This window comes from Vipera ursinii, assembly GCF_947247035.1.
Source record: "Vipera ursinii genome assembly, chromosome: 3".
Lineage (NCBI taxonomy): Eukaryota > Metazoa > Chordata > Lepidosauria > Squamata > Viperidae > Vipera > Vipera ursinii.
Window position 1 is genome coordinate 173,103,968 of NC_139516.1, and position 144,179 is coordinate 173,248,146.

The window sequence follows — 144,179 nt, forward strand, 5'->3', positions numbered from 1 at the left end:
GGCCACATGAGAACTGGAATTGTTTTGGAGGACTGCTCCTGCTGGTGCCCCAACCCACCAGAACCCACCCTCCCCACCAATGCTGCTGCAGCAATGTCCCACTCCCCACCGCTGATACCTTGCTGCCAAAGCCACCAATACTGTGGACCAGATTGGCACTGCCCATAGGTAAGATGTGTCCCGCAGGCCATAAAATGCCCAGGTCTAGTCTAAAATCATGTCAACAATCAATCCTGTGGAACAGGACAGGTAAGCTAATTATTCATCATACATTTATATATTATTATATATTTATATGTTTATGTACTATTACAGTAATTGATATAGCTAATATCAATTCATGAATGTCTTAAAAAATAAAATTTTAATAATAAGTAATTTAGTATAAAGATTGTTCTTTAACAACTGTGAAGCTTCAGAACCAGGAACATTATCAGGTTTGAATAATTCAAATAAAAAGTGCTTGATTTGAAAAGACTGTTTAAAAGCTCTCTAAAATAAGTTAAGCTCAGCTATAAGATCTATTTTTCTTTTAAACAGATTTGTTAATTAGTCCAAAATAAGGATAGTGGAATAGGTAGATGTGTACACTGGATATATTTAAAAAATGGTATTAAAATCTTGGAATATATAAGGATATTGATCTATATATTATAAAATCCATTCTAATTTGGGAACTGATGTGTTTGTCTATAGTGTTTTTGCAGAATTTGGAAAATCTTCTATATAAATAGAATGATGTTTAAAAATTTGTGAACCCATTTGAATTTTCAACAGTTCTGCATGAATGTGACCTAAAATGTGATCTTTTCTGAAACTAGGTAAAGAGAAACCAATTAAGCAAGTGAGCCATCTGCTGATGAAGTTTTGGGACTATACATTTATTCTACTTTACTGTATAATTTCAGGATACCCACTTATCAGCTGAAGTGATATATGTTCTATATATATAATGTTATTAATAAGAGAAGAACAGCAATAATTCTTAGATATTTGGATAAAATCTGGAGTGCTCTTTATGACTAGATTTCACAAGACGAAAAACATCTTAACAAATTAGAGATGCTATGAAATTGGAAAGTGAATAGTAGCCCTATATTTAAGCTACTTAAACTTTTCCTTTATAAGAAACCAGGAAAGAATCTCATATAACTTATATTTGTACCCCCTATTCAGAACTCCAGGACAGATAGCCACTCATGGGCCAAATTGTGAAATCTTAGTGAGGCAATAACTTCATATGGAAATAGGTGACATCTTGGACTAAATTTATTAGAAAAGGACAGTTTCTTACTAAATGGAGTGGTGACAATTCAGGAATGAAAACTGAGTAATTTGCCTTGCGATTCACACATCATGTGAGTCAGAGAGGAAGATGCACAGGAAAAAGCATTACTCATCATGATGGAAGATCAGTTGGTATAAAAGAGTTTAATTCTAAAGCCAAGTAAATCCCAACTTTGCCCAAGAGAATCACATGTACTCACAATTCTTCCAAATTAACTAAGCTTAACAAAACTGTTAAAATACATTTTAAAAATATGAAAATATGAAACTAAAACAATAATTATTAGGCACTAATAAATTATGTATTTAAAATATGTCTTTAAGGCATGAGGACCATGTTTAAAATTAAACCAAAGCTCTAATGACAAAAACTGAAATTTGTTGGTGTATTAGAAGATGATGATATTGTCATAAAAGTGTCATAATTTGAATGTAGAAAGAAAAGAGGGAGAGGGAGAGGGAGAGGGAGGGAGAGAGAGAGAGAGAGGAAGGAAAGAAAGAAAGAAAGAAAGAAAGAAAGAAAGAAAGAAAGAAAGAAAGAAAGAAAGAAAATTTTCCTCTGCTACACATTCCCCAGATATATTGGACAAACTCCCAGAATTTCCCATCAGTATGAGACCTGAAATCCAAAACATTTCAAGGCTGCCAAGCTGAGGTAAAACAACAGAGACATCACTATGATTGTGATTGCCAACAGTTCCATTCTGTGAATAAGAGGCTGGATTTAGACACTTAAGTAACTTCAATGAAATAAGTGGGATTTATTAGTCACCACCAAGTTAAATCTTCACTAAGTTTAGATTCAACCCATTAACATGTCTGATGAAAAATGGAAGTATTTTAGGAGAAAATACTTGGAAGACAGCACTTCATACTGTATCCTCTATATAAGAGCTGCTTAGATTTATCCATCTGGGAGAAATATTAAATATGGAGCTCTGCCAATGCAACATTTTTTCTACATTAGCCCTGTCAGTTTGATAATATATCCATAAAGTGTCTTGCAATAACATCAAAAGGGTGTAATATGATGTTATTAACAACTACATTTACAGGTATATGTGCAAGAACACACAATTAAACTGTAGGGTTTAATTGCTCAAGGAAAGGTTTGATAAAGTATCTTAGAGTAACCTGAAGATTACTTCCCTGAAGTAATCAATTGAAATTTCCATACATTATTTCTTGTAAAGGCAAAACTGCAGAGCTTAGTCAGATATAAATACAATAAAAACAACTAATACAATAGAAATTTCAAGAACTAGCATCCGAGAAAATAATTTTATCTCTTAATCATCTTGTAAGGCTTATGTTTATATACCTTTTTCTCTCTCATAAATTTTGCATTTATATGAATGAAACTATATGAGAAAACAAAACCAATTAAACAATAAAGACTTTTTGATTAGAAAATCCACTCCTATCCTTATTCCCAAAGTTTTAATTGTTCTGTGGCGTGATTTTATTCTTGTAACACACTCCCTTTTATAAGTCAAGTATCCACTTCAGATTTTGCTTTACATAAAAATTAAGACCTCATTTTGTAGAAAATAACACCCACAAAGCTATGCATTTATATGCAAAGAAAATTTAGGATACACATAAATTTAGTATTTTTTTTAAAAAAAACCAGATTTCTGTGATCATTTGCCAACACAATTAAATTTCTAAAGAAAGTCTCTACTTCATTACCTACATTTGGCTGTTTTCTGAGAAAATAAATGAGCCATAACTGAAGAGGACAAGATTTGTGTGCCAAAAAGCTGCTACCAGTAACTGTAGATGAGCTGTCACTAACCTGCTTCCAATCCAACTAATGTGATCAACAATCTGTAATTCCGGAAACAGTAAATACATCTGTAGGGCAACTGATTTGGGATAATATATTTTGTAATTTTCTATTCCCTGTTTCATTCCTTAAAATGATATATTCTGGCATGCAGATCTGTCCAAAATGGTAGGGTAGCTTGGGCTTGAGGGCGGTTATTTTTATTGTCACTTGTTCAGTCATCCTTTTGGCAACAGCAGCCATGTTGCTAGATACTGTTGAGCAATTTCTATTTTATCTATAAAACTCTAGAAAAATGGAAACATTTCCTCCACTATGAATTGTATTTATAACCAGGGCTTTTTTTCTCATAGAACACTCAGAACAGCGTTCCAGCACCTTTTTTGCAAAACCAAAAAAAAAAGCTTTTGCACAAGCTGTGCTGCTATTGGTTTAAGCCTATTGCAGGCTTTGCTCTTTTATGACTCATGGACTTCAACTCCCAGAATTCCTGAGTCAGCTATGCTATTGGCTTTTGGAAACCAATAGGAATTGCTGCTGAGTTTGCCAAAAGACCTAGCAGGCAAATGTTGCAGCGAAGGCAGGAAGTTTGTACTCCTCCCTGCTCCCCAATTACACCATCTCAACTAGGTAAGTAAGATATTATTTGCAAATAGGATATCCAAGTATGACTCAAGGAAATTTTCTCTGCATGGAGGGAGTAGTGGTTTGTTTCACTTTGTTTTACTTTTCAAATTGCTATAGGGAAGAAATGATGATTAGAAAAAGGCAGGAAGTTATTTTTATTAGGAAGAATTCATTTATCCCATGCTAGATCTTTGAGAGCTTAGTACCACCAGCACAGAACATTTGCTTTTCCTGAAACTTCATTCAAATTCAATTCCTGATAGGGGCATTTGGGAAAAAAATGTTATTTATTAAATTTATATGCTGACTATCTCACCAGGATGACTCTGAAGTCAAGGAGAGGGCTTGCAACTTCTGTTTGTAGTTATCCACATTTCTGCACACTGAGATAATCGGCCATTGTACGAATACAGAGCCTATCATGCTTTTATATTTATATGGAACAGATACATTACCTGAAATTTTTGTGTAAAAAATTTGAACCAGCCCAGGAACTCATTTCCCATTGTTTGTGTATATAGAAAGTAAACCCTAAAATAGATTTGGAAAGAGCAAGGACTTTGATTAAATGGAAATGTTGCTAAGCATAGAACTGTTGAGTTAATTTGCAGCTGTTTCTGCTGTTTTCTTTTTATGTGCTTATGATTTTACATCACATTTTAAAATCAGCCAAATTGAATAGGAATAAGACTGTGACTGAAAGAATACTAATTCTGAAATGTAGTAAATATAGCAGAGTTGCATTCATGTGCAGAATTACTGGGGACTGAGCTGCTGAAAATTGGAAGAATTTTAAGTACCCGATGGGTGTCATCTAGTTTGTGTACAGTTTTGCCTGTATGGAATAATTTTGAATCCCTTGTGTATCATTTTGAACAAGCAATGTGTGATCCTACAAGAGATAAAAATGATAAATGCACTTATGATGGCTTGAAAAGAAAAATGACATCTACAGAATTTTTATTGGACCTAGGATTGATGTGTGACGCTCTCCAAGAATTGTCAGATTTAAGTTTGGATCTACAGGACTGCAACATTGACTTGTATAAGGCAAATAAGAAAATAAAAATACTGGTACAAGTTTTTGAAGAAAGAAGACAGAACTTTGGGCCCCATTATAAATGTGGTGTTGCTGCTGTAAGTGATCTTCGCTTTCGTGGAGTTTTACTTCACAAAAGAGATTCAAAAAAGGATCCTCCCATTGACCCAAGTATATTTTATACAAAATTGAAGGAGTCAATTGAAAAAAGATTACTTGATAGCAAAGACGATGAGTTGGCATATTGGTCTCGCGTATTTGATCAAAAACATTGGCCTGAAGATGTTAATACTCAACTGACATTTGGAGAAGTGGAAATTAGAAACTTATCAATCAGACTGCAACTAAATGAAAGAGAAATGATTTGTGGATTCTGTGAATACATTCTCAAAAAGACATATCCAGAAAAACTGTTGCATTTGATACGGACTCTGAATACCATTCCTATTTCTTCAAGTGAATGTGAATGTGGGTTTTCACAGATGAATCTATTTGCCACCCCAACAAGAGCTTCGTTAAAGACTAAGACAATTTCAGCACCTTTGTTCATCAAACTTGTTGGACCACCTCTGAGACTTTTCGATCCTTCAAAGTACGTTGATCTGTGGTTACTCAGAGGATGACATTCAGCCATAGATACTAAAAGCAAGGAAAGGAGTCAAGATTTGCCAGACAAGAATTGGACAAAAGTTTGGAATTTTCTATGAACATTTGCCTTAAATACAATAAATTAAATATATGTTAAGAATTCTTTATATAATTGTTTAATTATATAAATATATAAATAAAATTATATAAATAAAAGATTAACAAGATGAGAGTTCCGGCACCTTTTTTTTTTTTAGAAAAAAAGCCCTGTTTATAACCATGTTGTTATGTTCTTGGTTTGGTTAGACATTGACGAGGCAGATCAGTGTTTATTAAGTAACATCAGAAGCAACCCTAATGGCTGCTGAACAGTTTTATATACAGTTTCCCTTTAGGCAGCAACCAATAGATTTAAAGTAACAATACCCACCCAAAACAAAGTTAACAGCTTGGAGACAGGCAGTCTGGGTTGCAGCAACAAGAACCGTTAAGCAATCATTCACTTAAGTACAGCAATTAAAGTCACTACATTGTGCAACTGATTGCAGCAATTAGGCAAATACATTAGACACCTTCTCCCTAGATAGCTAATACTCTCAAATGCTTGACATAGTCCTGCAAACACCTTTTGGAGTGCCCAAACTGTGACCCAAAACCCACCTATGTATCTTTGGGTGCCAGGTGGGCATGGCCCATTGACTGGGCATGGACCATTGAGTGCGTGTGGCTGTGGTGGTAATGGCAGACTGGGTGGGACTAAAAAGTTCAATCAATTAATTCCAACTTTGTGAGATATTTTTTTCCCCTGCAAGAAGTTGAAATTCATTGATTGATTGAACCTTTTTTTGCACAAGGTGGCAAAGGGATAAAGCGAGAAGGTTTTATAAAACCCAGCTGAAGGCCTAGGAATGGGGCAACAGCGCACGTGCCCACAGAGAGGTATCACAGGTTAGGCACCATGGACTTAGGTTTAGGGTTAGGTCACCATGAACTCATAGAGCAAAATGGACATCACCAACCAACTCAGAATACGTGGGTATGGTTAGGAGGGCACTTACTTTTCTAGCCTATTCTATGTTTCTTGGTAAAATACATGGGGAAATCCCATTGGAGGAAAATTCCACTTAGAGTTAGGGTTAGGTCAGCATGCACTCATAGAGCAAAATGGACATTGCCAACAAACTCGGAGTGCTTGGGTATGGTTAGGAGAGCACTTACTTTTCTAGGCTGACCTATCTATGTTTCCTGGTAAAATACATGGGGAAATCCCATTGGAGGAAAATTCCACTTAGAGTTAGGGTTAGGTCAGCATGCACTCATAGAGCAAAATGGATATCGCTAACAAACTCTGCTTGGGTATGGTTAGGAGGGCACCTACTTTTCTAGGCTGCCCTATCTATGTTTCCTGGTAAAATACATGGGAAAATCCTGCTGGAAGAAAATTCCACTGAGGGTTAGGTTAGGTCACCATGAACTGATAGAACAAAATGGACATTGCCAACAAATTTGGAGTGCTTGGGTATGGTTAGGAGGGCTGTTAATTTTCTAGGCTGCCCTATGTTTCCGAGGGACGCGGTGGCTCAGTGGGTTAGGATGCTGAGCTTGTCGATCATAAGATCAGCAGTTTGGTGGGTTGAATCCCGAGTGCTGCGTAACAGAGTGAGCACCTGCTACTCGTCCCAGCTTCTGCCAACCACAGCTACCACCCACAAAGCCCCATGACTGTAATTCTGGGCCCAAACCCGGTCACCAACTTGCAGACTTCACAGAGGTTTTGGCTGTGCTGTGTCTGAGGCAACTCAGGGTGCAGCCAGTCCAGCTTTGTAATTAAGCGCCGGCCCCATCTGAGTTCAGCTGGACTCTTGCCCATGGACATGCAGGGCGTTGTGCATTGGCAGAGTATGGTGCCAGTTCCTGGTGATGATTCTTTTGAGGGATTCTTTGGTCATTTGGACCATGCATTCCACTTGGCCGTTCGAGGCTGGGTGAAAGGGAGCCAAAGTGGCGTGCCTAATTAGATTAGCCGAGGAAGGACTGGAATTCTGTGGCAGTGAACTGGGCCCTGTTGTCTGAGACCAGTATGTCTGGTAACCCGTGAGTTGCAAAGATCCTGTGCAGTTCCTGGATTGTCCTGGCAGTATAGTTGGAACTGGTGCAACCTCTAACCATTTGGAGTGACTGTCAACCACAATTAGGAATAGCTGTCCCTGAAAAGGCCCAGCAAAATCAATGTGGATTCTTGACCATGGTGTGTGTGTGTGTCCTCCCATCCCTGGACAGCGGCTTGCAGCATCTCGGGCCTGAATTGCTGGCAAATGTAGCAGTCGTGTACTTGGGCCTCAATAGCTTTATCTAGCCCTGGTCAGCAAAGGGTGCCTTCATCCAGACTATTCCAGGATGTCCCTTGTGCAGAGACTCTAAAACCCTGGGCCTCAATGAGCTCGGGACTATGACCTGACTCCCCCAAATAATGTAACCTTTATGAGCTGAGAGCTCATCTCTCCTTGTGTAATAACTCTGGAATTCTGGCCCTGGACATTTGACCGGCCATCCTGTGTGCACCTAGTTTAACATGTGGCTAAGCATCTTATCTGCGGCTGTCTTTCCTCCAAGTCTGCAAAGTTGCAAAGCTTTGGAGGGCGGCTATGAACTGGGTTGCAGACTTGCCGGGCTGTTGCTCCCACTGCTCAAATGTGTGCCTCCATGCTATGATGGATAGTTTCAGCTCAGAGTGGTCCCTGAGCTTCTTCTTCAGATCCGTGTAGGTGACAAACTCAAGTGGAGCAGGGGCAACCAGGTTCTCGGCTATGTCGAAGGTAGCCGGGCCACACATGCATAGGAGTGTCACACCTTCAACCCATCTTCGCTAACCTGATTAGCGCATAGGTAATTCTCGATGCGAGAGATGTAAGAACTCCACCTCTTGGGGTGCGCCATGTCAATTTCCTCCAGTTTTCCAACTTTCGCCATGGTGAGTTGCTTCTTGCTCGCAATGCCTTGTGCTGCTGGCTTCTGTGCTGGCCCTAGGATGGATCCTCATGGCGTGGTGGTCTCCAGCGTGGCTTGCTGGCAGACCAAGGCTCTGCCAGGCTCTGGTGCTGGCCTCACCCACTAGTGACTTCAGGCTGTCACGTTTAAGCAGCACATCCCATCCTCATCGCCACTGTTATGTTCTTGGTTCGGTTAGGCATTGATGAGGCAGAGCGGTGAAACAGCAAGCATGTTTATTAAGTAACAACAGAAGCAACCTTAATGGCTGCTGAACAGCTTTATATATAGCTTGCCTCTAGGCAGCAACCAATAGATTTAAAGTAACATTTCCTGCCCAAAATATAGTTAACAGCTTGGAGACAGGCACTCTGGGTTGCAGCAACAGGAACTGTTAAGCAATCATTCACTTAAGTACAGCAATTAAAGTCACTACATTGTGCAACTGATTGCAGCAACTAAGCAAATACATTACATATGTCTTCTTACATGGCACTGTCACAAAGTCAAAACTGGTCTGCAAAGGCAGTCAATAACCTCAAAATGGGAGGCATGACTAAACAGTCATGTTAATGCCACTTTTTTATATGTTGCTATGCATGAAACACATACTATATATGATTTTAACTGCCCATCTGCCATTTTGACATCATTATGGATGTCATTGTGGAGAAATGGATAGTCTTGGTGGTGGTGGTGTTGCTATGGTTATTATATGCTCTGCACTTTTTATATTTCTAGCCTTAGCTCTTCTTTTCCTTCACAGCTTGATGAGTGGCAAAGTTAGCAAAAGAAACTTCTTTTTGGCATAGTAAATTATTAGTGAAGAGCAATAGCTATATCTCAAATAAGGATCCTTCCCTTATAATAGCAGTAGCAATAGCACTTAAGGTTTATATACTGCTTCACAGTGCTTTACAGCCTTTTCTAAGTGGTTTACAGATTCAGCATATTGCCCCCAACAATCTGGATCCTCATTTTACTGACCTCGGAAAGATGGAAGGCTGAATCAACCTTGAACTGTTCAGAATCAAACATGTGGAGTGAGCAGTGAGTTAGCCTGCAGTGCTGCTGTAAGGACCTGCCTGAGCTAATTTTCCCAAGAAAGTAGATCTCTTGAAACTAGCATTGTTTCAGACAGGAACTTTTATTGAGAGTGAGTGATAGCAGGACAGCAAAGCAAGATCTAAAGATTTCCCATGCAAATTGCTACATTAAACCTTTTGTTCACAAAACCCCACCTCAAAGTCCAAATGTCCAGTTCACATCCAGCCAATCCACAGGTGCAAAGTTGTTATGGGAACTGGAGCTGATAAGGGATGGTTCCCAGGCACTTCACTGGATCCCGCAACAGAGGGGAGATAAGGCAGATGGCCCATCACATTCCTTTCCCCTTTTCATACCCAAAGAGATACATCAAAGTTTAGAAAGAACAAAGTAGAGGAAATACACTCACAAGCCCCCCTCCCAGCAGAGCAGAGCTTCCCCTCTCCCACTAGAATGGCAGAGAACTTGGGCTGAAACTGACTAAGCCTGTCTCTGGCTGGGAGATAGGGAAATATCAGTAACTCAGTTAAAACCATATGAAATCCACTCAAGATATGAGAATCCTTTATATACATGCTAAAGATTCCCTGGACCCTGGACTCAAGGTGAACATCTGGGCATTTTGGGTCTACTGGACTCAGCTCAACCCCCCTCCAACTTCTGAAACAAACCATGTTCTCATGCTTTCTAAACAAAGACCAAACTTTCCTTTCTAGGCTTGCCTTTCAATGTGTGGCCAACTTCGATTGCTAAGCTGCCTCTTCTGTCAAATAAATTCTACCTCCACTTCAAGCAGTTGTCCTATATTCTTTGACCCAGCCTAGATCAAACAAGAATTTTCTTCTAACAGCTGAAAAAGTGGTTTCCTAAAATTAGAAAAAGTTAGATTGCCATGTTGAAAATCTTAAAAATCTTTTAAAATGCTAACAATGACATCTCAAATTCCAGGGAACAATAGCAGCACGTCAGCAATGTTTGGGAGGTACACTGCTTGGCAGTTTTCCTATTAATATTGATATAATGAAATATTCAACTCAATTTTAATTTTCTTTTTAGACGTTATTTTAATCATGCAACTCACTATGTGTGAGCTCCCTTACTCTTAATCTTATTTATCTTTCTGTAGTAAAACTCCAAGCTTATTTCATTTCCTTATACTGTACATTAAACTATTAACAAAAATTATCAAATGATTATTTCTGATTTTTCATTTGTTAGTTTCCAAAAGGCCCAGGACAAGATTTTTCTTTCTACTAGTGGACAAATCTGTTTCTTCTTTGCAACTCAGTCAATTAGAATGGCAATTAGAATACAGTTGAAAGCCACATTGTGAGTGAGAGTAGAATGTCCAACCTACAAAACAGATGTCAGATTTGACTTATGGATAACTAGAGAAATGGATCATTGCTGTCCATCAATCCAGCTGTAATCAATTGTGATTCATATCTGAAGTAAACATTTCCCTTGGAATTGGGAGGAGGAGACAGCAAAATCCTTCATTTATGTAGCTTGGGCTATCCTTTGCTGATACTGAAATACTGACAAGATAGATAACTGAATACTGGAGCTGAAGTCTTTAAAGATCATCCAGAACTTGAATCCAAATCCAGCCAGAATTGTTTAGAAGATGGCTTTTCCTGTAAAGAAGTTGCTTCACCCAAACTCTTGGGAAGAGGAGGCTTTCTCTACAGTGTCATGAATGCCTCGGGGACCAGAAGAGAAAGTAATTGTAGATTTAAAATGTTCACCTTAAGGTAAAGGTTCCCCCGCACACGTGTGCTAGTCATTTCCAACTCTAGGGGCCAGTGCTCATCTCCGTTTCAAAGCCGAAGAGCCAGCACTTGTCCGAGGACGTCTCCGTAGTCATGTGGCCAGCATGACTAGACGCCAAAGGCGCACGGAACGCTGTTACCTTCCCACCGTAGTGGTCCCTATTTTTCTACTTGCATTTTTACGTGCTTTCGAACTGCTAGATTGGCAGAAGCTGGGATGAGTAACAGGCGCTCACTCTGTTACGCGGCACTTGGGATTCAACCCGCCAAACTGCCAACCTTCTGATCGACAAGCTCAGCATCCTAACCCACTGAGCCACCGCGTCCCTTATGTTCAACTTAACCTGGCCAAATTTCAGCTATTTATTTCATAATGCCCCCATTTCCTTCTTATCCCCAGAAAGCAGAATTTGAGCAGTGCTTTTGAAATCTACTGTTAGGTATTTTGAATTCTTTGTTCTAACTGTATACATGTTCACTTGGTTATCTTTGAATATATATTTCATCTTTTAGAAATGTAATAATTAGTAGTATTGCACTCTTACGTCAATCGTTGTTCACTCTGGAGCAAAAAGGTAATTATATCAGTAAATGCCTTAGCACAGGGGTGTCAAACTGCCAGCTACAGGCCAGACACATCAAAATGAAACTGCCTACCCCATTGCCAGCAATGGGGAAAAAGCTCCAATATTTTGCACAACATCATGTGACATCGCGAGTTTGACATGTCTGCCTTAGCGGTACATTGAAATAGAATTATACATATAGATGTCAATATGGCCTGTAACCTTTATTACAAACTTGATACAAAAAACAAAAACAAACCCTGGCTTATTTATGATTTTATTTTTATTGGCCTCATTTTAGAAAATTATATAAGACCATCAATTACTTGAGAAAAATATAATTGTTATACCACTGAACGTAATATCCAAACATGGTAGAAATATATTTGAGTGTTGGTTGATTGTGTAAACTGAGTGTAGGAATGCTTGCAGGAATAATTTTTTGTCGTAAACCTTCTTTGTCTAACCAAAGTTCATTACATTTTATCTTGGACAGAGGCAGACATATTATTCAGTCTAGAGTTCAAATAAACTAAGATACATGAATCTGACCAGAGATAATTGCTTTTTGTAATAACGTTGACTGAGTTTTTAGAAGAAAATCAAACTTTTTAAGTGTCTTTTATTAATAGTATTTAACATATATTCATATGGTACTGTATTTCCAAATAGCAAATTCTACAATATGAGGGCACTTTTAGTTCTGCTGCATTTCTAATTATCAGGATATTTAAAATGTAATTTTTGGTTTAGGAGGAGTATGGTAGTCAATCAAATGTCCTTCAGTACTGCTATGTTTTAGAGAAAAGTAATTCTGCTCTCAAAAACTTTCATTAAAGAAAAGGTGTGAATGTATTTCCCTTTCAGGCAGAAAGATGTATTTTATTCTCCATTTTTTAATATGCATCGCTAATGATTTTCTGCAGCTATTTCAAGTGAATCCCTTTAAAATGATTTCTCATTTAGCAGCGAGTCAGTTTACCAAAAGCTTACAATTTTATATGAGATTATTGAAAACTGATTCCATACTGAACTGTGTGTATAACAAGACGAAATCATAGTGGTGTGCAACCCTTTAGATGTTTGCAATACTCTAAAGTGCATACAAAAGCATATTTTGTTTGAAGCATTGAAGTATTGCTGATTTTTCTAGACTTGCACAGCTATTTGAAAACTACTCCCAGATGTTCCCTTATATTTGTTGCAGCACAGCCACTTTTTCCAGCAATAGGCAGCAGCTGCAAAAAGCTTCAGTGGTCTACTTTATTGATTGAAAGACAGATGCTTTGCCCATGCTCCTGCACATCACAGAGGGGTTATTTCGAAAGATTTATACTGGTCTATTAAATGAAGGCTTTTCAATGTTCACTGAACTGATTGGTTCATAATCATTGGCTTGGCAAATCAGCTATATAATGTAACAGCCATTTCTTTTCCTATTCCTAACTTGAAATGGAAGCATTGATAAACACGTTGGTTGACTTCTTGTTTTAAAAAAGTTGATTACATTTTTGTTCAAAGTATTTTTGTTCACTACTTGGTTCATAACAGAAAGTATTTGAGATATGTAAGAAAATGAGAATTTTTTTTTCCTCTCTCTGTAAGGAACTACTGAGTCACTTAATATATCCACTTCATTCTGTATGTGCTCTTTATAGAATTATAAAAATATGGATGTGGTTTTTTTTATTGTAGAGTTTGATGGAATAAGAGTACATAGCATTCATAGTTTCATAAGCCAGCCAGGCTGTAATATCCAACAGGAATGTAAACTAAATATTTTTCTGATGACTGTTTAGAATCATTACAGAATATGTTAACAGTTCTGTTTGACAGAAGTTCCATTTTAGATACACACAAAGATTATAAAATGAAACAGATGACAGATATTCCTCAAAAACTAACATTATCACAAGTTGTTTACATTCTAAATGCATGACTTAATGTTCCTAACGTTTTTCTGAGACACTGCTGTAAGCAATGTGCACTTTTTTCATGGTTAACATTTATAGAAATGTATGTTGTATTTTGTTTGTAATTTAAAATATTGGGAGCAAAATGTAGATTCAAATGTAATGAGAAGCAGTGATGGGCAAATATACTGGTTCTTCTGCTTCTGGTTTATTACAGCACAATAAACAGGACTGCATGCAGAACATAGTATACAACACTTTGCTTCTTGCACCTAAGTGTCCCATTACAGAATATAATACCCTATTCTGCTTTGGATAGCTGAGCAGTGTTGGTGCCTGCTGTGCATTTGGAAGATATTTCACTAATGTAATGACAGTACTATTAACGTGGAGGAAGCTGACTCAGGCCGCGTTTTATCCCCATCCCAGTTCTGTTAAAACATTTATATTAAAATAATTATTACATGCTTGAATTTGTTTAAATTTATCTTCCAAACAATATAGGATAAAATACAAAGCACTCAGTGTTAGCAAAAGATGCATAACTTAAAGCTCTGGAAATTGGAAGATTCTGTTGAGCTTGAAGATCTTTACTTGTTTCATCTTCACTAAAACTAGTCATAAAAGTTAGATACTTTATTTCCATTTAAAAACAAACTACTATTAATCACACAATGATAATTATATCTGAACTGAGATGTAATGATTAGGAAAAATTAAGATTTGATAATGTCTTTGTCATCAAATATCAAGATCAACATGATGTAACAAAAGCAAGCATGAATTACTTAACTGGTCATATTATTACAGAGTATTACAAATTCTTGGTCATTAAATATAGATTTAGTGTTATCTGTTCTGTATCTTTTTTAACAGAACAATTCAGTATTCTCTATTTTGGTTAAGACTAAGGGTAGAAATTTTACAGAGAGAGATCCAAACTTAAAATAAAAAGGAATATCCCGAATATGGAAGCTATTAAGTAGGGCATGAATAAGTAGGTTTTTCAGGCAAACATTGCACAGCCACTTGTCTGGGATGGTTTGAGAATTCCTGATATGGGCAGGAAGTTGGGACTACTACAAGACCTCCAAGGTCCCTTTCAACCCTAGGATTCTAGGACAGAAATGGTTAGAACACTGTTTTGCCATTCCCCATGTAATTTACTTAAATCATTTTACTTAGTTGCTTTACTGTGCAAACATAAGTGGTAATTTAAATAATGAGCTTGATCATACATACATGGAACATTTTAGAAAACTTTTTACAGGCATTTTTTAAATATTTGTACAAAGTATCTTATACATTCAATTTTAAAATTTACAAGAACAGTCATGGATAGAACTGCCCTACTACATTGATTTTAAAAAGCATTTAGACCACTGAAACATTTACAGGTTCAAATCTTTATTGTTTTAAAATTCTACATATCTTTTACAGTACAATAATTTGTTATTTAAGTGATCTTTGTATAGTTAATGTACAATGTCTTTTTTCCTCCCTGAACCTTAGCCATGAAATACAATTTCATTTATATGATTTTTTTTAAATAGATCAATACAAGACATCTCTGAGGGCTGGGAAGGTGTTTTATTTAAATACAAGAGCATAGCTACTTTCTTTCAAGATCTGCGATCAACCCTTCAAACGCTTCAATCCATATTACCTTAGCAAGATACTTTTTCCCCCTCTTATATTAAACGGCTTTTTAATGCAATAAAGCAAGTTGCAAGAGTTACCTTTTCATCTATTGAGGCAAACTCATGCTGAAGAAAATTATCTGCATGCAATGAACACTCCTGTATTATAAATAACTGATGGTTTTATACATATTATAAAGAATCTGTTAAAGAGTGAAAGTAGTTTGATAATGGTTTCACAAAAGGACAGATGCTGGTAATGGTAGTTAACATTTAACATCTAATATGAGCTAATGTATATTTAAACAGGCAATTTACATGGCTAGTAAACAAGCCATGATATGTAAGATTTGCCCTTTCAGAAAATGAACTCTTTTGGTCCACATTTCTAAAGTTATCTGAATAAAAAATTGGAAGAGTTAGGCCAGACATTATGATGAATTTCTTGTTTCTAAAATATAACACATTAAAAAGGAAAAAAAGGATCATATTATGGAGCATTGTCATATGATCTCTGTATAAAAAAATGGCCTGCTACTTGGACTGATGAATGGGCACTGAGGGACTAGCCAGAAAATGTGGTATTGAGCTGATTTCTCCCTCATGTGTTATACTTTCTTATTCCATGGTACTGCTTTTACTCTGTAGAATTTTGTACCCAGAGGAACTTTGAATCGGTTTTGTGCCTAAGGAAGGAAGGAAGGAAGGAAAGAAAGAAAATTATTCTAAAAGTAGCACCAGATCTACAATCAACTATAAACTATACTTTTTGTAATCTGCAACACATATTGATGGACATACACTATATGCACGTTTGTGTTTCTATTTTTGTTTCCTAAAATATATATTTTAGATATTTTGTAATTTAGTATTACATGGCATTTCATATCTTTCCAATTTGTCTTTTTTATTTATTGAACAGTGATGCAAGTAGTAAAAAGCTGTATTCCTCTCAGAAAAATAATGCTCAAATTCTATTTAATAATTTAACTGAACTATGACTAATCAAATAATTTAATTCTTACCTTTTTTGCTTGACAATATTCTTTTTCCATTACTTTCCCTAACACCCAAGGTCTTCGAGATGTTCCAGAAGCTACAAGAAAATTGTTCATGACTTAAAAACATTATATATATGCAAGTGACCACTCCACTAATCTTCATAATATTCAAATAATATGTCTATGTATTTAACCACTTAATAGGAAAAATGTGTAATACCATTCTGATAATAGAGGACATATTCCTCCCTCCTATCTGCAAATGGTATTTAATTTAATTTAATTTAATTTAATAACATTTATATACCGCCCTTCTCCCTGAGGACTCAGGGCGGTTCACAGGGCAGAATAAAATACCAAATACAAACATTAAAAAGAGATTAAACAGTTGCCCTAGTTAAAACAATAGGAGTACAATTCTAAAAACCCCAAGATAAAATTAAGAGACCAAAGATAAAACAACCCCACCGATCCCCATCAGGCTAGGCCAGCTTGTACAAACAAAAATGTCTTGAGATCGCGACGAAAGGAGCGAAGATCGGGCGCCATCCGGAGCTCTACCGGTAGCTGATTCCACAGCTCCGGAGCGCCCACAGAGAAGGATCTCCCCCTGGGGGCCACCAATCGACATTCTCTGATCGGTGGCACCCCGAGGAGGCCCTCTCTGTGGGAACGCACAGGGCGCAGGGAGCTTGATGCCGGCAGCAGATGTTCCCTAAGGTACTCCGGCCCCATGCCATGGAGGGCTTTAAACACCGTTACCAGTACCTTGAATCTCACCCGGAAGACAACTGGCAACCAATGCAGCTCACGGAGCAGAGGTGTAACGGAGTATCGGGAGACTCCCAACACAACTCTCGCGGCTGCATTCTGTACCAGTTGGAGCTTCCGGGTGGTCCTCAAGGGCAGCCCCATGTAGAGAGCGTTGCAGTAGTCCAGACGAGAGGACACGAGCGCATGAGTGACCGTGCACAAATCATCCCGGCTAAGATAGGGCCGCAACTGGCGCACCAGGCGAACCTGGGCGAAGGCCCCCCTAGTCACAGCTCCTATATGGTCTTCCAAGGTGAGCCGTGAATCTAGGAGAACTCCCAAGTTGCGAGCCCTATCTACGGGGGGTAATAGTTCACCCCCCATAGCCAGAGGTGGAATGTCCGAATAGACCCGGGATGAAGGTATGCAAAGCCACTCAGTCTTGTCGGGGTTGAGTTGAAGTCTGTTCCTCCCCATCCAGACCCGAACCGCCTCCAGGCAACGGGACATCACGTTGAGGGCATCACTGGGGTGGTTTGGGGTCGAAAAGAAAAGTTGGGTATCATCAGCGTACTGATGATACCCAACTCCAAAGCCACGAATGATCTCACCCAGCGGTTTCATATAGATGTTGAACAGGAGAGGCGAGAGGACCGACCCCTGAGGAACTCCACAAATGAGAGACCTCGCGGTCGACCTCTGCCCCCCTGCCAACACCGACTGCGAACGTCCCTGGAGATAGGAGGAGAACCACTGTAAAACTGTGCCTCCCACTCCCAGTCCCCTGAGACGCCGCAGCAAGATACCATGGTCGATGGTATCGAAAGCCGCCGAGAGGTCTAATAGGACTAGAACAGAGGAATGCCCCCTGTCCCGAGCCCTCCAGAGATCATTCACCAGCGCGACCAATGCCGTCTCCGTGGTGTGCCCGGGTATGAAGACCATAAGGATTTCCAATAATATTATATTACAATATAAATATTATGACATATTTATTTGTATGTTAAATGTTTCTACTTAAACATAGTTGTAAGTTTCTAGTATTACTTAGCTGTGTTCATGTGTTTATACATACTTATAAAATGTATGTGTGTACACATATCCATAAGTACACAATAGTTCAAAAAATCTTTTTATAATTATTTTTTTAAAATACATCATAAAAACACTTTCCAAGGAGATGACACTTACCACACTCACCTGGTTTGAGATCTAGTGCCGCAAGAGATTCTGAATGTAAAAAATACAAAGTTGGGCTAACAGTAAATAATACATAGTTGTCATGACGTTCATCCAAGATTATGAGAACCAAATCACCAACCTGAAAACTAGTTAAAAAAAGAAAAAAATTAAGCAGACAATACATAATACAATATTGAGCAGATATGTATTCAAAAGTAACCAAATTATATTCCAAGTATTTATTTTTGCGTCCTGGTCCATAGAAATATACTGTAAATCAGGAAATTCTGGTTTTAATTGAAAAACATTCTTTTGTAAACTCGTAATTTTAAGAAAGGGATTTTTATTAATGCAAAAGTACATTCTGGAATGGTAGGTGGGTGACTGAAGATGAAACTGTGACACATATTTCTAGTCACTGAAAATAAAAGTAAAATAAGTTTGCCTATGTACAACCCTGATGTATACTAATATGGGCTAATGAAAGCTAATCATTTTGAAATCCCAGTGCTTTAAGCACAAAGTTTTTATTGATTAGCTCATCTGATTATTGGGTTAATAATATCATATACAATAAATGACTTGGGTCTGGCTAGTCTAAAGAAAAGAAGAAATAGGGGAGACATAATAGCAGTATTCCAGTATTTGAGGGGCTGCCACAAAGAAGAGGGGGTCACGTTATTCATCAAAGCACCAGAGACCAGGACAAGAAGCAATGGTTAGAAACTGAACAAAGAGAGAAGCAACCTAGAATTAAGGAGAAACTTCCTGTCTGTGAGGACAATTAACCAATGGAACAGCTTGCCTCCAGAAATCATGGGTGTTCCATCACTGGAGATTTTTAAGAAGAGGCTAGCCCAGGGGTAGGCAACCTCGGCTCTTTGATGACCCATGGACTTCAGTCACTTGTCTAAGATGGTATAGGTCAGGGGTGTCAAACTCAATTTCATTGAGGGCCGCATCAGCATTGCAGTTTCCCTCAGGGGGCCGGGTGGGTATGGCCAGGGTGGGCGTGGCCTACTGGGTGGGCATGGCTAGAGTGTGTATGGTCTACTGGGTGGGCGTGGCCAGCTCTACATCGTTCACATCAAGGGTACCTATGGGGGCCTGGGCAGGAGTGGGACAGATCTGAGGGTCTCTGGCAGAAGGAGGGTCTCTGGGCCAGGGCCAAGGCAGCGGGGGCCGTTCCGTCACTGTTTCCAGGATGGCTTCATGGGCCACATGAAACCACTTCGCGGGCCGGATCTGGCCCCCGGGCCTTGTGTCTGACATGTCTGGTATAGGTTCTCCTGCTTAAGTGAGGGGCTGGATTAGAAGACCTCCAAGGTCCTTTCCAGCTGTATTCTATTCTATTCTATTCTATTCTATTCTATTCTATTCTATTCTATTCTATTCTATTCTATTCTATTCTATTCTATTCTATTCTATTCTTCTATTCAAATGATAAGCAAGAAAGAAAATACCACTCTGTGGCCCATGTTAAGAACCAGCAGCCATGGTACACTGTTTTATTCCCCAGAATGATATATCTTAATTTGCTTAAACTTTTCAGAAAATAAAGTAATTACTAAATCCAAGATCTAGGGAAATACGCAAAATGGCAAAACACTCATAATAGGCTTCTATTCTAATTCTAATTTCATTGTTCCAGCTGGAGAGATACATCTCTATCAATAATGAGTGAGAATTCAAAAATAATCCTTAGTTTTATTGGCAAGAATATGTAGCAGAAGTAATAAGAATGTTGGATTCTCTAAGAGAAAGACATTTGGAAAGGGTGAAATATTTTGTATTTCCTAGTAGCATAATCAATAGCAATTATTATAGTAGCAACTGATCATAATTTAACAGGGAAAGAATAAACAACGGGAGAGTTGTTTTAAGGTTTTGGAATCAAGAAAGAACAGCAAAAATTGGATTGTTGCATTCCTATCATGTCTTATTTTATAGAAGAGAAATTTCTACAAGAGGTCATTAACTGGGATGCCTGAGCTAGATGCACGTCTCAACTGAATTTACTCACAGTGCGCAGCAAAACTGCTGAACTCTTGTAGAGTTCTGGATGGCTGTAAGGTTTTATAAAAGTGGTTTAAGATTTTTTTTAACCAATAATCAATATAAATGTCAGCAGTTTGAGTAGAGGAATTATAATTAGCTGTGTGTGTGTGAGAGAGAGTGTGTGTGTGTGTGTGCGCACATGCTTTTTTTTGGTATTTGTTTTCAAATTCTTGTACAAGTTAACTTGTAGGTTAACTTGTAGGTCCCAACAAAAACTGCATGGTAACTTTTATTAAGTCTTTTAAAAGTAGTGGGAGGAAAAGGATTCAATTTTTGTTTTCAAGTTTTTGCAAATAAACAAATGTAAATAATTAACCTACTCAACAGTTTTTTGACATACTTATTTTAGTCTGTATTAATGACCGCAGTAATATTATTTTTAAAAATAATTTAATTTAAAAAACATTTCACAATTAACAATATGTATACTTACTCTCTGATAGCAATTTTTTCAGAATGTCTTAGAGAAACTGAAGACATGCTTTGAGACATCTGAAAAATGTAACATTACTATTATTTTTCTGTTATAGCTTATATGATAAAGCATGTTCTAGGCATAGATTAATATTGATTGATCTTGTCAAACACTGACATAAAACAAGAAAAAATGGCTTTCTATGCTTTATATCCACTTTTTGGACAAAACATATTATAAATTTAAAACAATTTCATGTGAAGATAAAGAAAGTTAGTCATTACTATTATAACTGAATTTTAAGCAGTCTTATGATTTTATGAATGTCAAGACACTTTTCTTCAATCATGCATCCTACATCATAACTTTTATTTTGTATTTATGCAGATTGATTTTTATACTCAACATTCTAGAAAACATGAAGTGCCAGGGCAGATTTTTTTTTCCTGATTTATTAAATGGGATGGTACAAAAAGTAACCAGTCTGGGCTGACCTAATGTTGCAGCAATAACAATATATATACATTCATTTAAAACATACAACTATGATTAATACCTTTTTATTGCCCCATTTAGAATTTTTCATTTAGAGAACCTAGAGTATATATCTGTCATGAAATCAAACCTACCAAAAAAAAATAATAAGAGATTCTTTTCTAAAAACTCTGGAGGAGATTTGATTCAGACTGACATCAATAGGATCCTGAAATGAATTTAAATCCTCAAACTAATATCTAAAACCTGAACTGAGAAAAGATTATATATTTCAGAAATCTTCCTAATTAAAAACATTTGCCATTAGCTCAGTTACAGTGATGATGAGCTGGAAGATTTTAAATGATAGGTTAGAGATAGATCATTATAGAAAAAATCATAGTGGTCATTAGGAATTGAAAATGATTTGATGGCACAAAATCATCAACAAATTCATTTGGTTTCTTAATATTGTACCAGGAAAATGTGCAGTGAGTATTTTGGTTGCTTTAGTAGTTCAAATGAAGTACAGGTAGTTTTTGCTTAGGAACTATTCAGGAAAGGGTGTTACTGGTGCACAACATGAAGTTGAGTAAAGGTCTTTCTAGCTATGGCTGCCATCTGCTCTTTGAGCAGGAGCCTTGACTCCCAGAGGATCCCAAACATATCCACTGTGTCTGTCTTTTTTATTATAGTAGTACCAGTACACAGTTGCTAAAAGAGGCAGCCACCAAACAAGGACTACCTGCAGTAGTGATAATGGCTAAAGAAGTGGCAAAAACTATATTTAAATTATTCACTGCATATTTTTATATTTTTTTAAAATAAAGCTAATATAAATCCATTTTTTATAAAAAGAAAAGTTTCTTTGTTGTGTGTTTCTTATTAATCACATACTTTATTTAATCGGACATTAGATGTTTCCAGATATTCTATTGGGATTTACAAATTCTAAAATAAATATGGTTATTTCTCATGAGAAAAGTCCCCAATCTTAAAAATTTGGAAGCAAGTTATATAAATACATGAGATCAACTTAAATTTTGTTATGAAGCCACAAAATGGATATGTGTTGTCTGATGACTCTTCCGAGTCACTATCATTAGTTGTGAACTATGATTCAAGAGTTGGAATGTCTATTCCTAATTCCCAGTATTGTGTTGCTAACTGTCCATTTTAATTTTAAGAGGATGAAGTGAAAAGCAGAAGGAAGGAACAGATCTTTTTCTATTCTAACCTATTGATCCACATCTTCCTTTAAAACTAAAATACAATAGATATCCTACCTCAGAACAATGTATTCTTTAGAATACATTTTTAAAAAATGACTGATTTTATTCTTTTGAGTAAGTTTTTAATAAAATTTACAAATCTTACCAATCTTTGATTGAGCCTTTTATTTTCCTCCTCTTTCAACTGCAATGTCTATAAAAAGATATGTTATCACTTTACCCAAATATGTAATTATATATTAATATTATATAGCTTTATAAATGCATTCCCAGTATTTTAAAGTGCAATCCTATTCATACCCTTTAACTTCTCTTTTCTGAGAACAAATATAGTCTAGCACAATGCAATTTGTTCCTGAGTAAACATGGGATTAAAATTCAAGCTGAAATACTTAGGAACCCAATTTTGTGTGTGTGTGTGTGTTAACATATTCTTATGATTACAGCAAAGTAAGATGTTCAATAAAACTTTAGAGAATCTGAGCTATACACCTGCATTTCAATTCTGTTAAATCACAATGTTTGTCTCAAAATACCAATCACTTCATTTAAATTTATATTACCAAATATAGAAGGGGAATGAGGGTAATAGAAAACATTCATGTTTGTAAGCAAGCACCCCAGAAAAGCTGGTTTTCTGAAAGCAAAGCAAGTAAATCTAGTATGTACTCTTCACTTCTTTACTGCAATATGGATAGGCAATGTGTGATAGAATATAAAGTCAAACCTTTCTTAGAAGAAAACTTATTAGAGGTTTTTATACCTAAGTAATTAAGCTAAACAGAAATTATTAAACCTAAGGGATTCTGCACATAAAATGAGTGCTCTGTTGCTGAATTATGGGAATATCCCTTAGTCATATAACAGCTATCTATATCAGAAAATAGGCTTTTAAATATTTCCATATATTTCTAGCGTCTTAAAAAAGGTAAAGGTAAAGGTTCCCCTGCACACGCGTGCTAGTCGTTTCCGACTCTAGGGGCCGGTGCTCATCTCCGTTTCAAAGCCGAAGAGCCAGCGCTTGTCCGAGGACGTCTCCGTGGTCATGTGGCCGGCATGACTAGATGCCAAAGGCGCACGGAACGCTGTTACCTTCCCACCAGAGTGGTCCCTATTTTTCTACTTGCATTTTTACGTGCTTTCAAACTGCTAGGTTGGCAGAAGCTGGGACGAGTAACAGGCGCTCACTCTGCTACGCGGCACTCGGGATTTGACCCACCAAACTGCCGACCTTCTGATCGACAAGCTCAGCGTCCTAACCCACTGAGCCACCACGTCCCCTCTCTAGCGTCTTAATCATTCTTAAAAAAACAACCAAAACCAAATACTTCTTAAAATTAATCTGAGTTCCTAGTGATTACACAGACATCTTCCTGTGGGGTATTTTTTTTTAAAAAAAAAACAACTATAAAAAAGTAGGGTTTTGTGGTCCAGGATGTTTTTTTTTAATCAGAGCCTTTAATTTAAAATAAAATAATTCATTTAAAAATATTTTTGTCCAATCACACAATTAAGTCAGAGAAATCACAAGTCACACCTCAGTACCAACTTTGATTTGTAGGCTGCCTTTATGCCCATAAAGCTCAGAAATCATTAATGTAACAGCAAAAACAACTGTGCAAGGAGATTAGGGCAAAATCAGGCTGCTGTAAATGCATGTGGGACTTGTAAGCATGGATGCAAGTGGGAAATGGTTCATGCAAAACAAAGGAGCCAGGTCTGGTTAGACCAGTCAGGGAAGTAAGAAAACAAATAGAAGACAATGGTAAAAAACTTCCATGGTATTATCAAGACACTGGCATGGATATATTCATGAAGTCAGAGTGTTAGCTCAATTCAAAGGACACTAATTGTTAGTATAATATGAACAATACTGGATATGCAATGGATAGATGGGGAGGAAAAACGCTGAATGTAAGCTTCTTCCCAAACCTTACTTCTGCCTAGCATTACCAGTTATGCTGCTAAGAACAGAGACTGGCAAAAAAAAACCCTACTCACCTTTTCTAACATCATTATCCTCTGTTTTTCTTCAGACAACATCTGGACATTTTCACTAAAAAAGAAAGAAAATAGGAGAAATTAACAAGATATGATTTAAAAAAAACTTGTCTAGCTCTTCAACATATTCATAATGATTGTTGAAAAAGAACTTTTAATAGTACAAGAACCAAGAAAGATTAACAAACAGCTGTTTTGCATTGGCCAAATGACCCTACTTTGTCTTACAGATGTGTCAAACAAAAATGATTAAAAGTGGAATGTATATAATATGTTCATCTTTTGCCATTTCATGCAAGCTTCATGTATATAGATACATGCATGGCAACAATTGAAGCCGCCTTCCGTATACCAAACGCTCTGGAGAAGATAAGAGTCTTATTGGGGGTAATTAGGAGTTGGGCAAATAAAGAGACCAAACCCCAAATGGGACAGGTGTCATCAAATGAACTGGCTATTGGTAATGGGATGGAATATTGCCTACTGTAGATATCAGTCACTGCTCTGAGAGGCCCAGTAGCAGCAAATGATACTTTTGGGTATTTGGGTGACATGAACAACACTAGGGACACTTTTTATTGAAGAAGAGCAGCAAGCTCAAGCATCTCCATTGATGACAAGTGCCTTTAACTCCTACTTCATGCCCCTAACCCTAACCCTAACCCTGGCTGTGAGTCCTGATTCTGAAACTAGACCGGCTAAGGAAACTTCCATGAAGTTTTCACCCTCGTATTTTGCCTGACCATTATCTTGCCTGCTGTTTTGGATTAGAGCTCTTTTAAGACAAGCTTGCTAAAACAATGAAATTTCTTTTACTGCCACATGCATTTGACATACATTTTGAAATTAAGAGGTTAGAAACATCTTTTAGTGATGAATAAAACTGATTTCTGCTGTTCAAAATGATTAATATAAAACAACATTCCTTATAAATGTTAAGGCTGAAACTACATAAAATATATGTAAAGATGGGGCGAAAAAGGTGTTTTTTTTCCTCCACTTGAACAGAGGGTCAAATGAAATCTGGTTCACTAATAGTTGAGTATTTGGAAGTGATCCACTTTCTAATTTTAAATATATTATCTTTTAAAATAAACAGATAATAATCAAGAAATTTGTTCTAACAATCAAACCTTATATATACATTTAGCATGATAAAGATGTATAACGTACATGTCTAAACAAGACTTAGGGAAAAAACTTAGAACTGGCAGTTTAAACGGGGTAGGGGAAACGTATTTCATTTATTCTGTAATATTTAGATATTTATTTCAATGCAAAAGAACTTACTTTACAGTCATCATGCTGGTTTCTAGTGTGGAATCAATTTTTCCTTCTTCTGCTGTATCAGAACTCAAATGTTCAGTTTCTGATGTGAAATCAGCTGCACAAGCTCCAGAAGGTTCCAGAGTAAGAGGCAAGCATGTTGATGAAACAAGATTGCTGTTTTTCAGCTTATTAACTTCTTCAAGTTTCTTCTTCTCTTCAAGTAAACGAGCGCGATCTTCAGAAAGACTTTCAATCAGAGCTGAGCAAAGAATTTCAATGATTTATATTTAATATTACAATAAAAATTTGCTATGGTATGCAACTCTATTGTATTACACTGCATGCTTACCCTTGTCTTTTTCTTGCTGCTGTTTTATCAATTTCAATTTGTCGCTAAGATCATTGATTATATTTTCCTTTTTCAGCTTTTCTCTTATTAGAACAGTGTTAAATGTAGTCTGAAAAGATAGCATTAAAATTTAATTTTGGTAACACAATGAACAAAATGTAGGTGTGCACACTCTTCTCTTTGTAAGCCTCAATAGTATTAAAACACATTAAAAACTTTTAGATGCACAGGCTTAAAGGTAAAGGTAAAGGTTCCCCCGCACATGCGTGCTAGTCGTTTCCGACTCTAGGGGCCGGTGCTCATCTCCGTTTCAAAGCCAAAGAGCCAGTGCTTGTCCAGGCTTAAAACACATCTAATATTACATTGTCCTGTTACTAAATTGCATTTAAGTCTAAATAACACTGATGTTTAGAAATTGTGGTGTAAAAACATTTCTTCCTGAGCAAAGAATTAAGTGAAAATTTACTAGATATGACTACTTGAGAGATACAATGCTGACTTTTAGGTATGATTGATTTCTTTACTCAGGTCAGAATCTATTGTTTCAGTTGCATTTTGCTCTTTCTGTCTGAACACATTATTTTTTTTTACAATCATAAGTCTGTTTCCCATTCCTGGGATATCAAGTCTTCAGTAATGTAAAAGATATGGTTTGAGAATTCAGTGAAGACTCAGTTAAAATGGATTCTAAAAGAGAAGGAATGCAGTGACCCTGCCCCCAAAGACAGGCAATCATATTTTACTTTCAAAGACATAAAGACACCATCAACTTTTGAAATTTGAGGAATTTGTTATCCACACTGCCAAAACCAAAACAGATTCCAATTATTTTATATTGTCTCCCAACAAGAAAATCTAATCTGAAGTCTACCTGCTGCTCTGCAGTGAGTGATGTTCGAATGTTTTGCATTTCTTCATTTTTTCTTTTCTCATATTCTTCAAGCTGTTCCAAAAACTTTACTTTCTCTTCCTGGAGTTTTTCTTGAAGCTCTGCAACCAAGCTTGAAGGTGACGATTCAAATGAACTTGAAAAAGGAAAAAAAATATTCAGAATATAATCAATCTGAAGTACTAAAAAAAAGGGCAAAACCTCAGTATTATTTAATCTGGCATATAGCTAAAAATGAAAGGGTTTGATTAACGTTAGTTGCTTCAGTAATTATCAGATTTTAGTATGTCTGGGGACAAAATAAGTGTTGGCCTTGCAATAATAAACCTATTTACAAAATCCAAGCCAATTTTAAAAAATGAATTCAGACCTCCAGCAATCTGGTTTTCCCAATGGATATCTATATTTGAGAACATTTTAACAAACTGCACCACTGGTTTGGTGAAAGCAGTGCCTCAGACAGAAAGAAGGTCCATACAGAGTGGTAAGGACAGCTGAGATTAGGAAGCTCGCTTCCCATTATTCAGGACATTGCTTATAAACGCTATGTGCTTAGAGCTAGAAGCATTGTTAGAGACCCCCCACACCCACTTCACGGTCTATTTCTGTTGCTCCCCTCTGGAGGAGGTTTCAAAGAATTTATAGCAAATTCTGTAACAGCTTTGTTCCTTATGCCACCTTGTAAATTCACAGGATTCTTTTTTTTCAGCCATGTATATGTATATATTTGAACTAGACTGTGATGTTTCTCTGTGTCATATGTGTGTATGTGTGTATATGCATAATGGTATTTTTTTTTGGAGAGCTGAATGCAATGCAATTTCATTTTAATGTATGGTGATCAGTGTACATTAAAGTGACAATAAAGTTTCTATTCTATTCTAATTTTCACATCTGTTGTCTCCCCTCACTTCAACTTTACAAATAGTTGTGTAGCAAAGCAAAATGTATAGAATAAAAGATACTTTAATAAAGTAGCTCAAAATTCAACAATTTAAGCATAAGCACAAAGTGATTCAACTCGAATAACTTCAGGGACTTCATCACATTTACGTAACAAGCCTGGATGTTATTTGCCCAGAAAACAGAAGGGACTGAAACTCAAACCTCCTACATTCACTGAAAGGTGTTTTTTTTTATTCAAAAGGCAACTGGACTTTTTTTTCCTTGCAGAAGAAGAAAACATTTCACTTCCCATGCAAGAAGCTTCATCAGTTCTGACTGATCTTCTTGGATGAGAAGTGAAATGTTTTATTCTTCTTCCTCAAGGAAAAACAGTCCAGTTGCCTTTTGAAGAAAAAAACATGTTCGAGACAACTATGACCTGGATGACTGAGAATCTCCACACACTCGTACATTCACCTTCTCCAAAGGAGTGATAAAAAGTGTTTGAAGCAGGAGTGAAAACATGCCTATTTTCTTTTTATTCAAAGGAGTTCAGAGTGGAATATTTGTTCCCTAATGCCACCTGAGCAGACATTTTTATGAGGTTAGTAATTAAAGTCAACTGCAGAAATTTTTAATCTTGAGGATTTAAATGTGGATACTCATAACCTTGGTCCAGCTGTTTAATTATCATAGGACAGTGATGGCGAACCTTTTAGAGACCGAGTGCCCAAACTGCAACCCAAAACCCACTTATTTATCGCTGGGTGCCAGGTGGGCGTGGCCTACTGGGTGGGTGTGGCTGTAGTGGTCATGGAAGATTGGAGGGGTGTGGCCAAGGTGGGTGTGTTCACCTCAATGTTGCTCATGGGGATGGACACCTGTGGGGGGTGGCTGGTTGAAGAGGGAGTTGCCACCTCCAAGGCATGGTGCGGGTGCCCCTATGGTACCCCTGCCATAGGTTCGCCACCACTGTCATAGGACATCTACTCAACATACTAGTGATTCTAGAATTAAGAGCATATTGTTCCAAGGAAAAGAAAATCATCATCTCATGTTCCTGGACTACTAGCTAATAATATATATTTCTGATTAAGAAGTTTGGTTTAACATCTCTGAATTTTTCTTGATTTATTTTCACTGTCTTAGTATATTTTTGATAGTTGAAATATAGCTATTATACATTGCAGCTAATTAATATTTGCTAGCACTATACACAGAGTACAGTGAGCCAAGTGTTTCAACCAATCTAATGACCTCTAATCTTATTGGATATTGCTCCAGAGCTTTAGCTATCTACATGTAACCACTAATTTTTGCAGCCTTGTCCCGGGGGGAGGGGGGACATAGAAATTATACCATATTTGTTTTCCCTCTCTTTTAATCACAATCTGAAGAATAATAATTAATTTCTACCATGTCAGAGAGAACAATCAGATTTCTCCTAGAAATCCTGGCTTGTAACTTTGCCCTCTCATCAAACTTCGGGTATCATAACAATAATTACATGTACATTTGCTGAAGTCCTGAGTTGAAATGTGCATGACAGAAATATCCAATGGTCGAAGTTGATTTTCATAGCTTCATAGCTTCAGTATGCTACAACAATGTTAAAAACGAAAGAGCACCAGAACTACAATTAAATGGAAACAACTGTAAACTTCTCTGAGTTTACAAATAAATGATATACATATGGTCTAAATAAATACACCAACACAAATTACATAATGTACTAGTTAGTGAAAAAAAGCTATTTTTTCCCCTAATTTACTTGTAAATTGGAGAATTCTATTTAATTTTATCTAGATGCAAGGAATAGTTAAGGACCAAATGTTCTGTGGTGTTATGATTACACGTCTTCTTTTGTGCAAGTAATCATTCTTTTGTGAGGCAATATCTTAAATTCAGTGTTGTATTATTTTTAGATAAATTTTGTATACTAGATATTTCCCTAAATGTGTTGAACATAGCCAGGAAAAAAGGTGGAAGAACAAGTCCTCTTTGAGTATTACCTTTTGTTAAGAAGCTCTCTTTAAACTAAAATTTTACTGTAAAAAAACCCTACACATTTGTTCAAAACTATCTGTTTTGCTGTGAAAATATTATCATTGTCTGAAACTAGGTAAAAGAAAACTCTAGATGATGAAATAGTTAATACTGTATCTTCATTTATCTTTCAGTGACACATACAATTTTAACTATTTTGAAATATATATTTGAAAAACATTGCTTAGAAAAATAGACATCAGTGCAAAGATGAAATTATTTTAAGTTTATAGAAGTGATACACAAGGTGGTTGAGATATTACAAGAACTGCAACAAGGTACATTTTAAAAGAGAATCCTGGAACAATGTGAATAAACTCATTTAACATACTTCTTGACTGTAACCTCAGAACTTAGATGCTGCTAACTCATCAGCTACAATCAGAACTGAACAATTTAAATTATGACAAAGACAGAATGAATGAAAAGCCTGAGCTCTATTAGTGACTTTACTTTGCACAGAAAGAATAAGAAATATTTGATTAAAAATGAATTGTTAACTGGGAACTTTAATAAATAACGGTATTCATTTTGTTTTGTTTACACAAGGAATTTCAATATATAACAATGATTTTTATAATATTTGATAACAACAAGAGATGTATATAGTTAAAGAACCTTCATGAAAGACATCTCTCTCTGGGAAAATTCAGAATTCTACAATAAACTATCTATGGAGATTCTCAGTCATCGAGGTCTTTTCAAAAGGCAACTGGACTGTGTTTTTTCCCTTGAGGAAAGAGTTGTTTTGCTTCTCATCCAAGAAGCTTCATCTTCTTCCTGAAGGGACAAAACATGGTCCACTTGCCTTTTGAAAAAAACATCTTTGCGTATACAATAAACTGTTTTTGGTTTTTTTCTAGATAAAGAATATCTAAATAAAATCTTTTGCTCTTAAACCTGAAATTCACCAAATAAAAAGAGAAAGACGCACACATCATTAGAATTGGAATGTGCAGGTGTTTTCCTCTGGAAATAAAATATGGAAAAAAAATAACATTACTGTTTTTTATTTGGTAAAATGATTTGAAATGAATAATTGTTAATGCTTTTGTCTGCTTTTATGATGTAGCAATTTATTATTCTGTTGATCAAAAGTAATTTTTATTTTAACTATGCATCATTCCCCACGCAAGCTGTTTATGAAATCTCTGAAAGTATGAATAAAATACTTTTATTCATTAAATATTAATAATGTACTGTAGGTTTATACATATATTTATTAAAACAAAATATTCAGAGATCTGGATATTCAATCAAATATGAATATACAGAAAGAAATAAATTATAATACTTTCACCACATTTGTGTCATCTAATAAATAGCAGATTAATTCTATATGAACTAATTACTCGTGTATTTAGAATCTCCCATTATTTCAATAATGTCAAGCTATTAAGTGTATAAACCACTTGATTAATGTACAGACATAAAATGACTAAATTGAATTGCCTAAAAATATTTCATCTTAATGCCATTTAAATCTACATCAATTCTTTGAGCACCTATATTTTATTATAATTTTAAAAACTGAAGTTTTTTGTTACAACAAAGGCAAACAGCATTTTTCTTCAAACATTAACTTATTACATTTCTTGTAAAACCAAGACAAGTTTTCAAGAATGGTTTGTGCTTTGTGTTCTGTTTAACATAAATAAAATAATCTACTGGCTAATAGGAGAGCTTGTGTGAACTACAACTCCTTAAATTATAATGTATTTTATTTACAGTTGGGATCAGAATCTCAGTCCTTGAGCAAAATGACTGTTAAGCAAGACAACCATGTGATTACTTCACTCAACTACAACAATCCTGCCACTCCTAGTTGCAACTGTTAAAGAGATCACCTGAATTGTTAAGTGGATGGAATCCCAGGTAAGGAGCATAAGGTGCCTCAAGTCCGGGGGGGGGGGGGAGAGGAGAGAAATTCTTCATCAGGCTGTAGGAATGAACTAAAATGAAGCTCCATGCCTGCAGCTTGACAAAGGATTTTCTCTTTTCACTGGGAAATTCTTCACTGAAGTGCAGGAACAGAGCTCCATTTCTGCAGTCAACAGAGAATTTCTCTTCAGTGGATGGAGGGAAAATCCTTTGTCAGGCTGGAAATCTCAGATCAGGAGGGGGGCGGGCGTAAAACTCCATACAGAACTGAGATTCCCTCCAGCAGGAATTATTTCAGCCAGTCCCAGGAAGTAACAGCTTGGAAACCTCCCTGGTGGCTTTCTATTGACTCTCTGGGAAAGGGCAGAAAAGACTGCCAATGGCAATCATATGGTCTCTGTGCATTTGACAATCAGCCGTAAACATGAACACGTTGCCAGGTACCCAAATCATGATCATATGACCATGTGGGGCAGCACCTCTTTCTGAAGTCATCATAACTCGTCTTTAAAAGATTAAACAACAACCTGTGACATAGTGGGTCATTGTTTCATAGATATTTCCTTATCAGATTCCTCATTGCCTTCAACAATGGTAGTAATGTACTGAAAACTCCTTTAAATACAAGGAGATATTTAAATGTACTGGCCTTGAAAGTAGCCCATCTTGAATTGAATAGCACAATCGAACCTCAGAAATTGATCACAGGAAATGTTTTATGACATTGTTTATTATATCATAAAATGTTTAATGATAATTTTATGTGACAAAATGTTTTATAAAATTTGCCAAATTTCAATTACATGGGAGTCTATGGGATTTTAGATGCATTCTGTAAGATAGCCCATTTTAGGTACCTTGGCTGAAAATGTTTGCCCTAAGACCATTTGCCCAGGTAAAAGTTACAGACATGAGTTTTAACAGTATGTAGATTAAATAACTGTTTAGAAAATAGCAAGTACTGAATTATGTCCTACTGTACAATTTTGTTCATTTTCAAGTAGATAGTACAATTTTACCACAGCTTATGCTAGTTTACGCTAATCTATTTAAGTTTGACCCACAAAATAAATCTGACCTTAACATTTCTGGGGGGAAAATAAGCAAATAATATGCACGAGTAGTTAAATCTACATATAAGAAAATCATTTGTTTGAAAGATACCTCTTCTATGAAATAGCTTTTCACATCAAAAGGAAAGATTTTAAATATCGTTCCTGTGATGACAACTTTTTAACATGGGAGAAAATTTTAATGTGCTACCATTTCTAAAAATTCCAATGTCCTTGATTCACTATGACAATGCAGTGTAAATCCAAAGCAATATGCGACCCTCTCATGGGATGGTTTGAAATAACATGTTATTCAGTATTAAAACTTAAAGAGAAAATAACTAATAAATCACTTCCTCAATATAACTCATGAAATAATTGAAATAAAAATTGATTTGTATGTTAGCATAGGAGATAGACTGATGATATCTGAGGGAAAAATATATGGCTGGTTGAGCAAATAAACAAGCAAACTGACTGAAGAGCTCCTCCTGTAATGTTATATTCTGTCAACTCATGCAAAATATATTTAGGGTTGTTGTTGTCATTATTATTAAAAATATTAAAAGATACCCTAATTCATACAATACCTCTGATTAACTTGCATCTCAAGTTGCTGGATTTTTGTCAAAAGTTCTTTTTCAACAGCATCCCTCTGTAATTCAAATTCTTTAAGAGCATTTTGTACTGCATCTTCTTTTTCACAACTGAGTTTCTGTACCATCTCTTTCCTGTCTTGCTCATGGGTAGTTATTAATAGTTTCTTTTCTTCTACGAGTTTCTCAATGGTGTCTTCATATTTCTTCTGCTGTTCACACAAAGCTAAAAGCTCTTCTTTTTGTCTCTGTACAGCATTCATTTCTAATTCCAGCTTAGCTTGCAATTCTTTAATTTGTTCTTCTAGGTTTTTTCCTGCTTCCAGTGCTTTCTGATGCAAGGAGGTTGTTTTATCCAATTCTATTCTAAGCAAATTTGCTTCTCCTTCATGCTTGTCAATTAATTCTGAAATGCAGTGATCTTTTTCAATTGTTATTAAAGTCCTCAGATCAGCTAGACCTACCTGATATTCATCATTACTAACTTGAATTATATGCCTTAATTTATCAGTCTCTTTTCTTAGCATTTCAGTTTCTTTGTCAACAAGGGTTCTGAGATTACTTTGCTGTTGAGTTTTGTTTGCTTCGATAAGTACTTTCATTTCATCTGCTTCTGCTTCTTTCAGTGCAAGTTCAACTTCGAGCTTACATCTCCAGTCAGATAATTCAGAAACCTTAATCTTTAATTCCTCAATCTGTTGTTCTTTTTCATAGACATCAGCAGCATGAGATACCTGCATTTTTTCAAGTTGGTGTTGATGTTCTTTTTTTAACTTCTCTAAACAATCATTGTGTTTAGCTATTAATTCTTCAAATTCTTGCATATGTCTGACATGTAGATTAGATTCCAATTCCTTTAGGTGATCTTGCTCCATAGTTTGACATTCTGCTTTCAGAAGTTGCAATTTTCCCTCATTTTCAACATTTAGTTTTTTCAAACTTTCTAATACTCTTTCACGTGACTCTGTCAGTTCCTTAATTTCATGATACAGCTTCTTCATTTGGCATTCCACTTCAATCAATTTCTGATCTTTTTCATTTTGTAAGAACACAACTGCTTCCTTTTCATTCTTTACTATTTCAAATTCATTATCTTTGTCATGTAAAATTTCTTCAAGTTCTTTTAAGTCACAATTTAATTTAGCAATCTTTTTTTTGTTTTCTTCACTATCTTCAACTAAAATATTTATTTTACTTTCATATTCAGTTTTTAGAGACTGTAGTTCTTTTTGATGTTTCTCCTTTAAAGATTTTTCAAGAGACAGTTTGACTTTCTCTATCATATTCCTTATTTCTACTGAAGTACATTTTAAAGAAGAAGAAAAGTTAAACTGTTCTTTTTTTACAAATGTTCTAAAGTGGTAAAGGTCTTCTTTGATATTCATTAAATTTAACTGAGATTCTTGGGCAACATCTCTGCATTTGTCCATGTAAACATTTAGAGCAGGATTTTCTAAAACTCCATCTTTTATACATATATTTGTGTCTTGCATCCTCCTACTATCTATTGCATTGATAACTGAGGAATAGAGGGACTCTACCATCATTTCTGGACTTTGAGGGTCACTTATCACATTTGGAGATGACGGATTTTCTTCTATTATAAACTCATTCACTGCAGACATAAAATCGGATTCTGGACTTTCGGCCAATGAGTCCAAATCTAAAGATCCTTGTTTAACAGTTTGCTCCATGTTTGGGTGGGCAATTGTTTCAAAATCAAATGTGTGAGCATCAATACTGTCTGGAGACAATTCTTCAAAAGGAGCTGGAGGACACACAGAAGGGCAAAGAGGACCCTGAAGATTGAGAGGTGATGGAGTTTTAGGAGAGGTAGCAATTGTTGTTCCTATTGTATTTTCCATTCTTGGTGTAGTGATAGATTGTGGCGAGGCTTGACTGTTGGAAGCCTATAAGGAAAAAAAGTAAGTAGGAGTTAAAATAATATTCTTTCATAACAATTCCCAGTAGTCAAATACACTAAGTCCCACACATGCTATAGGGTTGATGAAGCCTTTTGTATCTTTTAGAGAAGTGGCCATGCCTAAAAGCTCGTAACAGTTTAAAAGCAGCTACTGAACAGCAGGAGCAGCTTTTGTGAGAAAAAAAGAGGAAATCTAAGTGTATGCTAGAAAATGCTTATTTGGCAACATATCATAAGTCGGAATTTATAAAAGAAAGTACACTTATTATAAAAAAGACTTTTTTTAAAGCAAGGTATAATAGTTAAATTGCATTAGATAACAATTTTATTAAGTGAAAGCATATAAATTATCAGTGAAATCTTTTATAAGTACAAACTAAATGTTACTGTATCAACTATGTTTAATAGAAGAGCCCAATAAACAAATAAGAAATAATTTAATTATTTGGACTGATTATATAATAAATTGACAACATAGAAGGAAAAAAAATCAGTTCAGACACAGTATTTCCTTTTATTTTAATGTGGCACAGAATGCACATTACAATACCATGCAATGAAAGTATGGATATACATATCTATGTGGCATAAAACATAACACATGGAAAAGCTAAATATAAATACACCTGAGCATGTATTTTCAAATTCAAGTATTATACCCGTAAAGCTGTTAGCCTGAGTATATTCCCAATCCTGGGGTACTAAATGCATCGAGAGCCCTGTTTCCTGGCTCTATTATTAACTGGCCAAGTATCTTGGTTGCTGTATATATTTATCTATTGAATTTTTCCCCCAATTTTTTGTATTGTTTTAAAATGCATTTATTGTTTTAATTATAGTTTTTGAACTATAAGCTCCCCAATCATTGCTTGAGATGGGTGGCTATAGAAATTGAACAAATAAATAAATAAAACTAATTAATTACATCTATCCATATACCAGTTCTAATAAAATCCTAGGCTGCTGTGCTTTTCTAAATTTGTAGTTAAAAAATCCAGTTTGGAATAAAAACGAGAGGATGATCTAATACTTTCCAATTCACAATTACAGAAATGACCAGGAAAGACTCTTCTTCTTAAAAACAGAAACAGAAATACAAGAATCCCTGAAAGAGTTTAAGACTGCTGAGGCAAACTTTTCCAAGGAATCTCATTATCCTGAAAATCTTACATTTATACATTAACGCAGGTACACATGAATCTACTAGTATACAAACACATCACTTTAAGTAATGTAATAAAATTGTTCTGGAAACTGTTCTTCTAACAAGAGCCTTGGTGGAGCAGTGGGCTAATGCCTCCTTAAGTAACACCAGCTGCCTGCAATTAGTGCAGGTTCGAGTCCCACCAGGCTCAAGGTTGACTCAGCCTTCCATCCTTCCGAGGTAGGTAAAATGAGGACCCAGATTGTTGGGGGCAATAAGCTGACTTTGTAAGAAACTGGTTGGAAAGGCTGCAAATTGCAATCACATGACTGCAAGAAACTGCGACCAATAGTAAATGTGTGACTGTTGTCGAGTCCTTAACTGTGACCATGTGACTGCAAGGGTGGTGCAATGTTCACAACTTTGAGGACAGGTCATAAATCACTTTTTCTGAGGCAGCTGTAACTTTGTACCACTGTTAAACCAATGGCTTTATATCAAGGACTATCTGCCTCTCCATGGCTCTATGGAATGAACACAGGACATCTATAGAGGGACATTCCCAAGCCATCAAGAGTGGTGCTGAGCTTACATGGACTCCTGAGCCTGATTTTCCACATCTTTTCTTTTCAGGACTTGCCAGTCAAGAATTCAGAAGCCAGTGGCTGTGACTTCTAATCCTGTCTAATCCCAGCATGAAAGTGGGCTGAGTGACTTCAGGCCAGTTGCTTTTTCTCAGCCGAACTCACCATACACAGTAGTTGTTTTGGAGGAAATAATAGGAGGAAGGAATATTAGGTAGATTTCCTGCTTTGAGTTATTTATAGAAACAATAAAGGGAGCGGGGATAACAAATAGGGGCTAGAGAGTATCCTTTGAACAATGCAATGGATTTAATTCAAACTTTAATGATTTTATTGTAGAATTAAATACCTCAAAGGTCTGATGTTTTGCTGTTTCACAAAATCACATATATCACTCACTTATACCTTTTGTTCATTCAGCAAATCCGTAATGGTCTGGGACATTTCATCCAAACTCTGTGCTGCTTTGACAAGGTTATGTAAAGCAAGTACATGCTGGTGGAGAGGTTCAAAATCACAAAGTATGGGTACCCTTAAAAATACAACAGAATTTAAATTGATTATACTTATCAAATAATAAATTATATTACAATCACATTGCAGAACAATTAATTGCAAGGCTTCTGCCTTGTTTATTACAATTGTTTATTACAAAGGACCTCCGCTCCTTCCGACGTGATCTAAAGACCTATTTGTTTGAACAAGCCGGCCTGGTCTGATGGGTTTGGGTTTTATTATTGTTTTTAATGTATTGTAATTTATTGTTGTATAGGACATTATGTTTAATCTTTTCTTAATTTTTGTATCTTTGTATTTTAGTATTTATTGCCCTGTTCACCGCCCTGAGTCCTTCGGGAGAAGGGCGGTATACAAATTAAATTATTATTATTATTAATAATAATTTAAGGATATCATTTCTTATTTGACTCTACCATTCATTTTGATGCCACTGTTAAATCCTGAATTCCAAGCTTAGCTAAACCAGGCCATATAAGAGATTGTATGATAAAATAATGGAGAACTTCAGCAAACAAACTATCCTATTTCTCTATTTATACTTTGAAAACACCTTTTGGTAAGTTTAATCAGAAAAGAATCTGAACTTAGTCCAAAAGAAGTGGTATTCTTTAAATGTTAATTTAAACATATTTCGTGTGTGTGTGTGTGTGTGTGTGTGTGTGTGTGTGTGTGTGTGTGTGTGTGTATTTAATTAAATTTACTGTGGCTGTGCACTTTAAAAGATTTTTGATGAAATATTTAACTTACATGCAAATGTTGTAGAATATAAATCTATGTGAATAACAGAACAAGAACACAGTAATGTTTCTCTCTTATATTTATTGTTCAGAATTTCTGACATGGATTTCTTTCTCTTTTGAAATTAGTCCCAATTCACAAATCTGATATGCAGACATTTTAATCTGATTATTAACATGCTATATAAATAGTGTTTTAACATTTATAGAGAGTGCTGAAATCTGTATCTTTTTGGTTAGCAGCATATTCATGAACCAGAAAGGGAGGGGGAAAAACTTGTTTTTCCCTATTATTATCTGCAATTGTATTTCTTAATGGCTATCTACTGCAGAAGTTCTTTATTTCAGCTAATTAAAATAATACCTTACCTGAGTAATGGTTGTACTTCTGAAGGACAAAAGGATTGAAGAAACTGCAAATCAGATAATGAAATATCAGGAAGTTCACCATCAAATCTGCGAGGTTTTCGAGTCTATAAATAAAAAAAGAAATGTATACATGATTAAAATAGGCAAACATTGAAACACATAAAATCTGTAAACAGCTGCTCAATAGCTGCGTTTATAAGTTGTTCTAAAGGAGAGTTTTAATTTGAAAGATCATTTTTAAAGGTGGATTTTATCAGTAATTCTATTCTCATAGTCATGAATGGGTATCATTCCATCTGGAAACAATTCTCTCCTCAATACTCCAGTCTGCTCTGGAAAATTGAAGGAACTACCAGAGCTAATATTCATGAAGGTTTAAGAGAGAGAGAGTGATGTCCTATTGAGCAAACAAGTTTTTAGTATTATCTTTTTTGTGATAAAGCAGATTATAAATGCCATTCACAGATCCTATTAATGGAGAAGTATTATACAAAATATTTTGGAAAATGAATATTAATGCAGAGATTATAGAATTGGTTACATTTTGTTGTTGTTGTTGTTGTTAGTTGCGAAGTCGTGTCCGACCCATCGCGACCCTATGGACAATGTTCCTCCAGGCCTTCCTGTCCTCTACCATCTTCTGGAGTCCATCTAAGCTCACGCCTACTGCTTCAGTGACTCCATCCAGCCACCTCATTCTCTGTCGTCCCCTTCTTCTATTGCCCTCAATCTTTCCCAGCATTAGGCTCTTCTCCAGGGTTACATTTTTACATTATATTAAATGTCATTCAAAACGTAGAAAGCACTGTCAGATATATGGCTATTAAACCTGTTGCTATTAAAAATGATGTGATTGATTATATAACTGATGAACAGTAACAGTTCTTTACTGCTAAATTTCTATGGAGATTCTCAGTCATCCAGGTCATAGTTATCCCAAAGATGCTTTTCCAGGAGGCAACTGGATTTTCTTGCTTTTCTTTGAAGATGTTTCGCTTCTCATCCAAGTAGCTTATTCAGCTCTGACTGGATGGTGGGGAATGGAAAGATTTATACTCCTGAAGACAGCTGTTCATTTGCATTCTTTTAGCGGGTTGTTAAAGCTGTAAGTCCACATTTTGGACAGAGAGGACCGCTAGCTTGAAAGAGGAGTCAAAGAGGCCATCTATGTCAAAACCAAAAAGCCCTCTCTCAACAGAGGGGGAGGGATCCAACATCATCTATCTCTAGTCTACAACACAGTCCTTTCAACAGTTCCAAGAAGGCTCCATAACCATCTGCACTACTCAGGTGACCCTGAAGACACAGATAAATCTCCAGGCAGCTTTAACAACTCACTAAAAAAGTGCAAATGAACAGTTGTCTGCAGGAGTATAAATCTTTCCATTCCCCCCCATCCAGTCAGAGCTGAAGAAGCTTCTTGGATGAGAAGCGAAATGTCTTCAAAGAAAAACAAGAAAGTCCAGTTGCCTTGTGGAAAAGCATTCTTGGAATTCTTGACTGCAATTCAAAATAGTCCACATAAAAGGAAAATAAATCTGACTTTACATTCTTTTAAGATCTAAATTACTGTAATTATACAGGGAATATATTTAAGTCACTGTAGATAGGTCAGTGAAAATAAGTACCGTAATACAGCTCTAAATTCTGCAAGAGTACCCAAGCAATGAATATGAATAGTAGCAGGTTGTTTACCTCTTGTAATAAATATATTATCTAAATATGTAGTACCATCTCACAGAAATGTATACTATAGAAAGCTACAAAGAGCCCCACAGAGTTCTAACATAAATGAGATTAATTCAGAAATTTGATCGGTCCTAACAGGGAGATCTAAAAGTGTCCCTGTTGACCATCTGCCAGCAAGGAAAAGGGAGAGAGGAACAATGCTTATTCCTATCCCATTTCTGTGGTGTTTGTTTAAGCTCAGTTATTTAAGTTATTAGTCTTGCCTCTCATCACGTGAAGGGTCATCAACATGTAAACGCTGATCACATATTTTAAAGTGATAATCAAGTTTTATATGTTCTCTATTCAGTTTTCACAGTACAAATTTCCTTACTTACTGCAGAAAATTAGTCAAAATTACCATAAATATGAATTAGCCATTCATAGCTATTTAAAGCCATTTACAGTACAAATGAACGCTAACACCAATTAATATTTTAAAATATTTTACAGCAATCTATATTATTAATACAAGAAATGCAACAAGCAGATTATATAAAAAGCTTATATATTTCTTACTTACATGTTTGCCAATACTATATGTACCTTCTTCCCAGAAAGCCATCTATTTAAAACTCTTAGAACAGAACTAAATTTCTTCATTTTAAAAAAAAGATAAAATACTCACACAAAAGGATGGTGGCCAGGCATCAAGGCCCCTGAACAAACGATTTCTTAAGAAAGATTTCCCTATTCAAAGAAATAAAGGTTGCTCTTTTTATTCATGTATAAGACAATCTATTAATATGAAAGAACACTATATCAACTATTTACATGGCATGGGTCCGGGTTACCTCGGGGACCACCTGCTGCCGGCGTCAACTTCCCTCCGCCCAGTACGTGCCCACAGAGAGGGCCTCCTCAGGGTGCCTCCGGTCAGGGAATGTCGACTGGTGGCCCCCAGGGGGAGGGCCTTCTCTGTGGGCGCTCCGGCATTATGGAACCAACTGCCGGTTGAGCTCCGGATGGCATCAGACCTCTGATCCTTCCGTCGTGGGTTGAAGACCCACTTATTTGAATTAGCTGGTCTGGCCTGATGGGGGAATATGGGTTTTTAAATTGATTTTTAGTATTTATTATTGTTGTTTTTAATCGGGCACTGGTTTAATTTCCTTTTAACTTTTGTATTGTTATTTATATATGCCCTGTGAACCGCCCTGAGTCCCTAGGGAGAAGGGCGGTATAGAAATCAAATAAAACTAAACTAAAACTAAACTATTTCTAGGGAAAGTATTCACTTTGCTCAAATTTCAAGACCGAAGTTGAACAACTTTTCAAGAAAAAGTGTGAAGACCTCAAAAGGTAAAAATGGAAGCAGAAAGATCAAAATATTTTCAACACAAAAGTATACGACTATTTGTATAATAAAGCTGGCAGAAGAGTTATTTTATTAACAGTACAAAGGAAACTTCCTTCTTTTAAGTATGAAAGCATTATTTAAAGTATTAAACCTCTGGTGTACTTGTTTGTCAAACATTTGTCAGAATGATAATGCAGGTGGGATTGCCACCTGCAGGTAAATGAAGTGGCTGGGCAGACACATCTATGCAGACAATTAGGAAAGCTATCTAGTCAGCTATCCCAAGACTTGTAGAGAACACGGCTGCTTTAATACTTTAAAGACAGGCATGTCAAACTGCTGGCCCGCGGTCTGGATGTGTCACTCTGAAACGGTGCCCACCCCATTGCCGGCAATGGGGAAAAAGTTGTGATACCTCACGTGACATCGCGAGTTTGACATGCGGGCCTTAAGAGATGTTTTCCTTATGCTTCAGCACTTTGTGAAGTGCTCCCTTTTAATGCTTTACAAAGCTCTAATATTTCTTTATTGAACCGAGAGATCTCCTTCCTTTTTTCTTTTAAAAAAAATCATTTTGATTAGAGATATTTTGCCTGGGCCTAGAATTGAAACACATGTTTTAGGCAGAGGTAGGATGGGAAGAGAAGGGGAAAAGCTAGGCTAAGGGGAAATAGGTAAACGAAAGCATGGAGGAGATAAGAAATGGCAAGTAGGGCAGGTGGATATGCTACACTAGAATTCAAGGACAGTGGCATGAGATTGCTAATGGTAGTGGGGAAAGGAAAGCACCACAAACACTGGGGTGATGAGCAGGCCACTGACCTTCCATTCAAACATAACAAATACAACCAGACTTCCTGCCCCTCTTCCTATTGCTATACGATACTTAAAGGGTAGTGATAGTTAAGGCTAGATAGAGGGGGAAAAGGCACTGGGAAAATCTGTGGGCAGTTCAGTACACAGGCCACGTGAAGGAGAAATGAGCCTTGCCCTAAATTGCCCTGTGTGACTTCTCTGGAATTTATCCTGGCCAAAACAACCAAAATGTTCCTGGTTTCAATTTGGGCAAATTTCTAAGTCACAATATGTTGTTTCAGGATTGAGACAAAACAGATTTTCCATTTACAACACCCTTCTCATGAGTATTACATTCTTCTATTTCAAAATATAAAGGTATCTGAAAAAAGAAAGAAGCATTTAACAAACATGCCTGCTTAGTTAAAAAGCTAATTTCTAGTCTTAACTCTAACCACAATTCTAGTTATTTACCTGATTTGCTACACAACACCATAATTTTCACTACGGCACTAAAACAATGTGCAGGGGAAATGAGACAAACTGTGCAAGCTAAGTCACAGAATTACAAAATAAAGCAGCTTTTATTTCTCCCACCAGTTCTTTCTTATAGTTTACGATCAGATCTAGGCCAGGCAATCCATCACCTCATCAACGTTTTGGAAAATGAAATAATAAGACCACAGAAGAAATGGGAGTTGCATTTTTAGTCAAGTTGGCTTTTCAAAGGGAGTAGCTGACATCTGCCATCATTATTATATTGCTCCTCTCTAAAAAGTTCTAAAATTATCCAGATCTGCCTGACATGAATATCCTCATAATATCAATGTTTTTTTTTTAACCTCACTGACCAAATCTTCACCTTCATATTTCTGGCTTTCTAGTTGTGTGTTCCCCACCACCACCAAAAAATGCTCTTCTTCCCCCCACTTTTAACTAGCCTATTTCTTTCTGAATAAGTCTATTCCTTCTATTCCAGTCATCAGTTTTCCCTCACAAGGTTTTACAATGTCTACTAAATCATACTTGCTCTTCTGCATTAAAACCTGTGGTTCTTTGTCTGTTTCCACATTCGGTGCACTTTTATGACACCTTAGAAACCATATAGGCCATATAATCTGGTCTATTCTCCTTGGTGTTTGTATTATCATTATTATTATCATTATTAAGGTGCTTCTATATCCTGTGTTATTAGTGTTGTTCCATTCCCAGTGCCCAATGTTGCAATTTCTGAACTCTCCTTTTCTAATGGATTGGGGCCAGAACTGCAGAACAAATTCTAACCAGCACATCTCAGGTACAACTCATCATCCATCACCACAAAAATATACTGTGTGACTGAAGAATGTAATTCATTCTCACTAGCACCATTTCTATAGTCATGTCTTATTCACCTTCAGTATCCTCTATCTTAATGGATCACACACCTTTAATAGGAGAAAAGTGAAGAGAATACTCTTCATGATCCCAGCTTCATTTTCTAGCACAGTCCTGAAATAAGAGGTAGACTAGAAGGAAAGTGCCCAGGACAATACAGCACAGGATAGTCAGATGATGAGGAGAAATGGCTGTCCTTTATTTTTTTCTCTCTCACATGCAAACACTCCCACACCTTTTGTCAGTAATATGACTGAGGCCAGGCATATGAATAATTGTGACTTATACATACACATTTAGTTTGGGTGAGTCATGACATAACATTGATTCAATAAAACTTTTAGACTTTACATCAAACATAGAATAATCTTTACTCTTCAGGAACACTGCTGTTAAAAGGAAGAACTTCATTGATTCAGAATAATATTCAGCAGACTAGAAAACATACATATTCAAAAGATCTGCTACTTTCAAACATAAAAATGAAAGTGTATGTATGTTTGTCTCCAGGATCCATTGTCAACAGACCATCATCCAGGATTTAAATTCTATTTTTTCCCTGACCTGTTCCAAGTCAATGGAGTCTTGCTCAATCTTTTCCAGCCTTACATCTGTTCAAAGTTTACATAATGGTTCTGTCTGGCAGGATACTGCTAATTTCCACCTTGCCAGCTTCAAATCTTACAAAAATCATCATATGTTATAATTATGCCACATATAATTGGATATAATATAAAAATCAACACTAATTTATTCAAGATACACATTTCTTCTAATGTTAGGATGTTGTTTGTGCCATTGTAGCTTGAGAGGAGAGAAATAATTACAATACTTACTAAATAATTTTCCAAAAGATTCCCTTTTGGCTTTTTCTGCATCATAAAGATGTTTACCATCTTTTACTAATGCACCAGCCCACTATGAAACAAAATAATAATAATAATTAAACACAAATGTACAAACACATTTTCTCTATAAGGCAAAAAGATATTAGACACAAATTTATAAAATATTTTAGGTCTAAATTATCTACTCAAGTTACTTACCTCTCTGTAGTGTTTCACAAACATTTTTCTTCTTACAACTTCAACAACTGCCAAACAGTACATCTGTGGGACATTACTGAGCTTTTCTACAATTTTCACTCTTTCTAGCAGCTCTGTTACAAGGCGAAGCAATGCTTGTAGTTTCTCTCCATCTTGGTCAGCATGAAGCATGACGAAGCAGCACCACCTACAGAATAGGTGAGAATAAGTGAATTTGGACTGGTGATTAAAAGAAAAATTCTCTACTGAACAGCTATTTGTTAAATATGTACCTTACCTTTCCCCAAGGGGCTCATGAAGACAGGTTTCATATTCCCAAAACTATTTTTTCCACAACAACAAATCTGTGAGGCAAATTGGATTAAGAAGTACTGACCAGCCTGTAGCCACTCAAAAGAACTGGCTCTTCTAATAATTGCCAACTAGGTATTTGCTTATTTATGATTTGAAAGCTTTATAAACCGCTCAGTCACAGAATATTTCAGATAGGTTACATCATTAAAATGCAATTAAAATCAAAGCAAATAAACTCACCTAAGAATGTAACTGCATTCCACAGATACCTATTAAAATCCATATCATTGAAATTTCTAATATGAATCTGGATTCACCAACCACAACAAAAACAAAAAAGGCAACTGTTCAAATAAACTATTACACAGATAGTCTTCAACTTATGATTGCAATTAGGACCAGTTTTCCAGTCATAAGTTGATATGATCGTAAGTCAAAGTGTTTATGTGACCAGACCCACCTTTGAAAACACTCATAAAGGTGAACTGGTTGCCAAGCACCCAAAAAGCAGTGAAAATGAGTGTGTGTCTGCAACAGACCAATAAAAGATTCCGACCTTCCAGTGTCTTTATTCATGTGGAGAGTCTCAGTAGAAAAAGGTTCTCCACAGTAACTTTTATCTGCTAAAGACTGAGGTCAACATGTCTGCCTCCTTTTCATATACTTTGTTTCTTCTGCTTATTCACTTTTTAATAGTACCTTCCCCTATATTATCATAACAAATGCAAACTTTCCCCCACATTAATTTGAAGCTGGGGGGAAAATGTGACTATACACAATCAGATATACATTTTACTAGTGCTAGGGACCTATTGAAGACTTGATATTACAATAAAAGAAGTCAAATCTATGCACTCAATTGCAAAGGAAGCTTGTAAACTTTGTGGATAGCAGCAAAATAAATTGCTGGTTCCTGAATATAATAACTCTATAGTTCTGAGAGAAAGAAAGAAAGAAAGAAAGAAAGAAAGAAAGAAAGAAAGAAAGAAAGAAAGAAAGAGAGAGAGAAAGAAAGAAAGAAAGAAAGAAAGAAAGAAAGAAAGAAAGAAAGAATTTGAGATATAATTTCTAAACTGTAATTATAATAGTAGTACACATACAATTAAAAAAATACATGGGGTAAAATACATTACTGCAATAGCTTCACTTACTTTAGTCGGACTTGTAAATTATTTGCAAGTTCTTGTTTGGCAGTAGTACATTTTTGTTTAATATCTAAAAGTTTCCTGTGATTAGTTAACATGATCATCAGTTGATTTGCATGGCTCAAGCACAAGTCAGGTAGTACAGAAGGATCTTTCAAGTTCTCTGCTCTCTTCTGGTTAGCCAAAAATCCCTTAATAAAATAAATTGATTTAAAAATAGAAACATTTTTTTGTTCTGTGTCAAATAAATGTTATGTTAATTCATTCCCAATAACTTCAGAAGACATACATTACTTTTTCGCAAATCAGAATCACCTATGGACAATTGTTTTCTATCTATACTAATAGCTAAAATGGTTTCAGAAAACTACAGTAGCCTCCTTTAAGATCTTGCAAAATAATAAGAATACTCTAGATCAACGGCTCCAATCTTTTGGGTGCTAGGGACCTGTTCCACGGAGGGAGGGTTTTTTGGGATTGGGGGCATGAGTGCACACACTGCCTGGATCCCGCGCGTGCTGGATGGGTCTTTGTTCACTTGCACAGACCGTTTCCTCAAGGGCCACAAACTGATGCCAGCTTGTGGCCTGGGGGTACGAGAATTCTGCTCTAAATAATTGTTTCATATCTTCATATAAAAATATTCTAAAGGATACCAAATGACTTTATCAATAAAAATGCATCAGGTAATTTAAGTTTAACAAGGTTGCATTATGTTAGAAACTAAATAAAAGAATCCTTATAATATATTGCCACCTACTGACCGTATTGAATGAATGTTATATACACATGTAATTATGCATTAAGAAACTACCTACTTTTATTTTATTTTTGTTTGAATTATATCCAACTCTCATTTAAATACAGAAATAATTGCAGTCATTAATTGTATATTGATTAGTTTTCTCACCATTCTGAATAACTTACTAAGTACCAACAGTCTTGTTTATTTTTACTTCAGTAATTTAGTCATAGGTTACTAATTCTGCTATTGTTTTTAAATATTTAGAGATTTTTATTAATAGTTTCTTCATTAGTATTCTGTTATTTGCATTTATAGTGCTATTGTGAACTACTTTCTTAACTCATTGATTTTAGAAATATTTATGCATTTTTGTTGCAACTTTTTAACTCTTAAATAGTTTTGCACAACATGTGGGGAAGAAGTTTTGAAAAGGACAACTACAAAAAGTATTGTGTGATAAGATGGGCCCAGTAAAGCTATTCTTAAAAACAAATAAGTAAGGTAAACCTTTAAAACTTGGGATGTTTAGTTTTTGGGATCCCAGCCCCTATATCAGATTGGAATAAGACTGCAAATCAATCTAACCTAGGAAAAAAGAAGATTATATAACTGGAATATGTTAGGACTATGGAAGCATTTAAAATGGATGTTTCTTTGAAAGGTTCAGCATAATTAGTTTGAAGGCTTTTTCTGGTTATTCAAATTGTGTATATGTGCACAGACAACTCTCCAATAAGGTCACCAGACAACCACGTTAAATCTTCAAAGCAGACATGTTGAGCTTAAGCTCACTGCCTTATTTAGAAAAATAATAAAGGTGGAGGAAAAATCTAAAAGAAAAAAGATACAAAACTTCAAGGATGGGAGCTGCCCTGTGCTAATGCATTATGCATAGCAAATTTTAAATTGTCTATTCAGCCATAATATTTATATTATTATTAATATTCCTATGGTGTTCTACTCCCCATGGCTCCAAGCAGCAATCATAAAAAAGCAGAGAATTAAAAACAAAATAATCATAATAGGGTAAATTCTAAAATCTTAATACATTCCAAATGCTCCATCTAGAATTAAGTTTTTAATTCTTTACATTTAGGGAAGAGGTAGTTCCTACATATGAGGAAAAGTATTTCATAATTTGATAGAATTAATCTATTTCCAATTGTTGAATTGTGATTTCCTTATGTTTTATGGCTGATTCTTTGGATAATTCAATTCAGTAGCTTCTGCAAAGCATACCTCTAATTCAAAGAAACAACAGGAAATGTATCTGTGTACATCGGACACATCAGATATTAATTTCAGTACAAGTGGTCACTGACTTCAATCATGATTGCAATGCTAAATAACACAAAAAAGTGGTAATACATCAGAGGTACAGAACTTAAATCTGACGTGCATAGTTCTTGAAAACCTCTGTGATGCCTTTAAAGACTCTTAGAATAACTGGGAGTTGGGAAGCAAATAAATTTATACTAAAATCTCCATACCAATTCAGTACCTGAACTAAAGAATGAGGTAGTGAATTTCATACTGTTGTAGGAAGATATTCGTATCTCTGATAAAAAAAGTTTAATTTCAAATTTATCTTCTGTTAAGATAAAGGACACAGTTTAATCTAAACAAATCTAATTTATTGAACATTTTTCAGAATTTACTATTATTATAAAAAAAGCTATCTTGCCAAATTCAAAACAACTACCACTTACCTGAGCAAGTTCTTTTTGTTCATTAACGAGCCTGCTGCAGCTAGCTATCATCTGGTCCAGCGCATAAAGCCTATCCTCCAGTCCCTTAATAGCCTTCATGTTCTGATTATCTAATTTGGCAATCGTCTGTCTACAGTCTGCCAAAAAAGGCTGAATAATTCTTGGATCAAGCTGAAAAACAAAAAGACAAATTTAATGCCTAATCAATCACTTCTTATGGAAAGAAAATTATGGGGAAATTAATATATGTGGGTAATCTATATTAGATTCACAGTCTAAGAACAGTGAAAACTTAGTAATTCAAGTCTTAACCAAGGACCTAAGAATTTTTAAGGTAACGTTTAAGAATATAGGCAGTTCCAAGCAGGGTGATCCTTTGTAAAATTAGAGTACTCAGGTCCAATAAATTCAGTCCTTTAAGTATTAACCTGAGGATTCTAAACAAGATTGGTGTAACAGATTTCTTTTTCCATAAATGTTCAACTTTGATCTGCAAGTCTTGGTATTTCATAATTTTTTTCCATTGTTTTTACTCAATCCTAGCATCACCTGGAATAGCAATGTCAATGAACCAGACTTTCTTCTTTTCAATAACTACATATCAGGCATGTTATGAACAAGGTGCTTGTCTGTTTGAAAGCATCTGGCAAAGTTTCTAATGAATTCTGGTGACTTGGTCATGATGCTGCTTGTAGTTAGTTTGTGAAATTTTGCGGTAACCACTGATCAGAATGGTCAATTGTTTCATCCTTTTCACTACAAAGGTGACATTGGCGGTTCTAACATGTTGAATTTTTGCCTTCATGAAAGTTGGCAAAGTTTGTTGTGAGTCGTAAAATAAGCCCTTCAGGGTTTTTTTTAAACACTCCTGATCTTAACTAATTCCATATGAGGTTTTTTATTAGCTTTTTCTTTAATATCCTTCAAATATTGATCATGCATTGGCATTTTCTTCCAATAAACAAATCGGTTTTAAGTTATTTCTTTTCTATATCTGGCCTTCCTCTTGACTGCCTTCATCAAAGGTTCTTGGCTTTTCTTAATGTAGTCATTCAGGCCATGTTTTCTTCCTCCAATTTGTTTAATCTGTAGAAGTCCTCTACCCATTTTAGCTTTTGGCAAATAAAGCCAATCAGTACCACTTTTGGGGTGCAAAGCATGGTGCATTATTAGTTTTCTTGTCTTCTGATCCAAATTATCAAATTCTATCTGGGTCGTGTCAACTATTCCTGCGGTATATCAGATATTAGGGACTGCTCAAGTACTAATCACTTTAATGATGCTTCCATCATTTAGCTTAGTTTTCAAAATTTTCAGAACTTGTTTGATTCTCTGTAGCACCTGAGGGCAGGATAAGGAGTAATGGGTGGAAGAAATGGGATGGAGATTAAATCTGGAGGAATTGCCTAACAGTGAGAATGAATGATCAATAGAACAGCATCCCTCTTGGAGTTATGGGTGCTCCATCTTTTGAGATTTACAAGATGACCACTTATTTGAGATGCTATAAGGACTCCTGCCTTGGGCAAAGGGTTGGACTAGAAGACCTCCAAGGCCCCATTCCAGCCTTATGATTCTATAATATATTTAGAAGTATTTTGACTTCATTTTGTAATAAATTGGAAGCTTTCAAATCCCCGAAATATTTGTAGCCTTCTTCTGGTATCACTGCTGTTATCAAATCTTCATTGTTAAGCTGTATTCCATCATCTTCAACAATTTTCTTGCCATTATGGCTATAATTGCACACATTGATGCCAAATTGCATTCTAATATCTTTATTACACTCCCCAACAATACTTTTAACATCATCAAGCAACAATATCGGCCTATTCCAAGTTCTTGGGAAGGACTTGATAGGTAAATAAAAATGTCAAAACTAGGCTAAACATCTGGCTGATTGTGGGACCACTCATAATACATATCTGTATCCAAACACACACACTGTAAGTAATATGATGTAATCTGAAACTTGTACATTTTAAGCTAGATTTTCTTAATAAGAAACATGTAACAGATAAAAATGACCTTCATGTAATCACATTTCTTAAGCAGAAGAGGTTTTCCTCCTCTCCTCTTCCACTGGAGCACCATAAAACATTAAACATTGAAAAATGGCTTCTACAAAAGATAGCCCACAGGGTAGCATATACAGAAACCTACTATAAAGGTTGCAGGAGGGCAGAACTCAATTAAATGAGATTTATATTATGAAATTGTCTTAAAAGCGCAACATTAGTAAACTATTTATATCTTGCCGTTTAGTTCCTTAAAATTATACAATCCTGGTTTCTTTTAAAACAAAGCCTCTAATAGTGTCTTACTCTGAATCTTTTTCAAAGCAAATGTCTAAGTCATGCCCATTTATTAGCATGTTAGCATTCGATATGATTAACCTATTTCCTCTAATAAAACAGACTGACATTTGAAGTTATCACTCATAGTACCATCCTTTAATCCATAAATTAATTCAATCCAGCAGCTATTTAAAATATTTAAAGGACAGCACAGATCAACTCAAAATCATTTGTATTTTTATACTAGTCCTTGATATCTTTATGCAATTCAATTTACTACATTTTTTTTTAATCCCATTTATATCCCGCCCTTCTCCGAAGACTCAAGGCGGTTTACAATCTAAGCACAAATCAATGTGCTTAGCAATAGCCTTCATTCTATGTATATGCCTGCTTATTAGGGCTTTCGCCCCCTCCCCCAAGCAGCATTATTACAAAGTCAGCTTATTGCCCCCAACAATCTGGGTCCTCATTTTACCTACCTCGGAAGGATGGAAGGCTGAGTCAACCTTGAGCCTGGTGGGATGCGAACCTGCACTAATTGCAGGCAGCTGGTGTTACTTAAGGAGGCATTAGCCCACTGCTCCACCAAGGCTCTTATTTTGCTCTTTGTGGAACAATTTTTTAACAATTTAATAACAATTTAATAACAATTTTACCATAATGAACTCATCTATCAAGAGATATTCTCGGGGCACTTACAGAGCAAAACAAATCTTAAGTATTCTACAGAATTTACAATAACTTAAGGTAGTCAGTTAAACTGTATACAGGGTAAACTGTACTCCCTGAAAACCATGTTCATTTGAAGGACAGGATGCATATTAAAAAAATATATGACTACATCTTTAAAAAATAAAGAGCAATTTCCTCAACAGTGAGAGCTGCAAGCCAACTGTATGACTTTGGGCCAGTCACACTCTAGGTATGTTCACCTTCTTTCCTCTCTCCATACTCATACATATATTCTTTTATTTCTTTTTTGCCCTTTATTTAAAAGATAGTTTGAAAGAAGTGAGGGGATCTTTAGAACATTCAGAAATACTGGTTGAAGTAAAGACAGTAGCTGATAAAAATCAGAAACTGTTTTGATCACATTCAACCAAGTTCAATTTCATACAGCCATAGAGTTAGAGAAAAACTTCTCAATGTTTCATCTCCCTACCCTGGAGGGAAGAAAGAAAGGGAGGAAAATGAAAATTAAATTTTGATTGTTAATTTACGGTATATCCTATCATATTATACATGTTAAGCAAACAACTAGACATTCACAAAAATTATAGTTAAATTGCTAGAATCAATACTAGAACAACAATAATTTATCAACCCAATAAAAATTAACAAAATAGCATTTGGGAAAATATGATTTTTTTAAGGTTTTGGAGAACTTATAGGTCATGAAATCTAAAAAATAATTACTACTTTTTATAATAGATATAAAATTCATTACAATTATACATTGGTTAGCATTTCTATATGACAAACAAAGTAGTCTAGGGCAAAATCTGGAATAAACATTTGAAACACAGAAATACACGGGAAGACACAATTAATGTCAAATAATGAAACAGATATTACCAATATATCTGTAGACATCAATGTCAGATGCCACACAATTGTAGAACATGTATTACTAAGATCAACTTGCATTTATAGAATATAATTTTCAGAAACAGATTAAACGCAGCTGTCTAACACTCATTTGTTACAGTACCTTTATCGGCTATTATGCTGAATAGGGCTATGAGTTTTAAAACTAAAATGTTTGAACTTCACCAGTCTGAGAAAGATATATCCTATTGCTGTTCCCAAGGATTCAAAGATCAAACCTACAGATTTTGGATTTTCTTCATTTGAAGCCCATATTTTTTGCTGCTGCGTATTGATTCTATCAGTTGATAATGGATTGAAGCTTGGATGGGGAATGAGCTCAAGTCAATTGCTATATGAATAATCTAAATCTGGGGGAGTCAGTTTTGTTTTTCATATTACCGATAAGAAATTATAGACCAGGAGTCTTCAAACATGGCCCTTTTATGACTTGTGGACTTCAACTCCCAAAATTTTTCAGCCAGCGTGCCTGGCTGACGAATTCTGGGAGTTGAAATCCCCAAGTCATAAAAAGGGCACGTTTGAAGACCTGTTATAGACTACTATGCAATTAATCAGAGAGACCTAGACAGCTTTTTAGTTAAGTTATTCACTTGAAGTATTTTTTGCCAGCCTATCATGCTACATATGTTTGTATAAAAAGCAACATTCCCCTTTTTTAGCCAGCATGAAAATTCCAAATATCACCCTTTCAGCAGGCTACTAAGAAAAAAAAGTCTTTTAATATCAACATAGGAAATGAAGGAAGTCAACTGAGAGGAAAACCAACTCAAATGATTTCACGGAACAGTGGAGAGATCTGACAGCAACACTGATTAGTGTTCAGGGAACTTCTTCTCATCTAGCAACAGATAAGCAATATAATAAAGGTAGTCCTCGACTTATGACCACAGCTGAATTCAAAATTTTGTTTGCTAAGTGAGTTTTGCTCCATTTTATGATCTTTCTTGCCACAGTTAATAAGTGAATCATAAATACATGCCAGTTGCCAAGTGTCTGAATTTTGATCACGTGACCACAGGGATGCTGAAATGGTTGTAGGTATGAAAAACAATCATAAGTCACTTTTTTCAGTGCCGTTGTAACTTCAAATGGTCACTAAACAAATGGTTGTAAGTCAAAGACTACCTATAAAAAAAACTCCCATCCTTACCTTGAACATTTGACACCGCTTTAGTTGTTAAAGTAATGGTATGTATTAAAACTTTGTGAAAAAAAATATATGCAAGTAGCATATCATATGGGACGCGGTGCGGTGGCTCAGTGGGTTAGGAGGCTGAGCTTGTCGATCAGATGGTCGGCAGTTTGGCGGGTCGAATCCCGAGTGCCGCGTAACAGAGTGAGCGCCTGTTACTCGTCCCAGCTTCTGCCAACCTAGCAGTTTGAAAGCACGTAAAAATGCAAGTGGAAAAATAGGGACCACTACGGTGGGAAGGTAACAGCGTTCCGTGCGCCTTTGGCGTCTAGTCATGCCGGCCACATGACCACGGAGACGTCCTAGGACAAGCGTTGGCTCTTCGGCTTTGAAACGGAGATGAGCACCGGCCTCTAGAGTTGGAAACGACTAGCACGCATGTGCGGGGGAACCTTTACCTTTACCTTTAGCATATCATATAAATATTTAAAAAACCTTATATACTCCAAAGTAATTCTATTGGGAGAAAATGCCATGGATAAAAAACATCTTCTTCTTCTTCCACAGTAAGAATCTATGCTGAATTGTAGTTACTATTTTCAAGCAAACATGAAAAGGCCACTTTAGATATCACATCCTATAAGTTACTTACAAGAACAGTTATACAAGATAGAAAAGAATAATTCAAAGGATTATAAAACAGAACACAACGTTTTTAAAAACATTTAACTTACTCTGCTCATGGAATCAAAACATTTCCTGACCAAGGACTCAACATCATTAGGTCTATCTTGAACATTTATCCAGTCTAAAAGTGAAACATTAAAAGAAGGCAGATCATTTTCGTTCAGCTCCACTGAAAGATCTCTGTCTTGGACTGAATAGTGACTAGCTTCCCTGTTTTCATTCAATTTTTCAAAATCTGGATCATCTGGGGTTGGATGTTCCACCGACTTGCAAAATGATGCTATCAATAATTGTTTGTTCATTTTAAGTGTATCAGGAGAAAGCATAACTTCAGCCGACTTCTCATTTTCAGTGTCTTCACCTTCGGTTCCTCCATGATCAGTGGAAGAATCCATTCGTTCCAAACACTCCCTGTAACTATGTCTAGTTAGGCACTCCAGCAATGGGATCTTGGCCATAATAGACACAGCAGCCCCTAAGCTTGAGAAAATAAATAAAACAAATGCTGTTAAGTATAAACAAACAAAGATGTGATATCTTGCATGGATAATATGCTTTTCAGTCTTTTCACTACAATGTCACCTTAATTCTTCTAATTTTATCCAAAGGCTTTATCAGACAATGAAATATTAAATGTCTTAATTATCTCTTCACTACAACTAAATTTTTAATGTATACTTTAAAAGGATATCAAATAATGTGAAATGTTTATCCATATTTAAATTAGGAAATCATGTAGTTAAAAATTAATTTGCACTAACTTTATCAATGTTATGTATTTTATGTGTGTCTGCCATTGAGTCAGTGTTGACACGTCCCCACAATTTTCTTGGCAAGATTTTGGAAAAGCTTTGCTTTTGCCTAAGAGAAAATGACTGACTGAGAGAAAATAACTGGCTCAAAATTATCCAGCTGGATTTGTGCCTGAGGCTAGACTAGAACTCATACAGGTAGCCCTCGACCTACAACCATTCGTTTAGTGATCATTCAGTTACAATGGCACTGAAAAAAGTGACTTATGACCATCTTTCACACTTATGACCATTGCAGCATTCCCCAGGGTCATGTGATCAAAATTCTGGTATTTAGCAACTGGTTCATATTTATGACAGTTGCAGTTCCCAGGGCCTGTAATCCCCTTTTGCAACCTTCTGACAAGCAAAATCAACGGGGAAGCCACATTCACTTAACAACTGGGTTACTAATTTAACAACTGCAGTGATAGAAAGAGCCTTGGTGGAGCAGTGGGCTGATGCCTCCTTAAGTCACACCAGCTGCCTGCAATTAGTGCAGGTTTGCATCCCACCAGGCTCAAGGTTGACTCAGCCTTCCATCCTTCCGAGGTAGGTAAAATGAGGACCCAGATTGTTGGGGGCAATTAAGCTGACTTTGTAATAATGCCGCTTGGGGTGTGTGTGAAAGCCCTAATAAGCAGGCATATACATAGAATGAAGGCTACTGCTAAGCTTGTAAGCCGACCTGAGTCTTTGGAGAAGGGCGGGATATAAATGGAATTAAAATAAAAAAAAATAAAATAAAATACCCTTAACTGCTGTGGCAAGAAAAGTCGTAAAAGAGGGCAAAACTGATGCTGCAATCACTGCACCAAAATTGCTTTCAATGTTATGTATATAGCAACATTAATTATACAGTAATACTGTTTTCTTTCAAATTTTGAATGGAAAGTTTGAAAATAAATTATGTAATTATCTGGAAATTAGCTCTCAAAACATTCAAACACGTAGTCTATAATTATCCATCATTGTCCTCCTCCTCCTCCTCCTCCTCATCTTAAATAATGAAGCCTAAAAACTTACTTAACTGTATGGGGCCTCTCCTTATGAAAAAAGGCTACCATAATTTGTAATGCTTTAATAATATGCAACTGTTCACATGAATGCTTTCCAATTTAATTATCAGTACACAAATAATAAGTCAACAAATGAAATCCACTGCAAACATTTGCTGACTTATGTTTTCAGTCATCTGTTTTTTGGATTCCTAAGTAATATAATTACAATTACTTGCTGCTTTCCTCTCAATTGGTATTAAAGACCAAGCACTAGAACTAACGTATGAAACAAAGTCAAAACCAATGTACAAACTCATAAAACTTAGTTTTCAGTAGTTTTATATCATTAGCTTCTTACTGAAGAGTCAAAAGGCAAACTTACTGTGTAAGTTTCAGTTTAATATCATCTATGGATTGCAGGTAACTTGAATATGCATTTTCAAATTTGAAAAGCAGTTTTTGATAAGAATATGTGCAATCTTCCAAATTTGCCATTATAGCAGCCCAGCCTTGGTGCTGAAGATGTTCATCATGAACGAGGCCTTCACAGAAGGAGCAAAGTTTTTTGGCTATTTCATACATTTCCTGTATAAACAAATACGTTAAATATCAATAGCCTATTTTTTATAGTTAAAACATATAAACATAACATGCATTTCCAAGGGAAGAAATACGAAACATAAAAATATAGCTCAAGAAAAATGTGAGTCTTGTATGACAAGAAATGCCCTTGAAAGCATTTGTGAATAACAACAACAACAACAACAGAGTTGGAGTTGGTGTTCTAGTCCAACACCCTGCTCAGGCAAGAAACCCTATACCAGGGGTGTCAAACTCAATTTCATTGAGGGCCGCATCAGCATTGCGGTTGCCCTCAAGGGGCCAGGTGGGTACGGCCAGGGTGGGCGTGGCCAGAGTGCGTATGGCCTACTGGGTGGGCGTGGCCAGCTCTCCATCGTTCGTATCCAGGGTGCCTATGGGGGCCTGGGCAGGAGTGGGACAGATCTGAGGGTCTCTGGCAAAAGGAGGGTCTCTGGGCCAGGGCCAAGGCAGTGGGGGCCGTTCCCTCACTGTTTCCAGGATGACTTCACGGGCCACATGAAATCACTTTGTGGGCCGCATCCGGCCCCCGGGCCTTGTGTTTGACATGTCTGCCCTATACCATGGTTGTCCAGTCTCTTGTTAAAAACTTCCAGAACATTTAATTTTAATTTAATTTATTCCAGAATAATAATATTAAACCTTCAGGAGAGATAAACCACCTAAACCTTTTCAGTAAACCTTCTCAGAAGAAATGTCTATATGACAGGAGCAATATAGTTCTCATTTTTCTGTAGTATCCTTTGTCTTTTTTGTAGATAAAAAGAAAAGTTCAGTTCCAGAAAGAAAGATACTCAAGAATGTTGTTTCCGAAATTATATATTAGGAACAGTCTGCTTCTCCTCATCACTGATTCTGTGTTTCTATTAAATTAGAGAAGCATGCTGTTAAGAAACAAACAAACAAAAACTCTGTATCTGTAATGGGAATTTTATCCCTTAGCATAAATTTAGATTTCTGGTAAAACATACTTGTGCTTTCATAAGCACCAGCACTATAATAATTTATATAAGTGAAACCAAACATTGTTTCAAAATAATAACATGACTACCCATGTTTGTTTTGCTACTATCCCTGACTATTGTTTTTACAAAATACAAAAATTAAATTATGGAATTTCAGTTATTCATAGTAGAAATAATATTGTATAAGGCCAGCAAAAAAATAAAACCCATATAGAAAACTGTCTCAGGAGCTTTCTTTCATTAACATTGGATGTTATGACAACAAAGATACCGGTAACAAGTTCATTTTCGAATAATGTGGATATTTAGGAAACTGTATTGATTATTGTTTCCCAGCTAGCACAGGCAAGGTACTCCCCTATTATCTACTATTTGACATGTCTCATTTGAAATGCCAGAAATTGAAAAATACTTACTCTATCATATCCATTATCAGCTGCTACTTAAATTTCTATTTTAAGGGATAGTGCTGGGGAGCTCTTCCTGAAAGAATTGAATTCCTTAGTGCCAAAAGTTTCTTTATCTACTTGATGAAGAGAAGATGTATGAAATCTAGATATCTTATTGCACAGCCAAGTTTCTTTATTCTGCAAACACAATTAAAGTGTTCACACAGCTCAAGAACCTGCCTCTCCCATAGCAAAGAGTACATTTGCTTCTGTGCTGCTCTTTACCCTAAATTCCTTCCTTAAAACAAGTACCGTATTTTTCGGACCATAAGACGCACTTTTCCCCTCCCAAAAGTGGGTGGAAAAACGAGGTGCGTCTTATGGTCCGAAGGTAAGCGAAAACACTCGTTCAGTCAACGCAGTCCATCAGCTCCATTGGAGAGACGTGACTGAATGAAGACGTGGAATTCTCCACCCCGCCCCTGTGATTGGTCGGCAGGGGAGGAAATACGAAGGTGCCTGCCATGCCTCCCCCTCCCTGCGCGCGCACATTTTCTTTCTTTTACCTCGCTGCTAAAGAAAGTTTTTGCTAAACTAAACCTCATAGGCAAAGCCGTGAGGAGTTGTCCCTGCAGGTTTCTCTGCGAAGTTTATTGGAAGTGATTTCCCATTTGCAAGATAATACTGCTAATTGTTTGAAATTGCTTTGGCATCTTAGAAAACCTATTCAGGGAAAAGAAACTACCGGTACCTACCTTTCTTTCTTTCTCTCTTTCTTCCTCCCTCCCTCCCTCCTTTCTTTCTTCCTTCCTTCTCTCTTCCTTCCTTCCTTCCTTCTCTCTCTTCCTTGCTCCCTCCATCCTCCCTCCTTTCTTCCTTCCTTTTTTCTTCCTTCCTTCCTTCCTTCCTTCCTTCTTTCTCTCTCTCCTCTTTTTCTTTCTTTCTTTCTTTCTTTCTTTCTTTCTTTCTTTCTTTCTCTCTCTCTATCTTTCTTCCTTCCTTCCTCCCTCCCTCCTTCCTTCCTTCCTTCTCTCTCTCTCTCTCCCCTCCTTCCTTCCTAGTATACCGGTACTATTTGGTTCAGAATATTTTTTTTCTTGTTTTCCTGCTCTAAAAACTGGGTGCGTCTTATGGTCAGGTGCGTCTTATGGTCCGAAAAATACGGTAACTTGTGCAAATTTAAGAGTGGGTTTCCATTCAAAGAAAAAAAACATTTTTGAAAAACCTAAAGAACAAAATGGATTTAGTAAGGGCATTAAGAGTTAGATATTAACTAGAATTAAATAAGTATATTCACTGGGCTCGTGCACTTCTGAACCATCAATACCTATTCTACATCAAATCAAATATGCTTCATGTGTGGACTTCAACTCCCAAAATACAGAAAAATGTCCATGCTTGCTACAGAATTCTGATAGATGAATTCCATATATTTGGCACATATCTAATTTGGGTACACAGCCTTTTCCTTTTCCCACAAAGTTCATCCTAATCTTTAAGTCTGTAATTATTTCTAAAACAAATCTGATAATTATTAACACAGGGGATTCAAAATTTGTAATCCAGATATTTTTGTTCTTTCATCTTTGTTATGTTTTGTATATTGATGTATACTTTAATTCAAGTATACATAAAGATACAAAACATATTAACATAAAGATGAAAGAACAAAAATATCTGGATTTACAAATGATTTTACAATATTTTAGACTAGCTGTGTCTTATTGAATATTTCTATCACAAAACTGCATAAAAGTTGTTAAAAGATTTTAAGTTGCTTACCACAGCAAGCTGTGTTCGTGAAGCTACTGTGTGAAAAACCGCAGGCATCATAAGGGATTCTTCAACTTTTATTTCCATCTCATTTTCTGCTAAAAATGTTGTTTTAGGTATGGCTGGAGGACGTTCACACAAGATCATTTCTTTATTGAAGAGGAAAATTGGGTTTGTATCCTGTATTAAAATAAAATAAGTTATTTCAACTTTCTTTTCATTATTTAATAATTCAAATATTTTAAAAATTATCTGAATATTTACCGTTCCAGCACTGTAACTACAGACTTTTCTGTCAGCTGCCATACATTCGCCACCATTGACAACCAGTACCTGATACTGAATGGCTATCCTGTATTTGTTTTGAATTGCTTGTTTAAGATCAGCCACACTAATAAAACAATAAAAAACATATTTTGTATCAAATGTTTTTTTTTAAAAAAAACTAAGGGATTTTTAGTCCTTATTTAAAAGATTAATGGAAAATGTCAATTTTTACTTTGTCAACCTTTAATTTGTTAGCAACATGCAAAAGTTTATCCAAACTCTATAACAGACATATATTCTATATTACCACTGTAACAAAAAATACAACTCATGTGCTGTTTTACAAAAAAATTAACCAAAGCAAAATCAAAAGACAGTGAGTTTCCAGCAAAGTTTCAAATATGTCTCCTTGTAACTACATTAGTGAAAGGCTTATTCCACACACCACAGAGAAGCTACAGATGTATTTTAATAATGGTTCTGCTTCAATTCTCAACTCCAAAGTTTCCAATACCTAGGGACAGAAAGTTAATCTAGCAAAATATTACTTTTAGAATATTTTTTTTAAAAAATGCCTTACTTCTGTACTGCAAGTTCTGTATCAAAGGTAAGGGTGGTTCCAGTGTTGACCAGAAATACATATAACTTCATCGTGACTTCTTTAGGTTTCTGAAACTTATACCTTTGACTTTGCTATTATTATTTTGAAACTGTAAAAAACAAAAACAAAAAAATCCAACTCCTTAACAGTATTAGTCAGAAATACTGAAATTATCTAAATCATTTAGCTCTAGTCAAGATATTATTCATGCATATATTACATGACAAATATAAAAGACACAGAACCAACATATATCAGTCTTGATATCCCTATATGGAACAGGTAGTCTCCAGTCTCCATTCACAAAGAATTTTATTTCTGTTCAAATAAATAAAAACAGAAACCTCCTGCAGGTGGCACAGACTGCACTCCCTATCGTCTTTTCTCTTTCAACCCTCTGAGTGATAGGCTACAATAAGCTGAGGGATAGTGCCTAGCCCAAAGTCACCCAGTGAGCTTTTCTACCTGAAAGTGGACTTGAACCTGGGTCTTCCCAAATCTAATTCAACCACAATTCAGCCTGGAATTTAGGTTGTAAATTGTTGCAGTCATTAAGTAGGTTACCGTGTAACCCGACTCAACTTTACCACGGCATCCTAGCTTTCTCATGTGTGGTCATTAAGCAACCACACGGTCCTTTAAACAGATGGAAAGAACTGCCTACTGAACGGGGTGCAAGCGTCTCTTTTACACGCACAGAAGGGAACTGTGGCACTTGGCTGGGGGGGAAAAAAAGCACAAATCTTTGTGATCTAAGCCTTCTTTTCTCAAGCCCAATGCTGCAATTTTCCTCCTGCCTGCTGGAGAGACTCCACCCCATGCAGGGTGATATCAATCCATCGGGCAGTGCTTTCGCTCTCAAAGACGCTGGGTGAAGAAGTCTCTTTGTGAGGGACATTCTTCACCCAGCCTTAGCTTTAGCTCTCAGGTAGGCTGACTGAAGAAAGACCATCCCAAAATCCAAGCAGAAATCCAAGGTTGGATTTCAGGATAGATCTTTTTCAGCTAGCCATGTGGCAGTGGTTTGCAGCCTTCTCTGTTGACTTACTGGGGAAGCTGGCAGGAAGTATTGTACATGGCAATCATATGATTGCAGGGTGTTTGGCAACCTGTCATTAGTACAAACAGGTTGCCATGAGCCCAGACTGCAATTGTGACTGAAGGGGTGCTGCAATAGCCTTACGTTTGGCTATGGGTTGTAAATCCCTCTGTGCCATCGTAATTTCAAATTTTCTCTCATATTAAGAGAAAACGATCATACCCAATACTTTTATTTCTCAGAATACAGAAAAAAACAGAACTACTACTGAATATGTTAGAATCTCATTATCTCCATTTGGAAATTTTTGTTGCCCATAATTTACACTCGGGTATAGGACATAAGAATGTTTTATATAGTTTTCTGCCTTATAGCTTTTTATATTGCCAATACTACTCTAAATGGGCTCACTGGCCAGAGGTAGTGTAACTCGTTGGAAAGCAAACCTTTTATCCTAAATCAATTATTGAAACAAAAATAGAGCTTAGCCTAGAACTCTGTTATTCATGGTTTGATCACCCAAATGCCCTAATTTAAATATATTTTATTAGAGAATGTGATTAAGGATCAATCAACAGAGCTGGGCAGGAATTTTAATAGTATTTAAGATCATGGTAGTTTTCCCTACAATAATACTAGTAGTTTGCCATTCAAATAAATCACTGATAATTACATTTTTGCATTGGAGGTACTGGATTTTACTTCAGTAATGCTATACAGAAGTAATCCTTTCAGGGACCAAACTGTTCATCTCACAGACTCATTCTAAGTGGTCCTTTACAATACATCCTTCAAGCCACATTGTAGCAGCCTAAGCATTTATTAATATTATTCACTATTTCCTCCTTGTCCACCCAAAGGGATATTGTTATCTATCACTGACTGAGCTTCCCGATAATTAGATCTTCATCTGATGCTATGCCAGTGTACCAAATAAAAGTTGTTTTGATTTCTAAACATTTTTGTCTTATTCTTATTCCCCAATAATTACTCCATAATTCAGGCTAAATTCAGTGTTTTCTACTTACAATAATTTGCAAACTGTAAGAGCAATGCTGGTATAAGTTGACCAGAAACACTATTAAAAGTTGTCAGGGTAAGTTATCACAAAATTATATTAAAAGGATAAAAACTCCACAAAAGTAAACCTTAATATAGTAGTGGGAGCTATTATGAGTCTGTATGAATCTTATATTGAAAGCAAGACAGAAAGTTTACCTTCAGGAACTGCATGGAGGTATCACTGCCTTTATAAATAGCCGGATTGCTAAACAAAGTATTTTCCTCATTAGACTTTGGCAAAAGAATGTTGTTTCTGGAGCATCAAACACCTAACAGTGAAAAACAGAAATTGTGAATATATATGCAAAAGGAAACTAGTTAATAATTACATTTCAGTCAGTGGAAACCCTATTAAAATATCTTTATTTAGAGAACATTAAACTGTGACATATAGAATGGAACAATATTGATAGATTTCAGTTAGTGAAAATTGAGACAGGCAACTCCATTGATCAGCGAAGTGGTCACTAAATAGGAAATCATGTGACCATGACCTCCCTCCCCAGCACTGGGATAGCTAGCTTGAAACTGACAAGACTAATCAGTCACAATTTAGGCTTTTGGCCCCCTAACCATTTCCTTGTCCTTTGGAATGCTCACCTGACACTGGGATAAACAACAAAAAAGGGAATTAATACTTGTATGTACATTCACTGAAGAGGAAAGCATTGCAAGAGAGTAAGTAGGCCCACAATAGGGAATATACATTGAAAGCAATGTGCTCCTGCCAGCAGCCACAAGAGGTCTACTCAAACACCCATCCTGTACCTGCTTGCTCTCTTGTAATTCCTTCCTCTGCAATCTTTCCACTTTGAGTGAGGTGCGGAATGATCAGGAATGGGAGAGACTGCCTACAAAAAGACAACAGCAAGCGGAGGGGAGGCCAGGCACAGGAGAACATTTACTATCATGGTGATCACATAATGGAAGGACATTGTGAAGGTCATAAATGTGGGCATTGGTACAAAGGTTATTTTTTCAGCACCATTGTAACTTTGAATGGTCGCTGAATGAACAGGTGGGTATGGAGGACGACTTCTACTCTGTAATTCTTGAACAGAATACTTACGTTATATCTTAAAATAAAGACTAGATTACAATAAAGAATGGTGGAAGACTGATAAATGCCATCTAAATAGCACAGCTGTAACCACAAATAGACTTTATAAGTAAGTCCACCCCCACACATCTATCTATGCTAGTAATCTGTTGCTCAGATATATTCAGGAAATAAGTTTTAGTCCATGGATTCAGAAATGATATAACTAACCTAAAGCAGTTTTATAACAGAAACACAGATATGCTTCTATACTGCTCTTTATTTGGAGATTATGTATGAAAATAATTTACTTAGGACAGATTGACCATTATCTATTAACTTAAAAAGCTAAATAAAATCTACTTGTACAAAACTTATAAACTCCTTTATTTCAGATATGGATATTGACAAAACTAACAGTTATACAATCCCAGTTTATTGAAATACAATGCATAATGCAATACAATGCACACACACACACACACCTATAAGCTTTAAAACAAAAAAACATAAGTGTGTATCACTTTCATTAAGGTAGCTCAAGTACCGTGTTTCCCGTGTATCCCAAAAATAAGCCCTAATTTTGGGGCGAGGCGCACACCTACAAATCAAGCTAGGGTGGGGGGTGGAGCTTACCATTGCAGCTTGGCCTCCCATGGATCGACACAGGCCTCGCCAGCCCACTTCTTCTGCAGCCAAAGGAGCAGCTTCATTCTGCAGCTGAGAATGGAGCTCCGGCCTTTCCGGAAGGCCTCTGCAGCAGAGAACTGAGCTATGGATTCAATCCGCAGCTCAGTTCTCGGATGCAGAGGCCTTTGAGAAAATCCTGACTGTGAAATGCAGGCCGGAGCTCCATTCTCAGCTGCAGAAGAAGTTGGCTGGTTGGGCGGGGCTGTCAGTGCCGCTGCAAGGTGAGTGGAAAAGACACCACCTGAAAATAAAACCTGGTGCCTCTTTTAGAGGCAAATATTATTTTCGAGGAAACATGGTAACTTCTAAATCTTTCCTAAAATTTTATTATTTTAATTATATACCATTCTTCTGTGAATCACAACAATTAAATACTACAAAATACCAGAGCATTTTAATACCAAAAGTTCTAGCTACTAGAAAAAGTATCTGAAAGTTTCAAGCATTTTGATGAAGATGTATATCTTAAGCAAGCAGTGACACTGAATTGTGGAGAAACAGTTGATGCATCACCAAAGATACAGTAGGAAGCTTCATAGCAAGAGTAGTATTACTGAGAAGCAGAGATGCAGGTTTTCTGGAAAAGTCTGAAATGAGTATTTCCAATGAAAACGTGCATGAATACAATTAGCATAATCATCTCAATGCTTGTTTAATTTCCTGTGGCTTCAATAGCTTCCTCTGTCTTCTTCTGTCTCTCAGCTATTGGAAGTAGTCAGGGGTAGTCACAAAATCCCTGTTTCTCAATTTTTTTAAAATGAACATGTGAAAAACAAACTGTACAACTTTGAAACCACCAAACTTGCCTAATTGGATTTTTTTCAGCCACATCTCTAGAAGAAATTTCTTGTTTCACACAAGTAATCACCGCTCATATTGGGTCAGTGGTTCCACTATGCTGATTAATCACTTGGAGAGACATTCAAACAAATTCAAAATTAAGAACATTCTTCTCAGGCCACTAACTGATTTTACTTTTAACTGCAAGAGCCAAAGCACTGTAGGAATACTTCATGAAAAATACTATTTCGGCTTAATTTCTAAATTGGAAATATATATTTTTAATCAAAAGGTACAACACACCACACATGTATGTCTCTTTCTTCTTTGCAATTGGAGACCTTCCCCCTGTACAGAATCACTAAATACATACTGAATGCTAAAGACGAATACAATTGAAATGCTAAAGCAAATTATTCTTGAGAAAGAAAACTGGGGGCCTAAAAAAAGTGCCTGTAGAATGAGATCTCTAAACATGTGAGGATCAGAAGCAACTTCTATTAAGTAATAAAGGGACGTAAGAAAACAATACAGTACAGTAATCTGAATAGTTAAGATTACCTTATCACAAACTAACCACTTATTGAAAGAATGAAGATGATCAAAGAAGCTTTGCTACAGAAAAATTCTCAAAAGTTATACCTTCTCTTTATTAGTTATTATCATAATCCTACTTTGCTTCTTTCTTCCACAAAAAAAATGCATGGAAGTAGAATAAATGACATAGAAAGGGACTTACAATTCAGAGAAGAAAGCATTAAAATCCTTTATAAGGCCTAGGCTACAAGGTCACATAAATTCAAATTGTTAAAAAAGACAAGATGATTAAAAATAATAATAAAGATGGGAAGAATGTTTGCACCTTTTCCAAAAAGGCAAAAGACAGAGCAGTTAGCATAATACAGGTAGTCCTCAACTTGCAACTATTTATTTAGTGACTGTTTGAAGTTACAACAGCATGAAAAAAGTGACTCATGACCATTTTTCACACTTATGAAAATTGCTATATCTCCATGATTAACATTTGGGCACTTGGCAACTGGCATTTAGTTATATCAGTTGCAGTATCCCGGGTCATGTGATTACCTTTTGCAACCTAATGACGAGCAAAGTGAATGGGAAAGCCAGATTCACTTAACATCTGTGTTATTAACTTCAGTGACTCACTTAATAACTGTGGCAAGAAAGGTAAAATGGGGTAAAATTCACTGAACAACTATCTTGCTTAACAACAGAAATTTTGGACTCAGCTGTGGTCATAAGTTGAGGACTACCTATATTAAGAGTAGGTCATGCAGACCAGTTTCATATTTCTGTTTGCATGCTTATCAACACATACAACATACATGCTTACTATTATTCAATATGGTAGATTGCAAGAATGCAATTTTTTTCAGCAACTATATGACATTATATTCATGTTGAAAAGATACTAAATATGTAACTATATATATACTACTGTTAGATAATTTACTCACTAGTTAACTACAAATGCACGTCCCGCATAATTGCTGTTCTTTTTTGATGTGATCTAAAAAAATGTGAAAATGGGTATTTGTAAAATCTACAACTGATAAAAACAGACGGTAGCAAATAGATGGTACCTGAAAATCAGGATTAAAATCTGGAGTAATACCTGGCTAAAGCCAACAAATAATATCAGTGAAAGTATAAGAGACTTCACTTAGCAGTACTTTGAAAACTAGGAAACCTAACACTGCCTAAATATTAGGCAACAGTACATAATATAGTTGCTGAAAAAGAATAAAAAAAGTTACAAGACATTGTAACTTTAGTCTACTGTACACAAGTTTGACTGATTTTGGAATACTATCTTTAGTTCTGGAATTTATATTTTAAAGACGATATTGACACTCTGGATTATGCCTGGAGCATGACTATGATTAAGATAATTAAAGAGCTGGAGAAAAAGATCAGGAAAAACTATTCAACTACAGCAGTGGAAAAAGTATGTACAAGACTAAGAGGCAACTTGAGAGCAGTGTTAAAACAAGTATACTGTATATAAAAGGTTGATCTAAATTAGACCATAGTAAATGTTTGAAAGAGGACGGGATAAGAATCAAAGAGTAAACACCACAAGAAGGCTAAACACTTCAGGAGGTGCCTGTGGTGTTGTCTTAAATGGTGTGAACCAGTTTGGCATAGTGGTTCAGGCACCAGGCTAGAAAGGAGACTGTAAGATCTAGTACTGCCTTAGGCATAAAAGCTATCTGGGTGACTTTGGATTAGTCATTTTCTCTCAGCCCAATTTACCTCATAGGGTTGTTGTTGTGGGGAAAAGAGGAGGAAGGAACATTAGGTATGTTTGATGCCTGGAGTTATTGTTCAACATCTATATGAAGCCGCTGGGTGAGCTCATTCGTGGTTTCGGGGTGGGGTATCATCAGTATGCTGATGATACCCAGCTTTTTCTTTCCACCCCGAACAAACCCAGTGATGCCCTCGACGTGATGTCCCGTTGCCTGGAAGTGGTCCGGCATCTCAGACTAACCAATCGTTTCCATCCTTAACTATGGGGGGTGAGGTGTTACACCCCCCCCCCGTTGATAGGGCCCGCAACTTGGGTGTCCTCCTGGATTCACGACTCAGTTTGGAAGATCATATAGGAGCCGTGGCCAGGGGAGCTTTTGCCCAGGTTCGCCTGGTGCGCCAGTTACGGCCCTATCTGGACCGAGATGCCCTACGCACAGTTACCCATGCGCTCGTGACCTCCCGGCTACACTACTGCAATGCTCTCTACATGGGGCTGCCCCTGAGGACCATTCAGAGGCTTCAACTGGTGCAGAATGCAGCTGCGCGAGTTGTAATGGGAGTCTCCCGATACTCCCATGTAACACCTCTTCTCCGCGAGCTGCATTGGCTTCCAGTTGCCCTCCGGGTGAGATTCAAGGTGCTGGTGAAGACCTATAAAGCCCTAAATGGCATGGGCCCGGATTATCTAAGGGAGCACCTGCTGCCAGCGTCAATTTCCCATCGTCCTGTGCGCTCCCACAGGGAGGGCCTCCTCAGGGTACCGCCAGTCAAGGATTGCCGATGGGCGATCCACAGGGGGAGGGCGTTCTCTGTGGGCGCGCCTGCTCTATGGAATCAACTGCCAACAGAACTCCGGACTGCCCCCGACCTTCGTTCATTTCGCCAGGACCTAAAAACCTGGCTCTTTGAGCTATCTGGTCTGGACTGAGGGGTTTAATGTTTTTAAATTGTGATTTAATTTTTGTGGCTAGACTTAATTTAATTTATTTTAATTTATTTTAATTTTATATTGGATTGTTTTTAAATTTTGCCTTGTAAACCGCCCTGAGTCCTTTGGGAATAGGGCAGTATATAAACCAAATAAATAAATAAATAAATAAATAAATAAATAAATAAATAAATAAATAAATAAATAAATAAATAAATAAATAAATATAATGAAGAAATATACTGTATAATCTGTGAAGAATTTGAATTTGTTTGTCCTGATAACAGGGACCATGGAATTGTGAATTCAGCCACCTGTTCTTTAAATCCTATCTCCTCCTGGCTGATCAAGGCCTCCTGGTGGGTGAGGGTCCCTTGTGTGCTGAGTCAATGCAGAGGTTAATGTTTCTTTGTGGGAGAGAATAGTGCCAGCTCTTCTGAAAAAGGCAATTATTTGAATGAAAAAAATACAGTCAACAGTCAGATTATTTGCCTAATAGTTCAGAGATCAAAAACCCAATGCTATGTATTGTATAGGTGTGATGTTTGATGCTAATGTTGATTATTGCAACAACATATATAAAAGTCTTATGAATATTAGCAAAAATATAAAATTAGAACTTTCAGTCATTATTCCATAAATAAGGCATGCTATCAGTAGAAATCTGTATTGTTTCATTTCTCCCATCAATATTGTTTAGGTTTTTAACACTAATAGCATGCTTACATGCTATAAAAATATATTGTTTATGCCAATCTCAAACGCACTTTAACTTTCTAAAGTAGCCTAAATCATGAGATCATAGCACAAATAGTAAATATATCCCTTCAAAATAAACATTACTGAGTTCAGTGGAGCTTACAGACAGGTGAATAAACATAGGGGGAAAAAATCAAAACAATTATAGTTAAAAATGAAAATGTGCACAAAATGAAGACAGCTCTCAATCAAAGCTGAAACTTAAATCAGCCCTCAGAAAATCCTGGAACACGCATTGGGTAGTTACACCAAAATAGCATACTTGAAAAGAATAGAAAATTCTGAATATAGAATATTGTTTCTTCATTCTACTATGTCTGATCCTCCCGAAAAATCCTTGCAAATTAAGGGAAAGTATTTAAAACTATGAGTCATTTATTTGATATAAACATGAGACCCAAGAGCATTATCACATGACGAAATTGTGCAGCAATAATTTTATACCAACTATAAACCTGGAACATTTGTATGAAATTGCAACAATTTATAGTTGCACAAAAAGTTTTAGGCACCCATGGACAAATTTTATATTTCAATGAATTTTGAAGTGAGCACAAGCAGGCATAACTTCTCCATGGCACAGAACAGAACATGCCATCTTTTAAAAAATCTGAATGCATGTTCATCAACTATGTACAGATGTTCAATAATTTAAAGCAAAGAAATGGTCTCTATGGCAGGTGCATAAGTTTGGACACCCTTTCAAGTCAGTACTTTGGAACACCTTCTTTGGCAGAAATAATAGCTTCCACATATTTCCTATAGTCAGTTAAGAATCTTTCCATTCTTGCTATCTGAGGTCTCTATAAGCACTAAATGTTTTTTTCTCCTTCAATAATATTCAGATCTACGAATTGTCAAAGCCATACCAAGACTGTTAGTTTCCTTTTAAATATATAATGGTTGTTCTGGGGAATTCTAGATCACTCTGCTGCTGAAAATTCTAACCACTTTTTAATTGTTTAAACTTCTTTCTTTACTATGTACACTATTTTCTTGCTTGGAATTGGAACTGCACATTAATAGTAAGTATGCATTTAAATTTACAGAAAAAAATGTCATGTTGAACTTTGCACCATATAAGAATTGTGCCAACTTCAATTGTGCTTAAAGAAATTATTGGCATGACAACTAATATAGATTCTTATTGATATATTGTCAGTTTAATTATAATTTTTTATAAAATTAAAATATTTAGTTAATATTCTCTGAAAAACAGAATGCATAAAGTTACACAATACCAAAGGAAAACAAAACATTTTGTAGAAACATTATACAGTAGCTATTAATTTTATAATAACTATTACTTTATAAAATAGATTAAACACATTTATAAGAATTTAATGCAAAAGCTTGTCAGCTATAGCAATGAACTCACAAACTAATCCAAGCAACACTGTAGGTGTCTAGTTCAAAATACTGAGATTTGCCAATTTGGGGCAAATCCAGTTAAATTTTACAAACCAATGTTATAGCTTGTGTTATCTCTATGAACAAAATTAATGGGAATGTATCCTACATTGGAGTGACTTTCATAATAACTATTGAATACAGGCTGTATTTATAGATTTCATATGTACCACAGCAAAAAATAATGTAATTTATACCATTGTTGCCTCCAAACTCAAACAATTCACCATCCTAACCTGATGAAGACTTGCAGCCCACAAGATTACATGGTATCTCAGCATTGGGGAAAGGGGGGGGGGGCTGGTATAAATTTTCTATGTTGACTGATCTTTTAGCTGTGGGGAAAATCAGACTTCAGCCACCACCACCACCACCACAAAAAGAGTCACACGTAGGTAACATTAGCCATGCCAAAAAACCGACAAACTGGTATAATTATATACAGGCTTTAACGGAAAAGCTATCAAATCGGCGGCAAGAGATTAAAAACGAAAAACAACGAAGGGATGGAACGAGCCATTTCCCCTACCTACATGGACTACTTTAAATGGTAGCGCTTAGTGGAAAAGGGAAAAGAAAAAGAAAAAAAACTACCCCTAAAATTGCACCGCCTGCCTTACACAACAAGGTGGGGAAGGCGGAACTATAAAAGTGCGGGACGGCTGAGTCATTCCCCCACGGAGTTAACTTCGGGGAAATGGGAGTCCGGGACAAGTTAAATAAAGCAGGGGTCTTCAAACTTGGCCCTTTTATGACTTGTGGACTTCAACTCCCAGAATTCCTCAGCCAGCAAAGCAGGGGTCTTCAAACTTGGCCCTTTTATGACTTGTGGACTTCAACTCCCAGAATTCCTCAGCCAGCAAAGCAGGGGGTCTTCAAACTTGGCCCTTTTATGACTTGTGGACTTCAACTCCCAGAATTCCTCAGCCAGCAAAGCAGGGGGTCTTCAAACTTGGCCCTTTTATGACTTGTGGACTTCAACTCCCAGAATTCCTCAGCCAGCAAAGCTGGCTGAGGAATTCTGGGAGTTGAAGTCCACAAGTCATAAAAGGGCCAAGTTTGAAGACCCCTGAGTTAAAGGCTACATTTTCGGGACAAACGTGCCAAGTCCGCTCGCGCAAAAGACACAGCGGTTGAGGGGGGGGGGAGTTAGGGGTGGGGGAGCGCGCGGGGGGGGCGGGCGTTGGTCGTCTCCATGACAGCCACGGGCACGGCCGGAGGGGCTCCTCTCTGCTCTGGGATATCCCCTTTCCCGCCACTCACCCCCAGGAGGCCATCCCAAGAGCAACAGCTGGGCGGCCCCGAGCACCGTCCCGCGCCGGGGACCGGCGGCTGCGGGAGCTCCTCCCCTCTCCTGCGGCTTCACCCAGAGCTTCAGGGTCCGGCGCCCGGAGAAGACAAGTGGCGGAAAGAAGTATGAGCAACGGCAGCGGCGCGAAGGAGACCGGGCTGTCGCCGAAGAGAGGGAGATGATGCCCGCGGGAGCGGCCGATGTACTTAAGAAGGTCCGGGCTGTGTATCGGGCCCCGCGGGCTTACGCGCCACCCCTCGCTGCCGCTGCCGCTGTTTGTTATTGTCGTCGCCTATTTCCGCCGCAGTGCACGTTGGGTAAAGTCACAAACCGGATAGACGAGTTGTGGAGATGCCGAACAACCATAGAGAGAAGCCAGTGGCCTCTTGGGTAGAGCGGCGCCCGAAGTCCCCTGGAATGGACGAAAGGGGAAAAAGAAATAAATAGGAAGGTAAGGTTGACTCAGATATGGGGAACTGGATTAGTTCAATCTTTTTCAGGGAGGGAGAGAGAGAGAAAGAGAGATGCGGTGCGTGTTTGCCCTCTTAATCTAGTCTATTGTTTCTCAACCTTGGCAACTTTGGCACGTGTAGGCTTCAACTCCCAAAATTTCCCAGCCACTTTTTCTTGGAAGCTGAAGGCCCCACATATCACACAGATGCCAAGGTTGACTTTCTGGCAAGAAGAAATTGTGCATGGGATTCTGCAGAGACACCTAACTGCATGATGCTTAGCATCCTTCTCGAAAAGCATTTGATCTGGTTTTAAACATAGGGATAGTGTTGCTTTAAAAACAGTGGTAAATCTTTGTTTAAGAAATGGGCTGCAAGAAGATTGAAACCAGGAAATGAACCTGGGTTCTTTCAACCGTGTGTTGCTGATTTGGGCCCCAGAGAGAGCATTACACGTTTTCTGTTGACAAGGAGTTTCTTTTGTCTGTAATTTCTATTGTATTTATTATTTGAGCTGGAGGCCTATTTTTTCCTACTTCAATATATTTTTGTACATAATAGGATATTACTAGATGCTTCCATCAGGGATCACTTATTGTTAGCATTGCTTTTTCATGCAGTATCTACTGATTTTTAATATTTAGGAGATGGTGTGAAGTTGAAAAGCATCCTCTTGTAACAAGTCACACACTAATCAAAAAGCATATAAGGTGGAATGGAATACACCTGATGTTTCTCAGAACTCCATTGTGTTTATAACTAGTGATTTGTCCTATTTCTGATCATAGATCTACTGATCTTCTGGAAGTGTGGCAAAGCTTCATTCCAAAATATCCTTGTTAATACAATGAAGAAAGATGCTTTTTCATTGCACCATACAAGATCATGGAACTCCCACTTTATTGTGCATCCTCCTACATCCCATCAATCTGTCAGTCAAGATTTTTTTTTAAAAAAAACACACACATATGAGTAGTGATCATCAGGCAGATTAGTATTCACAAATATCCCACCCAACAGATTTCTGTGACATAAGAGGAGCAAGGGATGAAGGAGGAAGGAACTGTCGATAAGTTCTGGAAGCTGATTCTTGCTTCATCCTTCATGTATCTTCCTACGCCACATCAACATGCTTGGTGGGATATTTTTGGATATGAGAACCCTGAACTACCAGAAGATTAATAGGCCCATACTTAGAAATAGTCTGAGTAGCTGGACACAATCACAGAATACTCCTGCACCCCTTTAAAGATACCTACAGCCTTCTTCCAACAGCTATCCCCTAAGACTGGCTCAGTGCATACTAGGATGCCCCTGTACTAAAATTACTGAAGGCAAAAATAGTCCCAATGTGTGGAATTGTGGGGCCTTACCTCACTTGAACAAATTCAGAGCCATTTTTCAAGAAGCATTCCAGGAACGTATACGAAAACTTACTGGCACAGAATCTACCTAATGTATGTTTAGTGGAACAGCTAAGTATGGTTCAGCCCAATTCCTGGCTAAGCTGACTTCCCAAAGTTACCGTAGTTCACAGAATGGTTTTTCGACCTGTATTTACTCTCAACTGCCTCCCAGGCAAGGGACATTTTTAAACAGAGTCGTAAATATTGTTCTTGTTAGTTGCGAAGTCGTGTCCGACCCATCGCGACCCCATGGACAACATTCCTCCAGGCCTTCCTGTCCTCTACCATCTTCTGGAGTCCATTTAAACTCACGCCTACTGCTTCAGTGACTCCATCCAGCCACCTCATTTTTGGTCGTCTCCTTCTCTTGCCCTCAATCTTTCCCAGCATTAGGCTCTTCTCCACTGAGTCTTTCCTTCTCATTAGGTGGCCAAAGTATTTGAGTTTCAACTTCAGGATCTGGCCTTCTAAAGAGCAGTCAGGGTTGATCTCTTGGACTGACCGGTTTGATCGCCTTGCAGTCTAAGGGACTCGCAGGAGTCTTCTCCAGCACCATAGTTCAAAGGTCTCAATTCTTTGGCGCTCAGCCTTTCTTATGGTCCAACTTTCACAGCCATCCATTGCAACTGGGAAAACCATGGCCTTGACTATACGCACTTTTGTTGACAGGGTGATGTCTCTGCTTTTTAGTGTGCTGTCTAGATTTGCCATGGCTTTCCTCCCCAGGAGCAAGCATCTTTTAATTTCTTGGCTGCAGTCCCCATTTGTGGTGATCTTGGAGTCCAGGAAAATAAAATCTGTCACTACCTCCATTTCTTCCCCATCTTTTTGCCAGGAATTGAGAGGGCCGGATGCCATGATCTTGGTTTTCTTAATGTTAAGTTTCAACCCAAGTTTTGCACTCTCCTTCTTCACCCGCAACAAGAGGCTCTTTAGTTCCTCTTCACTTTCTGCCATTAAAGTGGTATCATCTGCATACCTTAGGTTGTTGATATTTCTCCTGGCAATTTTAATTCCAGCTTTTGATTCATCTAGCCCTGCCTTTCTCATGATGTGCTCTGCATATAAGTTAAATAGGTAGGGCAACAGTATTTATTTATTTATTTTATTTTAATTCCATTTGTATCCCGCCCTTCTCCGAAGACTCAGGGCGGCTTACAATTTAAGCACAAACCAATGTGCTTAGCAATAGCCTTCATTCTATGTATATGCCTGCTTATTATTAGGGCTTTCACACACACCCCAAGCGGCATTATTACAAATTACAAATAAGGTATACAGCCTTGCTGGACTCCTTTCCCAATTTTGAACCAATCAGTGGTTCTGTGTACAAATATATCAGGGCCCAAATTGACATGGAGTTCTTGGCAAAAATAGATCTTCAAATTGGCTGGCTAAGAACAAAACGTTTCCAATTTGAAAAATAGCTGCCAATTTCAGACAAATGGTTATCCAATCTCTTTAAAATGTCAAATGTTGTAGCACCCACAACTTCTGGAGGCAAGTTGTTCCACTGATTAATTGTTCTAACAGTCAGGAAATTTCATCTTAGTTCTAAGTTGCTTCTTCTATCTAGCTAATTCACAGAATGTGGCTATAATGAACACTCTTTAACAGGCACATGTGTTGTCATAGACATGGTTTTCACAGGGCCCTGGAATAATATTGAATAATATGTCAGCAAATCTCAATGTAGTGCATGCAAGGAGCACTAAGAATATTTCTGAACTATATTACAAGAATTCTGCAAAGAAAAGTGGTAAAAAAATGAAATAAAAGAAAAAAAGGCTCTTAGCTGGCTACAGAAAATAATTGAAGGTAGTTGTCACAAATTACCAACTAAAGGGCTCTGCAAACATATGGATCTGCCATGTCAATTATTAATGCCATATTAATTTCTTAATAACAACCGCCATAAATAGTTATGCATTCAAATTTGTGGAAATATACGGTGTTTTATACCATGTAGAGATTGTGTCAGCTTCTGTTAACTTAGGAATTCACTGAAGCACATAATTTGACCTAAACTGTACAATATTGAGTGGGCCCTTGTTGATTTCTTGCTTAGCATGTATAAGGAAAATAGGAAGTGATGTTAGGGGTAGAAGAATATTTTTTCAAGTGATAAGGCCCAGAAAGTTTTCAATCAAAATCTATTTACAGCACGGGTGTCAAACTTGCGATGTCACATGACGTGTCGCGACGTATTGTGACTTTTTTCTGATTGCTGGCAATGGGGTGGGCGCGGTTTTGGCGTGACGCATCCAGCCTGCAAGCCTGACACCCCTGATCTACAGTATTTTAGGACTTGGTTGAAATATATGATTATGTAATTAAAAATGAGCTATTGTTATGGCTGTAATTTTGATATATTAATGTAATCCTATAGAGTAATACACCCTGTAGAAAAAATATGTTTTTATATTTGTACTGATTATGTTTTGATGAGATAATGGTTTCTCAAAGTAAGCCAAATACCTGATTATTATTTTTTTACTATGCATTGGATATCATCATAGATGCCTTAATTATAACCATCATAGAAGATAATCTTTTGCCTTGTTTATACATTGCACAAAACAATGTTTCGTTTAACCACAGCTATCTGAATAAGTCATAATTGCATGGTTTCACATGCCACCAAAAATTATAAGCAAAACTTTTTAAGTGGGAATATAGTCAGAAATATTTTAGTGAACTGTATTGAAACTTCTCAATTATCTCAAACAACTGGAAGAGTTTGAGGCAGGAGACTATTGGTTCTTGATCCCATTTTAGTCTGCTGTTAGTGTTAAAAATCTAATGTCCAAAAGGTTTTTGCCTGCCAGAGGCATAATTGATTAGTGTAATATCCTTGTTATTATGGAATGGGTACATATATTTGCAAAGATAGTGTCAGCCATTGATCAGTAAGTCTAATCCTAGCCCATTTGGGCAAATTAAAAAGCAAGACAACCAAAATAAGCAGACAGTTGATTAGTGTGCAAAACTGACTGGCAGGCCAAAAAAAACAACCAAAAATATTTTAACCAGCAAAAAGGGAACAAGGGTTGATTGCTACGTATTATAGTTTTGCATGCTTCAAAAGAGATTTAGGAAGGATGCTTCAGAATGGGTAGGAACATACTATCTCTTTAAAGCTACTGAGTCTTTTTTCTGGCTTCCTCACAAGATACAGCCTTGTCTTTAACAGGACTCTCTAAAGCAGCCAAGTTTTTTTGCAGGCTCATGCAGAAGACACATCTGTTGTGCTTGCATTCCTGTATATTCTAAAATAACTTTTTAAAATTATAATACTATAGTATTACAATACTATGACACTATTTATGAACAATATAGAGTGAAAAGAAAACTGATTTAAGGGAAAAGCTACTGTACTGACCTGGTTGACCCGATATAATGTGATGTTAAAGCCTAGACTATGAATTAAACATCTTTGTGTTCTGCATTAAATATAGTTTGTACCCATGGTTTGTTTTCCTTCCCCTTAACCTTGGTGTTGCCTATTATCCCAACACTGAAGAAATGGAGTTAGTGTTAATCTACAGTCTACAGTAAATTTCTTTTTTAAAATCTCTCTTTCTCTCTCTCTCTCTCTCTCCACACACACATAGAGATAGATAGATAGATAGATAGATAGATAGATAGATAGATAGATAGATAGATAGATAGATTTAAAAAGAGAAATTTACTGTAGACCAGGGGTCTTCAAACTTGGCCCTTTGATGCCTTGTGGACTTCAACTCCCAGAATTCCTCAGACAGTGTGCCTGGCTGAGGAATTCTGGGAGTTGAAGTCCACAAGGCATCAAAGGGCCAAGTTTGAAGACCCCTGCTGTAGACTGTAGATTAGCAGTTACTCCATATATATATTTACATAGACTAGATTAACTCCATTTTTCCAGTGTTGGGATAATAGGCAACATCATGGTTAAGGTTGATGCAAAACAAATCATGGGTACAGACTATAATGCAGAACATTTATGTTATGTTATGGTTATGTTGTGTTGTGCTGTGCTATGCTATGTTGTGCAATGCTGTTTATTATATCAGATTATATTTAAATAATCTAGAGACAATAGAAGCAAAATGGAGCCATTCCAGCTGCCCTTAGCTCTGATTTCATTTTCTGCAAGTGCAAGAAACAGAAATATCAAAGGACTGGAGGAGACTCCCCACATGGTCAGAGGATCTTGGATCTTTGATATGTTTGCTTTTGACTTCTATGACAAATACAAAGTCATAGGAAGTGCCAACTAATTGATCGTAGCAGTAGTGACTAGAATACTAGCCAACATGGGAAGTGACTCAGTCTTTGTCACTTCATCTGACAGGGAACCCAGTGCACACCCATTAAGAATGTATTGTATTGAACTCAGGAAAACAGCATGTTTATGTTCCTGTACATCATGTTTATAGAGCAGAAAACAAGTGCCGTTAGAGTCTCACCAGACTCTGATATAGATGGGCTAAAAAAATAATGTCTTTGTTAGCTACATAGGCACTGTAGGTTCTATCACTTCCAGAATTCAGTGTTTTTTTCCTCATTTGGACAAGAATTTTTGTTTTACTAAACTGTTTCTGCTTCAATTCTAACTTTTTATCTTCTCATATGGAACACTGCCTAACTAACCTCTAATTTTCTCATTGTTCTCCAGTGCTGGTTCAATGTATTTCTAGGGTGTTTTTTTGTTATGGCAGAATCATGCTTTAGATCTGTAGTGGCGAACCTATGGCATGGGTGCCACAGGTGGCGCACAGAGCCCTCTCTGTGGGCACGCCTGCCGTTGCCCCAGTCCTGGGCCTTCAGCTGGGTTTTATAAAACCGTTTCGCTTTAGGGCTCCGCCGCCCTGTGCAAAAAAAAAAAGGTTCAATCAATTTCAACTTCTCATGGGGAAAAAAAAGATCTCACAAAGTTGGAATTGATTGATCGAACTTTTTAGTCCCACCCAGTCTGCCGTTACCACCACAGCCACACCCACCCAATGGGCCACACCCACCAATAGGCCATGCCCACCTGGCACCCAACGATATATAAGTGTGTTTTGGGTTGCAGTTTGGGCACTCGGTCTCTAAAAGGTTCACCATCACTGCTCTAGGTCTCTGCACTTGCCTGCGTGTAGCTCATTTTTATTTCTGTCATGCACGTGTGTGTGTGTGTATACACACATACCTATGTCCAAACTGTTGTCTTTACGAAGGATATTGCACATTGGGAAAACTGGGGCGGCATGTTTATACACAGGTTTATATACAGGTAATGAAACTATATCTTTTTAGTTTCATTACCTGTACTGAATAAAAATTCCTTTTGAAAGGAAATGTTGCACTTGTGCTCCAAGGTTTCCTTTTAAGTTTGGTTATCATTGACAATGGAATCTAGAAAAGAATAAGATGTTTTATGAGAATAGGAAACATTCTCTAGTCATTATCACAATAAAATCAAGTTGACGAGGTTGAAAAAGAGATAAATGAGTGATAAAAAATATTGTGATATTGGATGTTTCCAGAGATGGACCAATGTGAGCATTTTATGTTTGACAATTGCCAAGATTGTATTAGGGAATTCCCACATATTTTGTTAATAAAGTCTCCACTTAAAAGGAGACTTCCCATATTGGCAAAGATACAATAAAGTCCTTTCTATTATTGAAATTCTTATGTAAGTGCCTTTGGTCTTACTATAATATTTGCGATCCTCTCCTCTTGTAAAACTGCAGATATTCCCTAAAGGTAACAGAAGGAATATCTGTGCTGATGTTAACTTAATGACTGCATTGCTTAGTGACAGAATATCCAGTCCCAATTGTGGTAAGTCAAGGGACTACTTGCACAGTCTTTTTTGCCAACGTCATTAAGCAAATCTTGCACTAGTTAAGTGAATCCAGCTTTCCCTGTAGACTTTCTTTGTGAGAACCTGGCTGGGAAGCTTGCAGATAGTGATCATGTGACCTAGAATGATGCAACTCTGGTAAATACATGCCACCTGCCAAGCACATGAATCACAATCATAACCACAGGCATTCTTCAACAATTGTATATGTGAGGATTGGTCCTAAGCCATTGTTTTCAGTGCCATCATAATTTTGAATAGTCACTAAATGATGGTTGTAAGTCGAGGAGTATCTATAGAAGTCCATCAGTTGGAAAATACAAAAGGATCAATAAAGGGGAATATTTATGGTTCAGGGTTGAAATGAGGGATCCTTGATGCTCTTTGAGCTTGGTTGTTTTTGTACAGTCATTTCATTACTCAATCTAGGTAACATCATCAGTGCTAAGATTCTAGACAGAGTTGCTAAATGCTGATGTAACAAGGTAATCTTACATCATTAAATGGGCAAAACAGTATTTCCATATGGAATTAGTTTATTAAGTTTTCATGCAAATGTATAGTTATTGTTAATATCTGCACCCAGGAGAAAGCACGCTTAGAACACACAAAAACTGAACAATCACATTCTCACACCTATCTCACGTTAGAACAAACCTTACTGTGCAAAATAGCAAAGGGAGCATAAACAGACATGAAATTAAAGTCAAAGAGTTACAGTCAGACATGGTCACAAAGCTTTTACTTTGCTTTTCTTGACATTTCTCAACAGGGAGATTAAAGGTCCAGAAGAAAAAAAAACTACATGCCCTGAAGACGTTGGAAGCAGACCTGGAAGCCAGGAGAAGCAGTTTATCCTATCCATCCAAATTCTCTCCCTCCTTTTTTCTCCATACTTTCAAATTATTTACATTCTCATATACCTTTAAATAAACTTGGGGGGGAAGTGAGGTTAAGAGACAAATGGTCTTCCCATGTCTTTGTTTTATTTTACTTATTTGTAGTTTATATCTGGCCTTTTATCCTTGTCCTACATATAGCACTTTCTGCATTTTTTGCCACATCCATCATCTTGTGAGAAAGGTTAAGCTGAAAGAGAGTGATGGGTCTTAAGGTTATCTAATGAGCTTCAGTGGCTAAAAATGGACTTAAACCTGAGCTCCCTGGTCCTAGTTCAACAAGTGGGAATGCCTGATGAACAACAGTCTCCTCAGTCACTGAAGTCTTGTAGCTATCCACTAAAACCTCCTGCCTGTCACCCCATCCCCCGATACAGCTTCTGATTTTACTCAAAGCTCTTATGGGAGCTAGGCAGCTATTCTTGTGTTATCCTACACCAGCAGAAGACATGGACTGAAAACTATAGGGAGCATTGAGAAAATATGTAATAAGAAAAAGCAATTAAGACTTCCTCTTGCTGCCAATAAGGCAGTTGTGGAATACCAGTAACTGAAGGGCATTTTGCGTTATATGGGGGTTGGCTTCCTTCTCCATCAGTTCTGTCAGTAACAAAAACATATAAGCAGCATTTGGGGCATGGAATTTATTTGTGCTTATTAAACAACATGAGCACTTCTCCCTCTGCTCACTGTCCTGAAAAGTAGATGCAAAGGTTAGTGCTGAAAAAACTGGCTCAATGGTCCAGTGAAGCCTGTTATTTGGCAAACAACCGTGGTCTTCCCTAGCAGTAGATAGGCCAAGAGGGATCTCAGCACCTTGAAGCAAAAGGGCTATTTCTAGCTGCCAGCACAGTATTGTTTTGGCTCAGTGGTACAGGTGCTTGATTTCATACTTCGGTTCCCTGAATTGTGTTCACAAGACCCTAAATCCAGTGCATCAAGTTCCATACTTAAGGAGATACTTTTTTAGACTCTAGTGTTCACCCTGGTTTCTGCTTTTATTTTTCCTTGGTGACCTGGCCCTTACCCTCTTTGTTGCAGTGTGCTCATTTGGTTTCCCAGGAAAATGTTTTCCTTGTTTGAAGCAAGGAAATTGTCTTGGGGTAATTCCTGAAACACTGGAAGAATCCTCCCTTTTTTGACAGAACTTCTAAAATCTGTCTAAAAGACCTACTGTCAGTGGTGAAAGATTAAAGGAGGGGCTAAGGCCTATTTAGACCAACATTTTATTTCACCCAGTGGCTACGCAAATGTGCATGGGATGCTTTCTAGCTGTTCTGTACCAGCCTGCTACCAGCCCTGCAGAAAAGGCAGGGACAACCCCTTTACAACCGGCAAGAGGCTGGAATTACGCCTGCCAAATTTATAGCTACAAAAACAAACAAGACACGAACCAAGAAACAGGAGCTTTAAGAAACATGAACCATCCGAGCGGTTGCCTTCAGCAAACCAGCCCTCCCAGACATTCCCCTTATATAGAGTTCAGGGCGTGGCTTCTCTCTGCCTCCTTCTGAGAAGCCCCATTGCCTTCCTCTGTTTACTCCTAATTGACTGCCTCCTGTGTCGGGCGTCCTTGAACAGGGCCAGCTGTGGGTCATCTTCATCCACACTGTCAGGCTCACACAGCTGGGTCTCCGTGGTGACCAAGTGGGAGGGGCCTGGCTGAGGGCTATCATCAGCAAGATCTTCAACCCCCTCAGCAAGGTCTTCAACACCCCCCTCCTCCTCTGAGTCGTCCGACCCAACTGCCGAACCCACAGGCTGACCCTGAATCACAACACTAGCATAAGCATAGTTCCCCCCTAATTCAGAAGTAACATGAGTCTTAAATGCCACTAAATATTCATAGACTTCACCCTCATTCCTATGGAGGGAAGAATACCCTTAGCAACAGGACCATAAATCAGCCCTGTTAATACTGTATTTTCAAGACTAGATTTATTTAATAAATGAGTCATCTGAAAGTCCCAGAACTTCACCACACCTCACCACGATAATTTTGGACAGATCTGGAGCTTCTTCAGTGAATCAACAGCATACAAAGGTTCTGTCAACCCTTTTCCTGGCTTGTTCGCCAAGTCACCATTTTTAACCAACGACGTATCTCCATTCTACCATATTTATTTTCTCCAATTCTAAATAGAAACTGAATGTTAAATTTAGCTCATTCCCTTCCTTTTGAACTGTTTATTATTTATTTATTTATTTATTTTACTTATTTGATTTGTATACCGCCCTTCTCCCTAAGGACTCAGAAGCTGCTGAACCAGAGTGAATCCATTGCTGCCTCTCCAGCCAGCTTCCTTCCGTTCTTGAGTGTCAGTTGACTTCTCAGTTGGAGACGTGTTACAGTACGAGTAGGTTATATTGATAGTGATATAGGAAATGTGATTTGTGTAACATGCCTTTATAAACCCACCTCTGTAAAAATATAAATTTTCTTAATCACTAAAATATATAGATGGTGACCACGCATATCAGTGCAGTTGAAAACTACTTAAATGCATCTATGGGATGCATAAGCCCAAAAGATAGTGTTTACCTTTTCAAGAAAAGTATTTAATAATCAACAACGGATTTATAAAATAAACATTTTAGCTAATCTTTAATATTTGCTATTTTATTTTTAATATAGTTATTGAAATCAGTTTATAAGGCCCCTGATCTTACAAATGTGATCTTGGGTGTCTGACAAAAATGGAAAAAATACAATACAAAAATATATTTTATGTTACCGGTATCTTATACAAAGCACATCACATTTAAATCACCACTAGAGGGCACTTCAGTCCAGTTTATATTTTTTCAGAGAGGGTACAATAACTCCCCCCCCATATGATTTTTATTTGTTCAATAACTCTATCATTCATAAATGCAGCAACTGAGAAATAATGTTCTGTTGAACAGATTGATGCATCATTATAACATGCTAGTCAAATTCCATAAGCAGAAGTGTTTTAAGTTTCTTTCAGCTTTGTCTAAAGATATTGAAAGAAATTCAGAAAGCAATATTTAGTAGAATGTTTAGAAAGCTATATTTGTAGAATATAGATCTAAGACATGTTAGAATGAAAACTGAGTTGGATTTTGCAGAAGAGTGTTTCCTTCTCCATAGCATGTTGCTTGTTTATTTGCAAACTATGAAAATGCCACACACATAAACATACAAGTAACCTACAAAATGTCAGAGAGATAAATGCAGAGTAAAATTACCAAGCTATTTTTTTTCCTATATGATTGGTGTTAACTTTCTATTGGACTGAATTGGGGCTGACTTTAATCAATGCCATAAGATAAAGATGGATGATGGATGGAAAACAAAAGATAATCAAAACTTGAATATCGGCATATTTAGTGCTGTAATCTTCAGTAGAATGTGTTTTGCCAAAACTATTTTCCTATCTTTCCTGCTTCTAAAAATAAAAAATAAAAATAGATTTCAAGTGTACTGGACACTGCAAAGAACTGTAACAGGAAAATTTCATAAAACCGTTTACTTTGATGGAAGCTAAGACGGTCAGTTGCAGAACTATTTTTTTTTCTCTCCATACCCCAGGGTTTTCTTACTATGGAGAGCTTAGGTGAAATATACTCTGTTTTACAGATATGCTACCATATCCCTGAGTTCATCTGAGGTATAGCAATTATTTATAAGTTCCCCATGTAAGATAGGATAATACTGAATAAAGGGGCAAGATGTACACAAAGGCATCCTTGATAACAAATGATAGCAAAAAATATTTCCTACCACATGATCATTCAGATGTTGCAGGATGACTTAACAGCTCTGCAAGATTATAAAGTCCAAGTTATATAACTTGGCCAGATATATTCATTAAATTCCCAATAAAACCTATTTCCAGATGGTTTGAGGTATGTTATCTTCTCCAGGAAAAACATGACGATGTTATCTACATCTGCAAGAAAACAACCAAGCTCAGAGAGAAACAAGGACCACACAAAAAAGAACATGTTGATTGAATGCGGCAATATTCAAGTAAACCTTTGTTATAAGCAATAGCTTGTATACTCCTCTGTCCTTTTCCTTTGTTGCAGAAATATTAATATATTTTAATATCTCATTTGCTAATTTTCTCTGCCTGTTTTTTTAAATGGTTCACTATAATACCAAAAATGATTAGCAAGAAAGATGAATAACATAGCAATAGAATTGATTTTCATCAATTTTCAGTCATGTCTATCTGCAAGATGAATAGTACCAGACAAATTAAAATCTAGCTTTTTGAAATAGCAATTTAGTGAGGTATTTTTAACATCCTGTTTTGAGCCAGCACATTTTAAACTGCTATTACAGATAAAAGATGGTAACTGGCTTACTTACCTGAGCTGAATTCTGTTAAATTTCCTATTTCCTTCTTGGATATTATGCAGAGTTTTTTTCTTCCAAAAGTCTAACAATAAATATGATTTTCTGTGTCATAATTCAGTTTGAAAAGGAAGGTTCTATCACCCTATTACCATTTAACCTTCCAAAACAGTATTATTATTTGCACTTTCCCCCCTCTCTTAGGTAAGAATCTAATGGTCCAGGACAGGCAACTTGGTTTAACCTCCATTGCATCATATTTTGTTTGATATCAGATTTAAATTTCAATAGAAAAACAGCTTGATTTTATTTCTGTTGGGGAGTAAATATTTCTAAGCACACAAATGTTATGTAGCCAAGAGCAGAAAACCCTGTAAGTTAGAGTTCAAGAAATCTCCATTACAAAATAAAGCACTATAAATCAACAGTTAGCTTTGCTTCTTGTTCCATTGTATGCTAATATAGTGTCCCATGACTAGGTTTGCCATCCTTAAGAGTTGTAGTAATTAGTAGGGACGTATTGCCTAATCTGGCAAATAGTTCTTTGTATTTCTCTTAGCATATTGTCTAGCTTATTAGGCAGCAAAAGCTGAACACATTAGTACAAGAAAACAATAATTCATTCTTTAGGGAGGGGAAAAAGAAGCTTTTTTGAGTTGAGCTCAAATCCTACTGATTATATGGACCAGGATATACTACCTCTTCAGCAGCAATATTCCAGTCATCTCTTCAATCCTGGTTTTCTGGGGTGGAAATCATGTCTCCCATTGAAGACCATGCTTAGGGGTTTTTTTCTTCTTTTCTTTTCTTTTTTTGCTGGTATTGCTGTGATTTTAAAAGTAAATATTAGGAAGCATGCCATACCTATATAAATACTATTGTAAAAAAAAATTACAAATGTAGAACTGTGGAGGTCAATTCAGTGACTCATGTTGCAGCTCCTGCTCTCCTGAACAATGTAAGAGCTTACTTAGAGGGGTACAAAAATAGTTGGAAAATGCTGATGGCACATGTTCATCTGTTGTGTGAAAGAAGTAATACAGATAGGCCTCGTTTAACATCCATTCATTCAATAACCATTCAAAGATATAACAGCACTGAACACGGTATATTTACAACAGGTCCTCATAGTTGTAGCTGTCTCAGTATCCCTGTGATTGCAATTTCTAGTTTGCTATTTTGAGGTTGCAGCATCCTCAGGTCATCATTTGTGACCCTCACCACTGGCTTACAATTGGCAAAATGGGAACCCAGCAGGAAGTTGCAAATGATGATTATGTAATTTTGGAATGCTGCAGCCACATGGGATTCATCTAACAATAGCAACTGGGACCACCAGACCTGACCTTGTAAATCAGCGTGGTCATGTGACATTGTGCCTTATGACTGTGTTGCTTAACAACAGAATTCCCAGATCCAATTATCATTGTTAAGCGGAATTGTACTTGGATGGGTCAACATGTTTTCAGCAGAGTTGGGTCAACACGTATGGGTCAACATGTATTCAGCAGAGTTGTAGGAAGGAGAAAAGAAGAAAAGAAAAGAAAAACAACCACCAGTAATGAAAAGAGGACGAAATGCAAAAGGAACCAAGGAGATAGTGAGTGAAGACACAGGTAGGATGAACAGAAGGACCTGGAGCGGGATAAGAGGTCTTGAACAGAAAATAAATTGACACAAGAAACCTATTAACGATAGACTAATAGAGGCTATAATAGAGTAACAGAGAAGTAAAGAAGGGATTAATTATCTTTAGAATAAGTAGAGTTTACAAATCCCAAGATTAGAGAATAGAAGGGATACCAAACAAGAAGGTTTGCCATCTTCTTAGTAGATCCAGACTCTTCAGAGGCAATAGTTAATAGCACATACCTATAATAACAAGGGAAAAGATAAAAATTTAAAAGATGACATTGCAGTAATTGTACTTAGCAGAGCAAACTGTCACCCACCTGGCATTCAGGAACAAATGATGATTCCTTGGGAAAAAGTGCTTCTAGAGGCCTGAGAAACATCATTCAATGATTTATTTCATTTAAAGCTGGATTGTCCATCCGAGCTCAAGACAATGTAGCCCCCAATTTTATCCCTGCAAAATCTAGCAGTGGCTCTAAAATCATCCACTGATGTGATTAAATGGGAACTTGAATTCAAATATCCAAAGCAAGCTAGTACTTTAATTACCTATGATGCCATATTAGCCATGAAAGCTTCCACAACAGTATTCCATAGCACAATAGTATTAAGACTTTTGTATAAACGTCATTACATAGTTGGCAGTGTATTCAACATGATTCTTTGATTCTGCAGGCTACTGTAGCTCTTACTGTGAAAATAACTTGAAGGAGTATGTAACAATACATCCAAAAATTGATCTAAATCCAGAGTGATGTTTAAGCTAAAGAGGATTGTAAAAAAAGAACAAACAACTTAATCCAAACTCTGGGAAGTCTTTCACTTTTGAATATTTTTTCTATGTCATTAGCTGCCATAGAATACTTCTTAAATTGGGAATATTTATTTGTTCGTTTGTATCCCACCTCTACTATTTATAGATAACAGCAAGCAGCAAACATATCCAATATACCTTTCTCTGCCTATTTTCCCCACAATACCAACAACTGTGTATAGTGGGCTGGGCTGACAGAGAGTGATTGCCCCAATCACCCAGCTGGCTTTCATGGTGGGACGAGAACTCATGGTCTTCAACTTTCTAACCTGGTGACTTAACTACTAGACCAAACTAGCTCTTAGTAAGTCCAATTTCTCCTAAGTCCATAATCTCTTCTGTTTTATGATATTTTATTATTTAAAACAAAACCACTGGTGTAATAACTAGATTCTTCTAAAATCTTTGCCTATGAAAGAATAAAATCAATAAATAAGGAAATTAATGATAAATTAATGAACTTAGGTTCCTAAAGATATCGGATCCATTGCAAAGTTGGAGTTGGCAATGTTAAAGAGCCGTGATGGCGTAGTAATTAGAATGCAGTATTACAGGCTAATTCTGCTGACTGCTGATTGCCAGCAGTTCAGCAGTTTGATTCTCACCAGCATAAGTTTGACTCAGCCTTCCATCCTTCCGAGGTTGGTAAAATGAGGACCCAGATTGTTGGAGGCAATAAGCTGACTCTGTAAACCACTTAGAGAGGGCTGTAAAGCACTGTGAAAAGGTATATAAATCTAACTGCTATTGCTTTGACTAAAGTTGAGATGTAGCCAGTCAAAGATTTAACAAATCTTTTGTGTTGGAAATCTACATAGCCCTCAGTTATTTACAATAATTGGGACTGGAATTTCCATCACTAAGCCATGTAATCATAAAGTGTGACATCAGATATCCAGGCCAGTTAGTGATAGCTGTTTGGACATTTCCAGTTGCCATTGTTAAGTGAATTTCATGCCATGTTTAAGTGCAACTTCATGTGATTGACATTTGTGACTTCCTGATGGCTTCCCCATTGACTTTGCTTGATAGAATAGAATAGAATGGAATAGAATAGAATAGAATAGAATAGAATAGAATAGAATAGAATAGAATAGAATAGAATAACAAAGTTGAAAGGGACCTTGTACGTTATCTACTCCAATCCCCTGCCCAAGCAGGAGACCCTACACCATTTCTGACAGATGGCAGGCCAGTCTCTTCTTGAAAGCTTCCAGTGATGAAGCTCCCATAACGTCTGAAGGCAATCTATTCTACTGGTTGATTGTTCTCACCGTCAGAACATTTCTCCTTATTTCTAGGTTGAATATCTCCTTGATCAGTTTCCATCCATTATTCCTTGTCTGGCCTTCAGGTGCTTTGGAGAATAGGTTGATCCCCCTCCTCTCTGTGACAAATATTGGAAAAGGTTGCAAATGGCAATCACAGGATTATGTGACACTATGATGTCAAATTGTGAGCTAGTTGTTAAGGGCCCAGATCATGATTATGTGACCACAGGGACATTTTTTGATGCCCAGAGCTTCTAGAATCAGTTTTAATTTCCACTCAGTTGGTGCCATCATTACTTTGAACTAGTGGTTGTTAAGGACTAACTGTATAGTTGATATGGGAGGCAAAGAAAGTCCAGCTAAACAAACATATGCATTATTTATTAGCTCATTTTTCTTTTGATCTGTTACCTCTTTTATATTTCAATATCATCAGACACTTAAAAAGTGCTATAATAGATAATTGCCCAAGTGGTTGGGTAATTTATACTTCTATGGCTTCTAATCAAAATTTCATATTATACTGTGCTGGTAAGAATCATGAATGATAACTATAATGAAGAAAACATATTATAGAAGCACCTTTTTAAAAAAATGAATTATTCAGATGTTTATGTTAATACTATGATCATTCTGTTTTCAAAAAAGTGCTTGAGGTTTATTTGTTTGAGGAGACATTTCCACGCATACAGCATTAAAAAAAGCTATCAGTCCCAGAGAACAGCTGTTTAATTATTTAATTGCTCTGTTTCTTTGCCTGAGGTTTTCCCCAAAAAAATTAATGGAGACATGCTCAGCAACAGAGACCTGCCATCTAATTGAATCAGATCCTGTAAGAAAGTACTGCTTTTTCAGGTAAAAGAGTCAATTGATTCTAATTTGGGGTTAAATCATTAGCCCTATTTCACTTTAATTTCCAAAATTTCTGATTCCATATATAATGGACAATGCCTAACTTTCAAGTTTAACTGTACTGCATCCTACTAATTATTTTTCAGCAACGATTGTGTCACTTTGTGTAATGATAAAGTTCATCAGAACATTTTAACCTGAGAAGTAAGACTGATAATTACAATAACAGAATCCAAGTTACTGGAGATAATGGGAAATCTGAAAAAGAGAGCTAACATAATTAAACTTAAAGGCATTTACGTTGTATGTATATAAAATAATATAATGTGCTTTTAGTGCGTATTTTTCACTATTTTAGGTAACTTGAGTCATTAGGACATTGCTTCATAATCTCAGCTTCGTATATTTCATTCCTATCCATCATTGTTCATTACAATGTTTTCTCCTGTTATATTGTTATCCCTTAAAATTCAGTCCAATCAGGGAAGATTGGATATGATGTGTATTTTAGGAAAATGGTTTAAGCGTCAGCATTTCTAGAGAAAAATAATTCAAATATTAAGTAGGCCAGTTTCAATGAAATAGACCAGAGGTGTTAAACTGGTGGCCCGCGGGCCTGATGTGTCATGCACAAAGCACACCCACACCCCGGCTTGGCAAAGGCAAAAAACATCACAATACGTCATGTGTGATCGGGTTTGACACCGGTGGAATAAAGTTTCTCTTTTTTGAATGGAAGATGCTCAAGGGTATTAAAAAAATTGTATAAAGATAATTTTATGTCAGTTCTGTAAACAGCAGCCTAAATTCATTTACTGCAAATAATTAGTTTTAGCAAGTCTGTATTAAGCCATTATATCCAGGTTCTATTTATTTTTAATATCTTTTTTATTAGAAACTTGTTTTGTAAAATAGAATATAAAAACATCTTCTCTGGTATATATTTTTCAATGACTTTTCAGGCAACTTAATCTTACTGTGCAGTTAATGAGAGAAAACAATATTTTTGAGAATATTCCATAACATATTTCATAAATACATTGAAAAAATATGTTATAAAAAGTATTAGAATATTATACTTACCACCTTAAATATTTCTCTCATTCTGTTCTTGTTTTAAATGCCCTACGCCTGTACATTAAAAGAGCAGAATTAAAATCAATTTGAGGATCCAATCTATTTTCAATGTATTGTTTTGGGTTGTCACACCTTTTGCACTAATAACAAATTTTACTGCTTCTCCTAGTCAAAATGTCCTGTTATGATACTAGATAGTCTGAAAAACCAAGGAGAAAGGCCAAAATTAATCATTTGGGTTAGAAAAGACAATTAAGAAATATTGAATTTTTCCTCTCCATTTGGAAATGAAATAAAGATTAATGTTATTAAAATCCCATCAGGGCTCTAGAGAAGCTAGAAATAACTTTTGGCGCCTATGTAATTTCTTCTTCTATTCCTAGATCTTTACAGTTTAAGCTTCAGTACAAATTAATTCAGTATGAAAAATGGGAAAAAAGAATTAAAGTTTTATTTGTAAGCATCAATCAGGCGGTGCCTGAACATCTTTGAAAAGGAATAAATACAAGTACTTACTTGGTGTGAAATGAGTCAGATGAAATTATCCCATCCTAAATAAAATTTCAGCAACCAAAACTGTTAAAAATATTTAAAATGGTACATATGGATAGGGGTATTTCATCAGTTTTATATAAAAACTATTGCATTAAGCATGACAGATTACCTTGAAAGTAATCCTGAGAAAGTGATTTGAGCTTTAATTTGATGAATTTTATCAAACTATGTTGTGATATTGAATTATTTTTAAATATTTCAGCATATCACTAAAACTTTACTATAAAGTAGTCCATATATATCATTGTTATCTGCTAAGATTACACTGAATAACTTGCAATAGTTCTGGATAACGTTGGCAGGAATGTTACCCAATTGGCCTTTGGTGAAAATGCTTATTTAAGCAGTGCTTTTAGTTTTCTGTTGAAATTTGGGGGGTAAATCACTAATATTTTCTTTGTAATGCAGTAACTGCTGAATTATTTGCAATGTATGTTTCCCAATACATATTCAACATAAATATTATAATATAAATATTAGCATATTCAGGTGACACGTAGGTGGCTTCTGGTAGTGATTACTGCTTCCCTTGGGAGGGGATGGTGCCCCAGTTTTTTAAGAAGGCTGTCTGTGGTCCACCATCTTCTTAAGTGGCCATTGCTACACTCCACCCTTGTCCTTCCCTTTCTGGGGAAGGTTGTTGAGAAGGTGGTTGTGTGGCAGCTGAAGATGTTCCTGGGTGAAATGTATTATCTGTACTCTTTCAGTTAGGATTCAGACCTGCATGGAAACATCATTGGTTGCTCATTTGTTGATCTCTGGTGGGAAGGGGATGGGGTTAGTGTGTCTATTGTCACTCTACTTTATCTCTCAGTGGCCTTTGGTATAATTGACCATGATTCTTCTGGAGAAGCTTCAGGGATTGGGAGTGGGGAGTACTCTGTTGTCCTGCTTCACTTTTGTCCTCTGTGGTTGCTCTCAGATGGTATTAATAAGAAATGACATTTCTGGTCCTCATCTTCTCATCTGGTTTTCCGAGGTCCTGCAGGGGTTGGTAATTTCTCTGCTTCTGTTTAACATCTATATGAAGATGCTGGGCAAGATCATCCCGCCACCATGGTCTGAGAAATCATCAATATGCTATGACACCCAGCTGTATGTCTCAGCCTATGAGGAGTTAAGTGATCTTCCTCTCACAGGACTGTATGGGGAGCAATGACTAAAAATGAAGTCGGGAAAGATGAAATAGCTCTGAGTTTGGGATTCTTTGGTCCATAGAAAAGAATGCACTCTACATGGGATTGCCTTTAAAATGTATCTGGAAGCTTCAATTGGTTCAAAATATAATGTCCTGGATGATTTTGTGCAAGCCTAGATTTGCACATGTGTCACCTCTCCTATGGGAGTTGCATTGGCTTCTAATTTGCTTCCAGAGCTTATTCAAGCTGCTGGTTGTCACCTTCAAAACCCTACATGGCTGGAGACATGGTTACTTGAAGCACAGTATTTTCTCAGTGATAACCACCCGATCCATCAGAACAAGTAGACAGGGAATGCTATGGGTACCCTCTCCTAAGGAGATCCATCTAGCAGGACCAAGAGAAGGATTTTTTCCATGGTGGCTCACTCCCTGTGGACCATGATCATGCAGAAATACCATTGGCCCCACTTTGACACTTCTTTTCAAGGCTCTGAAGAAATGGTTCTGCCAATGGGCCTGGGGACTCCAGAGTGATATGGAACCCATCAAATGGCTTGTTTGATTGTTGTCTGTCCTAGCTCCCCCCCTTCCAAAAAAAGCCACAACAAAAATGAAATGAAATTTTCATTTCTAAAATAAAAGACACATATTTATTGTTTAAAAATCATTTTGCATTAATATTATTTTGGACTATGGTGGTGCTGTTACATGTTGTTAAACATGTATCTCTTCTCAAGATTAGACCTATGGATATTTGGGTTATTTTCAGTATACTTTTTCAATTTGCAATCTCTTATTTTTATTTTTTATTTCTGCTATTCTTCTTAGTTTTTTTTTCAAATTCTTTGTTTAAGTCAAGGTTTATATCAATATGAAGCCCTAGTTTTCCAGGGCTTTCTATATTTTTCAACCAGAATACATCCATGTATATCTCATTAAAGCAAATCACATGTTAGATGAATTGGTGCTTTAAAGCTATAAAATAATCTTTTGACCTCTTCTTCGACAATCCAAGTGTCATGGTTCTGATAGATGAAACTCTTCAAAAGAACTTTGAGGCATTGTTTACCTTAAAGGATCTTTTATTCAAGAAACAAAGTATTGGCGCTACATACCTAGTTGAAACCAGAAACTAAATTCCCCTCCTCTGGAAACAAAGTAACAAAGTGCAATTCCCTCCTCCAATAAACAATCATAAATCACATTCCCCAATTAGTTTGAAGCATGGGCTTTCTCCCTAGCTCTCCAGCCTGTCAAAACACTATTAGCTCTGGGCCCAATGTCCTTGGGTTCCCACGATTAAGTTATTATTGTTATGACTAGCTGGACTCTCATTCCTATTCCCCCTCCCAGCACCAACTAATTCTAAAAGCAATAGAGAAAATGGCTGCATTTCCATCTATTGTCAAAGCAAGAACATCCAATGTTAGTAGCGTTGACATCAAGTTCTTATGTTAAATAAGAATGTATTTTCAGTTTATATAAAAGAACTCTATCCTCCACTACCCTAGCAAAGTGAAGACTCTCAACAGGCAATAGCCACAATCTTAGGCCCTGGATGACATTTTATTCAATTTTCAAGTGGTTCATTTTGGAAGAGAATTTAGGAAAGATTCACCTGAAGGCAAGGATGAAGGTGCTGAGTTTTCTTTGGCAATTTTAATACAGGTCTGAGGTGAATGAAGGTCTGAACTGAATCCATGATGTGAGTAGTATCTTTGCAAATAGTCATAAAAAGTTAACCAGAAGTGACATTTTATATACATGAGCTGAAATACTCTGATGATTGCCAGTTCTCCAAAGTTTGAAATTAAAGATCTCAGATTTTGCCAGTTAAAAATTATTTTAGAATTTTGTACAATAATACAGGTAGCCCTCAACTTATGAACACAATTGAACCCAATGTTTGTGTTGCAAGGTGAGACAGATGTTAAGTTGAGTTTTGCCCCATTTTATGACCTTTCTTGCCACAGTTGTTAAGTCAATCTTTGCAGTTGTTAAATTAGTCACACGGTTGTTAAATAAGAGAAGGTTGCAAAAGATGATCACATGATCCCCGACACTGCAACCATCATAAATGTTTCAGTTGACAAGCTTCTGAATTTTGATCACATGACCTTGAGGATGCTGCAACGGTGACAAATGATCATAAGTAACTTTCTTCAGTGTCATTGTAACTTTGAAGAGTCACTAAATGAACTGTTATAAGTTGAGGACTACCTGTAATCTTCTCTGAGAGAAGAACTAGTCTTTTAAAAATTAATGGAGGAGAGAGAGAAAATGAAAAGAAATAGTTTTCTACTGCTTTTCTTCTTCCCTTTAGCTGCTTCTCATCCTGCCTTGATCTCTCACTATTGCTCCTCAAGGCCTATGCTTCTCTCTTCAGACACAGGATTCTTATCATTTACCGGACATTGACAGGTGAGCTAAACTTCTTTGAAAACAGTACAGTTCTTATATAGGTCTCCTGGTTTACATCTTGCTAAGAAAGTACAAAATTATAATTTCTGCTGTCCCATGTACAAGTAATAGGTAAGAACTGGTAAGGATCACCTTCCGAGACCTCTTTCATAAGAACTGCTGTTTCACTTGACTCAGGATGTGGATTTCATTTGGTATTTGGAAATATATATCTCCTTTGTTACATTTTTCTGTACTTGCAGTGAAGGTGCATCTTGGTTCTGCAATAGACTCAGCAGAATTATCAATTCTTATGTGGCAGGCATTTTGGAATGTGTTAAGTAATTGTACTAATACACAAAAATGTTGCTTAAAAAGGTAAACAACATCAGGATGTTGTTTCATGCATACTGAAGTACAATATGTGCACTAATCAGAGTGCGGATTGATAAATGTTATTACACTCACAAAAATAGCACGTCAGGATATAATGTAATTTGAAAAAGCTTGGAGAATCACATCAACAGACATCTGAAGGAGAATTAGCAAGGCATCAAATGCCATGCAGATTTTCTTTACTGCTAGTTGAATATTCTGTGGAATTCTGAAACAAGCAAGTTAAAAAAATATGCTGAATGAAGGCTTCAAGGAAGAAAGCAACAAGATTGTTTTTGTCTCCTATTTTCTCTGAATGTCACAAAATTGATTTAAACAATTGGCAAACCTAGAAATGCACAGCCTTTCTGGCAACCTCCACTGATATTCCAGCAGGCACAGTGATCGGAAGGCAGAAAATAACGATTTGTAATTCTCTCCAATTGTTCAAGTTTTTAAGCAAAAAAAGTAAAGTTTGTTTTGCCAAATAATCTGCTATTGCATTTGTCAATAAAATGTTTTCTTCTTCTTTTTTTGGCTGTCTCTCTGCAGGCCACATTTAATGACAACCTCATCATGTAAAAGAAGCATCTAAAATGGTAGTGAAGAAGTAAAACAGTTGTCCTAACAAGTTGTTTCAGTTGCTTGGTAACACTTAAGGCAAATGTATTGGGTATTACAGGCAATTTAAGGAATTTGGGAGCCCAAGGCAACCTCAGGGCTAGAGCTCCATGCTCTCCCTTTCCTGCCAGACCTAAACCTGAACTAAAAGATATTTTAAAGATGCTGGTTATCACCTATGGCACAGGTCCAAGCTACCTAAGGAACTGTCTCACCCCAATGGGATTGGCCCACCACACTCATTCCAGCGGAAGGGGCATACTGTGGACATCATTGGTCAAGAAATTCTGGCTAGCAGGATGCAGGAGAAGGGCCTTTTCTGTCTACACTCTGGAACCTTGTGCCCCTCAAGGAGAGATCTATCCCAGCCTGCTTGGCTTTCTAAAAGAGTCTCAAAACCTGGCTCTGCCAATCGGTCTGGGATCCTGATGGTCCATTCCATGCTGGAGGTGAGTTAGTGGACTAGAAAGAAGATCCTGTTCTCACCCCATTGTATTATGGTTCCTAATTTATTTAATTTCTGTGTATTTTAATATTAATTTTTAAATGTTTCTATCTCTGTTTTAATGTTATTGTAAGCTGCCCAGTATTTGCTAAAACTCAAATACTTTGGCCACCTAATGAGAAGGAAGGACTCACTGGAGAAGAGCCTCATGCTGGGAAAGATTGAGGGCAAGAGAAGAAGGGGACGACAGAGAATGAGGTGGCTGGATGGAGTCACTGAAGCAGTAGGCGTGAGCTTAAATGGACTCCAGAAGATGGTAGAGGACAGGAAGGCCTGGAGGAACGTTGTCCATAGGGTTGGACACGACTTCGCAACTAATAACAACAACAAGCTGCCCAGAATTGCCTGACACTGAGATCTGTGACATATAAATTTAATACACAAATAAATATTGGAAATCTAAATATTTTCTACATTTATTTTAAAATAATTCTTTTTTAGACATACATTGGTTTTGGTTTTGGGATGCCACTTTCTCTGGTTTCTATTCTCTACCCTTCTACCAAACCTGTATAACAATTGCATGCATTTCAGCAAGTAGACAATAGAGTGAATGACAAAGAAATTATCATGAAACTTCTCCTACTTCTCTAAGTCAGTGTTGATATCTTTCTTTCCTGTCCTTTAGCCAATTAGGTTAAGGTAAAGGTTCCCCCGCACATGCGTGCTAGTTGTTTCCTACTCTAGGGGCCGGTGCTCATCTCTGTTTCAAAGCCGAAGAGCCAGCGTTTGTCTGAGGACGTCTCCATGGTCATGTGGCCAGCATGACTAGACGCCAAAGGCGCACGGAATGCTGTTACCTTCCCACCATAGTGGTCCCTAATTTTCTACTTGCATTTTTACATGCTTTCGAACTGCTAGGTTGGCAGAAGCTGGGATGAGTAACAGGCACTCACTCTGTTACACAGCACTTGGGATTCCACCCGCCAAACTGCTGACCATCTGGTCGACAAGCTCAGCATCCTAAACCACTGAGCCACCGCGTCCCTATATTAGTTATATTTAGGGTATATTTAGCCAATTACTTATCCACAATAAGCTTCTCTTTCTAATGCAGAGCTTTTGACTTTATTTTGTGAAGGGCAAACAGCAAACACACAATGTGAGATGGATCACCCATCTCCATATGTGGACACACACTCAGCTAATGCCCACTTTGTCTCTCTTCAGTTACCACATAGTGTGACATGCCTACAAAAAAGGCAACTGCAATTTTAGTCTGCCTCAACAAAATCTCACTAAGTTTTGGATTCTAACAGAAAAATGTGATTTAGCTTTTTAACTGTACCATTAAATTGAAACTTGACTTTTGACTTAGTGGATTTAGATCTAGAGTTTTATTCTTTGGGGCAAGTGAAGTGCTCATTCAGAAAATATGCAGTACAAGACTCAATTCCACTTTCTTTTCTCAGCACCCAGTTCAACCCTATATACAGAGACAGAACATGCTACTTGACTGGACAAAGCAACAATTATTCATCCTAATCAGGTACACTGAGCTGTGTCAGGAGGTTCAAGTTGCCTAATAATAGCTACCATAAGAGTTTTAAATTATCTTATCTTCCAGGTTTCAAAATGTAATCATTATTCTCTTCAACAAAAAGATCTAGAAAATAATGATAATACAAAAGCTCCTTCTCATCCATTAATCTATTATTGTTATTCAGCACTTGGAATATTAAGGCAATATTTTCTGCATTTTTATGAATGTCCTATAGAGCAGAATTCCCCAACCTTTCCAGGTTGGTGGCCCGGAGTGGGTGGAGGGGAGGAGAGAAAGAGTTTACAGTGATGCTCGCTTGAGTGGAGTCACAAGTGCCCGCAATGAGGCTTGTGCAAGTGGGGCCGCAAGCACCCACAACAACCCTTGAGTCAGTGGGGCCATGAACACCCACAGCAATTGTTGCACAAGTGGGGGGACAAATGCCCGATGCTCATGGTGCTGTTCGCATAGGTGGGGCTGTGCACACATGCAGCTGTGCATGCATGCAGATGCATGTGCATAGGCTGGCCATTCATGCGGCCTGGTGGCAATTAGGCCATGGCCCAGTAGTGAGCCGCAGCCCACAGGTTGGGGACCCCTGCTATAGAGATATACTCCTTTAGCAAAACATTTCAGGAAGCTATTTGATGTTTCTTGGATGCCCCACCAGGTGGCAACACCTAGATGGTATTTGCTAATCTAAAAATGCAAAACAGTCATATCAAGTTAGTACTTAAATGGGATTATCACAAAGAAATCCCAGGATGGGATAGCTGAAGGCTTGACTAGGAAGCTGAAAAAAATATACTGGAAGAAGGCACTGTTCTTTATTATTCCCAAGAAGACAACATGGATATCTCCATGAAGTTACCATCAAAAGAAATTTTATTTTCCTTCCCTTTTTGGAAATATTTTTGAGCATTTCAAAAGGAGATTTCTGATTTACAATCCTTGCATATTGGCTTTTCTTTATCTAGAATGAATCTGTATGAATTCTCTTTACAAGCTGTCACTGTTTTGTAGCCTAGTAAAATAAATAAACTTCTGTTTATTTTCTTGGCAACAACACTGAAGTGGCTTGCTATTGCCTTTTTCCAGGGCATATTTTGTTCACAATATAATTTATGCTCTGATATTCTGAAAGAGCTCCATCCAAATATAGGCATGATCCTGCTTAGCTGTAATGTCCAAAGTTGACCAGGTAATGCCACTTAGATACTTACAGTTTTTATGGCTTGAACATTTGAAAAATTCTTAAAATAAAATTTGTACAAAATTTAAGTAGATGAAATTTGCCAGAGTATCTCAGTGTCCTTCCTTTTTCAACTTGACAAAAGTGTCATTAAGAACATAAAAATAGATGAAAATGAAGCACTGTCCTTTGAAATGTCCTTACTCCATCGAATATCAACATACTGTAAATCAGGAACAGACTGGAATTTTCATGCCTGCTTACGACATTATAATTTTCTTTTATGGAGACAATCTCTGAATAGTGGAAACATGACTACCTGAACATTTTTGTTGTAAGATGTTTTGCCACTATAGCCTATTGTATACACAATTGCTCCTGGGTCATAAACTTGCAGTGCATCAGAGTGAGAAATCTATTTTGACTAGACATGTGAATTGACTCTAGTGGGTGTATGTTTGCATGCTTGTGTGGGGAAAATAAATTAGGACTGCATCTCTGAATGGAATGTTGCTCCATTCAGAGACATGATGATTGTGATGAAAAATACATTGTGACATCACAATGTAAGTTCTAACCTTTTTAGAGCTTACATCATGATAACGTATGCATTATATAAGAGGTAGAGCTAGGTTGTAATATTTTGTCATTTGCCCTCCCATTTTGCTGCTATCCCCTCCCCCCCACATGAAAGCCATTACATTAACTCACATAGTCTCAAAGCTCAATGGTCATGGGTTAGGAATGATTGGAATCAAAGTCCATAATTTGTGGGATCCAAGTTAGGAAAAGGTGAGTTTATTTAAGCTCCATGCATTCATTCTTTTCCTTAGACCTTCTGCCTGGTTAACCTTTTCTGCATTGGGATGAAATTATTAAACTGAACCAAGAGATGTGTTAAATATTAATATGTATACTTGTTTCTTGGTTAGTCTGATTCAACCACGGACTCTATTAACTTCAAGATAATGAAAATTTGCTGTTATCCAGAATGAAGAAAAGCTTTGAGGGAGATATATGAATTGCATGTGGAAGGTCCAGTTGCTGTGCATCTTATCAAACTTGGCTGAAAATGAATACAGTGATGTATAATAGATTGTGGCAATCTAGTTTTTTTCTATTTTTCCTTAAGGCAAACTTACAAAGGCAGAGGAGGGGGAAACAACTGTACCACAGCTAATTAGTTGTGCTTACTGCAGTAGAATTCTACAGCCAGTCCTTAGGAATTATTCCTAAGAAATTGTGACATGAAATCAACATTCTAGATTAGGAAATCAGTTCAGTTTGCTACAAGAATTAAGACAAGTAAGTTGATCTTTTGATTAAAAAAGGGACTAAAATGAGAGAAAAAATATTTTTATCTTCTATATTTTTGTCCATCCAGAATCTTCTCTAAACTTTGAATCAATCTTTTTGTTGCATGCTATGCTACTCATATGCACTTAATATAGTTTTATTTCATTTCATTTTAACAATAAAAATAGATCAAATTAAATCAAATAAACTAATGAGGATTTTTTTAAAAAGAAAAAAATCCTTTCTTGTTTTTTCAAATTTTATTATTTAAAATATTTAGAAGCTTTGGACATGGTGTTATCGGTCTAACATACCTTCTTCTCTTACATCATTTTTTGTGTGTTAACATTTTATATACATATCATTTATATATAATTGTGCACATTAAATTTATTTATACATTTATGCCAATGATTTTGTTCAATCTTGACATCCAACTTATTCAAAATTACTTCAGTTCATAATCTTGTATACCTCTATTAAGACCTTCCTTTCTGTTCCCACCATAGGTAAAATCTATTCCAAATTTTATAATATTCTGACTGTTCTTTATTTTTTAATTCCAAAGTTAAATTATCCATTTCTGCGCATGCCCATATTTTGTTTATCACCTCACTCTCATCAGGTACTTCACCTTCCATTTCTGGGCCTTACTTTTTTCCCCATTGAATTTCATTTTGTTAGATAGTGCCCAGTGTTCGAGTCTGTCCAGATCCTCCTGTATTTTAAGCCTGTCTTCTGGAGTGGTGGCTATTCCTGCCAGCTTGGTGTCGTCTGCAAATTTGATGAGTTCCCCATCTATCCTCTCATCCAAATCGTTGATGAAGATGTTGAAGAGCACTGGGCCCAGAACAGAGCCCTGGGGCACCCCACTACACACTTCCCTCCGTGTAGATGCGGTTCCATTGAGGGCCACATGCTGACTATGGCCAGTCAGCCAGCTACGAATTCATCTGGTGGTGATGCTGTCTAACCCACATTTTTCTATCAAGTAGTAGGTTGTGATCTACTTTATCAAATGCCTTACTGAAGTCCAAGTAAATTATATCCACAGCATTCCTCTGATCCACTAATTTTGTCACTTGGTCAAAGAATGCAATAAGATTTGTCTGGCATGATCTGTTTTGACAAACCCATGTTGGCTCATCATTCAGCCTGCTAATAAATATAGCCATTTTAGAAAGTAAATACGTGAATGGAGTGCATCTATTTTTAAGAGGGTAGAAGGCACTGCAGAATGTAATAAACCTAATTTCTGTTCTCTGTATCTCTCTCTGCGTGTGTCTCTGTGTCTCTGTCTCGTTCTCTCTCTGCATATTCATGCTTCCAAGAAGGTCTGATAAAGCTTGAAAAAATGGCCTTTAAGATAGCTGAACATGAACCAGCTTGCTGTCATGATTCTGTCAAGACTGTGTGTTGCTTAACTTTGGTGTCAGGTTTTTAATGTTTTAATAGATATGTTTATTATGTTAGTTTATTATTGAGGATGTTTTAACTGTTGATTGGGAGCTGCCTAGAGTTTGATATGACTAATATAATTAACAATTTTTATATCAAGTTTTAAAATAAAACAAAATAAATAAAATAAAATAAATGATTCGTGAACTTACATGCTCTCCTGTCCTACAGACATCCATGACTTTACAGCTAATATCTAGCTGCACATGGGGTTTTGTAATGGACAGGCTGATCTTTTGCATAAAATTCGATTGAATTCAAAGAAATCTACTGCCATATGCAAAGATTTGTAATCTATACCACAAGCTTATTTTCTCTATATATCACAGCTATAACTTTTCTATTTTAGTACTGACTCAGCTCAGGAATACATATGATACGAAAAGATAACTTTGATTCATTCCAATGATAAATTAAAAATATGACATGGAAATATCAGTTCTATAATAGCTTTGTTATTATTATTGACACAAGAATGTGAAATTACATCTGCCAGTTTTTTTAACTGGGGTTGGTCTTGATATATACTGAATATATCCAAGAATGCAGGATGATATAATGTATGGGATAATGTACATGCAGATCCAAGCAGTGTGGCCTTTTGTAATTGACAGATGGAATTTTTGTCAATATGCAGATTTTCTTAATGCTGTCCAAGATTTTTAGTATGGCATCCAGTGTGCTGATATCCACTGGGACCATCCTGGCCAGTTTATGTCATATGTCTTCAGTGTCAATTTTCAGATCTTGATACTTTGAGATCTTCACCAATTCTTTGTCTTCTTTTCTACTATTCTGTGGTATTGCCACATCAATTATCCACACAATCTTCATTTTCAACTACAATTAAATCTTGTGTGTCATGAGCCAAGACTTTATCAGTCTGTCTTTGGAAATCCCACAATATTTTAACCAGCTTATTTTCAACTGCTTTCATCATATGTTCTCACAAATTTTTCAGTACTGGCACAAGATAATATTTACACATGTTCCAGTGAATCCTTTTGGTGAATATGTTATGTTGTTGTTTATAATCCGATTGTGTGATCTTCTTGCACATGCTTTTTTCTGCTCCTTTGTGTAATCTACACTTTGAATAATTTGATGATTTTTCAATTCTGGCCTTGATTGCATTAGTTCAAATAGTTTGCTCTTGAGCAGCAAAAATCAAGGTTTCTTTATATATATATATATTTGTTGTTGTTAGTTGCGAAGTCGTGTCCGACCCATCGCGACCCTATGGACAATGTTCCTCCAGGCCTTCCTGTCCTCTACCATCTTCTGGAGTCCATTTAAGCTCACGCCTACTGCTTTAGTGACTCCATCCAGCCACCTCATTCTCTGTCGTCCCCTTCTTCTATTGCCCTCAATCTTTCCCAGCATTAGGCTCTTCTCCAGTGAGTCCTTCCTTCTCATTAGATGGCCAAAGTATTTGAGTTTTAGCTTCAGGATCTGGCCTTCTAAAGAGCAGTCAGGGTTGATCTCCTCTAGGACTGACCGGTTTGATCGCCTTGCAGTCCAAGGGACTCGCAGGAGTCTTCTCCAGCACCATAGTTCAAAGGCTTCAATTCTTTGGCGCTCAGCCTTTCTTATGGTCCAGCTTTCACTGCCATACATTGCAACTGGGAAGACCATAGCCTTGACTATACGCACTTTTGTTGACAGGGTGATGTCTCTGCTTTTTAGTGTGCTGTCTAGATTTGCCATGGCTTTCCTCCCCAGGAGCAAGCGTCTTTTAATTTCTTGGCTACAGTCCCCATCTGCAGTGATCTTGGAGCCCAGGAAAATAAAATCTGTCACTACCTCCATTTCTTCCCCATCTATTTGCCAGGAATTGAGAGGGCCAGATGCCATGATCTTGGTTTTCTTAATGTTTAGTTTCAACCCAAGTTTTGCACTCTCCTTCTTCACTCGCAACAAGAGGCTCTTTAGTTCCTCTTCACTTTCTGCCATTAGAGTGGTATCATCTGCATATCTTAGGTTGTTGATGTTTCTTCCGGCAATCTTAATTCCAACTTTTGATTCATCTAGCCCTGCCTTTCTCATGATGTGCTCTGCATATAAGTTAAATAGGCAAGGCGACAGTATACAGCCTTGCCGGACTCCTTTCCCAATTTTGAACCAATCAGTGGTTCCGTGTCCAGTTCTCACTGTTGCTTCTTGGCCTGCATATAGGTTTCTCAAGAGACAAATAAGATGGTCTGGTATGCCCATCTCTTTAAGGACTTGCCAGAGTTTGTTATGATCCACACAATCAAAGGCTTTAGCATAGTCAATGAAGCAGAAGTAGATGTTTTTCTGGAACTCTCTAGCTTTCTCCATGATCCAGTGTATGTTAGCAATTTGATCTCTAGTTCCTCTGCCTCTTCGAAATCCTGCCTGTACTTCTGGTAGTTCTCGATCCACATACTGCTGGAGTCTAGCTTGTAGGATTTTAAGCATAACTTTACTAGCATGAGAAATGAGTGCAATGGTGCGATAGTTTGAACATTCTTTGGCACTGCCTTTCTTTGGAATTGGAATGTAAACTGATCTTTTCCAATCCTGTGGCCACTGTTGAGTTTTCCAAATTTGCTGGCAAATTGAGTGTAGCACTTTTACTGCATCGTCTTTTAAGATTTTGAATAGCTCAGCTGGAATACTGTCACCTCCACTAGCTTTGTTGTTGCTCAGCTTTTCTAAGGCCCACTTCACTTCACATTCTAGGATGTCTGGCTCGAGTACAGTGACCACCTCATTGTGATTATCAGGGACATTAAGCTCATTCTTGTATAGTTCTTCTGTGTAATTTTGCCACCTCTTCTTAATCTCTTCTGCCTCTGTTACGTCCCTGTCATTTTGGTCCTTTATCATGCCCATTTTTGCATGAAACGTTCCCTTCATCTCTCCAATTTTCTTGAAAAGATCTCTGGTCCTCCCTATTTTATTGTTTTTTTTCTATTTCTTTGCATTGTTCATTTAAGAAGGCATGCTTATCTCTTCTAGCTATTCTTTGGAATTCTGCATTTAATTGGGCATATCTTTCTTTTTCTCCCTTGCCTTTCGCTTCCCTCCTTTCCTCAGCTATTTGCAAAGCTTCCTCAGACAGCCATTTTGCTTTCTTGCATTTCTTTTTCTTTGGGATGGTTTTGGTTGCTACCTGTTGTACAATGTTGCGAACCTCTGTCCATAGTTCTTCAGGCACTCTGTCTATCAGATCTAATTCCTTAAATCTATTTGTCACCTCTACTGTATATTGAACAGGGATATGATTTAATTCATACCTGACTGGCCTAGCACTTTTCCCTACTTTCTTTAATTTAAGCCTAAACTTTGCAACGAGAAGCTCATGGTCTGAGCCACAGTCAGCTCCTGGTCTTGTTTTTACTGACTGTATAGAGCTTCTCCATCTTTGGCTGCAGAGCATATAGTCAATCTGATTTCTGTGTTGACCGTCTGGTGATGTCCATGTGTAAAGCCGTCTCTTGGGTTGTTGGAAAAGAGTGTTTGCTATGACCATCGTATTCTCTTGACAAAATTCTATCAGCCTGTGCCCTGCTTCATTTTGTACTCCAAGGCCAAACTTGCCTGTTATTCCGGTTATCTTTTGGCTTCCTACTTTAGCATTCCAATCTCCCATGATGATAAGGACATCATTTTTGGGTGTTAGTTCTATAAGGTGCTGTAGGGCTTCATAGAACCGGTCAATTTCATCCTCTTCAGCACTGGTGGTTGGGGCATAGACTTGGACTACTGTGATATTGAATGGTTTGCCTTGGATTCGAACTGAGATCATTCTGTCATTTTGAGGGTTGTATCCCAGTATTGCTTTTCCTACTTTTTTATTGACTATGAAGGCTACTCCATTTCTTCTGAGGGATTCTTGCCCACAGTAGTATACCTGATGGTCATCTGAATTAAATTCACCCATTCCTGTCCATTTTAGTTCGCTGATAAAAAGATATCTATGTTCAGTCTTGTCATCTCTTGTTTGACCATGTCCAGCTTTCCTTGATTCATGGATCTTACATTCCAGGTTCCTATGGAGAAAGAATCTTTACAGCATCGGACTTTCCTTTCACCACCAGACATATCCACAGCTGAGCGTCCTTTCAGCTTTGGCCCAGTCGCTTCATTCTTTCTGGCGCTACTAGTACTAGCCCTCTGCTCTTCCCCAGTAGCATATTGGACGCCTTCCGACCTGAGGGGCTCATCTTCCAGCGTCATATTGTTTTGCCTTTTGGTACTGTCCATAGGGTTTTCATGGCAAAGATACTGGAGTGGTTTGCCATTTCCTTCTCCAGTGGATCACGTTTTGTCAGAACTCTCTGTTATGACCTTTCCGTCTTGGGTGGCCCTGCACGGCATAGCTCATAGCTTCATTGAATTACGCAAGCCCCTTCGCCACGACAAGGCAGTAATGTAATCCATGAAGGGGATGTATGTATATGTATATGTATATGTATATGTATATATATATATATATATATATATATATATATATATATATATATATATATATATGTGTAAATTACTAACAAAGAATTAAAGGGAAACTGAAATGCATTTCTGACTCATTAGTCGTCATCAGCCAGCCATACCCTTCTGAGATTCGAACCATGGGCTGATTGCATATGAGGCAGTGTTATTTGCCTCTAAGCCACAAGGTCTCTCTCGCTCTGTTAGCTTTTTTTTCTGCAAGGGAAGATATGTTTCAAATGTTAACTCTTTAGATTACCTTGCTAGGCCCCAAACATGGGGCAAATCTTTATTTCCTGTTTTCAGCCTATCTTGAAGGCTATCGAACAGGCAGTAGTCACACCGGACAATTCCTATATTTGTGTAAATTACTAACAAAGAATTAAAGGGAAACTGAAATGCATTTCTGACTCATTAGTCGTCATCAGCCAGCCATACCCTTCTGAGATTCGAACCATGGGCTGATTGCATATGAGGCAGTGTTATTTGCCTCTAAGCCACAAGGTCTCTCTCGCTCTGTTAGCTTTTTTTTCTGCAAGGGAAGATATGTTTCAAATGTTAACTCTTTAGATTACCTTGCTAGGCCCCAAACATGGGGCAAATCTTTATTTCCTGTTTTCAGCCTATCTTGAAGGCTATCGAACAGGCAGTAGTCACACCGGACAATTCCTATATTTGTGTAAATTACTAACAAAGAATTAAAGGGAAACTGAAATGCATTTCTGACTCATTAGTCGTCATCAGCCAGCCATACCCTTCTGAGATTCGAACCATGGGCTGATTGCATATGAGGCAGTGTTATTTGCCTCTAAGCCACAAGGTCTCTCTCGCTCTGTTAGCTTTTTTTTCTGCAAGGGAAGATATGTTTCAAATGTTAACTCTTTAGATTACCTTGCTAGGCCCCAAACATGGGGCAAATCTTTATTTCCTGTTTTCAGCCTATCTTGAAGGCTATCGAACAGGCAGTAGTCACACCGGACAATTCCTATATTTGTGTAAATTACTAACAAAGAATTAAAGGGAAACTGAAATGCATTTCTGACTCATTAGTCGTCATCAGCCAGCCATACCCTTCTGAGATTCGAACCATGGGCTGATTGCATATGAGGCAGTGTTATTTGCCTCTAAGCCACAAGGTCTCTCTCGCTCTGTTAGCTTTTTTTTTCTGCAAGGGAAGATATGTTTCAAATGTTAACTCTTTAGATTACCTTGCTAGGCCCCAAACATGGGGCAAATCTTTATTTCCTGTTTTCAGCCTATCTTGAAGGCTATCGAACAGGCAGTAGTCACACCGGACAATTCCTATATTTGTGTAAATTACTAACAAAGAATTAAAGGGAAACTGAAATGCATTTCTGACTCATTAGTCGTCATCAGCCAGCCATACCCTTCTGAGATTCGAACCATGGGCTGATTGCATATGAGGCAGTGTTATTTGCCTCTAAGCCACAAGGTCTCTCTCGCTCTGTTAGCTTTTTTTTCTGCAAGGGAAGATATGTTTCAAATGTTAACTCTTTAGATTACCTTGCTAGGCCTGTTCGATAGCCTTCAAGATAGGCTGAAAACAGGAAATAAAGATTTGCCCCATGTTTGGGAAAAAAAAGCTAACAGAGCGAGAGAGACCTTGTGGCTTAGAGGCAAATAACACTGCCTCATATGCAATCAGCCCATGGTTCGAATCTCAGAAGGGTATGGCTGGCTGATGACGACTAATGAGTCAGAAATGCATTTCAGTTTCCCTTTAATTCTTTGTTAGTAATCTACACAAATATAGGAATTGTCCGGTGTGACTACTGCCTGTTCGATAGCCTTCAAGATAGGCTGAAAACAGGAAATAAAGATTTGCCCCATGTTTGGGGCCTAGCAAGGTAATCTAAAGAGTTAACATTTGAAACATATCTTCCCTTGCAGAAAAAAAAGCTAACAGAGCGAGAGAGACCTTGTGGCTTAGAGGCAAATAACACTGCCTCATATGCAATCAGCCCATGGTTCGAATCTCAGAAGGGTATGGCTGGCTGATGACGACTAATGAGTCAGAAATGCATTTCAGTTTCCCTTTAATTCTTTGTTAGTAATTTACACAAATATAGGAATTGTCCGGTGTGACTACTGCCTGTTCGATAGCCTTCAAGATAGGCTGAAAACAGGAAATAAAGATTTGCCCCATGTTTGGGGCCTAGCAAGGTAATCTAAAGAGTTAACATTTGAAACATATCTTCCCTTGCAGAAAAAAAAAGCTAACAGAGCGAGAGAGACCTTGTGGCTTAGAGGCAAATAACACTGCCTCATATGCAATCAGCCCATGGTTCGAATCTCAGAAGGGTATGGTTGGCTGATGACGACTAATGAGTCAGAAATGCATTTCAGTTTCCCTTTAATTCTTTGTTAGTAATTTACACAAATATAGGAATTGTCCGGTGTGACTACTGCCTGTTCGATAGCCTTCAAGATAGGCTGAAAACAGGAAATAAAGATTTGCCCCATGTTTGGGGCCTAGCAAGGTAATCTAAAGAGTTAACATTTGAAACATATCTTCCCTTGCAGAAAAAAAAAGCTAACAGAGCGAGAGAGACCTTGTGGCTTAGAGGCAAATAACACTGCCTCATATGCAATCAGCCCATGGTTCGAATCTCAGAAGGGTATGGCTGGCTGATGACGACTAATGAGTCAGAAATGCATTTCAGTTTCCCTTTAATTCTTTGTTAGTAATTTACACAAATATAGGAATTGTCCGGTGTGACTACTGCCTGTTCGATAGCCTTCAAGATAGGCTGAAAACAGGAAATAAAGATTTGCCCCATGTTTGGGGCCTAGCAAGGTAATCTAAAGAGTTAACATTTGAAACATATCTTCCCTTGCAGAAAAAAAAGCTAACAGAGCGAGAGAGACCTTGTGGCTTAGAGGCAAATAACACTGCCTCATATGCAATCAGCCCATGGTTCGAATCTCAGAAGGGTATGGCTGGCTGATGACGACTAATGAGTCAGAAATGCATTTCAGTTTCCCTTTAATTCTTTGTTAGTAATTTACACAAATATAGGAATTGTCCGGTGTGACTACTGCCTGTTCGATAGCCTTCAAGATAGGCTGAAAACAGGAAATAAAGATTTGCCCCATGTTTGGGGCCTAGCAAGGTAATCTAAAGAGTTAACATTTGAAACATATATATATATATATATATGTATATATATATATGTATGTGGATCCTTGGTTTTTCGGGTTTTTCCCCGCGTAGAACTAAAGGTGTAGGCGCAACGTTTTGACGGAATCCCATCCGTCATCATCAGGCTGGTGGCTTTAGCTTCCTTCTGGGAGAAGCATGTGGCTGTTTGTTCCTCTTTTTTAAACTGCCAGAGGGGTGTGTTCTGTGGAGGTGTGCTCTACAAAATCTAGCTCACCTCTACAAAATCTAGCCAAATTTTTTGCCAAACAACTACAGCCTTATGCAAATTCCATCACCTCACATGTACAAAACTCATTCCAATTCATAGAGATCATAAGTAAACTAAACTTACAGCCCTGTGACCTACTTGTGAGCTTCGATGTTGTATCCCTCTTCACCCAAGTGCCAATCAAAGAAGCCTTGACAGCTATCCTAAATAAATACAACCCCCCAAAACACATCCTAGATCTGACCAACCACTGCCTATCTAACACATACTTCATCTACAATGGACAAAGATACAAACAAATGGAAGGAGCACCCATGGGATCACCCCTCTCACCTGTCATCGCAAACCTCTACATGGAACACTTTGAAACCCTCGCTCTAGAAAAATCCAACCACAAACCCAAACTCTGGCTCAGATACATAGATGACACCTTCGTAATCTGGCCACACGGCAAAGAAAAACTGGATGACTTCCTCATACACCTCAATAGCCTACACCCCAAAATACAATTCAGCATGGAAACAGAAGCTAACAATCAACTTCCCTTCCTTGATGTCTTAGTCTACAAGAAATCCAATGGCTCCCTAGGACACACTATCTACCATAAAAAAAACTCACACAAACCGCTATCTGAACGCACTCTCACACCACCACCCAGCACAGATCAACTCCGTAGCCAAGACACTCATCTCCAGAACAAAACACCTAGCTGACGAACAACACCTAAAAACTGAACTACACACTCTCACTAATGTACTAACAGCCAATGGATTCCAAAGAAACACGATTACCAACTTAATCCGAAGAGAGACACCCACAAAAACCCAAGACAGAGAACAAGAAAATGGCAAAGCCCTCCTCCCATACTTAAAAGGGACCACAGACAGAATCAGCAAGGTCCTCCAAAAACACAACATCAAAACAGCATTCTACACAGACAGAAAAATATCCACCATCCTAAGAAACCCCAAGGACATAATTGGGTTAGAAAACCAAGGAGTATACGAAATCCCATGCACCACCTGCCCCACCACATACATCGGACAGACCAACAGAAGAATAAGTGCACGCATTGAAGAGCACAAAAACTCACTCAGAAAGGGAGAACAAACTTCATCCCTGGTCCAACACTTTGAAACCACGGGACATGAAATTGATTTTAAAAAAACCAAAACTATCGCCAAAATTGAACATTTTAACAACAGAATAATCAGAGAAGCCATTGAGATAGAAAAACGCCCCCACAGCATGAATAAATGAGATGATACCTCTCACCTACCAGCCATTTGGAAACCCGCCTTGATTGACAGACGAGGCCCAACCACCAAGAATGATACCAGACCCAAACTCATGATAACATCACATGACATCACCACCACACAACCATTCAAAAAGCAAATCCAAACCCACAATGATAACGAGGCACAACCACAAAACAGAAACCTAACTACAGCTGCAACATCAGCCACTTTAAACCCCTCCAAACCACACAATAAGCAAACTGACACCCACTATAAAAACATGGCACCACCACAAACACGAAGCCGAACAAAAGCAGCACAACTCACCAGCTCAGGTCTGGAGCTGGCAGCTGAGACCAGCCCATCCACCCAGAACACCCCCCCCACCCAATCAGAACACACCCACCATTCAAAACACACTCCCACCCAATCAGAACACACTTGGTCCCCCACCCAATCAGAGCACACCTCCACAGAACACACCCCCTCTGGCAGTTTAAAAAAGAACAAACAGCCACATGCTTCTCCCAGAAGAAGGAAGCTAAAGCCACCAGCCTGATGATGACGGATGGGATTCCGTCGAAACGTTGCGCCTACACCTTTAGTTCTACGTGGGGAAAAACCCGAAAAACCAAGGATCCACATACAGGCACCCGCGAAAACCTCAGAAAACATATATATGTATATGTATATGTATATGTATATGTATGTGTATATATATACATATATATATATGTTTTCGTAGATTCTCGCGGGTGTCTGTATGTGTAGATCTAGAGTCTCGGGTTTCTTTCCGCGTTCCTTTCATCTTCAGAAAGTTGTGGCGACATTTCGACGAAATCCCATCCGTCATCATCAGGCCGGAGTGTTCCTCCTGCTGCTTCCAGACCACGCATTGCTCCTGGAAGCAGCAGGAGGAACACTCCGGCCTGATGATGACGGATGGGATTTCGTCGAAACGTCGCCACAACTTTCTGAAGATGAAAGGAACACGGGAAGAAACCCGAGACTCTAGATCTACATATATATATATATATATATTAGAGGGATATATATATATATATATATCCCTCTAAGCTATATATATATATATATATATATATATATATATATATATATATATATATATATATATATATATATATATATATATATATATATATATATATATATATATATATATATATATTAGAGGGATATATATATATATATATATCCCTCTAAGCTATTGCAAGGATTTATCTTTAATCTATTTTCCTCTCAATCTTTATAGAAATTAACCATGCAATGCTTTTCCTTGCTACCATTCTTTTCACATTTCTGTTATGTTGATATTCATATTTTGCTACTTGCACATTTGATAAGTTACAGTTTTTAACTTGCCTTAATACCTGTTCTTGGCTGTCTTTTATGTAATTAGCCAATGCATGTTTTCGTCTTCAACAGTTTGACTTGAAGTAAACTTCTGACTTCATTTCTGTGGGGCAGGAATAATCTATCAATATCATTATGAAGATATAATGCATAGTGAATAGTTATCGGTTTTCTTTTTTGGGGGGGAGGGAAGGGTTGATCAAAACTGTCCAGTTCAGCTTTTATCCAGTCAATAATTCCATCAGTATATCATATCACAGGTGTGGCCCAGGTATTGATGGCTTTGATGGTGCTTCCACTGTTCAATTTTGTCTCTAGCAATTTCCCCACTCTTTGGATGTATTCTTTACTAATTACATTTTAATTTGTCCATGCTTGATGTTATCCAATTGTAAAATGCTCAGATTCTTGGAGGGTACAAGAATCCTGGTAGCTACAAGCTTTCAGAGTTGCCCATATGAACAAATATTTTAAAGTGTACAGATTGGATATAAAATATCTGACCATACATAGATCTGCATGCTGTGAGAATCTGGCTTCATCTATGGAAAAAACAGTCTTTCTTACAATTTTCCTGTTTACATTATGTAATGTATTGGGCTTGCTTGTTAACACCACGTGGTAACGGCTGGTAGCTTGCTGGAGCAGGGAGCTAGCTAAACGGCTCCCAGCATCTCAGACAACCCATCTCCAGCACTGCCATTGGTTGCCTCTAGGTGGCAATAGGTTGCTTCAAACCTATTGGCCACCACCTAGGGGACAGGGTATAAATTGCTGCATCTGCAGCCCTGTTCTCTAGTTCAGATTCTGCAAGCAATAAAGCATGATCTTTGCTGAACTCACTCGCCTCGTCTTCATTCCTGCACAACGAACCCAGTACACAACACATTATATGGATATATCATACATCTAGAGGCAGCTGTTAAAGTTACTTACTTTGGCCTGTTGGGTAACATGTGCATTAGCATGGTTGCATAAAGCAACAGAAAATAAACTGTCCAGATGGAACTGATAAAAATAATTTAAGGAAATGTGGTAGATGAATAATACATTTTTCCAATTCTTTCAGTTAGAGTAATGACTCATCTTCTTTTTGGAAGATATATTATGCTGTTTGAAAAGCCAATTCAGGAATAAAAGTAATCAATTCTTAAAGATAAAAGGTGTAAGTTCAGAAGTTATACCTATTTTGCTTTACCTGAATAAAGCATCTCATCTCTAACTGAACGAGTTAGCCTGATAAAGCCTGAAATAGCATGTATTTAAGCATCCAAGAGTTAAATTAATTAGGAAAACATTATAGATGATATCTTATGCAATCACCATATAATGGATCATCCCCTAAAGTTGTGTGAAAAAATAGCTTGAGGGCTGAAGCTGGCAAGGCTGGAAGTATGAGACCAGACAGGGTCATTTTCAAATTATTTGCAGCTATCTTCCACAGCCAAGAGTGAGAAAGGAACAGCTAGATATCCATTATCACATAAGTTCATGATAAATAATTTAGAATTTAAGCCCTGGGTCTGTTATAAATGATTTCTATACTGTATTCCATAATTGCTGATCGTTATTAGAGATCTTTGGGTATCAGGAGTGAAAGGTATTTATTAACCTAAGCCTTGTCCTTGACTCCTCTGCAGCAAGTTTGGCATAGTGGGCTAGAATTCCTAGTGAGACATGCCATACCCTGGATGATGCTCTGACATTCAATTAGCACTGCTGAAATATATCCGCTAATGTCAAATTGTTATTTAAAAGTCAGTACTGATCAATCCCAAGTAATATTAAATGTAAATACTCTTGTGACTCATTGAGAAATTACACATCTTCAGTTTAAAAAAAATAAAAAATGCAATCCATCCCCACGCTAAATCTATCTACATAACAACAAGGGCCAACTGATCTGATTTTATGCCTGAATATACTAGAGATAACATGGTCTGGGGTACAGATTAATAAACTGCAGAAATGATAATGCGGAACAGTTTTTATACTTCATTGTAAAAGCTAATTAGAAAAAGTTAGAAGAAGAATTAACTGAATAATAGTCTAAATTGTAACTTCTGGAAATTTTCTTTTAACTTGGGATATTTTTACAGCCCATTTTCTACTTATAAAATTTCACCAACAGGAAACATGTCTGCAACTCCAACCTAGAGGGTCCCAAAAAAAAATGGGAGAAGGTAGGAAATGGTTAGTTTATGTCATGCTGCACGTGTACACTTGACAGCACCTTTGTGCATTGAGAGGCTCACCAGACACCAGACACACTTTAGATGCTAGCTCATTCTGTCTGTCATTGATCTTCTGCTGTTTAGTTCAGTGTTCTTTATTTGTGCATTGACTATAAATTACATTATGTCTGAAATTAAGCACAACTGTCACTTATGCAAGGCAAGAACTGTAATGTGAAACTTGATTGGATTTACAAACACAATTAATTTAATGTGAGCTGTTCATAGGTAGAGGATTATCTGTAATTGCAAAAGAAATGAAAATTACAACATATTACAATATCTCCTAAAAAGTATAAATACCATAAAATGTTTTAAAACATGATATTATATCAAGAGATATGCTAGTGACGTGATGGTGTGAACTAGCCAGTAAAGGTCATAGTTCTCCTTTATAGAAAACAATGGAGCTCACAAAACATGAAAGTAAATTCTTCCTGGAAACTGACACTACACATTAATGATCAAATAGAGGAGTGATCACTAAGTTACAACTGTTCTAAGTTACAACATTACTGAGTTCTATCCAGAAAAGGTCAAAAGTATCCCACAAGAATTGATCAGAGACAGCAGGCCTGCACTACCTGTAGAAGATGTATATAAAGCTAAGTCAGTTCTAAGCCTGGCTTTCTTTAAAAAAAAAATACAAATGTAAGGTGTTATTTTAATTTATTGGCTTATCTACTGCCTTAAGAAGCATCAAAGAATTCACAAAATGTTTGAAAGATCCAGAATCAGTATTGGGAATTTCAGAGGAAATTCTGTCTTATGTTGAACAGCCACAAAATTTCAGCAAAGGAGGAAAGTTCATATATAGATTTGACCAAACCTGGTGCACATTCCAATATGAAGTTAATCCCATTAATAGCATTTTCTATAGCTCCTTTTTATTATTACACCATCAGTTCTGGACCTGTTTTTCCCTGAGTGTCATCTATTTTATCGTTGATTAATTCCTTATTCAGTTGTGGTGTACCTTATATAAAAGAAGTGATATTTCTGATTGTAGCAGTGAAGCTCCCCAAAGTTTATGGGCCATCTGTTTTTCTTTTAGCAGGAATTTTTCCTTCAAACCTATTCCAGGGCTTCCAAAAAAGAAAAGAAAAAACAGCATTCTGTTCACAGTTCATTTTTTTAAAATATAATTAATATTATAATATAATGTAATGAATATAATAACATAACAACATAACATGACAAAGGCAGATTGATGGCTTCATAGATTCTGTCAGAATCCATTTATATCACATTTCATAAATGTATGGTTAGAATATTGTGCTTATTCTGGGGATTCTGCCATCTCTCTGAGGGGTGGGGAGAGAGGATGGTTATTCAGATTGCAGTAGGCTGTTTTCAAAGACCAGGGAAGCTTTTGATCTGGGGGGAACAGGGGGAGAGAGAGAGATCTGGGTTGCATCTCCACTTGGAACTGAAAGGAAGAAGCAATAACAATAAACACAAGGAGATTTCCCTTTCCCATGAAAGGGCCTGACACCTAAGTAAATGATGTGAGCCTGACCAAATGGATTGAGGGGAGGGGGCTGAAACGGGAATGCTTTATATCAGATTGAAATGTAACTCAATGTCAGATCCCATCTTGTATTGCCACAACCGATCTCATCCTAGTAAACTTTTCCTTTTGGACCAACCTGGCTCCAAGAGTTCTTATTTCCTAAGATGTGGATTGGGGTGGGTCCTGACAGATTCTTTTTCACAGCAATCACTCAGATTTTCTTTCTGCATACGATAAGCAAATGCACCTTATTCTGCCAATACCACTTTAAAATGTAGCAAAGACTGATCTGAACTACTTTAATTCTTCAGAAATATTGCAGTTACCATGCAATGAAGCTTAGGTAGAGAAAGTTAGAGTCAAATTCACAAGATCCCCATCTCTTTCACACTTCTCTTCTGAAAAAAGGTAGACCAAACTGAAGAAAAGGTGAAAAAATGTATGAGGAACCATTGGAAGTATGAATCTCCATCATTTCAATACACATCCACACTGTTTCTTTGCTGTTCCATCCTGGATCTGGCAGGAAATTGTGCTGCCCTAAATCTTGCTGCCCATATAGCTTCCAGCATAGCAGGGATGGGGAACTAGTGATCCGCCATTTGTTTAATGATAACTCCCAGCCTCTTATCACCCTTGCCCATACTGAAGTATGGATCATATGGAAAGATACAGGCTGAATGCTTCAATCTATGGAGAAAAAAAGAGCTGGATTCTGGAAACTGCATTTTGCAGAATTTCTATACTGCTACCCAGAATCACTTGGATTGCAAAATGGCTATTCCAGACATTGTAAATCATCATCATCTTTGTCATCCTCATCATCCTCATCCTCATCATCAAAATTATGCATGGCATAATGGGTGTAGTCACATGAAATGCTTATCCATGTTTAGCTTAACTGTGCTTTAATTCATCTACATTTTCATGATATACCAAATAATAAGGAAATTTCAGTCCGGTTTCACAAATTACACTCATTTAAATATATTTGGATATTTTGTGGTTGATTGTGCTGTGCAAAAAGAGAACAGAATAACATGAGGGAGATCCACATGACTGCCATTTAGTTAGAAGCCAGCCACCTCAGAACTTTGTGCCACCTCAGCAAACAAGCCATTCAGAGAAACTTCTGAAAATTATATTGCCCATTCTGACATAGCCTGGATTGGATTGGATGATGAAGATCCAAGAGAATGAGAGTTAAGAAAAAAGGAGATACACTTTAGTGTCTGAATCTTATCATTGATGGTTTAAGCCAATAGATCACCTTTGGGATATGTAGTTCCTGACCAAAACAAAAAAAATCACTTTGTATCAATACCTGAAATAACATCAAGAAAAATATCTGTGCACATTAAAAACAAGAAGTTTTAGTCAGATATTCCCCCTCCCTACCTCCCTTTTTCTTTTGGGCTCTGAGGACCCCAGAGACATAAGAGCAATGTAATGATATTGTTGGAAAAAACAGTGCTGAATCCCCCTTACGTGTTTGGTTTTTTTGAAGAATGTAAAAAAGTTTTGTAAAGCAAAAAGTATGTTCAATCTTTTAGGAGGCTTAATGTCCTGTTTCTCTCTCCTTCTCTTCATGTACATCTCTCTCTCTCTCTCTCTCTCTCTCTCTCACACACACACACACACACACACACACACACACTCACTACATACATATATACTCTCTCTATACATATATACAGTACACATACATATACAAAAGATATAAAAATCAGACCAAAAAAAACATTTCAGATTTTTTTCCCCCACCTTCAATATGTAACCTATGAGCTACAATTCAATAGAAAAACAAACTGAAATATTTTAGGAAGAAAAAAACAAAAACAAAAACTTACAATAACATGGTTGAATAGTGTGCACACCCTTAAAATAATACTTTGTTGAAGCACCTTTTGCTTTTAGGACAGTATTCAGTCTTTTGGGGTAGGAAGCTACCAACATGGCACTTTGTGCCATGAGAATCTGCCCACTCTTTCTTTGCAAAACACTCCAGATCTTTCAGATTGTGAGGGCATCTCCGTGCACAGCCCTCTTCAGCTCACCCCACACATTTTCAGTTGGATTCAGGTCTGGACTCTGATTGGGCCATTTTATCTTCCTCTGGTGAAACTATTCTTTTGTTGGCTTGGAGGTATGCTTTGGATCGATGTTGTGTTGAAAAGTGAAATTCCTCTTCATCTTCAGCATTTTCCTTCCACCTTGAGTAAAACAGATGATGGATCTCCATTCCATGATCATAACACTTACTGAAGCTAGCCTCCTAAGCTGCTGTTTGTAATGAATTATGTTGTGTATGTAGATTAGCAGGGGAGTGGCTTTTCCACCGGTGGGAATTCCGTGACACTGGGTTGGGTGTTGACTCCAAGGCGGGAGATCCCTGCCCGGGGGTTGGCTAGCGTCCAGCGGCTGCTGGACATATATATATAGCTACCAGGACCGGTCACTCCCAGTTCGCCCACATGTAATCAATAAACAATACTGTTACAACCTGTCTCGCTGTAATGTCGTTGATCCAAACATAACAGTGGCGACGAAGGTGGGATCCGGCGGCGGAACAGCAGAATGCATATTAATGTATTTGCATATTAATCAGAACTTACTACCACATTTGAATTTGGAGACTCACAATAATGTATTATCATAGACATAATATAATTGTACAAAATTTATTATAGGAATGATTCTCTGGTAGGTTATTTGATGAGTTTCCTAACAGTATATGACAATATATAACAGAATAACATCAGCACTCATCTCCCACTACTGAGATATAAACTGCATGACTTGGCAATAACCTTTCGTGCACACAAATCCCTTGACTGGTGAGGGACAAACTTTAATTCTTTTCGGCATATGTGGAATTGAGTTAAAGGGCAAAATGGGTGCTTTAAGTCTTACAGAGACTAACAACAGCCATTTCAGCCTCTAAAACCCACAATCACCCTCCCATAATGGTTCTTCACCCTACCTTTTTTTTGAGCATGACCTTGACACACATCACAAATCCTAGTATGTCCATTAGGCTGACAGATGTTACCCACTGTTCTTTCAAACAAGTGGTTTGTTTAAAGCTTTTATGACTGGAATATCAATTCCAACTGAAATTCAATTTAGATTAAACAATCAAAAACATTGTAAAATGTTACCAGACATGCACCAAATCTTTCAATTTCCTACAATGGACACTGAAAAACAATGGACAATTGTAGTGATTCTTTAAAATGTTACATGAATTTAATTATTATAAAAAGTTGTATCAGGATCAGATTGAATTTGATTTCTTAACCAATTTACTTTATAGATATTTGAATCACCAGTTTTAATTGTTGTCTGAAGAGAAGGTACATAAAAGTAATTTCAAGCAGTTTTCTTGGGGCATACTTCTTAATGACATAGACCTAGCAGCAAACACAGTTAAATTTTAGTGGCTCATTAAAGTAGGTAATTTAGGGATATTGTGTTAATTTATATTGTGGCTGTATGATAAACCAGTTGTGCTTAACAAGTCTTGTCAATCAAATAATTTTGGGGAGAGGTAGTGAGTGTTTCATTATGCTTTGCTCACTGAGCACTGAGCAGCAGCAGGCATTAATTTTGAAAAATACATACATTAAACCTGAAGGTTAAAACTACTTAAGAGAGCTCCAAAAATGTTTATTCCAATTTTATCAGAATCAACACTGCTGCCTAATAGGACAAATATTGATAATTTGCCAAAAACAGACCTTTAAATTATTGTGTAATTTAATGGACACAGATGCTTTTGATGCTCTAGGCCAAGACACAAATATGCAAATTAATCATTTCTAACTAATGTATCCAAAAATGGCTTCAGAAGAAAATAACTGGAGAAAAAAAGTAGATTTATTTTTAAATATTATTATGGGAAAATGATAATTAAACTTCCACTTAAACAAAATACAAGAATTACCTAATCTTGTATTGCAATTATATTAATTATATTATGTTTTGAGGCTTTATGTATCAATTTTCACCACAGCTGAAAAATACTCTACATTCTAAAGGGAGAAGTGGATGAGATATGTATACTTTAAGTAGCTATGTATAAAATTTTGTCTCAGTGATAATTTTCAAAGTTTACATATTCATCAGAGTTGTGCATCAACATCTAGTCAAATGTTAAGTTTTCAGACTTTCCAAGAAAAACCATTCTCTCTCAAATTCTCAACTGAATTTTGAATCTTTCTAAAGGTTATTAGTTATATAACACTTCAGAGAGCTGGAGAAATGCAGACAGTCTCAGGGGGTTGGGAGTGGGGGGCACTGTTCTCCAGTGGTTCTCCTCCTACCTCCTGGGATGTTTGCAGTCGGTGCTGGCAGGAGGGCAGAGGTCGGCCTCGAGGCCTCTCGTTTGTGGAGTTCCTCAGGGGTCGGTCCTCTTGCCTCTCCTGTTCAACATCAATATGAAGCCACTGGGTGAGATCATTCATGGTTTTGGGGTTGGGCTCTTCATCTCCACCCCAAACCACCCCAGTGATGCCCTCAATGTGATGTCCCGTTGCCTGGAGGCGGTTCGGGTCTGGATGGGGAGGAACAGGCTTTGGCTCATTCCTGACAAGACTGAGTGGTTGTGCGTGCCGGCATCTTGGGAAATTCAGGCTATTCCATCTTTAACTATGGGGGTGAGTTATTACCCCCCATAGATAGGGCTCGCAACTTACGGGAGCACCTGCTGCCAGTGTCAACTTCCCTTCGTCCTGTGCGCTCCCACAGAGAGGGCCTCCTCAGGGTGCCACCAGTCAGATAGTGCCGGCTGGCGGCCCCAGGGGGAGAGCATTTTCTGTGGGCGCGCCAGCCCTTTGGAATCAATTACCGGTTGAGCTCCGGATGGCTCCTGACCTTTGCTCTTTCCGCCGTGATCTGAAAACTTACCTATTTGAACAAGCTGGCCTGGTCTAATGGGTTTGGGGTATTTTATTTAGTAATTTTTAATTATTTATTGTAACGGGCTAGTTCTATTTAATCTTATTTTTAAATTTGTATATTGTATTTTTCTTGTATTTTTATTGCCCTGTACACCGCCCTGAGCCCTTTGGGAGAAGGCCGGTATAGAAATGAAAATAAATAAATAAATAAATAAATAAATAAATAAATAAATAAATAAATAAATAAATAAATAAATAAATAAATTAATTTATGTAAAAATGTATTATTCAGTTTTCCACCTACAGAATGAGAGAGGAATATGCTCATCAACAGGAAGACCTTTTTTCTAATTTAGGGAACTAATAGTCTTGTCAGTCAAATTATTTTGGGGAGGGGTGGTGTTTTATTACACTTTGTTCATATCTATGACCTAATCATGATCAGCTACATTTAATTTTTTTATAACTTTTGTATGTTAACTTGATTCACATCAAAATGGTCATTCACATTAATTCTTATTCATCCTTCTAATTTTGTATTCACTTCCTACTTCCTTTCTGTCTACATCTGTTCTATGTTTTACTTCTTATTGCCATTTCTTAATTATATTAGAATACAGAACTGTAAGCAGTATGCCTTCTTTCTTCCAATTCCTCCAGTTGTTTGCTTCATTTAGCTTCAGTTATGTAGGCTAGATTTTATTTAGTAACAGATTTTCCCTCGTTAGAAAAACTTATTTTGGAAATATTTCAGATTGATCAAATAGCTATAGTACTTGCACACAAGGGGCACGGTCGCTCAGGCGTTAAAGATGGTGAGCTTGTCAGCCAGAAAGCTGACAGCCTGGGTTCCAAGACTTACCGTAAGTGCTGTGCAACAGGGTGAGCTCCTGTCCTTTCCCCAGCTCCTGCCCACCCAGTTGTTCAAAAGCATGCAAATGCAAATAGATGGATAGGTACCACTTCGGTGGGAAGGTAACAGAGATGCATGTTCCTCAGAGTATAGTCATGTTGGCCACATGACCATGGAAATATCTTCGGACAATGCTGGTTCCCTTGGCTATGAAACTAAGATGAGCCTTGCCCCCTTTTTAAGGTCAGAAATGAGTAGACAGGGGAAACTTCTAACTTTATATTACTTGCACAGGCCATAGCAATGATAATTGTCAAATGCAATGAACACTAGCATGTATTTCATCATAAATAACTAGGTTTTGATCTCATAAATAAGCCAAGATTCAAAAAGCGAGAACAAGCTATGGGTTTTGATTCTTGCTTCTTCAGGAGTGAACAGCTCTGGATTTCTAGTTCAAAGTATTTATTTTATAAATAAATACAAATTGCATTAAATAAATCCTAAGAAATCTATAATTTGTTTAGTCACTCCTATTTGAACAAATGGCATATCCTAATCTGCTACTTTTTAGTCAAAATTTTGAAGAATTCTGAAGTGTAAAGTATTTAATTATTATAAATAAGTACTAAAATGATGTAGAATGGAACAAATGATCCCTTAAGTCTAATTACAATTGTCTATTTTAAATTATACTTGCCAAATTCTTAATACATAATTTTATTCAAGAATTTATTATCCACCTACTGTATTTCATCTACTGAACTCAATTTAGTATTGTCTAGTCAATGCAATTAGTTCAAATTACTAATGATAAAAATGCATATGAACATAGAAATTCCAGTTCTTGGTGTTTAACAGTTTGTCAAACTAACATTTAGATTATCAACTCAGAAGATGAAATTCCTTCCTCCCAAAATTCCAGCAAAACTTGTGGCCCCTGAGGAAGAGATCTGCACACACGCACAGCCTGTGCCAAGCCTCTCAGGGCTTCCTCTTCAACTCCCTGCCACACTGCTTATCTTATCTCTCTGCCTTTCCACTGTCTGCTTGGATTTTGGCTCCCTCTCATCTCTATGGATTGACTGAAAGAAATGCCTGACAAAGGACATAGTGTGTCCTTTGCACAAAGAAAAGAACACTTTTAGTGGGGTGAAGGAACAGAGCTCCATTTCTCCACCCCACTGAAGGAGTTCAATTCCCTTCCATGTGTAGAAAGGAACTCCTTCCATGGGGTGCGGAAAAAGAGCTCAAATTGTTAGAATCAGAGTTATATTTCTCCATTGTTCTGAAGGAGTTCAGCTCCTCTTGACAAGCAGCTCTTTAAGCCCACCCCAGAGACAAGAAAGTGGCCTCTTGGCAAATGGCAACCTTTCCTGCTGGCTTCTCCACTGACTTTTTGGGAAAACCAAAGATTGCGTATGGCAATCACATGATCATGAAACACTTGGTAACTGGTCATAATTGCAAACAGGTTGTCATGCACCAAGATCATGATCATGTGACAGGGAGGCTGCCTTGTTTTATGATGATTGGAAGTGCTTCCTAGGCTGTAAAATACCCTTTCCAAGGCTGTTGTAACTTGAAATGTTTGCTAACAACAGATTGTAAGTCAAGGACTACATGTATAACTTTTGGAACACTACCTTAGGAACCACAAGACTGTATCTCAATGAATTCAAGTGAAAATGTTATCTCTTACCGTCTTGTATGTTCCAGAAAAATCAATCCACAGGAGAAAAAAAATGGTACAGCTGCTGCAATAGAAAAAATAGTGCCTGATTTATTGTTCCATTGATGAAAGGCAAAGACATTTTTTTATTCTTTGAAGAACATTCAATAAGATGTTCATTTATACTGTCTGCTACTGTGACATTTTAATGATATTTTTAATTTCCTTACTGTGGTATTTGTTATTTTATAAATTATTTATACGCAACTATGACAGACCTATGAATTCCTATTTTCATATACACAATTTAAAAATGTCAGAATGTTCCTTCTGACATGCATTTTAATTCTTTCATACATAATTAAGCCTACACCATCATTTTCTTGAATATATTAATCAACTCAAGAGACCCAATTTGGTTTACTGAGTTAAGGCACCAGGCTAGACAGCAGGAGACCATGAGTTCTAATTCTACCTAAGGCATAAATCCAGTTGGGTGACCTTGGGCCAATCACCCTAGGAACGAGGCAAAAAAACTGCTACAAAAAAGTCTGAAAAATGTGCCAAGGAAACTGCCACAATTTGTCCAGGACTCAGCGCTGACTCAAAGGCACATATAGACACACATACACATTCATCTACTCTACATGATTATAACCTTTTCATTTAGATCTATCATTATTATTTCTCTTTGTATTAAATTTACAGATATGCAAAATATTACTTTTCTTTTATTCATTTCATTCATTAATTCATGTCCCTTACAATTTGCTTTTCTTACATTTCAAATTGTAGACTTTCATGTGCCATAGTTGTTATCAGATCAGTCCACATACAGTAAATTGATCTTGGTTGCCTATCATGATTTTTTATCAAGTGAAAGTATTGCATATTTTTTAAAAGAAAAATATGTACTATATAGATAGCAGGCTTATTCGTGCCTGTGTCACATGCAGCAGTCCCTGCTAATGGTTAGCACCAATCAGACTGACAAACATTTGGCCCATAACATTACAGATATGTTTGAAGCCCAGGGCTTTTTTTGTCATAGAATGCACCAGAACAGAGTTCTAGCACCTTTTTTGATGGATTTTCCAGAGTTGTGTTCTTTTCCTATTGTTTCCCTTCCTATCCTTGTTTGTTTTTGAAAATGCCCTGCTGGTGGTACGGTGCAAGTGCGGTCCCCTCCGGCGCTGTATGCCTCCTCTAGGAGGAGCCATGAGGTACTGGAGGGCCACAGCCAGACCGTGGCTTGATTGGCTGGGTCGGACCATGTGGAATGTTAGCCGATAGTGGCAGTAGGAGACACATAAACATGGAGGCCATCTTTCCTGAGAGGATGAGTGAGCCTTTTGCCTTCCCTTACAGAAGGTGGGATGTGAGGTTAAAAAGAGGCAAAGCTAGAGGAAAGAAAGGCGGCTAGTGTGGAAGCTTGCCCGACAGTGAAACTTTGCTGTTTCAGTCCCTTGGGTAGTTAAAAGGCTGGGATGTCTATGAAAATCTCTTTTTAGTCTTTTATACTATATATTCAAACTTCAGAGGGGAAGAATAAGAATAAAGTCAATGTTGTGATTTGGAGGTATTATTAATAGTAATAATATATATTAATTATGTATTGGTCAGATGTAAAAGTAGACCTACAGTATGAGGTTTAATCAGATCTATTTATTAAATTAGGTTTAACTTAAAGGTAAATTAAAAGTAATTTGTTCACTGACAAAGTTTCAACTATAATTTGTTTCAAGTCAATATCCATATTAAACTCCAAATGTAAATTTTTCCACCTTGTTTGACAACTTCTTAAAAATAATTCAATCTTTTACAAGCAACCAAATTTTGTTGTATTGAGCCAGTTTCATTCCACATAGAAAGCTGACATTTCCACTCATTAAACTAAATGGGTATGCCAGTGGTAAATGTCCCAAGAGATTAATAAAATGCCTTCTTGTAATTTAAAGCCACACAGTGCATGGTAACATTAATAGTATTAACTTACCTTGAACAAAATCCTAGTCTTTTAGATATACTAAAAATTGAAGGGTTTTTTTTTCAAATACAAAGGTAAACCTTGTAGGGCAGGCAAGGCAGATTGTATGACGTGTGTAAGTTCTGGCACTTTTTTTTTTACAAAAAAAGCACTGTTGAAGCCCATTTTTACTCCAAACACACTCACAATACACTAGGCAAGATATGGCTCTACATTAGACACTACTTTCCAAACCAACATATTTCCTGCATGCCTTCAAGTAAGAGATATATACTGACAAATACAGCATACCATCATATACTCAGGTCACATTAACTAGGCACTGTTGCAAGAAAGTTTATATATGCTGATGATATCATGCTGGTAAAACAATCTGAAGATTTCAATACCTCTGAAAAAGCCATCAAAAGTGATTTAAAGGAAATGGAAAAATTCTTTGGAGACTAAAACCCAATATCAGCAAACCCAAGAGAAACTATTTCCACATGAACAATAAACAAATTAACTATACACCAAAAGTGGAATTTAGGAAACAGCTGCTGAAGTTTAATTGTAATCCAGAGTATTTAGGAGTGATTCTTGATTGGTCCTTAACCAAAGGGAACACTTAAAAAAAGCCATGGATAAAATAAAATGTAGGAACAATATCCTACATACATTTTCTCACACCATCTGGAGAGCAAATGCTACAGTTCTTAGGACTTTAACTCTAGCTTTAGTATATTTGGTAGTTGAGTCTTGCATCCCTGTATGGTTGAACAGGCTCACCCAAAAGCAGTGGATACCTAGCTTAGTCACACTATGAAGCTAATATCAGGAACTATTAAACTGATGTCTTTCAAATGGCTACTGATATTATCTAATATGCCACCTCCATATCTTAGAAGACAATGAGCCTTAAAAAAGGAATAGCAAAAATGTAAGGCAAACTGATTATTATCTATACACAAGGACTGTCATGACCAAACACTCAGACTCAGATCCTAGAACCCAATGGGGAAACTTGGACAGCAATTAGTCAGAGAAGATTTTGATATTGAGACACCATGGCACCAAGATTGGGCAACTTCTAACCCAGATCTATTTACATTAGTGTTTGACCCAGAACAACAGCCCCTTGGCTTTGATTTCCCAAAGAAAATCTGGACAGCACTTAACCAGATTCCAACCATGGCAGGTGCCAATACCGAAAATATACTGTAAATGAGGGCTGATTGATAATCCTAACTTTGGCTGTTGCAACTCCCACAAACTTAGAATGCCCACTCAGAATCCCTGCCCATCCCTGGATCCCTGCATGAAATACATTATCTCAAGGGCACTGCTGTCCAATGGCTAAATAATCTGGATATCCATCCATAGGTTGAGTCACTCCAGTAACTGCTCACACATAACTTAATTCTATTTATAAATTTATTTATCACTCATGCTGTGTGTTTTTAAAATAATTCACTGTTCTGGTGTTTAATATTTTGATACACTTTTTATATGCTGTTTTGTGAGTTTTTACATACTAATACTATATTCTGTTATGCCATATGAAATAATAATACACTCAGGTTACTCCAAGTTAGATAAGATCTGTAAAATCCCATCAAGTTCAATCATAATTGTGCAGCAACAACAACAACAACAATAATATGAAGGGAACTTGGAGGTCTTCTAGTCCAACCTCCTGCTCAGGCAGGGAACCCTATACCCTTTCAGATAAATGGTTATCTAGTCTCTTCTTAAAAACGTCCAGTGTTGGAGCATTCACAACTTCTGAAGGCAGGTTGTTCTGCTGATTAATTGTTCTGTCAGGAAATTTCTTCTTAGTTCTAGGTTGCTTCTCTCTTTGATTAGTTTCCATCCATTGCTTCTTGTCCTGCCTTCAGGTGTTTTGGAGAATAGCTTGACTCCCTCTTTTTTGTGGCAACCCCTGAAATATTGGAACACTGCTATCATGTCAACCCTAGTCCTTCTCTTCTTAAAATAGACATACCCAATTCCAGCAACTGTTCTTTATATGTGTTAGCCTCAAGTCCCCTGATCATCTTTGTTACTCTTCTCTGTACTCTTTCTAGAGTCTCAACATTTTTTTTACATCGTGGTGACCAAAACTGGATGCAGTATTCCAAGCGTGGCCTTACCAAGTCATTGTAAAGTGGTATTAACACTTCACGTGATCTAGCACTATGTTGGCTTTTTTGGCAGCTGCAGCACACTGCTGGCTCATATTTAAGTGATTGTCCACTAGGACTCTGAGATCCCTCTCACAGTTACTACTATTGAGCAAGGTACTACCTATACTGTACCTGAGCATTTGGTTTTTCTTGTCTAAATGTAGAACCTTACTTTATATTCAACCCCACTCTATCATCTCCCTGTTTGCTGTGCTTTGGAAGAGTTTTGATGGTACAGTAATTATGAGTCACAATGTTGTACTGACTAGTAATTTAGAAACAGCTAATGACACAAGCAAAGCATACTTAAATGCTTGTTAAAGTGCATGGGAGTGCTCCTATAAGCCACAATATTGTATTCTTTGGATAATGATAGGACAGAAATAGGATTGAGCAGTATAAGTCATAATATATTTAGATCAGATCCAAGACTGATGGAATCAACCTGTCAGCAGTTGTAGAATTTCATGTTTAAATATGTTGTAATCTCTCTCTCTGATATAGCAGTTGTGCTTTATGCATCAATAGTATTTTTTTTAAAAAAAACCTGCTTTTTCATTTGCAAAAGATTTTTCAAGCCATAATCAAAGAGCAATAATTGAGGTATGACATGGGCTGTAGGGCTGCACTGAATAGCTTAATGACAACAGCCACAACCTGTGTGACAACAAAGTTCAAGACAGGACTCATTTGAACAAAAATAAAACATAGAATTATTGCAATTGTAATGCCTGTATACAACTGCATAGTGAATTCAACAGCAGGTAATTATGGTTTTGTAGACTTTCAAAATTTGATTACTAGCAAAGAAAAAGAATGGACCAGTCAGAATTTGATCAGATCTAATACAGTTCTTACAATTTTACTTCAACTTCCTTGTTGGACAGTAGAGTTTATGAACCTTAGGAACATATTAAGTAAATGTCAGAGAACAATTTCCTACAGTATACTTAATTCTGGTTGCATTTTGTGAGATATTGTATCATACCTGACAAGCTAGCTGTCAGAAGCACACAGAAAAAGTCTCCTTCTACAGAAAATCAAGGTAATTTATTTTGCAAATCATGTTTCCCTTCCTTTCTATAGCACTAATTCCAAAAAGAAATTGGAGTTGAAGTGAACTTGTTTAAGAAGGACAATGAAAAAATCTACAAAATAATTGGTTTTTTTACTATAGATATTGCAAGCACAATAGGAAATATTAAACAAAATGCAATTGACAATATAAGCTTATTAAATCATATGTAAATGTCCTTTATTATTAAAGAGGCAGAGACAAAGATTTTGCTAAGATAGTAAATTATCTATTGATTGCTTTCATTCTACAAGACTTACCTTTAAATGATAATCTACTCTGTAATTTTCAGATATAGCTAAAATAATATTCAGGCAACCTTAGATTTAGACAAGTTTGTGCAAAATTGGTTAATTTTGCATATGATACAACATGTTTCACTGCATTTCTTTGAATCAGTTGGTTTAGCTCAGTCAGAGGATTAAATCCAATATTATTCAAATCAAGTTTTGTTCCATCAAGCAGTTTTCTTCCTTTATTCTCTTTGCAGCCTCCCACATAACACACATTGATCAAGCTAGAGTTATGTAAACTATCAAACGGTTATTTCTCTTTGATGATGTTTTGAGCAAAATATCTTTCCAAAGGTGCTTTACAAGGCAATGCATCTCCCTTCTTCTAATGAAGAAAAGAAAATATATTTGAAAATGCTGGTATAAAGTTCAGCCGTTGAGCAGCATATCTTGCCAGAGGAGGTAACAGAAGAACAAAGGGTGCCTTTATCAGGAAATGCATGTCACTGCCTGAACTGTGAGATGGAGAGTAAATAAATTTGATAAATAAAATAAATAGTCTACTTCCTCCTCTCTATGGCAACAGTTTAGATACCTGAAGATTGGTATACTTTCCCCTCAGTTTTCTCTTCTCAAAGCTAAACATATTCCATCCCTTTAACTGTTTGTTATTGGATTTCATTTTTAGTCCCTTGAATACTTTGGTACCTGACAGTCTCCAAAGTATGTATACACATATAATTGTTGTAAAGATCACCTCTCATTCTGCAGAAGAGTAAACAAAAGGGCTGTAGGAGATCTGAATCAACTTGCTTCACAAATCTGGTAGATTGGTTGAATGTTGGATTGAGTGAGTGCATATCAGCAGCTCTCACAACTGGACAGAAGATTGTTTTAGCTATACTTAGTTACTAACATTCTCTACATTTGGCTCAGTCATTAAAACAGTAAATCTGAAATGAGAAATGGGCCTCTGAAATTTATTTTTGGAATCCAGTTCTCATTAACTCTTGCCATCATGGACTGCAGTAAATAATAGCAGGAAATATAGTCCACCAATTTCAGGAGAGAGAAAGTTGGCTTAAAGAATATTTGGGAAATATCCTATGGTATAGAAACTGAATAGATAATATACAGGTCCTATAGGTACAGCATAGGTACAGGCCCAAATGGTATATCTTCCTAAAGTCTCTTATAAAAACAGAGCTACTAACAATGTAATCAGAGTCATTTTCATGCTTTGAATGAAAAATGTTTCTTCAGTGATATGTATTTTAGTCTTTCCGTAATGTACCTAATATCCGTAATGTACCTAATAATAATGTAGTAAGACACAAAGCAAAGTACAAGTTATTAAGTTATTAAGAGAGAGTTTGCATCCATCATGGAAATGGACTGAGTTACTTGGCAATAAATTCACAGATTATCTGGAGAAATATTTAAACTGAACAATGGGGACAGTGAGTTAATTGATACAGAACATTCCTGTCCCTGGCAATCCAGTGCATGTAACACAAGGGTGTATGTGGACAAGAATATCAACCTAGCTGTCAAGCAAAATCAAGCTTTTAATAGTGAGTGCCACACAAAGTGGATTAATCAGACAGGTGGTAAGAAAATAGGGGAACTCAGGCACCACACAAGTTATATAGAAAGCAAACACAGGGTCAGTCATAAAGGACTCAAATGTCTATACACCAATGGACAGAGTATGATCAATAAACAGGGTGTCAGAACCTAATAATAATGTAGTAAGACACAAAGCAAAGTACAAGTTATTAAGTCCTTCAGAATTCTTTTATCAGGAATAAATAAAGCATTGGGGGAATTGGGAGAACAAGAAAAAGAAATAAAAATCAGGCTAGGCAATTACCCATGAGATTGACATGTAAAGTCGGCCACAAAAATGGAAATTAAAATTGGTTAGTATGATAGGTGCTGTCAGTATTAAATTAAACCTAGCATTTACTAAAATAGAATTACTGCTGCTTCCTCTTCCAACTGCCATCAAACATCCTGGTTCTAAACCATAAAATACATTAGTCTCCAATCTTTCCCCAGCCATGAAGAATGTATTAAAAGCTCACAGACTGGCAGAAAGTAAACCAAACTGCCAAATGTATTTCTGATTTAAAAGCAGAATTTCATTTCAAAAATTATATGGACAAAAGTGAAATCAGAAGACAAAATGACTGAAGCCAACTGTTATGTAAACAGGTAAAACGTTCAGGCAGAAACCTGCAACCAAATTGCAAGATATCAGCCAACTTTGGGTAATTTAGATTGCAAGTTCTCCACTCCCTTTTAGATGATTATTACGGTCTCCTTTTATATTCTCTCTCTCTCTCTCTCTCTCTCTCTCTCTCTCTCTCTCTCTCTCTCTCTCTCTCTCTCTCTCTCTCTCTCTCTCTCTCTCTCTCTCTCTCTCTCTCTCTCTCTCTCTCTCTCTCTCTCTCTCCTCTCTCTCTCTCTCTCTCTCTCTCTCTCTCTCTCTGTGTGTGTGTGTGTGTGTGTGTGTGTGTGTGTGTATTCAAAATAGCATGATGATTGAAACAAAACCCAAATCAGATGATAATTCTATTATTTGTCTCTAATATTTCTGGACTATGTATGCACAAAAATTGCATGTAAGTTGCCTGTATATGTAGGAAAAAAAGGAACAACATACTGCAGAAAGATGTATCTAAAAGTGCCTACGGCGGTCCTCATTTCCAGGTTTTGCGGTCTTTTGCAGAAATCTTTGCACAGTTAATGAATGGCAAGTGTTCTTGCCTCTCCTGGTGGCAAATTAGTTCTTATATAAAGATGAAACATGAATCAGAAAAATCTAAACACTCTTACAGCAGTCTGTAAGCATTATATTTTTCATTTCCTGATCGATAAAGCAAGTAACTGAAAAACACCTTCTTAATAAAGAAGATCTGATGTCTTCTATTTTTGAAGTAACTTATTCCTTTGTTTTTCCTTGTCAAATATCACCTTTATCTTCATATATCTATACACACTTTTATATAGCATGGCTCTTCTTTTCCTTTCATTTTTTACAATAACTACATAGTTAAAACATGAAAACATCAATGTATTTTCTAAAAGTACAACTATACTGTATTTCAGAACAAAAGCATTTACTCAACTGAAAGCAAAATCTGATACAATTTGTAACACATCTTATATATACATCTCGTAACAATGGAAGAACAACTAGACAGAACAAGATCTAAACATTCAGCCAAGAATTAATGTATGTTGTAGTTATCTAATAATTGAGCACCAACCATTTCTTTATTAAACACTATTCCTTCTTTAAAATTTACTCTATTTGATGCTCTTGTCAATGAGTAAAACAAGAATTGTGCTGTAGAAATACCAGAGCTTTGTCCATCTTCTGCTACAAAATTTCTAGAAATTCCTAAATATTGGATCAATTGCTGAATTGCTATATCTTAAGACGTTTAAAATAATGCTCAATCAAAATCCACCTTCCAGTAATAGAAACCTACTACATTTAACATTAGTTTTATCAACTTCCTTCCAGCAGATCTTCAAGACTTGACATAAACTGAAGCAGCTTCTTCATCAAAGTTTTTAACTTTGATGTTAAACTTTTCAATAACTAATTTATCTCACAGATATTTCAAGAACAGCTAAGCTGTGGCTATTTTGGTTCAAATATGATTCCCAACTGATGTACAAGTTATTACTGATGTAAATGGGGGTCATTTAACTCTATGTGCTAAAATAGCAAGAACTGTAATAGCTACAGTATGGTTAATGTTTATAGATCTAATTTAGATTCTCCTATTATGTTTTATCAATGTTTTCAACCCTTCAATGAATGAATAAAGTGGCAATAGGAGTATTACTCAACAGGATATTTCTCTGTGCAATATATAAAAGTGAATTAAATTTTATATACAGATAAGCAGGGCTTTTTTTCTCATAGAACGCTCAGAATGGAGTTCTGGCACCTTTTTTGGATGGAACCTTGTAGGGTAGGCAAAGCGGGTTGTATGACGTGTGAGTTCCGGCACCTTTTTCTTTTACAAAAAAAGCACTGCAGATAAGTATACTTTTAATTGAATTAACAAACTCCAGGTTCCTCATATTCAATACCTAACAGCAAAATTAAGTTAATATATATGTTGTGAGTTCACTTAATTATCAGGGTTCTCTATAATTACATTTTAAATATGTTGTGAATTTAATATAATTAATATTATGTCAATAAGACATGAAGATTTTACATTAGCATGCCCATATTTTCTGATAGTTTATATCCATGAACTTATCTCCCATTGTTTTGGGCAGGGGAAAGTGCGAATCAGATATTACATATCAGTTGTGCAAGAAGAGAAAGGCATCCAAAAAGAGAAGCCACCTTCTGGTTGTGATGTAAATTTAGGAAAGGATACAGAGGTTTTGAAAGAGGTCAGGTGTCTTTCAGGTGCTACTGCCAGTAGGGACAAGAAGCGTATTTTTAAGGTAGTCAAGAATGCCAGCAAGGTCTGTGATGTGGATGTTATTGTACATCTTGGCACTAACAATCTGTCTCAAAAATATGTGCAGAATGATTTCCAGAGCTTGGGGCAGGAACTCAGCAGGATAGGCTGTAGGCTTACTTTTTCAGAGGTTTTACCAGTGTATAAAGAACAAAATGGAAAAGGCCAGCATATAGCAGAATTCAATATGCGGCTAAAGGAGTGGTGTAAAGGGGAAGGCTTTGGTTATATTAGTCATAATGTCTGAAACTGGTCCAATGAAAATGTGTACAAAAGAGAGAGTTTGCATCCATCATGGAAATGGACTGAGTTACTTGGCAATAAATTCACAGGTTATCTGGAGAAATATTTAAACTGAACAATGGGGACAGTGAGTTAATTGATACAGAACATTCCTGTCCCTGGCAATCCAGTGCATGTAACACAAGGGTGTATGTGGACAAGAATATCAACCTAGCTGTCAAGCAAAATCAAGCTTTTAATAGTGAGTGCCACACAAAGTGGATTAATCAGACAGGTGGTAAGAAAATAGGGGAACTCAGGCACCACACAAGTTATGTAGAAAGCAAACACAGGGTCAGTCATAAAGGACTCAAATGTCTATACACCAATGGACAGAGTATGATCAATAAACAGGGTGTCAGAACCCACTCCAATCCACATTTTAGGAAAGAAAAACTCTTGGAGACAAGTTTGTCCAAGCAGGAACTTTCACTAAAACATAGATGACAGTGGATAGGATAGACAGGATCTGGAAACTGTCTCACAGATCGATATTTTTAAAGTGTCCCCAAGTAAAAACCCCACCCCTCAATCCATTTGGTCAGTCCCAGATCAGTCAAGTTTCAGGTGTCAAAACCCTCGTGGGAAAAGAGAACCACCAGTACATTTGCAACATTATTACTTCCTCCCCTTCACATTCCATTCAGAGATACAAACCAGAATCCCCCCCTTCTTTGTTCTTCATAGTTCAGAGGGTTTCTTCCCTAGTCTTTTGTAATGGCCTTCAGGCAGGCTGAATAAACAAACATTGCATCTAGGGGATAGAGATGGGCAATTAACAACCCTGTCTTCTCTTTCCCTCCTTGGGAAAGGCAGAATCCAGTAAGGGGGTGAGATTTGGGTTTTGCACAGAGAGGGAGTTACAAATTAGATAAAAATGGATTCTGACACAGGGTGAACTAGAAATTCAGGTAAATGAGGGCAGATATGATATTGTTGCCATTACGGAAACTTGGTGGGATGAAACCCACAAATGGAACACACAGCTAGAAGGATTTAAAGTATTTAAAAGAAACAGACCAATAAAAGAGGAGGTGGAGTTGCTCTCTACAGAAATAGAGCACAACAATGATGAAAACTGTCTTGATTGCACTTGGGTCAATATAAACTGGGGGGGGGGGGATGACATTGCCATAGGTGTATACTATAGGCTACCCAACCAAACAGAGGAAATAGATGAACTTTTTGCTAGTCAGCTAACTAAGGTATGTAGGAAGCACATCACAATAGTAATGGGGGAGTTTAATTACCCTGACATCTACTGGGAGACAAAATCTGCACCAAGTGGAAGATCAAACAGATTCCTGACAAACCTAGCAGACAAATTTGTCTGCCAAAAAGTAGAGAAGGGAACTAGGGGATCAGCCATATTGGACCTAATTCTCACTAACAGAGATGAAATGATAGAAGGTGTTGAAGCCAGAGGAACCTTAGGGGGAGTGATCATGCAATATTGGAATTCAACATTATGCAAGCACTACCAATAAATTAGAATACAGTCAAACTAGAGTCTTGGACTTTAAAACAGCTAATTTCAATAAACTTAGAGAAAGCTTGTTAAGGATTCTATGGATGAGAATTTTCAAGGAGAAAACAACTCAAGAAGCTTGGGAAATTTTGAAAAGTGAGATTATACTCACTAGTCCTGCCCCATTCTTGTGCACAGTGCACTGTTTCTGTACCCCAAGGTGTGGAGTTGGCCCATTTTTACACCCCAAGGCCTGGCATCAGCCTATTTTTGTGCCCCAAGGCGCAACAGCATCCTGTTTTCATGTCCCTAGGCATGGCCTCAGCCCGTTTTTGCATCATGTGGTGCCCCACGGCCACGGCACTATCACGAGTGGGGTGTGTGAGCGCACACATGCATGCACTGGCCAGCCTGTCCCACAGCCCACAGGTTGGGGACCCCTGGTATAGGGTTTCCTGCCTAAGCAGGGGGGTTGACTAGATGACCTCTAAAGTATCTTCCAACATTATTATTATTATTATTATTATTATTATTATTATTATTATTATTATTATTATTATTATTATTATTATTCCATGATTCTAGCAAAGAATAATTTAGCACAATATACAAACCTAGCTATTACATGCTAAGAATGTTACTTTTCTTTTACCAGTAACACAGTAAAAGTATATTGTCAGAATCAAAGGTGGAAGCTCCCAAGTGGAAGCCAACTTTCTGCTACCAGTAACAATCCTGTAACGATCAATTGATGCAATCAACAGTACTGTGCATCACAATGGAAAGCAGCATTTCTAGAATAACAGTGCCTTTTAGAGTTTCAAAATACATAAGTCTAGGCTGTCCAAAGAAATTGGTCATCTCTGAGAATTCATATTTTTAAAAAATGAATTTGTTTTCCATATCTTCTCATTGAGAATGATAAAAACTAATTACATTTCCAGTATAAATGCCAGTGAATTAAACAGCTAATGAAAAATGCTACAGACTTAGCATTTTTAGACTGAAATTACACAAGACTATCATAAGCAAAGCAATTTTTCTCTAGTAAGAGGAAGGAAATGAGGTTATCTGAACATGGATTTTTTTTTTTTAAAAAAGGGTGAGACCTAAAAAAAATTAAAGTACAGCTTCATGGAATTTAAATTAGAATAGGTCAAATTAATGGACAGTTTGGGATTCCATATAAGACCCCAATATTTATCCCATGCTTTTAATATGCTATTTAAAATTGAGTGGTCTCTTACAGATTGGACACTTGTTTGTATCCAACTAAAGATATTTATGCAAGCTTTCTGGGAGCATAGTTTCTTCAATAAAATAATTCAGCTGTGTGGCAATATAAATCATCCTGTAATCCAAGTCAAATAGTTGTCTTGATAAGATAGTTTAACTCTGCATCCATTCAATCATATAACCTTTGATTTGTTCACATTCTAAATTATATTTCAATAACAACTTGTAACTAAGCCTAAAATTGCCAAAATGGATAAGACAAATTCAAAACATAATAGAAATGCAGTAATCAGGTTGGATAATTATTCTATACTTAATGGCAGTGTCATAAACCTCAACAGGTTTGGAAAATGTTAGCACAAAGATTTCATTCATCTCAAAGCAAAACAATTCTAAATATCAATTTTTCTTTCTTGGCAGCTGTCTTTCTGTTAAACGTTAAGACTTACATGCTTACAAAGTATACATAGTTAGTTCTGCTAGGATGTTGTATGCTTCTTACTGGAATTATGCATTAACTTCTTTCTTAAAAGAATAACAAATTAAGGTATGGACAAATGTATCTCATATTTAAAGAAACAAATCTGATACTAAATTTAATTTAACCTTTAAACTATTTATGGATTCTATTTCTGCACACAGGATTGTATCACAGAGATACAAACCTGTGTGCAGATTGGCTTTCTCTTTACATAGGGTATAAAATTTTATCTTTTATCTTTTTCATTTTTCTGATAAAATATCTGCCTGATTATAAAAAGGACAGACTTTCAATTCAGATAGAAATTCCCATTAATGTTTCATTTTGAGTATTTTTATCGTATCAGCCATCTTCAAAAACTATTTAATTTTGATTTAATAATTTTAAAGTGTCAGACTGATGTAAGATCATTTTTATATGGAGTACTAATATAATCTTACTTTGAAAATTATTATTCAATTTTATATACTTGCAAATCCTTTTTCCTTTTCTTTTTTGCGCTTTTTTTCTTTTTTACCTTTTCAGATATCTATTATAATAAAATAAATATGGAACATCTTGTAGGTTCCAAATTTCTAGAGTAGATTTAGAGATGAGTCATGGATAAGAAGGAAGACAAGGAAATTGCCTTATGCAACTTCATTTTATTATTCTTATAGGGTGCCAAACTCTATAATGAATATGAGCGTAATATTCATAGTGGATATACTTGCAAATATTACTAATATTAAAAAAACTATTAGAAATAAAATAATATGTAGGACTCATTAGTCCCTCTAACTCAATGCCTAGAAGAAGAATCAATTTTTCAAAAATATGCTGAGGGCCAGGTAAATTTTATAGAGGATTTCATTTCAAAGGGCAGATACTGTGACAGAGAGTCATTATGCCCACTCATACACTGTTAATTTTCACTCGAGATGTTTTTCAGTTTCATTCTAGTTTTGAAGCTTGAGAAAAATAGTGAATCTAGAAATATATCGTGTCACCTAAACAGAAATTATAATTATTTGCATTGTTCATCAAATTTGTGTTTCCAATTTCAAAAATTAATATGTTATAATTATATATCTCTACTTTTAATCTCTTTTACTTCACACACATACTTAGTTGTTGTCATGGTAACTTCCTATGTTCCATCAGGCACTTTAGATACGAGATTCTGAATCAAAAGCCCAAAACGTATTTGCGCACTTTCAGAACTACAAGTGGGGAAAATTAGACATTTATGCTTGCCCAATTATCCTAAAACTATAATTGACATTATGTGGTCAAAATGTAGTTACCTAATGAATATGGTCTAATAATTACCTATAATGAATTCCACTCATTATTTGTCAGTATGACCCCATAATAATAATATGTCTCTACTCAAAAAGAAAATTGCTGGATGACACAATAGAAATGCTAGAGGTCTAGAAAATTTCATTTCTGAAAGGAATATGGGGGATTTGGATCCATTATTCCAAACGATATTACTGGTAGCTTTATCACTGCCTTTCTTTAAGAATATTTAGGCTTCCACACAAGCATGACTTCATATGGGTGAAACAAGTTTTGAATAAAAAAGGACCAGGATTTATCCAATAATGAGAGATGGACGACATTGTACTGAAATTAACTAAGCCCTCTAGCCATTTTTTTTCATCTTGTTGTTTTTTCAAAAAAAGGTTAGGAAAATTGATTTTATCTTATCCATCTGAGAAGCAAGTTATAAAGTTTAGAGAAATAACATAGAGGTAAAGAGGAGATTTCAACGGTCTGAGTGCACCGCAAGTTTCAGTTATAAACATGTTGCATTCACTGCAAATATTCTGTGACTGAAAGCTGAAAAATCAAATATTGAAGCAGGAAATATTTCAAGTAGACATTTCTGCTGCCCTAAATTCAACACTTTTTTTTTTAAAAAAAATCCATGTTTCTCCTACTGAATTTATATTGGAGATACATTATATATTTTTCCTGTAAAATCTCAAATTGATATTTGTACTTCACAAAATATATGAATAAAGAATGAAAGCAGTGACTCCATTTACTTCCTTGATTCTTGTAATAATTCCTGCCAGACCTCTGCATAAGATAAACCAGAGAAATTTAAATGCAAAACCAAACAAACCTTTTTATAAAGACCAAGTATGCAATCAGGTAGAACAGTTCTAAATGTCACTAAACTCTGTGCAACAAAGCAATTGTTTAGCTCATTTACTGTGGAAAGGAAGAAAAAAGAATTACTTTTTATATTTTATTTTCAAATGACATCCACAAGTACCTAACTGAACTTCCAGTTAAATTTGTTTACAGATGAGATTTCCCTTACAGCAGCAGAGTACTTCACAGACCTTATGTTTTAAAGTTATCATAGATACGTTCTCCTCCCACCCACCCACAAAATATTTAGTAAAAACTAAATATATTTAATATAACATTTTACACAGTAATGCAGTATTCTTCACTGTAGCAATACAATTATTTATTAGCTGTGTTTTTGGTGCAAAGTACTGCAGATCAATCCATTTCCTTTTGCTGCCTATTTTATAATATGTACACTCTACTATGTGTTCCGTTTATTCCTCTACATGCTGGTCTAAAGGCTGAAGGATTTGCTGCAGTCTGTGCCTTCAATATAGGAGCAGCTCTTCCAGCTATGATATCTCATCATAACTATCCTTATCAGTAGCCATTTTATATTCTCAGGACCACTCCAGATATTTCCACTATAAAAGGGTGTGAGAGATAGAAATTCATATTTTAGTGCTTTATGCTGAATTCTGTAGCTCTTGCAGGAAATAGAAAAATGTAACAATATATTCATGTTGCATTCTCTTCCTGGTGAGTGCATGCATCCATCCATCCAGTTTTAGTTTAGTGCTACAACAGTGGTTTGCCTTCTACTTAAAAAAAATCTATTAGCTTAGTCTTTTTCAAAGAATCAGATGGGTGTTATTAGGCATCTTAAGGGAAGCAGCATGGTTGAAGCCGGTTTTACCTGACTTGTGCATTAAGAAATAGAGAAGATGTTCTACACAGTTCTTAACAACATTTATTTCTTATTTATTTTTTATTCATCTATATGCTGTGCTAAATTGTGTAGTCAACAGGATTCAGTTTGATTTGGTGTTTGGTGTCATGCCAGTTTTCATGAGAATATTTGTATGGTAATAACTACTGGGGGGAATCAGGTTTACTCTATTCAGCATTGCCCAACACATACTGTTATGTTTTGTTTTGTTTAGGGAACATGACTGGAATAGGTGCTATTGTGGTTCTGATCATTTTAGGATCTACTTATGCAAATTAGTAAGGCATTTGAACCATCCACTGTAGTTTAGTGGTAATTAATCTTGACACTTCCGGCTGTTTTAATTCTAGAATCTTTCCTCCTCACCAAATATGTTGTTGTTAGCTGCAAAGTTGTGTCCAACCCATCACGACCCTATGGACAATGTTCCTCCAGGCCTTCCTTTCCTCTACCATCTTCTGGAGTCCATTTAAGCTCACGCCTACTGCTTCAGTGACTCCATCCAGCCACCTCATTCTCTGTCGTCCCCTTCCTCTCTTGCCCGCAAACTTTCCCAGCATTAGGCTCTTCTCCAGTGAGTCCTTCCTTCTCATTAGGTGGCCAAAGTATTTGAGTTTTAGCTTTAGGATCTGGCCTTCTAAAGAGCAGTCAGGGTTGATCTCCTCTAGGACTGACCGTTTTGATCACCTTGCAGTCCAAGGGACTCACAGGAGTCTTCTCCAGCACCATAGTTCAAAGGTCTCAATTCTTTGGCACTCAGCCTTTTTTATGGTCCAACTTTCACTGCCATACATTGCAAGACCATAGCCTTGACTATATGCACTTTCGTTGACAGGGTGATGTCTCTGCTTTTTAATGTGCTGTCTAGATTTGCCATGGCTTTCCTCCTGAGAAGTAAGTGTCTTTTAATTTCTTGGCTACAGTCCCCATCTGCAGTGATCTTGGAGCCCAGGAAAATAAAATCTGTCACTACCTCCATTTCTTCCCCATCTATTTGCCAGGAATTGAGAGGGCCGGATGCCATGATCTTAGTTTTTTTAATGTTAAGTTTCAACCCAGGTTTTGCACTCTCCTTCTTCACCCGCAACAAGAGGCTCTTTAGTTCCTCTTCACTTTCTGCCATTAGAATGGTATCATCTGCATATGGTAGTAGGTACCTGGCCTTTGTTTACATTTCCAGCAATTATTCAAAGTATTTTTAAACATTTTAGCTAATTTTACTGGTGTCATATGCCATCTATAAAATATTTTATACAATTTTTTTTCTAAGAAACTGCTGTAGTCAATTTAATATTTCTGTCCCATAAGTTTTGCCAGTCTTCCAGATCTATAGAATATCCAAAGTTTTTTGCCCATGTTATCATTGTATCTTTTACTTGTTCTTCTTCCATCTTCAAGTTTAGCAGAAATCTGTAAAGTTTCTCAATCAGGTTTTCATCTGTTTTTAATATTTTTTGATCAAGTTCTGTCTGTTCTTTATAAAATCTCATTGTCTTTGCATCTTTTCTATATCTTGTTTGAATTTGCAAATATGGCCACCATGCTAAGTCAATACCTTGTAGATGTAAGTCTTGTCTGTCTTTCAATTTTCCTTATCTAGAATATCTTCGTAGCTTAACGACTTTGTCATAGTTAATTAAGTTTGGGTAAGCAAAAGCTTCCATTGTTGAAAGCCACTCAGGTAGTTTAATATAGATTTTCTGCTTTATTCTTTCCCATTCTGAAAGAAGTACATTCCTTATAAAGTGATTTTGGAAGTATCTATGTAATTTACTTTTCTTGTACCATAGAAAGGCATGCCAACCAATTTGTAGGTCATGCCCCTAAATTTCCATAGAACAATGGCTTGGAAAACTGGTGTAACTAGCAAAGATTTCTAAATTAACTGCTTTAATCAAAGAAAAGAAATGTTCAAATATTCTTCTGGATTTTGTGCTTAAAATGGAAAAAAAATGAAATTTTGACTTTGGATTTTGCAGATTAAATAAGTTTGTTGTAGAAATGGCTAGTATATATTAAATATATGAAAGTGAAAAGTTGAAGCTGTAATGTTTTTATCTACTGTGCAAAAAAGAATTGGAAGTCAATGTTTTTCTTCTGTTTTTCCTCCTTTATCCTAAACTTTGTTCTCTTCTCCCTTCCCTCCACCATTTTCCCACCATTTTCATTTAAAAAAAAATCTCTACATGTAGGACTTAAGGCTTATATTCTAGGGAGAAGGGATCTGGCTGTTAGAGAAGTCAAACTTTTTTTTTCTTATGGTACCCTCTAGCCATGCAGAAGCTGCATCTTCCAAATTTGCAATCTAAAACATTTCTGAAGATCCAGCCTCAGTGGATTTTTGAGAAATAATAGTTAATGTACAAATGCAAAATGTGCTAGAAAACTCCACCATCATATCAAGACACTTAAAGACAGAGAGAAGAATCATTATAAATATAACTCAAGAATAATCAGGAGTCATCTTGCTGTTCTTCAGAGTCTTTGATTAAAGTTTATTAAGCCATGCTTCAACTTCATAGCATTTTCCACTTTCAGTACTTATAACATTTTCATGTTTTCATTAAACCAGGGGTGTCAAACTGTTGGCCCATGGGCTGGATGCATCATGCAGAAGCTGCACCTACCCCATTGCCGGCAATGGCAAAACCATCCCAATACGTTGTGCGACGTCACGTGAGGTCGCAAGTTTGAAATGTCTGCATTAAACTGATTATTTAAGTAATACCAAAAGCAAAATGAACTCTTGATCTTGAACTCCTGCAGCATCAAACTTTTGGTGCTAAATGAAATGGAAACTGAGGCATTACATAATTCAGTGATAGTCATTTGTCTGACCTTTGGTGTCACTGGCCTGCAATTTATTAGCAGTTCTCATAATAGCCTAATCATCTGAATAGAGTAATCAGAAGATTTCATGTCATTTTTTTACTTCTGCAAAAGTTGCTAAAGAGTCAACATCAGCTTGATGACTGATAATAAGTGGCAATTTACTGACCTATTAAACATTGTTTACATTCATGCAGAGTAAACATTAGAAGACATATATTGCTTCCAGCTGTTACCAAGTATTTTTTCTATGGCCCAGACAGATGGGTAATATGTTGTGAGGAGAGGTTACAACTAAGGCAAATACTTTGGAAAGAAGCCAGAATGCTAAGGAACAGCTGTCATTTCTTTTTCCAAATGATAAGAGTTTTGCTTTACTGAAAGATGGTAATTACAAGAGTAGTCAATACAAGGCCATGATGCCCATTTAGCTCCCTTTCCCAGCTGACTTAACTTTTTAACACTTTTTAAATTGAAAATGATTAAATAGAAAATTGACCTACAAACAAAAGGCCAGGCTCCTGTATTATATTTTGTATGGATGCAACTTAGAACAGCAGAACCCAACCTTTCCACTTGATGGACTGGTGTGGAAGGAGAAAGGAGATGATTCTGTTTGAGCAGCAGGCACTTGTGTGAGTGTGTGCAACTCCATTTGCGCAAGCCATGGGTACACACATGTGCTGCTCACACAAATGGAGCTGCACATGCAAGCACCCATCATTTGTGCAAATGGAGCTGCATATGCACACTCTCCCACCACTTGCACAGCCCAGTTCCAAAGGGGCCATGGCCTGGTAGTAGAGCAGGGGTTGAGGATCCCTGACTTAGAAGATAAAACAGTAGAGACTTCACGTTAGTGTTTTGTTTCAAAACATATTCACCTGTCCATTTAAAAAAATATGGAAGGCTGTATTCAGGGAGTAGGTGGTTAGACCTTGTCATACAAAGCAACCTCACCAGTGTTCCTTGAGATAAACAAATGTTTTGTGTTTGGTGATGGTCATAATGGCAGTTATTTTTGAAGAGTTCCCATGATATGATCTCACTAATCCAAATTTGAGCAATGTAAAAAATGTTATTCTTGATAGTGTATGCTTCAGCCATGAAAACCAGCTGAGTTACTTTGGTCCTGTCACTCTCTCTCAGCCCAACTCACCTCATAGAGTTATTGTTGTGAGGAAAATAGGAGGAGGAATGTGTGCTGTACATGTTTGTCACCTTAAGTTATTTATAAAAATAACAAAGGTGAGAAAGAAAGAAAGAAAGAAAGAAAGAAAGAAAGAAAGAAAGAAAGAAAGAAAGAAAATGTGTACCTGCCATCCTGCAGATTTTGAACTCCCTATAATCCTTATTCATTCTTTATGTCCTTTTCTTCATTCTATCACACACTATCTTACTTTTTCTTCAAATCATTTCAGGTTCTCAGCCAACAACGTGACATTATCTCTCTACAAAAGTTATCTGGAAAGAATATTGATTGGAATCTGGTGTACCTTGCTAGTTACCAGCTTTCCAAGATTAATAG

The 144,179-nt window shown here is 36.9% G+C and overlaps 1 protein-coding gene and 1 long non-coding RNA gene across 8 annotated transcripts; one reads left to right on the forward strand and one right to left on the reverse strand.

Moving 5' to 3' along the window:
* Positions 1 to 15,006: 15,006 nt before the first annotated feature.
* RB1CC1 (RB1 inducible coiled-coil 1) lies at positions 15,007 to 72,346 on the reverse strand. Of its 6 annotated transcripts, none has more exons than XR_014492049.1 (24): positions 72,120 to 72,346; positions 63,130 to 63,242; positions 60,852 to 60,981; positions 60,269 to 60,395; positions 60,014 to 60,184; positions 56,660 to 56,862; positions 54,533 to 54,965; positions 48,756 to 48,926; positions 46,308 to 46,492; positions 44,863 to 45,049; positions 44,653 to 44,734; positions 40,973 to 41,034; positions 38,617 to 38,720; positions 37,397 to 37,523; positions 33,334 to 35,249; positions 26,862 to 27,015; positions 25,991 to 26,099; positions 25,663 to 25,900; positions 24,373 to 24,427; positions 22,517 to 22,564; positions 20,684 to 20,742; positions 18,202 to 18,240; positions 16,282 to 16,352; positions 15,007 to 15,942 (listed from the first exon to the last, which is right to left on the reverse strand). XR_014492049.1 is itself a non-coding variant. In XM_083358947.1 (24 exons), the coding sequence occupies exons 3-24, from the start codon at positions 60,920 to 60,922 to the stop codon at positions 15,875 to 15,877; spliced, it is 4,671 nt and encodes a 1,556-aa protein (XP_083215073.1). In that variant the 5' UTR covers positions 60,923 to 60,981; positions 63,130 to 63,242; positions 72,120 to 72,346; the 3' UTR covers positions 15,007 to 15,874. The 6 variants fall into 6 exon arrangements, 5 of the variants coding, with proteins under 5 accessions (XP_083215073.1, XP_083215072.1, XP_083215070.1 ...); XM_083358947.1 differs by having other exon boundaries at positions 18,211 to 18,240; XM_083358946.1 differs by having other exon boundaries at positions 18,211 to 18,338.
* Positions 72,347 to 82,598: 10,252 nt separating this feature from the next.
* On the forward strand, positions 82,599 to 96,701 carry LOC310638147. Of its 2 annotated transcripts, XR_014492050.1 has the most exons (9): positions 82,599 to 83,094; positions 84,629 to 86,680; positions 87,620 to 87,817; positions 89,547 to 89,639; positions 92,248 to 92,384; positions 94,078 to 94,114; positions 94,733 to 94,830; positions 95,737 to 96,254; positions 96,385 to 96,701. It is a non-coding gene; the product is annotated as an uncharacterized lncRNA (long non-coding RNA). The 2 variants fall into 2 exon arrangements; XR_014492051.1 differs by lacking the exon at positions 94,078 to 94,114 and having other exon boundaries at positions 82,609 to 83,094; positions 84,629 to 84,734.
* Positions 96,702 to 144,179: the final 47,478 nt, after the last annotated feature.

Bases quoted from the DNA above. Each gene is read 5' to 3' on its own strand.
- RB1CC1 (XM_083358944.1), bottom strand. From the start codon at position 60,922: ATGAAGTTATATGTATTTCTGGTCAACACTGGAACCACCCTTACCTTT. The intron at 38,721-40,972 runs GTGAGTATTTTA...TTTTATTTATAG, and splicing joins CCTGGCCACCATCCTTTTGT to ACTCGAAAACCTCGCAGATT. The intron at 26,100-26,861 runs GTAGACTTCAGA...CTATCTTTTCAG, and splicing joins CACTCACTGCAGAGCAGCAG to ACTACATTTAACACTGTTCT.